Source organism: Salvelinus fontinalis, chromosome 4 (assembly GCF_029448725.1).
Source record: "Salvelinus fontinalis isolate EN_2023a chromosome 4, ASM2944872v1, whole genome shotgun sequence".
In the NCBI taxonomy this organism is placed as follows: Eukaryota; Metazoa; Chordata; class Actinopteri; order Salmoniformes; family Salmonidae; genus Salvelinus; species Salvelinus fontinalis.
In genome coordinates, this window is record NC_074668.1 from 79,383,947 (window position 1) to 79,505,565 (window position 121,619).

The 121,619-nt window shown below is 43.3% G+C and overlaps 1 protein-coding gene across 2 annotated transcripts; it reads right to left on the reverse strand.

Annotated features, from left to right (window-relative positions):
- Positions 1-34,680: 34,680 nt before the first annotated feature.
- LOC129854477 (sodium-dependent noradrenaline transporter-like) lies at positions 34,681-117,755 on the reverse strand. Of its 2 annotated transcripts, none has more exons than XM_055921557.1 (15): positions 117,531-117,755; positions 116,551-116,969; positions 114,909-115,040; positions 104,428-104,665; positions 71,286-71,424; positions 65,397-65,531; positions 64,541-64,644; positions 54,095-54,219; positions 52,419-52,531; positions 50,617-50,745; positions 50,203-50,302; positions 48,704-48,804; positions 41,719-41,886; positions 37,594-37,668; positions 34,681-37,179 (listed from the first exon to the last, which is right to left on the reverse strand). In XM_055921557.1, exons 2-15 carry the CDS (start codon positions 116,846-116,848, stop codon positions 37,156-37,158), a joined length of 1,881 nt encoding a protein of 626 aa, XP_055777532.1. In that variant the 5' UTR covers positions 116,849-116,969; positions 117,531-117,755; the 3' UTR covers positions 34,681-37,155. The 2 variants fall into 2 exon arrangements, with proteins under 2 accessions (XP_055777532.1, XP_055777531.1); XM_055921556.1 differs by having other exon boundaries at positions 116,551-117,045.
- Between the last annotated feature and the right edge of the window lie 3,864 nt (positions 117,756-121,619).

The window sequence follows — 121,619 nt, forward strand, 5'->3', positions numbered from 1 at the left end:
ATTTTTAGCAAATTGCTGAAGCGCCACTTCTCCTTGCTCATGAGTTCATTGGATTTCAAAGGGCTTCCTCATAATGCAAGTGCAATGATATTATGTATGGCCATAGGGGAGATGAAGCTGTAACTGTATAACTACAAGATGTGCAGAGTAGGGTTTAAGGGGGACAGCTACAAAAATGGCATATTGTACTTATCATATTCCTAGAACTGACTGACCAGGCATTGGTCATGGATTTACTTGTCATTGTTTTGGAGGTTGTCCATAAATTCTTTGTTCTGAGGTCTTCAAATGTTCCACAGACGTCTCAAATAGCCTACAGACATAGATGATATACTGTTGTAGACGCTGATGAAAGAAACTCCTAGAACTGTTTAGGAAACAGCTTCTCATTGTTATTATGTTCATGATGTCAAGATTGAGTAAAGATAGTCTTGTATATTGGTTCTTGACGACAATAGGCTGCAACACATTAATCTACCATGTGAATGTAGGACACAAGAGGCTCTGAGGGCCTACTGTATCTTAATTTCTAATACAAAAAAAGCTAGGGTTTGTTATCATAGGAGGGATAAATAGCCAGATAACTAGAGTTCATTGTGGGTTCAATTTCAGTGACGCACTGTAACTCACTCATCATAATAAACAACAATAATTGGGATACAGTAGCTTTTTAGACTGAACAGCCTGCTTTTCTTACCTGAGCATTGGAGTACGTGCATTATGATGTCGTGTCACGTAAGACTTCATTGTTTTCTGACTTGATATATAGAGATGTTTCAATGGAAATTAAACAGCAAAGACATATGCCTACAAACTTACACAACCACCCTGACTCACCCTGACTCAAGATTCTATTTTTTGATAATCACAGTTGGTGTATGTCAATGAGAAATCAAGAGAAAATCAAGCGAGAGTTGGGAGACATTTCCTGTTGATACTTATCTTTACTTGACAGCAGAACAGGTTGGAAGATAGCAACCCATTGTCTTCTTATCTTGTTGCACAGTCATCATGCCTTTATGCAGCATTTCAGAAGCTAAACCTCTCCTCACCTGTGCCCATGTGGTCACTTCACCTCTATTCTTTCTCCACAGAGGGCTCTATGGCTGGCAAGAGAATCTACCTCAACTCAATGTCTCACGACAGTGACACTTCCAGTACAGTAGTACTGTACCAGCACAGGAAACGCATGGCCAAATCTGCAAGAGTTGAATCCCTGCTCACACACATGTAACCCCATATGGCAAGGTCAAGCAGATACCCGCTCGACCCGCGAAAGACGTCAATGCACCCTGGCAACAGACAAAACAAGACACGGTACTGCAAAACAAAAAACAGCTGTGGAGGAAACATTCGTGATGTGGACGTTAATAAACTCTTAGAAGAGCTGAGGAGTGACTGAGTGAGGACTGCCCACGGCCCGCTGGCTGGCTACACAGTGCAGAGCAGCAGCAATTGTGTATCCAAGTTGTGATCTCACTCTGTTTATGCATATCATCTCATAGGCATTCTCATCTCAAGAGATTATATCTATTTTTTAAGAATCCTATTTGCATTCTTGCAGCTCCATCAAATGCAGTTTTTCCTACTAGATATATATATTTTTAGGGCTCTATTCCATCCATAGCTCTGAAGATCCACTTTATAGCGTGATTGACAATTAATGGCAATGTTGCCGAGGTCTCGCGGACTGCATTCACAGTAAATGCAGCATATGTTGGCTCAATCGCATTTTAACGCTGTCACGTTCCTGACCTATTTATGTTAGTTTTGTGTGTTAGTTGGTCAGGACGTGAGGTTGGGTGGGCATTCTATGTTATCTGTTTCTATGTTGGTTTCGGTTTGCCTGGTATGGCTCTTGATTAGAGGCAGGTGGTTTGCGTTTGCCTCTAATTAAGAGTCATATTTAGGTAGGGCATTATCACTGTGTGTTTGTGGGTGATTCTGTCATAGCTGTCGCATTCCTCATCCTCAGATGAGGTGAGAAGAGAAGGATCTTCTGACCAAAATGCGGAGTCTGGGAAATATGCCATCTTTATTTTATAACGAACACCGATGACAACGAAAACAAACACTTTCAAAACTTATAAAATAACAAACGACGTAGAACGGAACCTGAACATAAACTCACATAACAAACGTAAACTCACGGACAGGAACGTTACATCGAAACACACGAACAGCCAAACAGTCCCGTAAGTGAAACACATCGACAACGACGAAGACATCACAGGAGACAACCACCCACAAACAAACAGTGTGAATGCCCTACCTAAATATGACTCTTAATTAGAGGCAAACGCAAACCACCTGCCTCTAATCAAGAGCCATACCAGGCAAACCGAAACCAACATAGAAACAGATAACATAGAATGCCCACCCAACCTCACGTCCTGACCAACTAACACACAAAACTAACATAAATAGGTCAGGAACGTGACAAACGCGGATTGGATTAAATCCAGCCCTTAGTTATGAAATTAAGGGGATACTGTTTGGAATGATCTTTTACCCAGATAATGTTCACCATATACTTTTCTCAGCATAAAGAAACAGCACTATTCAATGTTGTTGTGCTTCATGTCATGTTATACGTTATATGTAATATGTCTGACAGGAGTTTCTGTCTGTCATGTTTGTGAAAGTCCAGAGCCTAATAGTAATATTCCAGTAAATTGATAGGGTTGTGACCCGAGCCTTATGTTGGTGGATCATATCATCTCTAAATGAACATCATTTATGCTTCAACTCCGTCTATAATATGCCAAGTCACACCTCTCTGGAGGTTAAGTCTAATAAATCTATTAATAAATCTAATAAATCTAATAAATCTATTATATGTTAAATCCTATCAGAGTTTTTTTTGCCGTGAGACTCTCCAAGTTCAAGCTCAGGTCCACAAGATTTAGGAGCCGTTGCCAATTCATTTTCTACTGGATCTGTCTTCTGTGAAAATCCTACAATGTTATTCCAAACAGTGACATCGTGTGTTATAGTAGTCTGATGGTGAAAGAAGACCTTGTCCTGGCAGGGGGACATTAACTGTGAGCAGTTAAGCAGAACAGTTGTAATATTATTAGAAGCCATTGTCGTTGCAAACACAAATGTTAGGGAGAGGGCCAAGAGTTCATTCGTAAGTATCTTATAGAATCACAACAATAAATTGCACAGGGGTGTCTATATTTATCTAACTTTGGTGTTGTAGACAGACATGTCTGGCTATGTCAGAGAGCATTGCTTAACTTCTACAACTAAAAAGATTGCAGTAATGAAATAATAACAATATGGATGCTGAATGTCTATTCCATTACTAACTATATGTCTCAAAATGACAGTCCCTGTAGGTTGGCTTAGATAGCTGATAACATGTACACTATATTTACTAACTATATGTCTCAAAATGACAGTCCCTGTAGGTTGGCTTAGATAGCTGATAACATGTACACTATATTTACTAACTATATGTCTCAAAATGACAGTCCCTGTAGGTTGGCTTAGATAGCTGATAACATGTACACTATATTTACTAACTATATGTCTCAAAATGACAGTCCCTGTAGGTTGGCTTAGATAGCTGATAACATGTACACTATATTTACTAACTATATGTCTCAAAATGACAGTCCCTGTAGGTTGGCTTAGATAGCTGATAACATGTACACTGTATTTACTAACTATATGTCTCAAAATGACAGTCCCTGTAGGTTGGCTTAGATAGCTGATAACATGTAGACTATATTTACTAACTATATGTCTCAAAATGACAGTCCCTGTAGGTTGGCTTAGATAGCTGATAACATGTACACTATATTTACTAACTATATGTCTCAAAATGACAGTCCCTGTAGGTTGGCTTAGATAGCTGATAATATGTAGACTATATTTACTAACTATATGTCTCAAAATGACAGTCCCTGTAGGTTGGCTTAGATAGCTGATAACATGTAGACTATATTTACTAACTATATGTCTCAAAATGACAGTCCCTGTAGGTTGGCTTAGATAGCTGATAACATGTACACTATATTTACTAACTATATGTCTCAAAATGACAGTCCCTGTAGGTTGGCTTAGATAGCTGATAACATGTAGACTATATTTACTAACTATATGTCTCAAAATGACAGTCCCTGTAGGTTGGCTTAGATAGCTGATAACATGTACACTATATTTACTAACTATATGTCTCAAAATGACAGTCCCTGTAGGTTGGCTTAGATAGCTGATAATATGTAGACTATATTTACTAACTATATGTCTCAAAATGACAGTCCCTGTAGTTTGGCTTAGATAGCTGATAACATGTAGACTATATTTACTAACTATATGTCTCAAAATGACAGTCCCTGTAGGTTGGCTTAGATAGCTGATAACATGTACACTATATTTACTAACTATATGTCTCAAAATGACAGTCCCTGTAGGTTGGCTTAGATAGCTGATAACATGTAGACTATATTTACTAACTATATGTCTCAAAATGACAGTCCCTGTAGGTTGGCTTAGATAGCTGATAACATGTACACTATATTTACTAACTATATGTCTCAAAATGACAGTCCCTGTAGGTTGGCTTAGATAGCTGATAACATGTACACTATATTTACTAACTATATGTCTCAAAATGACAGTCCCTGTAGGTTGGCTTAGATAGCTGATAACATGTACACTATATTTACTAACTATATGTCTCAAAATGACAGTCCCTGTAGGTTGGCTTAGATAGCTGATAACATGTAGACTATATTTACTAACTATATGTCTCAAAATGACAGTCCCTGTAGGTTGGCTTAGATAGCTGATAACATGTAGACTATATTTACTAACTATATGTCTCAAAATGACAGTCCCTGTAGGTTGGCTTAGATAGCTGATAACATGTACACTATATTTACTAACTATATGTCTCAAAATGACAGTCCCTGTAGGTTGGCTTAGATAGCTGATAACATGTAGACTATATTTACTAACTATATGTCTCAAAATGACAGTCCCTGTAGGTTGGCTTAGATAGCTGATAACATGTACACTATATTTACTAACTATATGTCTCAAAATGACAGTCCCTGTAGGTTGGCTTAGATAGCTGATAATATGTAGACTATATTTACTAACTATATGTCTCAAAATGACAGTCCCTGTAGGTTGGCTTAGATAGCTGATAACATGTAGACTATATTTACTAACTATATGTCTCAAAATGACAGTCCCTGTAGGTTGGCTTAGATAGCTGATAACATGTACACTATATTTACTAACTATATGTCTCAAAATGACAGTCCCTGTAGGTTGGCTTAGATAGCTGATAACATGTAGACTATATTTACTAACTATATGTCTCAAAATGACAGTCCCTGTAGGTTGGCTTAGATAGCTGATAACATGTACACTATATTTACTAACTATACGTCTCAAAATGACAGTCCCTGTAGGTTGGCTTAGATAGCTGATAACATGTAGACTATATTTACTAACTATATGTCTCAAAATGACAGTCCCTGTAGGTTGGCTTAGATAGCTGATAACATGTAGACTATATTTCGTCTCCAATGTTTATTGAAAACATACATTAAGATGCACAATGAGCACTTGTCTCTCAAATACATTGTTACAGTTGTTGGTTAGCTAGTTAGCAAATTTGAGCCATATTAGCATAGATGTGACATCAGCCAAAACACCTCAAAACAAGACATGTTATCAATAACAAGACCAAACTAGCTGCAACGATCCACTTACAATTCACTACATGGCAGTTTATTGTCATTGTTGCTAGCTGTCTGGCCATCCACAATCACAACAATACACAGCCTTCTGTCCCTTTGAAGTACACACATTGGGAATAAGAAAAATCAACGGAACAGATTTTGTCATGCATGTGTCCCACTATCTAATGGAAAGAGTTACTTCTCTTAGTTGGAAAGACATCTCCCTCAACCATTTGCCAGTTCATTCTATAAAAACATGTTTATAGATTTTTATTTTTTTATTTAACCTTAATTTAACTCGAATGAGTACCAATCTCTGTCCTGTCGATTTTTAAGGCTGGCCTGCTCTTAGCAACCCAACAAAGAAAATTATAGCAGATATAATTTTTTTGGCAGCTTCATTAAAAAGTACCCGCAAAATACCAGTCTCAACATCAACAGTGAAGAGGCGACTCCGGGATGCTGGCCTTCAAGGCAGAATTGCAAGGAAAAAGCCATATCGCAGACTGCCAATAAAAAGACTAAGATGGGCAAAAGAACACAGACACTGGACAGAGAAACTCTGCCTAGAAGGCCAGTATCCCAGAGTCGCCTCTTCACTGTTGACGTTGAGACTGGTGTTTTAATGAAGCTGCCAGTTGAGGATTTGTGAGGCGTCTGTTTCTCAAACTAGACACTCTAATGTACTTGTCCTCTTGCTCAGTTGTGCACCAGGGCCTCCCACTTCTCTTTCTATTCTGGTTAGGGCCAGTTTGCACTGTTCTGTGAAGGGAGTAGTACACAGCGTTGTATGAGATCTTCAGTTTCTTGGCAATTTCTCGCATGGAATAGCCTTCATTTCTCAGATCAAGAATAGACTGACGAGTTTCAGAGGAAAGTTCTTTGTTTCTGGCCATTTTGAGCCTGTTATCAAACCCACAAATGCTGAAGCTCCAGATACTCAACTAGTCTAAAGAAGGACAGTTTTATTGCTTCTTTAATCAGAACAACAGTTTTCAGCTGTGTTAACATAATTGAAAAAGGGTTTTCTAATGATCAATTAGCCTTTTAAAATTATAAACTTGGATTAGCTAACACAACGTGCCATTGGAACACAGGAGTGATGGTTGCTGATAATGGGCCTCTGTACGCCTACGTAGATATTCCATAAAAAATCTGCCAGTTCCAGCTACAATAGTCATTCACAACATTAACAATGTCTACACTGTATTTCTGATCAATTTGATGTTATTTAAATGGACAAAAAAATTGCTTTTCTTTCAAAAACAAGGACATTTCTAAGTGACCTCAAACTTTTGAACGGTCGTGTAGATACGTGGTTGCAAAGGGCATCAGTGTTCCCAGGCAGGATACTATGAGCGCAGCCCAATCCAGAAATCTGGCAGTGGCTTCTGATTAAATTCAATTTTCACAGAACCGCTTGTTGCAATTTCGATGAGGCTCTCTTGTTCAGATATCAGTAATTGGACTGGAGGCAGAGCATGAAAGGGATAACGAATCCAGTTGTTTGTTTCATCCGTTTTGGGAAAGTACCTGCGTAATTGAGGACTCAACTCACTCGGGTGCTTCGCTATATCACATTTGACATTGTCCGTAAGCTTGAGTTCATGTACACATAAAAAATCATACAATGATGGAAAGACCTGTGTGTTGTCCTTGTTAATACAGACAGAGTAGAGCTCCAACTTCTTAATCATAGCCTCAATTTTGTCACGCACATTGAATATAGTTGCGGAGAGTTCCTGTAATCCTAGATTCAGATCATTCAGGCAAGAAAAAAACTCACCCAGATAGGCCAGTCGTGTGAGAAACTCGTCATCATGCAAGTGGTCAGACAAGTGAAAATGATGGTCAGTAAAGAAAACTTTAAGCTCGTCTCTCAATTTAAAAAAAACATGTCAATACTTTGCCCCTTGATAACCAGCGCACTTCTGTATGTTATAAAAGTGTTACATGGTCGCTGCCCATATCATTGCATAGTGCAGAAAATACACAAGAGTTCAGGGACCTTTCTTTAACAAAGTTAACCATTTTCACTGTAGTGTCCAAAACGTCTTTCAAGCTGTCAGACATTCCCTTGGCAGCAAGAACCTCTCGGTGGATGCTGCAATGTACCCAAGTGGCGTCGGGAGCGACTGCTTGCACGCTCGTTACCACTCCACTATGTCTCCCTGTCATGGCTTTTGCGCCATCAGTACAGATACCAACACATCTTGACCACCAAAGTCCATTTGATGTCACAAAGCTGTCCAGTACTTTAAAAATATCCTCTCCTGTTGTCCTGGTTTCAAGTGGTTTGCAGACGAGGATGTCTTTCTTAATTGACCCCCCATAAACGTAAAGGACATATACCAGGAGCTGTGCCAGGCCCGCCACGTCTGTAACGCACAGCTGTAATGCATAAAATTCACTGGCTTGTATGCGAAGCAGTAATATTTCAAAACATCTCCTGCCATGTCAGTGACATGTCGTGAAACAGTGTTGTTTGATGAAGTCATTGTTTGTATAGTTTTTTGGGACTTTTCCCCCAGCATTGTCTCGGCCATATCCGCGGCAGCAGGAAGAATTAAGTCCTCCACAATAGTGTCATGACGTTGCCTGTTTAGGTACATAAAGCCCATTCCCCTCTCCCTACCACTCCCTGCCTCCCCCTTTCCTCCTTCAACCCATGCTGTGGTCACAGAGAGAGGTCGTAAATTCTTCAGAATCTCCTCATGGACACACAGTATAGCAGAGGGTAAAACTTCCATAGAGAACAAAGAGATTTCTTCTACCTCACAGAACGTGAGGTACGAACACATTTCATGTTCCTGAAAAAGTATAAAAGATCGGTGAAGATTCCAGCTATTAACCGGTCCGTTTGTCACAACTCGGGAAACTCATGGGAGACTGTGTGGCTACATTCCCATACCGCTGTTTATATAATAACCTCAGATATGAGGTTTACATCTAATTGTTGTATAAAATGAATGAGTGAGTATGATACTGTTTGTATAATTGTGTAATATGATTTTGGACTGTTTAACCTGTCTAGGATGAGGGTGCCGCTAGCGGCACTCCCCCCCCACCCCCACTGAAAAACCAGTGCCGCGAAATTCAAAAAAAAAATTTTTTTTTAAATATTTAACTTTCACACATTAAAGTCCAATACAGCTAATGAAAGACACAGATCTTGTGAATCCAGCCAACATGTCCGATTTTTAAAATGTTTTACAGGGAAGACACAATATGTAAAGATGTACATCTATTACCTAAAAACACATTAGCATAATCCACCATCTTTTATTTGTCCACCAACACCAGTAGCTATCACCAATTCGGCTAAACTAAGATATTTATAGCCCCTAACCAAGAAAAAAACTCATCAGATGACAGTCTGATAACATATTTATGGTATGGGATAGGTTTTGTTAGAAAAAAGTGCATATTTCAGGTAGATGGCATAGGTTACAATTGCACCCACCGTCACAAATGGACTAGAAAAACTACATTGAGCAACGTGTTTACCTACTTACTAATCATCAAACATTTCGTAAAAATACACAGCATACACGAATCGAAAGACACAGATCCTGTGAATACAGACAATATTTCAGATTTTCTAAGTGTCTTACAGCGAAACACAATAAATCGTTATATTAGCATAGCACATAGCACATAGCAGCCCAGCATTGATTCTAGCCAAAGTGAGCGATAAAAGTCAACATCGCCAAAATATATTAATTTTTTCACTAACCTTCTCAGAATTCTTCAGATGACACTCCTGTAACATCATATTACACAATCCATATAGAGTTTGATCGAAAATGTTTATATTTAGCCACCAAAATCATGGTTAGACAATGTGAAATGTAGCCCAGCTGGTGAGAAAATGTCCGTGCGCCACTTAGACAGTGATCTACTCTTATACATAAATACTCATAAACGTGACTAAAAAATATAGGGTGGACAGGGATTGATAGACAATTTAATTCTTAATACAATCGCGGAATTACATTTTTTAAATTATCCTTACTTTTCAATACAGTTTGCGCCAAGCGAAGCTACGTCAAAAAACATGGCGTCCTAAGCCACTAACATTTTTCGACAGAAACACGATTTATCATAATAAAAATGTCCTACTTTGAGCTGTTCTTCCATCAGTATCTTGGGCAAAGGATCCTTTCTTGGGTCCAATCGTCTTTTGGTGGAAAGCTGTCCTCTTGCCATGTGGAAATGCCAACTGCGTTCGGGATGAACTGGAAGCGTGCCCAGCAATTCACAGCGTTTCAGAAATAAATGTCCCAAAATCGCACTAAACGGATATAAATTGCTATAAAACGCTTTAAATTAACTACCTTATGATGTTTTTAACTCCCATAACGAGTAGAAACATGACCCGAGTAATATTACTCCCTCCACTAATGCTTGGAACAGGTGCGGGTCGGTGTCTTCTAGGCGCATGACGCAGCTCCAAAAGAGTGACTAGCCTCAGGGTTTTTTAATTTGTAGTGCCTGTGAACGCGCAATCGACCCCATTCAAATCGTCATCACGTAAAGGCATCCAGGGGAAGACGTAAGCAGTGTCCGTATACTCATAGCAATAACAGTGCCCTTTTAACTGACTCCAGATCAGGGGCCAAAATTTCTGAAATCTGACTCCATGTCAGGGAAATTGCTGTAGAATGGGCTCTGTTCCACTTAGAGACAAAATTTCAACTCCTATAGAAACTATAGACTGTTTTCTATCCAATAATAATAATAATATGCATATTGTACGATCAAAGATTTTGTGGGAAGCCGTTTCAAAAATTACACGATTAGCATAAATAGTCACAACAGCGCCCCCATCCTCAACAGGTTATAAAGAAAAATACAAATCCCTTTTGATTTGAACTAAATCCGAGGACCCGCCACTGAGCTCAGTTGGGTCAGACATCCTGGGACAGCCCCTTTCGGCAATTCCTAATAAAAACCCAAAATTGAGAAATTATCACTAGACCATGTTTTTTCTCCATTAGGAGGAGAACGAAGGTTGTGTACCATTGCTGAATCGTTTAACCATACCACGTGGTTATTTCTTACGTCGGCGTACCCCTGATGGCATTGTGCGTAACCCAGTTTGGGAATACCTGACCTACAGTATACTGTCATTCACACTGTGCCACAGAAAGAGAAAGGGACCTAGAGTCCTAGACCATGTCAATGTGGTAAAGTCAGATGACAGATGAATCCAGGCCTGATCATTAAAGAGGCTGGACAACCTTGGAGAGCATCTGGTGTCCTCTGAGAGTAGGAGAAGATACATCTGCACTTTCTCTCTCTCTCTCTCTCTCTCTCTCTCTCTCTCTCTCTCTCTCTCCTTCCTCTTTCTCCCTCTCTCTTTCTATCTCCCTCTCCTCTCTCTCTCTCTCTCTCTCTCTCTCTCTCTCTCTCTCTCTCTCTCTCTCCTTCCTCTTTCTCCCTCTCTCTTTCTATCTCCCTCTCCCTCTCTCTCTCTCTCTCTCTCTCTCTCTCTCTCTCTCTCTCTCTCTCTCTCTCTCTCTCTCTCTCTCTCTCTCTCTCTCTCTCTCACTCTCTCTTAATTTCTATATTTCTCTCTCTTGCCATCTCTCTCTCTATTTTGCTCTCTCTCTCACTCTCCTTTGCTCTCGCTCTCTCTCTGTCTCTGTCTCTCTCTGCTAATTACACTGTTCTTATTGTCAGCCTCTGTATAGAGATAAGGGGAGGACTCTATTATATCAGAGACAACGGACACGTGGCTTTGACTAAGTGCTCAATCAATTCACAGAAGAAGCAGAACTGCATGGGAAATTGTGCATCTTGCTCATGTATTTTCATATAACCAAACTTCAATTTGCAGGAAATTTAGTTTTCATCAAGTCTATTATTAAATCCTTGCAAGATATTGAATAAAGAGATGTCTGGTTTAAATGTCTGTGGTTACTATGAGCTTTTTATGTTTAACCTCAGGTCATGGAAATAACTGATTAATGGAAACAAAATTTCCAGCAAATTAAAGTTTAGATATTTGAAAACAAAGTTTAGTCTTGTGTTCAGCTTAAGCAGAAGATGTCCAGTTGCTAGGTTACCGCTATAATGGAGTCTCCCAGTGGGTTTAATTAGACACTTGTGTGGCCCACTATACTAGCTTTGGGGACATGACAAAACAATCCATGACAATCCCTCTCAATATTGCCAACACAGCCACTGTGGACACCCTAGCCATCCTTTGGACACCTCATCTTCAAAGCCTTCTTCTATATTATATATATATATTCCTTCTCCTATCTTCTATACCTTCTCCGCTATGCAATCTGGTTTCAGAGCTGGTCATGGGTGCACCTCAGTCACGCTCAAGGTCATAAACGATATCTTAACCGCTATCGATAGGAAACAATACTGTGCAGCCGTATTCATTGACCTGGCCAAGGCTTTTGACTCTGTCAATCACCACATCCTCATCGGCAGACTCGACAGCCTTGGTTTCTCTAATGATTGCCTCGCCTGGTTCACCAACTACTTCTCTGATCGAGTTCAGTGTGTCAAATCGGAGGGTCTGTTGTCCGGGCCTCTGGCAGTCTCTATGGGGGTGCCACAGGGTTCAATTCTTGGACCGACTCTCTTCTCTGTATACATCAATGATGTCGCTCTTGCTGCTGGTGAGTCTCTGATCCACATCTACGCAGACGACACTATTCTGTATACTTCTGGCACTTCTTTTGACACTGTGTTAACAACCCTCCAGGCGAGCTTCAATGCCATACAACTCTCCTTCCGTGGCCTCCAATTGCTCTTAAATACAAGTAAAACTAAATGCATGCTCTTCAACCGATCGCTGCCTGCACCTGCCCGCCTGTCCAACATCACTACTCTGGACGGCTCTGACTTAGAATATGTGGACAACTACTAATACCTAGGTGTCTGGTTAGACTGTAAACTCTCCTTCCAGACTCACATCAAACATCTCCAATCCAAAGTTAAATCTAGAATTGGCTTCCTATTCCGCAACAAAGCATCCTTCACTCATGCTGCCAAACATACCCTTGTAAAACTGACCATCCTACTAATCCTTGACTTCGGTCATGTCATTTACAAAATAGCCTCCAAAACCCTACTCAATAAATTGGATGCAGTCTATCACAGTGCCATCCGTTTTGTCACCAAAGCCCCATATACTACCCTTTACTGCGACCTGTACACTCTCGTTGGCTGGCCCTCGCTTCATACTCGTCGCCAAACCCACTGGTTCCAGGTCATCTACAAGTCCCCCATTATCTCAGCTCGCTGGTCACCATAGCAGCACCTACCTGTAGCACGCGCTCCAGCAGGTATATCTCTCTGGTCACCCCCAAAACCAATTCTTCCTTTGGCCGCCTCTCCTTCCAGTTCTCTGCTGCCAATGACTGGAACGAACTACAAAAATCTCTGAAACTGGAAACACTTATCTCCTTCACTAGCTTTAAGCATCAGCTGTCAGAGCAGCTCATAGATTACTGCACCTGTACATAGCCCATCTATAATTTAGCCCAAACAACTACCTCTTTACCTACTGTATTTATTTATTTATTTTGCTCCTTTGCACCCCATTATTTCTATCTCTACTTTGCACATTCTTCCACTGCAAACCAACCATTCCAGTGTTTTTACTTGCTATATTGTATTTACTTCGCCACCATGGCCTTTTTTATATTTTTATTTATTTATATATATATTTTGTTTGCCTTCACCTCCCTTATCTCACCTCAATTGCTCACATTGTATATAAACTTATTTTTCACTGTATTATTGACTGTATGTTTGTTTTACTCCATGTGTAACTATGTGTTGTTGTATGTGTCGAACTGCTTTGCTTTATCTTGGCCAGGTCGCAGTTGTAAATGAGAACGTGTTCTCAACTTGCCTACCTGGTTAAATAAAGGTGAAATAAAAAATTTAATTAAAAAAAGCCCTCATCTATGTGGTTGCTTGTGGGGCAGGTCAGGGTCCAGTGTAGGTCTGCTGGTGGTGGTGGTTATGATGGTTGTAATGGGGGTGGGGGGAGAGGTTACTGCCGTGGTCCAGGGAGAAAACAGGAAACATGTGCACTGAGGCAGGCACATCCTCCCTGGAGTGTGCCCATGTGACGATAAGTGTTTTGTAGCAGAAAGGAATGCTGGTCTAGCTGTTAACTGCACCCCCGGTGACCACAAGCTGCTCTCATTGGTTCCTCTGAGTCTAATGGTCATATTGGTCATGTGGTCATGTTTAGCCTTGGTGAGACCCACAACGTTGTCATCATGACTTGCCTTTTGCCTCGGCTACAACCGCTGGTGTTGTGACCCTCACTGAATAGAAATGGAATGTGGTCCTACTGGACCCCACCCCCTTAATCCCAGAATGTTGGATGTATGTGTCGTGTCTTTGGCATCATTAAAACTAAAGACTCATTCATCAAATAACTCTCTGTAATTATTATTACGCGATTAAACTGATTAATCATGTAACTGTAATTAACTGTAATGGCACTTATCGTAAGAGTAGGGGTGTTAACCCCGGTGTCCTGGCTAAATTCCCAATCTGGCCCTCAAACCATCATGGTCACCTAATAATCCCCAGTTTACAATTGGCTCATTCATCCCCCTCCTCTCCCCTGTAACTATTCCCCAGGTCGTTGCTGCAAATGAGAACGTGTTCTCAGTCAACTTACCTGGTAAAATAACGGTAAAATAAAATAAAAATAAAAAAAAACAGGAAGTCGGGGCACCAAGGAAAATATTCAGATTACAAAGTTAGAATTTTCCTAATAACTGCTCAAAAAACTGCTAACTGCTCAAAAATATGAAGGAAACACTAAAATAACACATCCTAGATCTGAATGAATGAAATATTCTTATTAAATACTTTTTTCTTTACATAGTTGAAGGTGCTGACAACAAAATCACACAAAAATTATCAATGGAAATCAAATTTATCAACCCATGGAAGTCTGGATTTGGAGTCACACTCAAAATTAAAGTGGAAAACCAACACTACAGGCTGATCTAACTTTGATGTAATGTCCTTAAAACAAGTCAAAATGAGGCTCAGTAGTGTGTGTGGCCTCCACGTGCCTGTATGACCTCCCTACAACGCCTGGGCATGCTCCTGATGAGGTAGCGGATGGTCTCCTGAGGGATCTCCTCCCAGACCTGGACTAAAGCATCCGCCAACTGCTGGAGAGTCTGTGGTGCAACGTGGCGTTGGTGGATGGAGCGAGACATGATGTCCCAGATGTGCTCAATTGGATTCAGGTCTGGGGAAGGGGCGGGCCAGTCCATAGCATCAATGTCTTCCTCTTGCAGGAACTGCTGACACCCTCCAGCCACATGAGGTCTAGCATTGTCTTGCATTAGGAGGAACCCAGGGCCAACCGCACCAGCATATGGTCTCACAAGGGGTCTGAGGATCTCATTTCGGGACCTAATGGCAGTCAGGCTACCTCTGGTGAGCACATGGAGGGCTGTGGAGCCCCCTAAAGAAATGCCACCCCACACCATGACTGACCCACCGCCAAACCGGTCATGCTGGAGGATGTTGCAGGCAGCAGAACGTTCTCCACGGCGTCTCCAGACTCTGTCACGTCTGTCACATGTGCTCAGTGTGAACCTGCTTTCATCTGTGAAGAGCACAGGGCGCCAGTGGCGAATTTGTTCTCTGGCAAATGCCAAACGTCCTGCACGGTGTTAAGCACAACCCCCACCTGTGGATGTCGGGCCCTCATACCACCCTCATGGAGTCTGTTTCTGACCGTTTGAGCAGACACGTGCACATTTGTGGCCTGCTGGAGGTCATTTTGCAGGGCTCTGGCAGTGCTCCTCCTGCTTCTCCTTGCACAAAGGCGGAGGTAGCGGTCCTGCTGCTGGGTTGTTGCCCTCCTACGGCCTCCTCCACGTCTCCTGATGTACTGGCCTGTCTCCTGGTAGCGCCTCCATGCTCTGGACACTACGCTGACAGACACAGCAAACCTTCTTGCCACAGCTCGCATTGATGTGCCATCCTGGATGAGCTGCACTACCTGAGCCACTTGTGTGGGTTGTAGACTCCGTCTCATGCTACCACTAGAGTGAAAGCACTGCCAGCATTCAAAAGTGACCAAAACATCAGCCAGGAAGCATAGGAACTGAGAAGTGGTCTGTGGTCACCACCTGCAGAACCACTCCTTTATTGGGGGTGCCTTGCTAATTGCCTATAATTTCCACCTTTTGTCTATTCCATTTGCACAACAGCATGTGAAATTTATTGTCAATCAGTGTTGCTTCCTAAGTGGACAGTTTGATTTCACAGAAGTGTGATTGACTTGGAGTTACATTGTGTTGTTTAAGTGTTCCCTTTATTTTTTTGAGCAGTGTAACTTTCAGATATTTTAATATCTGATCAATTAGTCTTCGAATCAATGAATTATTATTTACCTCACATTAGTCTCATTCCAAACGTCGTATATTGTTGGTTATCTGCACGAACCCAGTCTTCACTATGAGTCATCCATACATCAATTGTCTTAAAATCATTTATTTACTAACTAAGTACTCACAGAAATGCATAACACAAACAAACAAGGTAGATATGGTTACAAAGAAATGATAGGGGGATGTGCCCTAGTGGGCTAAACCGGCATTGTGGCTTGTTAGACAGAGTGATAATTATATCAATTGAAATGCTAATCCATTGCACATGAACGCTCACTCATTCGGAAATGATTGCAATCAATATATATATTTACGCTCAGTGTGTCGTCGGGATCTCTGTTGAAAAGTTTGTTTCTGTTGGAGAGTCTGTCCGCCCTCTCTCTCTCTCTCTGTCGTGGTTAGAATGGATAGTTCAGAGTGACATTCATTCATGTTGTTATAGAATAGATGTTTCGGCGGTTGTCGGTCTTCACGTTCAATGATACCGAATTCCTAGCTGCAGACTAGTAATTAATATCAAAGACTTGTTCTTATTCTGTCGGTATCGATAGTCTAAGAGTTTAACCACGTGGTATGGTTAAAAGATTCAGCCATCTACTCAAACCTTAGCTTATACTCAGGTTTATGGTATCTACTCAAACCTTGGCCTTCTCGTGGTAAGCTGGTCTGCAACCTTTAGCCATCTCGTAATTGAGGTAAGCTCGGTCTGGTGATAGAAAACTCAGGTGGGGGTTTTATTCGGGACATAGAAAAAGGCTGTCTCAAGACGCCAGGTCCTGTCTGTGCCCCTGGGGGCCTGCCAATGACTTAGTGAAACTTTTTAGGGAATTGGCGTTTCCTTCATTAACCTCTTTCAGCTAGGGGGCACTATTTTTATGTTTGGAAAAATAACGTTCCCAAGGTTAACAGACTATTTCTCAGGCCCGGATGCTAGAATATGCATATAATTGACAGATTAGGATAGAAAACACTCTAAAGTTTCCAAAACTGTCAAAATATTGTCTGTGAGTATAACAGAACTGACTTTGCAGGCGAAAACCTGAGGAAATCCAACCCTGATCCAAACCTCCAACCCTTATTTGGAAAAATCCCTGTTTCATTGCCTGCCCATCCTCCATTTAAAGGGATATCAACCAGATTCCTTTTCCAATGGCTTCCTCGGGCTGTGACCAGGCTTTAGACATAGTTTCAAGCTTTTATTTTGAAAAATGAGCGAGATTTATCAAAACGCGTCAGGTGTCCTTTGATTAGGTCATGCGCCCGAGAGTTGTAGCTCGACATTTTCTTTCTCTATAGTATTGAATAGTTTACCGTCCGCTTGAAATATTATCGATTATGTATGTTAAAAACAACCTGAGGATTGATTATAAAAAACGTTTGACATGTTTCTACAAACATTACGGATACTTTTTGGAATTTTCGTCTGCCCTCGTCTGCCCTTCAGGACCGGCACGAGCCTGTGGTTTTCTGAACACGACGCGCAAACCAAATGGAGGTTTTTTGTTATAAAAATAATCTTTATCGAACAAAAATAAAATGTATTGTGTAACTGGGTGTCTCGTGAGTGCAAACATCCGAAGATCATCAAAGGTAAGCGATTAATTTGTATTGCTTTTCTGACTTTCGTGACCAAGCTAATTTGCGGCTAGCTGTTCTTACTGTTTTGTCTAGTGATTGATAAACTCACAAACGCTTGGATTGCTTTCGCTGTAAAGCATATTTTCAAAATCTGACACGATAGGTGGATTAACAACAAGCTAAGCTGCATTTTGGTATATTTCACTTGTGATTTCATGATTATAAATATTTAAATTTTTTATTTGGCGCTCTGCAATTCAGCGGTTGTTTACGAAAATGATCCCGCTAAAGGGATCCGTGCGTCAAGAAGTTAAACAGTCCAAAATCACATTACACAATTTCACAAACAGTATCATCCTCACTCATTCATCTTATACAACAATTAGATGTAAGCCTCATAACTGAGGCTATTGTATAAACAGCGTTATCCCATGAGTTTAACAAAATTGTACCAAACGGACCAGTTCGTAGCTGGATTCTTCACCGATCTTTTTTACCTTCTCCAGAACATAAATGTCATTCGGTTCTCCAGTTCTGTGAGGTGGAAGAAATTCCTTTGTTCTCTCTATGAAACTAACTCTCTCTCTATACTGTGGCCACCAGGAGATAATCTCCTCCAGGAATGTACAACCTCTCTGACCACAGCAGCCTGGTTGTAGGAGACAGAGAGAGATGGTGCCGAGGTAGGGGGATGGTGCTCGCTGTGTCCAAAGAGGGCAAATTCATGACATATGGAACATACTGTACTATCACTACCATTACAGACTGACTGTTGTTCTAAAGTTTCCTCTCTCTTCACTCACCTAAGAGATAATGACATGCAGTAATCTCACAACAACAACTCTGCTGCCTATTCTAGTGTTGTGACATGGTAAGGTATGCAACATGTTTTGGCACATGCCGGTGGAAAAGCTAACGGCATATTACATATATCAAATAGATAAACAGTATTGGTCTAATAAGCAACAGCAAACGTCTGCCATTGAGCCTGATCCAGCATGTGTGTCTTTTCTGGAGATTGCCGACCGCAGAGGAAAAACACTCATCCTTCAATAAGCTTTCCTCCCCTGTCAAACAAAAATAACCACAGGGAATATTTACTGTACTAAAGAAGACTAGTGATGCCTGACTTCCTGTGTTACACCCTAAATACTCAAAATACTCAAAATAAAGAGAGTCGCACACTCCATATATCACCTCCCAGTAATTTATTGGGTAAATCACCAACGTCTCTGTCAGCACCTCCACATTAAATAATTTTTCTGGGTGTGCCCCAGCTCATGTTTTTTATCACACCCTAAATACTCATCAGCACGAGAGAAAGAACCCCAGCATGAACTTTCCCCTTATATCAGTCTATGCAAGTCTCCTCAATTGTGTGTGTGTGTGTGTGTGTGTGTGTGTGTGTGTGTGTGTGTGTGTGTGTGTGTGTGTGTGTGTGTGTGTGTGTGTGTGTGTGTGTGTGTGTGTGTGTGTGTGTGTGTGTGTGTGTGTGTGTGTGTGTGTGTGTGTGTGTGTGTGTGTGTGTGTGTGTGTGTGTGTGGAAGAATCCCATTGTGACCTTCCTTTTAATGTCTGTCTTTTGACGTCCCCTGATAATATTTAGTGAATACTGCAGGGAACCATGGTCATATAGCACAGGAGGGTTCCCATGGGACTATTATACCAAGGTGAAAAAAAACGTGTGAGCTGGGAGTCAGGGAGTGAATCATTTAATAAATAAATGAAAACATAATATAAAACAAGAAACACGAACAACGCACAGACAAGAAACAGAAACAATAAGTGACATATATAGGGAAGGTAATCCGGGAGGTGATGGAGTCAAGGTGAGTCTGATGATGCGCAGGTGCGCGTAACGATGGTGACAGGTGTGCGCCATAACAAGCAGCCTGGTGACCTAGAGCCCGGAGAGGGAGCACATGTGACACAAGGAGAGTGCATAGGGCTCATACAGAAAGCAGACTCTTTGCTTCCTATACACAAACATACACACAACTGTACACTTAGCATACCAGTAGTTTAATATGGCAGAGCTTCAAAAGAATGTGAATCTTCGATAAAGCGTAAATCATGGTTCTGAGATGCAGTAGTCTGGCCAGAGTACCGCGGGAGAACACACCTCCCCACAGGTCCTCTATACATTTCAATGTGTTGACAGCTGGAGAAAAGAATGAAAGCTAACGATACAATATTCTAGAACACTGCTGTGTGTACGAGTACGTGTTTTCTAGACCCTTACGTGCAACACTTGGAAGGACAAATTTGCTTCACAGCAGCATGCAGAATACCCTGTATCCTGGTGGGCTTTTGACTTTCTTAGAAGTGATTTCCTGGCACAGCCACTTCTCAGTTCTGGGTGCTACAAGTTCAGGCATGGGCTGGTGTAATATTCTTTCTAAGTAGTTGAAATAAATGCCTGTAAATAGCAGGTAGAATCCAAAAAAGTCAACCATTATTATACTGACTGTCTTTGTGTCATTTTCTGATTCATTTGTAAGAAGAAAACAGGTCAAATAAGATGTATTGGCATCACATGGTCATTGAGCCACGACTGATGTTTTATATAACACTATGAGGACAATGATCAAGTGTGTTGCTAATGGCAAACTATGTTTAAACAAGCACTTCCATTGAATTGAACATCATGCTGGTTACTACTTAGTTTCCTAATACCTAGAACCATCTCAGGCTTGAACGTACGCTGGGGAGACATATCATTGCGAAACAACATAAACACAATTAAGGCCCAGGGATGCTTGTTATTGTGGTCATCCTAGTGAAATGCGCAATAACTCATGTTAACCTTGGCATTCATTTGTGAGCTCATGGAATCTGATATTTGTTTTACTATCTCCATTCAGTTGCAATTCCTTCAATTTACAACATTGTGTACCTACTGTGGTCGTGGGTGCCAATGGTACTTTGATTTATCATGTGTAAAGCCTCAACAAAGACTTGGCTGAATAATGTTCTCCTCTATGCCAACCACACTTCTGAGTTCCACCAAGCAAACCTCTGCATTTATCTATTTTTAACAACTCCTTCTCTGTTCTCTCAGAGGCTACATCCATCAAGGAGTCGTAAGCTGCCTGCCATCAACAGGACGAAAGATCTGCAGGTCACATGGATTAATCTCCGCTAATTGGATTATAAGTAGAAACAAGGCTTGGATACGAAGAGGAGGTAATACTAAAAAAAAGTCCTTATTTTCTCCCCAATCGTATTAGCTCTGCACAGAGCCAGTAATTAGGAGGCTGTCTGTGGAAGGCCAGCTCCAGCTTGACTTTTATTGGCTAAACAAATTTGATGAAAGTTTGTGGTTTTGACCTTTTTGCTGCGTTGCGTTAAGGCCCAACGGGAGGTTCAGAGAGGCAGGCAGAGATAAGACTGAACAAAATGGAACGGCAGACGATGTCAGGGCCTTATCAGAACAGATCACCAGAAAGAGAGAGAGGGAGAGAGAAAGAGAGAGTGAGGGATAGAGAGAGAGAGAGAGAAGGAGAGGGGGAGAGCGAGAGAGAGAGAGAGAGAGAGGGAGGGATAGAGAGGATATGGAGAGAGAGAGAGAGAGAGAGAGAGAGAGAGAGAGAGAGAGAGAGAGAGAGAGAGAGAGAGAGAGAGAGAGAGAGAGAGAGAGAGAGAGAGAGAGAGAGAGAGAGAGAGAGAGAGAGAGAATGGCGGGCATCTCCTGTAAATATCAATGGAAGTGTCCAATAATGGACTTCTGAATAAAATGAAAGACATCCTGCTTTTTGAAATGGTGTTATCTTCCACTCACAGCACTTTTCCCCCATTAGGTGTCCCAGCGGTACGGGTAGTAACCATGTCACCTGTGTTGATAACAGCCTACTTTATGGCTGACAAAACCCCTTTGATATGACAATTGCCTACACATTGTGTTTGGTTCTTATCGTTGTCATAATGGGGAAAAGGCCCAACCTAAGACTGAGGCAACTGAGAGGCAGCATAGAAGGGCACATGAGGATAGCATGTAAGTCCCTCATTGTCTACACGGGGAATGACTTACAGTATATTTCTCTGTTGTTGCCAATAGAAACCGTGCAGTGCTGTTAATAAAGGATTTTCTCAGTTTCAGGTTAGGTCTTAATCCTTTGGCTTCAAAGTCTCCCTCTACTTAAAGGAATCCCCTCTAAAAGAAAGACTGTTCTCTCAAAGAAAGACTGTTCTCTCAAAGAAAGACTGTTCTATCAAAGACTGACTGTTCTATCAAAGACTGACTGTTCTATCAAAGAAAGACTATTCTATCAAACACTGACTGTTCTCTCAAAGAAAGACTGCTCTCTCAAACACTGACTGTTCTCTCAAACACTGACTGTTCTCTCAAAGAAAGACTGCTCTCTCAAACACTGACTGTTCTCTCAAACACTGACTGTTCTATCAAAGACTGACTGTTCTATCAAAGACTGACTGTTCTATCAAAGACTGATTGTTCTATCAAAGATGGACTGTTCTCTCAAAGAAAAACTGTTCTTTCAAACACTAACTGTTCTCTCAAACACTGACTGTTCTATCAAATACTGACTGTTCTATCAAACACTGACTGTTCTCTCAAACACTGACTGTTCTATCAAACACTGACTGTTCTCTCAAACACTGACTGTTCTATCAAAGATTGACTGTTCTATCAAACACTAACTGTTCTATCAAAGACTGACTGTTCTATCAAAGACTGACTGTTCTATCAAAGACTGACTGTTCTATCAAAGACTGACTGTTCTACCAAATCCCAGACTGGCACAGATTCTCAGGCTCCATCTCAAATGGCCCCCTGTAGTGCACTACTACTAGTACTTTACACTACAGTAAGAGACCTGTCACCTGTCAATCGTTGTCATTTCAAATAGGATGAACTGTGTATGGTGGCCGTGAACATGCCTGAATGCAGAGAGATAAGCTGTAGCATTGCTCTGCCAGGAACATGTACTGAACAGCAGTATGGGATTACCTGGGGTCATAAAGGACCATGGTACACCCCTGACCTGTCATACGCCATGTTTGTCAGTTAAATGTAATGTTACACAATGACTGGCTGTACATGCGTTAATCAGCCTTATTTCCCCTTCATTTGATTAGGTTTATCACACCATGCAAAGGTGATGATCTCTGCACCAGCTGCAGACCTTTTCAGGACATGCAACTGTCAACATGGGCAAAAAAAAGAGGTTTATGACGTTAATGAGGTGATCAGGCAGTGGAAGTGTCAATGTGGGCGAGAAAGATAAACATGCTCCTGGCCATTACAATAATGAAGTGGTCTTATTATGGAGCTGTACTAACTACTGTACTGTGTTGGACATAACTACTGTACTGTGTTGGACATAACTACTGTACTGTGTTAGATATAACTACTGTACTGTGTTGGACATAACTACTGTACTGTGTTAGATATAACTATTGTACTGTGTTGGATATAACTACTGTACTGTGTTAGACATAACTAATGTACTGTGTTGGATATAACTACTGTACTGTGTTGGATATAACTACTGTACTGTGTTAGATATAACTACTGTACTGTGTTGGATATAACTACTGTACTGTGTTGGATATAACTACTGTACTGTGTTGGATATAACTACTGTACTGTGTAGTCATAACTACTGTACTGTGTTAGATATAACTACTGTACTGTGTTGGATATAACTACTGTACTGTGTTGGACATAACTACTGTACTGTGTTAGATATAACTACTGTACTGTGTTAGATATAACTACTGTACTGTGTAGTCATAACTACTGTACTGTGTTAGATATAACTACTGTACTGTGTTGGATATAACTACTGTACTGTGTTGGACATAACTACTGTACTGTGTTAGATATAACTACTGTACTGTGTTAGATATAACTACTGTACTGTGTAGTCATAACTACTGTACTGTGTTAGATATAACTACTGTACTGTGTAGTCATAACTACTGTACTGTGTTAGATATAACTACTGTACTGAGTTGGACATAACTACTGTACTGTGTAGTCATAACTACTGTACTGTGTTAGATATAACTACTGTACTGTGTTAGATATAACTACTGTACTGTGTTAGATATAACTACTGTACTGAGTTGGACATAACCACTGTACTGTGTAGTCATAACTACTGTACTGTGTTAGATATAACTACTGTACTGTGTAGTCATAACTACTGTACTGTGTTAGATATAACTACTGTACTGTGTTAGATATAACTACTGTACTGTGTAGTCATAACTACTGTACTGTGTTAGATATAACTACTGTACTGTGTAGTCATAACTACTGTACTGTGTTAGATATAACTACTGTACTGAGTTGGACATAACTACTGTGCTGTGTAGTCATAACTACTGTACTGTGTTAGATATAACTACTGTACTGTGTTGGACATAACTAATATACTGTGATAGATATAACTACTGTACTGTGTTAGATATAACTACTGTACTGTGTTAGATATAACTACTGTACTGTGTAGTCATAACTACTGTACTGTGTTAGATATAACTACTGTACTGTGTTAGATATAACTACTGTACTGTGTAGTCATAACTACTGTACTGTGTTAGATATAACTACTGTATTGTGATAGATATAACTACTGTACTGTGTTAGATATAACTACTGTACTGTGTTAGACATAACTACTGTACTGTGTTAGATATAACTACTGTACTGTGTTGGACATAACTACTGTACTGTGTTAGATATAACTACTGTACTGTGTTAGATATAACTATTATACTGTGTTAGATATAACTACTGTACTGTGTTGGACATAACTATTATACTGTGTTAGATATAACTACTGTACTGTGTTAGATATAACTACTGTACTGTGTTAGACATAACTACTATACTGTGTTAGACATAACTACTGTACTGTGTTAGATATAACTACTGTATTGTGTTAGATATAACTACTGTACTGTGTTAGATATAACTATTATACTGTGTTAGATATAACTACTGTACTGTGTCAGTCATAACTACTGTACTGTGTTGGATATAACTACTGTACTGTGTTAGATATAACTACTGTACTGTGTTGGATATAACTACTGTACTGTGTTAGATATAACTACTGTACTGTGTCAGACATAACTACTGTATTAGATATAACTACTGTACTGTGTCAGATATAACTACTGTGTTAGATATAACTACTGTACTGTGTTAGATATAACTTCTGTACTGTGTTAGATATAACTACTGTACTGTGTCAGTTATAACTACTGTACTGTGTCAGTCATAACTACTGTACTGTGTTAGATATAACTACTGTACTGTGTAGTCATAACTACTGTACTGTGTAGTCATAACTACTGTACTGTGTTAGATATAACTACTGTACTGTGTCAGATATAACTACTGTACTGTGTTAGATATAACTTCTGTACTGTGTTAGATATAACTACTGTACTGTGTTAGATATAACTACTGTACTGTGTCAGATATAACTACTGTACTGTGTTAGATATAACTTCTGTACTGTGTTAGATATAACTACTGTACTGTGTTATATATAACTACTGTACTGTGTCAGACATAACTACTGTACTGTGTTAGATATAACTACTGCACTGTGTTAGATATAACTACTGTGCTGTGTTAGACATAACTACTGTACTGTGTTATATATATAACTACTGTACTGTGTTGGACATAACTACTGTACTGTGTTATATATGACTACTGTACTGTGTTAGATATAACTACTGTACTGTGTTAGATATAACTACTGTACTGTGTTAGATATAACTACTGTACTGTGTTAGACATAACTACTGTACTGTGTTAGACATAACTACTGTACTATGTCAGATATAACTACTGTACTGTGTTAGATATAACTACTGTACTGTGTTAGATATAACTACTGTGCTGTGTTAGACATAACTACTGTACTGTGTTATATATATAACTACTGTACTGTGTTAGATATAACTACTGTACTGTGTTAGATATAACTACTGTACTGTGTGAGACATAACTACTGTACTGTGTCAGTCATAACTACTGTACTGTGTTAGATATAACTACTGTACTGTGTTAGATATAACTACTGTACTGTGTCAGATATAACTACTGTACTGTGTTAGATATAACTACTGTACGTTGTTAGATATAACTACTGTATTGTGTTAGATATAACTACTGTACTGTGTTAGATATAACTACTGTATTGTGTCAGATTTAACTACTGTACTGTGTCAGATATAACTACTGTACTGTGTCAGTCATAACTACTGTACTGTGGAGTCATAACTACTGTACTGTGTAGTCATAACTAATGTATTGTGTCAGATTTAACTACTGTACTGTGTTAGTCATAACTAATGTATTGTGTCAGATATAACTACTGTACTGTGTCAGATATAACTACTGTATTGTGTCAGATTTAACTACTGTACTGTGTCAGATATAACTACTGTACTGTGTCAGTCATAACTAATGTATTGTGTCAGATATAACTACTGTACTGTGTAGTCATAACTAATGTATTGTGTCAGATATAACTATTGTACTGTGTCAGATATAACTACTGTATTGTGTCAGATTTAACTACTGTACTGTGTCAGATATAACTACTGTACTGTGTCAGTCATAACTACTGTCCTGTGTAGTCATAACTACTGTACTGTGTAGTCATAACTAATGTATTGTGTCAGATTTAACTACTGTACTGTGTTAGTCATAACTAATGTATTGTGTTAGATATAACTACTGTACTGTGTTAGTCATAACTAATGTATTGTGTCAGATATAACTACTGTACTGTGTTAGTCATAACTAATGTATTGTGTCAGATATAACTACTGTACTGTGTCAGTCATAACTAATGTATTGTGTCAGATTTAACTACTGTACTGTGTTAGTCATAACTAATGTATTGTGTTAGATATAACTACTGTACTGTGTCAGTCATAACTAATGTATTGTGTCAGATTTAACTACTGTTCGTTGTTAGATATAACTACTGTACTGTGTCAGATATAACTACTGTACTGTGTCAGTCATAACTACTGTACTGTGTAGTCATAACTACTGTACTGTGTTAGTCATAACTACTGTACTGTGTCAGACATAACTACTGTACTGTGTAGTCATAACAACTGTACTGTGTTAGTCATAACTACTGTACTGTGTTAGACATAACTACTGTACTGTGTCAGTCATAACTACTGTACTGTGTAGTCATAACTACTGTACTGTGTTGTCATAACTACTGTACTGTGTAGTCATAACTACTGTACTGTGTTAGACATAACTACTGTACTGTGTAGTCATAACTACTGTACTGTGTAGTCATAACTACTGTACTGTGTAGTCATAACTACTGTACTGTGTAGTCATAACTACTGTACTGTGTAGTCATAACTACTGTACTGTGTTAGACATAACTACTGTACTGTGTCAGTCATAACTACTGTACTGTGTAGTCATAACTACTGTACTGTGTAGTCATAACTACTGTACTGTGTAGTCATAACTACTGTACTGTGTTAGTCATAACTACTGTACTGTGTAGTCATAACTACTGTACTGTGTAGTCATAACTACTGTACTGTGTTAGACATAACTACTGTACTGTGTCAGTCATAACTACTGTACTGTGTAGTCATAACTACTGTACTGTGTAGTCATAACTACTGTACTGTGTAGTCATAACTACTGTACTGTGTTGGACATAACTACTGTACTGTGTAGTCATAACTACTGTACTGTGTTAGTCATAACTACTGTACTGTGTCAGACATAACTACTGTACTGTGTAGTCATAACTACTGTACTGTGTAGTCATAACTACTGTACTGTGTCAGATATAACTACTTTACTGTGTCAGACATAACTACTGTATTAGAAAAAGCTACTGTACTGTGTCAGATATAACTACTGTACTGTGTTGGACATAACTACAGTACTGTGTCAGATATAACTACTGTACTGTGTTAGACATAACTGCTGTACTGTGTTAGACATAACTGCTGTACTGTGTTAGATATAACTACTGTACTGTGTAGTCATAACTACTGTACTTTGTTGGACATAACTACTGTACTGTGTAGTCATAACTACTGTACTGTGTTAGATATAACTACTGTACTGTGTTGGACATAACTACTGTACTGTGTCAGATATAACTACTGTACTGTGTTAGATATAACTACTGTACTGTGTCAGATATAACTACTGTACTGTGTCAGATATAACTACTGTACTGTGTTATATATATAACTACTGTACTGTGTCAGACATAACTACTGTACTGTGTTAGATATAACTACTGTACTGTGTTAGATATAACTACTGTACTGTGTTAGATATAACTACTGTACTGTGTCTGATATAACTACTGTACTGTGTTAGATATAACTATTGTACTGTGTCAGACATAACTACTGTATTAGATATAACTACTGTACTGTGTCAGATATAACTACTGTACTGTGTTAGATATACCTACTGTACTGTGTCAGATATAACTACTGTACTGTGTTAGATATAACTACTGTACTGTGTCAGTCATAACTCCTGTACTGTGTTAGATATAACTACTGTACTGTGTTAGATATAACTACTGTACTGTGTAGTCATAACTACTGTACTGTGTTAGATATAACTACTGTACTGTGTCAGTCATAACTCCTGTACTGTGTTAGATATAACTACTGTACTGTGTTAGATATAACTACTGTACTGTGTAGTCATAACTACTGTACTGTGTTAGATATAAATACTGTACTGTGTAGTCATAACTACTGTACTGTGTCAGATATAACTGCTGTATTGTGTTAGATATAACTACTGTACTGTGTTGGATATAACTACTGTACTGTGTTAGATATAAATTCTGTACTGTGTTAGATATAACTACTGTACTGTGTTAGATATAAATTCTGTACTGTGTTAGATTTAACTACTGTACTGTGTTAGATATAACAACTGTACTGTGTTAGATATAAATTCTGTACTGTGTTAGATATAACTACTGTACTGTGTTAGATATAAATTCTGTACTGTGTTAGATATAACTACTGTACTGTGTTAGATATAAATTCTGTACTGTGTTAGATATAACTACTGTAGTGTGTTAGATATAACTACTGTACTGTGTAGTCATAACTACTGTACTGTGTTAGATATAAATTCTGTACTGTGTTAGATATAACTACGGTACTGTGTTAGATATAACTACTGTACTGTGTTGGATATAACTACTGTACTGTGTAGTCATAACTACTGTACTGTGTCAGATATAAATTCTGTACTGTGTTAGATATAACTACTGTACTGTGTAGTCATAACTACTGTACTGTGTTAGATATAACTACTGTACTGTGTTAGATATAACTACTGTACTGTGTAGTCATAACTACTGTACTGTGTCAGATATAACTACTGTACTGTGTAGTCATAAGTACTCTACTGTGTTAGATATAACTACTGTACTGTGTTGGACATAACTACTGTACTGTGTTAGACATAACTACTGTACTGTGTTGGACATAACTACTGTACTGTGTTAGACATAACTACTGTACTGTGTTAGATATAACTACTGTACTGTGTTGGACATAACTACTGTACTGTGTTAGACATAACTACTGTACTGTGTTAGATATAACTACTGTACTGTGTTAGACATAACTACTGTACTGTGCCAGATATAACTACTGTACTGTGTTAGATATAACTACTGTACTGTGTTAGATATAACTACTATACTGTGCCAGTCATAACTACTGTACTGTGTTAGACATAACTACTGTACTGTGTTAGATATAACTACTGTACTGTGCCAGTCATAACTACTGTACTGTGTCAGATATAACTACTGTACTGTGTTGGAAATAACTACTGTACTGTGTCAGATATAACTACTGTACTGTGTTAGATATAACTACTGTACTGTGTTATATATATAACTACTGTACTGTGTCAGACATAACTACTGTACTGTGTTAGATATAACTACTGTACTGTGTTAGATATAACTACTGTACTGTGTTAGATATAACTACTGTACTGTGTTAGACATAACTACTGTACTGTGTTAGATATAACTACTGTACTGTGTTAGATATAACTACTGTACTGTGTTAGATATAACTACTGTACTGTGTTAGATATAACTACTGTACTGTGTAGTCATAACTACTGTACTGTGTTAGATATAACTACTGTACTGTGTTGGACATAACTACTGTACTGTGTTAGACATAACTACTGTACTGTGTTAGATATAACTACTGTACTGTGTTAGACATAACTACTGTACTGTGCCAGATATAACTACTGTACTGTGTTAGATATAACTACTGTACTGTGTTAGATATAACTACTATACTGTGCCAGTCATAACTACTGTACTGTGTTAGATATAACTACTGTACTGTGTTAGATATAACTACTGTACTGTGTTAGATATAACTACTGTACTGTGTCTGATATAACTACTGTACTGTGTTAGATATAACTATTGTACTGTGTCAGACATAACTACTGTATTAGATATAACTACTGTACTGTGTCAGATATAACTACTGTACTGTGTTAGATATACCTACTGTACTGTGTCAGATATAACTACTGTACTGTGTTAGATATAACTACTGTACTGTGTCAGTCATAACTCCTGTACTGTGTTAGATATAACTACTGTACTGTGTTAGATATAACTACTGTACTGTGTAGTCATAACTACTGCACTGTGTTAGATATAACTACTGTACTGTGTCAGTCATAACTCCTGTACTGTGTTAGATATAACTACTGTACTGTGTTAGATATAACTACTGTACTGTGTAGTCATAACTACTGTACTGTGTTAGATATAACTACTGTACTGTGTAGTCATAACTACTGTACTGTGTCAGATATAACTGCTGTATTGTGTTAGATATAACTACTGTACTGTGTTGGATATAACTACTGTACTGTGTTAGATATAAATTCTGTACTGTGTTAGATATAACTACTGTACTGTGTTAGATATAAATTCTGTACTGTGTTAGATATAACTACTGTACTGTGTTAGATATGACAACTGTACTGTGTTAGATATAAATTCTGTACTGTGTTAGATATAACTACTGTACTGTGTTAGATATAAATTCTGTACTGTGTTAGATATAACTACTGTACTGTGTTAGATATAAATTCTGTACTGTGTTAGATATAACTACTGTACTGTGTTAGATATAACTACTGTACTGTGTAGTCATAACTACTGTACTGTGTTAGATATAAATTCTGTACTGTGTTAGATATAACTACGGTACTGTGTTAGATATAACTACTGTACTGTGTTGGATATAACTACTGTACTGTGTAGTCATAACTACTGTACTGTGTCAGATATAAATTCTGTACTGTGTTAGATATAACTACTGTACTGTGTAGTCATAACTACTGTACTGTGTTAGATATAACTACTGTACTGTGTTAGATATAACTACTGTACTGTGTAGTCATAACTACTGTACTGTGTCAGATATAACTACTGTACTGTGTAGTCATAAGTACTCTACTGTGTTAGATATAACTACTGTACTGTGTTGGACATAACTACTGTACTGTGTTAGACATAACTACTGTACTGTGTTGGACATAACTACTGTACTGTGTTAGACATAACTACTGTACTGTGTTAGATATAACTACTGTACTGTGTTGGACATAACTACTGTACTGTGTTAGACATAACTACTGTACTGTGTTAGATATAACTACTGTACTGTGTTAGACATAACTACTGTACTGTGCCAGATATAACTACTGTACTGTGTTAGATATAACTACTGTACTGTGTTAGATATAACTACTATACTGTGCCAGTCATAACTACTGTACTGTGTTAGATATAACTACTGTACTGTGTTAGATATAACTACTGTACTGTGTTAGATATAACTACTGTACTGTGTTAGATATAACTACTGTACTGTGTAGTCATAACTACTGTACTGTGTTAGATATAACTACTGTACTGTGTTAGACATAACTACTGTACTGTGTTAGATATAACTACTGTACTGTGTTAGTCATAACTACTGTACTGTGTTAGATATAACTACTGTACTGTGTTAGATATAACTACTGTACTGTGTTAGATATAACTACTGTACTGTGTTAGATATAACTACTGTACTGTGTTAGATATAACTACTGTACTGTGTAGTCATAACTACTGTACTGTGTTAGACATAACTACTGTACTGTGTTAGTCATAACTACTGTACTGTGTTATATATGACTACTGTACTGTGTTAGATATAACTACTGTACTGTGTTAGATATAACTACTGTACTGTGTTAGATATAACTACTGTACTGTGTTGGACATAACTACTGTACTGTGTTAGACATAACTACTGTACTGTGTTGGATATAACTACTGTACTGTGTCAGATATAACTACTGTACTGTGTTGGATATAACTACTGTACTGTGTTGGATATAACTACTGTACTGTGTTAGACATAACTACTCTACTGTGTTAGATATAACTAACTCTCCATACCATGACTCCCTATGAATAGTTTTCAAACACATTAACACAGTTCCAATAATGACCTCTTGTCACGTTCTGACCTTAGTTCCTTTTTTATGTCTTTATTTTAGTTTGGTCAGGGTGTGAGTTGGGGTGGGCATTCTATGTTGTTTTTCTATGTTTTGTTCTGTTGGTAGATTTCTATGTGTTGGGCCTAGTATGGTTCTCAATCAGAGGCAGGCGTCAGTCGTTGTCTCTGATTGGGAGCCATATTTAGGTAGCCTGTTTTTCATTGTGTTTTGTGGGTGATTATTTTCTGTGCTGGTTTTTGTTTCACCGTACAGGAGTGTTCGTTTGTCGGTTTATTGTTTTTGTTCAGTGTTCATTTTTCCGTATTAAAACAATATGGACACTTATCACGCTGCGCATTGGTCCTCCTCTTCTTCCAACCACGACAAGCGTTACACCTTTTTACTTAATGGAAGATGTGGTCGTACAGTATCATAAGTAGAATATCTTTGTGTAACTCTACATGTGGGTATTCCATTATTCTAGTAATTGTTTAGTTTTGTTCTCAGGCTAAACTAGAACATTGGATATTGTTAATTGAATAGGATCTAATTAGGTCAATGAATTAGCAACAGCAAAAAGACCAGAAAGCCTGTAGTCAGTCTCTGTGGGTGTGAGCTGTTCAGAAAGAGAGAGAGACAGGGAACAGGGAGAGAGAGAAAGAGAGAGGGGGACAGAGAGAGAGAGAGAGAGAGAGAGAGAGAGAGAGAGAGAGTGTCTTAAAAAGCACTGCACAGTCACGTGATAGCTTTTGGGGATCCCTCCAGAAATGTGTGCATTAATACCATTGAGCAGTTTGGCAATAGGCATGCAGGAGAAACAGACAGGGATTATGTACTGTTCTGGATCCCACACCTGCTGCTGATTAAAAACAATAGCAGCATAGCCGGCCACTCAGCCGACAGCAGAGCGGAGCTCAGGGACAGTGGCACAAAGCTTTGGTCATTGTGTGGTGGCCTGTGTGGTGTGGTGTGGGGTATGACATGGGCACAGAGCAGCCGCACATGAAGAGAAAAGAGACACGACAGCAGAACGCCACAGTTAGCTACAGTACTGCAGTGAGAAATCTTCGCTCAGCAGAAACAGAGAACACTGTCAAAATACTGTCAAAGAGCAGCATCAACCGTGTTGTTAAATTGCTATTTGGCTCACCACACACTAAGCATCTGTTAACGTCATATTATATGTGGAGAGTGCTAAAACTCTGTATCATATACAGTGATTCTGATGCCTTTGAATCATGGATACTAGATCTGATGGATGTGAGATGTGAGATTTGTTTGACTAACTCGTTATTGTTATTTTTATTGTTTTGCTATTTTTCCTTTAGTTTATTTAGCAAATGCTGTCATTCTTTTTTTTTAAACGTTGGTTAAGGTCTTTTTAGTTTATTTAGCAAATGCTGTCATACTTTTTTTTTAAATGTTGGTTAAAGTCTGTTAAGGTAAGCGTTTCACGGTATACAACATATCCGACGCATGTGACAAATAACGTTTGATTTGCATCAGTCTGTGTAAGGTTAGAGAAATGAATAGGCTTTGTTGTTGTTATAAATGATTCACCTCTGTATAAAACTAGTGCCATTAGCTTCTCTTTGTACTGTATATCCTTCACTTGTTGCTGAGAGAAAAAAATAAAAAAATAATTTAAGGAACCTGCATTCCTCTCTACTCCTGTGAAAATGCAATGTTTTTGCACCGGCAGAGACGCTTCGCTGTATCTGTGTCAGCCAACGCTGCAGAATATATATCCTGATGAAACATAAACAATATAATTCACACATAGCTTTACTTCAAAAAATAACTGACAATAAACGCATGATGCAGGAAGCTGGAGCCTCCAGCAGTGAAAACGGAAGTTTATTTTTTTCTTCTGTTGAAGTACAATAATGCAACACTTGCTGAAACAGTGGAGAGAGAGAGAGAGACAGAGGGAGAGACAGAGACAGAGAGAGAGAGAGAGAGACAGAGGGAGAGACAGAGGGAGAGACAGAGACAGAGACAGAGACAGAGAGAGAGAGAGAGAGAGAGAGAGAGACAGAGACAGAGACAGAGAGAGAGAGAGACAGAGGGAGAGACAGAGGGAGAGACAGAGACAGAGACAGAGACAGAGAGAGAGAGAGAGAGAGAGAGAGAGAGAGAGAGAGAGAGAGAGAGAGAGAGAGAGAGAGAGAGAGAGAGAGAGAGAGAGAGAGAAAGGTATGTAGATGCTCCCTTCCAGAAGAAGAATCCTCTTTCCCTCATCAGAGAACTCCAAACATCCCCCTTTCTGGTTCCTCTATTATCTAAGCCCCATGCTTTCATCCTTTGGCTACTGTACAGTCTACCCTCACTAACACAACACAATGGACTGGGAATTCAATTCCATTCACAGAAGCTTATTATCCCATTCCTCCAACAATAAATCAATGCTTATACCCCCATCTGTGTGTGTAGAAGAACTCTTTATTATAATAGTGTGCATATTTTGACTTCTTCATAGATAGTTGTCACTCACGTTCAACAGGACTTTTGTATTGTACACAGTGTTCTGTAAACTTAGCTCAGGTAATGCCAGGGCTCTACATTCACGTTGCAAAGTTACCCCGGTTACACTGGAGAAAACATCTGTAAATAGATTCATCTGACCTACATCAAACACAATGATATAACAGTAACAGTGGACAGTTACGTTTAAAAGACTTTACATTCACGTTTTGTTTATAAACAATTTGATAAATACAAGATTAGATATATAACAAAAGAATATATTTATATATTTTTCCATATATTATACTCCACATACAATATAATTGTTGTGTGTGGCTTGCTTCCTGCCATAATGTTATTTCACAATAAAAAATAAAAAATTACATTTCAACTCCATTTCAATAAATAAAGAAACAGAAAAGAGAAACAGAACAAAACAAAAAAGAAAGACAAAAACAGCAGACATCTCTAAAAAAAGGGGTGAACATTTTGGCACTTCCTTGGTGGTGAATTTTCTTTAAGTCAAGTTTGACAAAAAATAGGCTTCAGCAGATGACAATGTAACATATAAAGACACCATAAACGATTTAACATAACAATCCAATGAATGAGGCATTTCAAACTTAAAATACACTACCTATCCTTCTACACACACACACACACCCACACCCACACCCACACCCACACCCACACCCACACCCACACCCACACACACACACACACACACACACACACACACACCACTCTTTGAAGGAGAAGCTCCTGATTTCCCTCACCCATATGGACCACAAAACAATGCATTGGAAAGATGCAACATAAAAAAGAGAACATTGTATAAAAAGTAAAGAAACGTCACTTGTTTTGTTGAGTCTACCTGTGTTAGTGCTGTAATTCAGTTAAGCTTTTGATAAAACAGGGCATTTCTTGCATGCCTGAAAACGTTCCCTAAAACACTAAGAGTGCTTACCTATCCATAGAAAACTGAAACAAGTATTTCTGTTAGACTTCTTTCAAGTGCTGGATTCAACTTCATTTAATCAAAGCCTCCCTTTGTGTCTTCACCACTCTTCAATTACTACTGTTTATCCACAAGCACGGTGAAGGCAAAATCATTGGATCAAGGGCACAAGCCTCTCTGAAGAGGAAAATATGTTAGTACTATGCAACACATTAAAGTTGGTACACACAGTACCATTAGTAACCATAGCAGGACAATGTAGACCTCTACTCTGTGTAAAGGCCACGTGTAAAGCAGAAGGACGACCACTTGCAAGACAAAACACTTCTGAATCTCAACATAAATTGTTCCCTTTTCTGTAAGACAGGTGACAAAAGCTTCAGATCTGTTTCAGGTAGGTTTCAAAAGATGGAGAAGGCAACTGGGAAAAAACTCTACTGCTGTAAGATGAATATCTAAAGGACATTGTCATTCAAACTGAATTAATAACGTATGTTGGTAACCATAAAGTGTATCTATCATCCACGAGCTCTGATCTGCAGGAGGATTCCTGAGTTGTCGGGCAAAACCTTTCTGTATGGACCAATGAAAGCATTTACCTTTCTGTATGGACCAATGAAAGCATTTACCTTTCTGTATGGACCAATGAAAACATTTACCTTTCTGTATGGACCAATGAAAACATTGACAGGTTCTGAAGTGTCTAGCTCGATAAGGCACTGCCACAGTTGAGCTGCTGTTATCTAGAGTAGTGACTGGGGACCTACTCAGTCAGACATACAAAGAGGGCAATGAAACTAGATTTCTTCCCTTTCTCGTTCACCTAAAAGCTTGAGGGTCCTCGTTGAAAAGAATCAAGAACATAAAAAGCCATGTGAGTCATGTTTGTCTCCCCCTGCCTAGAGTATACATGATGACAGAACTGGTCATTTGGTACATTTTGACTTGGTTTAAGTGTCTAACTCATGTATAACTAATGAACACAGAACAACAGTCATCGTAAAAAAAACATGTAAAAAAACAAATGATATGAAAAACAATAACTGTGTCCATGAACCCAGAAAACACCTGTAGATGCTCTGCATGGAATGTCTCCATCTTATGAGTTGTATACGTTTAAAAATGACGATGATGATGATGTCACATGGTAAAAAGTTTTAAATAAAAAGATACTTCAAAAGCAAAAACATGGAGGATACTGAATTGACTCTGTAGGCAGAGGTTGATGAGAGAATCTGTAGTCACTCGACAGAGAAAGAGGGAGATGAGGGGCGGAGTGGAAAAGAGGGGATGGCAGGTCGCAGGTTGGCTCAGAACCAACAGAACACAGAGAGGCAGAAAGGAGCATGGCGTTTTCCCTGTCCATCCTCCAGTAGCAGGAGGCTCAGCAGCAGGAACATCTGCTGTCGAAACACAATGACTGCAACACCCCGGAATTGTGAGTAGTGGGGAAGGTTGGGTGACATCAGGTTGTCAGATAGCCAACCAGTGCTTGAGCTGAAATAGAAAAGAGTGAATTTGATAAAGCTTCATTGCCAATGCAGTATGGAGCATCATTAGAGGTCACATTCATTCATAGTTTTCCATTCTGGTCATCACTCTGTCTACCTCCACTATACCTCTCTGTTTTCCAGCCCTTACAGATGTAGAACCTTAAACACACTACAAGTTTGCATTTCCTGCTGTGCAAGAAAATTGTCAGCAACAAAAGAGTGATCAAATTGAGTTTTAAAAATGTTTCTAAAGTTTGTCATTTTCACTTTAAAATTTGCCATAATGAAAAATATATCAACCCCTACAAAAATGTCCATTCATTATAATACACATAATAATTCAAATGTCCTGTTGCTGCAGGATTATTTTCCTGCTCTAGCACACTGGCTCAAATTAAGATCCAACATCTGTACTCACCGTGAACTGTCTGATGGTAGCTCCCTCCGCCACCAGATGATGTTCGTGTTCTGGTGTGATGCAGTAGGCTATCCTCTAAAAAATAAACCATTACAGTACATTATATCACATAATTCATACCTTACAATAAACACATAGTCTTACACTGCATAAAACAGAATCCAAAGAGTTTAGATGCACATTGTCCCAAGCACAAGAGATATGATCTTGAAGCTTGTAATAAACTAGCGCTTTAATCTATGGTCACAGTTTATTCTATAGAGCCACCATTTCTTCTATAGATAAGGAACTTCGAGATAGCTCAAATATGTCGTACAGCGTTGTGATTCTGATGTGATCAGGCTGGACTGGATGTACACTGTACTGTAGAGTGTACTGCATGACCTCTGATGTCTCTTCCAGATTGCCCCCATCCTCATATCTGACTGAGTGCACTTGGTGTGATAACAGTATGATAGACTGTGATCTCAGCTGGAGGAAAAGCATGGGAGATAGTCATGGAAGGAGTCTAAACACTGCCAGGATATCAGAAGGAAATGCCACGAGGAGTGAGTAGGAAAACACAAGGTAACACTGTTTACTGCTCAGGAAGATCATCAGAGCTGTGGAATGTTGTTTTTATGATTGTACTCTACACTGTTCAGGCTTTGAACCCTCAAGATCTCTAACCAGCGTCCCAAAAGTACTGACATCATCAACCATCAACCATTGAAAAGGCTAAAAGGCTAAAAGCTAAATGCCTGCCATTGATCTAAGATTATCTTTGCATAAAATAAACACATACTATCCCAGGGGGGCAACCCTGGATAAAATTACGTCATAATCTGGTTATAAGGGTGGCATTTCAACCAGTTTTGACTGCTGGGATACAGATAAGAGGTTGCTATTTACCACAGCTTTCAAGCTACATGACTTCAAGCTACAGTACACACTGTATCTGCCAACATTAACACACCACATGTTAAAACCTCTTAAGGATTGGACCCTTTTTCGCCTAAAATTATATACCCAAATCTAACTGCCTGTAGCTCAACCTGAAGCAAGGATATGCATATTCTAGATACAATTTTTTTTATTTAGCTAGGCTAGTCAGTTAACAAATTCTTATTTACAATGACAGCCAACCCCAGCCAAACCCAGACAATGCTGGGCCAATTGTGCACCGCTCTATGGGACTCCCAATCACGGCCGGTTGTGATATAGCCTGGAATCAAACCAGGGTCTGTAGTGACGCCTCTAGCACTGAGATGCAGTGCTTTAGACCGCTGCGCCACTCGGGAGCCATTTGAAAGGAAACACTTTGAAGTTTGTGGAAATGTGAAATTAGTGTTGGAGAATATAACACATTAGATCTGGTAAAAGATAATACAAACAAAAAAACCTGCGTTTTCTATTTATTTTTTGGTTCCATAATCTTTGAGATGCAAGAGAAAGGCCATAAATTAAGATAGTAGCCTATGTGTCATTTAGATTGTGTCCACAAGATGGCAGCAGTGTGTGTGTAACGTTTCAGACTGATCCAGAGAAGATTTACTTCACTACACAACATTTTGCATCAATTCTGGCAGGAGTTTGCCCAAATGTGCCGAATTGGTCAATTTATACATTTTCAAGTACATAACTATAGAAAACATACAAAAATGCTATGGAAATAAAAAATGGATCATTAGCTCCCCTACAGAAAAGACACATCTAGATGGCCCTGCAGGGTGGGTGTGGAGCCAGAGACAGCAGTGGGGTCAAACTGTAGAACCCAGTTCCTACATTTGAATATCAAAATCGATTTTTTCAAACAAAATTACACTACATTTGTGACCCGATTCAGGAAACTAGGCGTATTTCGCAAGTCACGACCTCACAGGGGAGCTGTTTGAAGTCCAAAATATTTTTTTTGCAAAATGCGTTTTTTGGCAGAAATGCCTTTTCAATCGTGAACTTTCATGTGCCTTAATATCAAACTTGTATGCCATCTGTAAATATTAATACAATTGGTAAATTACGAGCCTAGTTGGTTTAGCCACAGAAAAAGTGAGCAACCTTCCCATTAGTCATGATTTACTTGAGATAATGAGTGGGCTGGACATGCCGAGAGTTGGATTTGGACTGGTCTACCATATAGGCCACGTCTGTCTATTGGAGCTGGTCAGTATGTTTAGGTAATCGTGTCGAACGCTGCTTTAAAAAAAATGTATTGTGTTGTAAAACTGAATAAACCTGATGTCAAGTTAAAGTGTACTGTTAGCTAGCTAACATTAGCTGGCTGGCTCGCTAGATAACGATATGTGTACGCTCTCCACTTTCTGGAAGACCGAGTTTTGAAATCAGTGGAATTCGAGCATGATAGCTAAGGAGATAGAGAAAACACCAGTCTGGATTACACTGTCAAACTAAGGCAACCATTCATGGCATCAGACAGGAGACACGTCCAACCATGATGTATACTGGTAAGATTTTCAGATATTACATGTTTCTAATTTTGATAGAAAGTGAGCTGTTAGCTAGCTAACGTTAGCTGGCTGGGTCGCTAGCTAACGTTAAGTGTATGATCTTATACTTCGTATCTCAGACACATTTGCTTGACTAGTTATAGCCATAGAACCTGGTTGGTTAGCTACCTGCAGATTCATGCAGGGTAGTAACGTCATGAGTTGTGATTATGGTCCATTGTTTAGCTTGCTAGCTAGCTAGCTACATATCTTAACAAAAGACCCCACTCTAATTTTGACAAAGTATTTTCATTTCAAGTTAAAGTGTACTGTTAGCTAGCTAACGTTCGCTGGCTGGCTTGCTAACTAACGTTACATCATGCGTTGGGATTCATTGTATACCTAGCTAGCTATCCAGTTACATTTCTTAACAAAAGACTCTCATCTTAGTGTGCCAGAGCGCAGAATAATTGATGCATTTTTGAACGCTTCACACCTGTTGAGTATGTCCGGTGTCAGCAAACATCGGCAACAAAGCGTATTTCAATTGTTGCCAGCAGCACAGTTACAGTCACCATCGCTCTGGATAACATGAAAAAAACCTAACCAGCTCTGCTATGGGGGAGTAAAATGGTCAGTGTGGGGTGTTCTCGCATTATGTGTCTGGAAGTAGCTAGCCAATGTTAGCCAGTTAGCTTGGGTGCTTGACTGTAGTTGTGAGGGCAGAGCTTTCGTAACAATCCTACTTATTGGCCAGAGCGTCCAGTGTGCACTCTGAACACGGAACCACAGATAGAGCAATAGGGCGAGTAATGTTTAATGAGCTGTTCTCTCTCTCAGATGTCTGGAAGTAGTTGGCAAGTTAGTACAGAACGCACGGATCAACCCTTAAAGATATTGGTGGGGCTTAGGCTTAAGAGGTTGTGAACAATGTTGAATGGGTGTAGACAAAGAAGGGCTCTCCAATAGTAGCACCAAAACATTGAAAGACGGTTTTCTCAAAAGTGAGTTTACAAGTTGAACAACTTTCAAAGCAAATGTACTTTCCCATTGTTTCCTCAAATGCAGTGTATGATATACCATTTTGTAGCTCTAAATCTCTACTTTTATCCAATGTAAAAAAAAGAAATTCAAATGTTGCTACATAAGACCGAATCCAGGTGGTGAGTCACATTTTATCTCTGGGACCCTCAGGATGACAAATCAGAGCAAGATTACTGAATGTAAGTACATGATTTACCTTCAGAGGTGACTGTCTCAAACCAGTGTTTTGTTGTTGTGCATTATCCTCAAACAATAGAATGGTATTTTATTTCTATAACAGCTACTGTAAATTGGACACTGCAGTTAGATTAACAAGAATTTAAGCTTTCTGCCCATATAAGATATTTCTATGTCCCGGAAAGTTGGCTGTTGTATACAACGTTTTCTAGTCACATTATCGCATATGACCAACAACCTTCCCGGTATAGGGACACCGATCCCGTAGAAGTTTTAATGTTTTTTCATGTATGTAAATTGTAAAGTCTTTTGTCTGTAATGTCTTTTATGTTATATGTCGGACCCCAGTAAGACTAGCTGTCGCCATTGGCGTTGGCTAATGGGCATCCTAATAAATCAAATCAAATCGATCTAAGGTTATCTTTACATTATATAAACAACAACTATGCAGATGAGGGGGATTTGTTTTTCCACAGACCTGTTTGAATGTCCCTGGCATACTGAGGAACTTGTAGATGGCGTAGATGGGCACAAACATCATGGAGGACAGAGCTACGCCCCAGCCAATCACATTGGACCATGAAGGAAAGACATAGTCATCATAACTCAGGCCCGTGGACGTCACGATGCTGGCTATCACCACGACCTGGGGAGAGGAGAGAAACAACAGAACAGATCGCTAGGTCATCATACAAACTGGGGACAGGAGAAACAACAGAACGGTTAGCTAGGTCATCATACAAACTGAGGACAGGAGAAACAACAGAACAGATAGCTAGGTCACCATATAAACTGGGGACAGGAGAAAGAACAGAATGGTTAGCTAGGTCACCATATAAACTGGGGAAAGGAGAAACAACAGAACAGATCGCTAGGTCACCATACAAACTGAGGACAGGAGAAACAACAGAATGGTTAGCTAGGTCACCATATAAACTGAGGACAGGAGAAACAACAGAATGGTTAGCTAGGTCACCATATAAACTGAGGACAGGAGAAACAACAGAACGGTTAGCTAGGTCACCATATAAACTGAGGACAGGAGAAACAACAGAATAGTTAGCTAGGTCACCATATAAACTGAGGACAGGAGAAACAACAGAACGGTTAGCTAGGTCACCATATCATCAAAGCACCAAATCATCAAAGGTCACCAAATCATCAAGGAACCCACCAGGTACAACCCTAAATCCGTAAACATGGGCACCCTAATAGACATTATCCTGACCAACTTGCCCTCCAAATACACCTCTGCTGTCTTCAATCAAGATCTCAGCGATCACTGCCTCATTGCCTGGCTCAGCCACGGGTCCGCGGTCAAACGACCACCCCTCATCACTGTCAAACGCTCCCTAAAACACTTCTGCGAGCAGGCCTTTCTAATCGACCTGGCCCGGGTACCCTGGAAGGATATTGACCTCATCCCGTCAGTTGAGGATGCCTGGTCATTCTTTAAAAGTTACTTCCTCACCATATTAGACAAGCATGCTCCGTTCAAAAAATGCAGAACAAAGAACAGATATAGCCCTTGATTCACTCCAGACCTGACTGCCCTCGACCAGCACAAAAACATCCTGTGGCGAACTGCAATAGCATCGAAGAGCCCCCGCGATATGCAACTGTTCAGGGAAGTCAGGAACCAATATACGCAGTCAGTCAGGAAAGCAAAGGCCAGCTTTTTCAAGCAGAAATTTGCATCCTGTAGCTCTAACTCCAAAAAGTTCTGGGATACTGTAAAGTCCATGGAAAACAAGAGCACCTCCTCCCAGCTGCCCACTGCACTGAGGCTAGGTAACACGGTCACCACTGATAAGTCCGTGATAATCGAAAACTTCAACAAACATTTCTCAATGGCTGGCCATGCCTTCCTCCTGGCGACTCCAACCTTGGCCAACAGCCCCGCCCCCCCCCCGCTGCTACTCGCCCAAGCCTCCCCAGCTTCTCCTTTTCCCATATCCAGATAGCAGATGTTCTGAAAGAGCTGGAAAACCTGGACCCATACAAATCAGCTGGGCTTGACAATCTGGACCCCCTATTTCTGAAACTGTCCGCCGCCATTGTCGCACCCCCTATTACCAACCTGTTCAACCTCTCCTTCGTATCATCTGAGATCCCCAAGGATTGGAAAGCTGCCGCGGTCATCCCCCTCTTCAAAGGGGGGGACACCCTGGACCCAAACTGTTACAGACCTATATCCATCCTGCCCTGCCTATCTAAGGTCTTCGAAAGCCAAGTCAACAAACAGATCACTGACCATCTCGAATCCCACCGTACCTTCTCCTCTGTGCAATCCGGTTTCCGAGCCGGTCACGGGTGCACCTCAGTCACGCTCAAGGTACTAAACGATATCATAACCGCCATCGATAAAAGACATTACTGTGCAGCCGTCTTCATCAACCTGGCCAAGGCTTTCGACTCTGTCAATCACCATATTCTTATCGGCAGACTCAATAGCCTCAGACTCAATAGCCTTTTCTAATGACTGCCTTGCCTGGTTCACCAACTACTTTGCAGACAGAGTTCAGTGTGTCAAATCGGAGGGCATGTTGTCCGGTCCTCTGGCAGTCTCTATGGGGGTACCACAGGGTTCAATTCTCGGGCCGACTCTTTTCTCTGTATACATCAATGATGTTGCTCTTGCTGCGGGCGATTCCCTGATCCACCTCTACGCAGACGACACCATTCTGTATACTTCCGGCCCTTCCCTGGACACTGTGCTATCTAACCTCAAAACGAGCTTCAATGCCATACAACACTCCTTCCGTGGCCTCCAACTGCTCTTAAACGCTAGTAAAACCAAATGCATGCTTTTCAACCGTTCGCTGCCTGCACCCGCACGCCCGACTAGCATCACCACCCTGGACGGCTCCGACCTAGAATATGTGGACATCTATAAGTACCTAGGTGTCTGGCTAGACTGCAAACTCTCCTTCCAGACTCATATCAAACATCTCCAATCCAAAATCAAATCTAGAGTCGGCTTTCTATTCCGCAACAAAGCCTCCTTCACTCACGCCGCCAAACTTACCCTAGTAAAACTGACTATCCTACCGATCCTCGACTTCGGCGATGTCATCTACAAAATAGCTTCCAATACTCTACTCAGCAAACTGGATGCAGTTTATCACAGTGCCATCCGTTTTGTTACTAAAGCACCTTATACGACCCACCACTGCGACCTGTATGTCCTAGTCGGCTGGCCCTCGCTACATGTTCGTCGTCAGACCCACTGGCTCCAGGTCATCTACAAGGCTATGCTAGGTAAAGTGCCGCCTTATCTCAGTTCACTGGTCACGATGGCTACACCCACCCGCAGCACGCGCTCCAGCAGGTGTATCTCACTGATCATCCCTAAAGCCAAAACCTCATTTGGACGCCTTTCCTTCCAGTTCTCTGCTGCCTGCGACTGGAACGAATTGCAAAAATCTCTGAAGTTGGAGACTTTTATCTCCCTCAACAACTTTAAAAATCTGCTATCCGAGCAGCTAACCGATCGCTGCAGCTGTACATAGTCCATCTGTAAACTACCCACCCAATTTACCTACCTCACCCCCATACTGCTTTTATTTATTTACTTTTCTGCTCTTTGCACACCAGTATCTCTTCTTGCACATGATCATCTGATGATTTATCACTCCAGTGTTAATCTGCTAAATTGTAATTATTCGATTTATTGCCTAACTCATGCCTTTTGCACACATTGTATATAGATTCTCTTTTTTCTACCATGTTATTGACTTGTTTATTGTTTACTCCATGTGTAACTCTGTGTTGTTGTCTGTTCACACTGCTATGCTTTATCTTGGCCAGGTCGCAGTTGCAAATGAGAACTTGTTCTCAACTAGCCTACCTGGTTAAATAAAGGTGAAATAAATAAAATAAAAAATATATATAAACTGGGGACAGGAGAAACAACAGAATGGTTAGCTAGGTCACCATATAAACTGGGGACAGGAGAAACAACAGAATGGTTAGCTAGGTCACCATATAAACTGGGGACAGGAGAAACAACAGAATGGTTAGCTAGGTCACCATATAAACTGAGGACAGGAGAAACAACAGAACAGATCGCTAGGTCATCATACAAACTGAGGACAGGAGAAACAACAGAACAGATCGCTAGGTCATCATACAAACTGAGGACAGGAGAAACAACAGAACAGATCGCTAGGTCATCATACAAACTGAGGACAGGAGAAACAACAGAACAGATCGCTAGGTCATCATACAAACTGAGGACAGGAGAAACAACAGAACAGATCGCTAGGTCATCATACAAACTGAGGACAGGAGAAACAACAGAACAGATCGCTAGGTCACCATATAAACTGAGGACAGGAGAAACAACAGAACGGATAGCTAGGTCACCATATAAACTGAGGACAGGAGAATCAACAGAACTGTTAGCTAGGTCACCATATAAACTGAGGACAGGAGAAACAACAGAATGGTTAGCTAGGTCATCATACAAACTGAGGACAGGAGAAACAACAGAACAGATCGCTAGGTCATCATACAAACTGAGGACAGGAGAAACAACAGAACGGTTAGCTAGGTCATCATATAAACTGAGGACAGGAGAAACAACAGAATGGTTAGCTAGGTCATCATATAAACTGAGGACAGGAGAAACAACAGAATGGTTAGCTAGGTCACCATATACACAGAGGACAGGAGAAACAACAGAATGGTTAGCTAGGTCACCATATAAACTGAGGACAGGAGAAACAACAGAATGGTTAGCTAGGTCACCATATACACAGAGGACAGGAGAAACAACAGAATGGTTAGCTAGGTCACCATATAAACTGAGGACAGGAGAAACAACAGAATGGTTAGCTAGGTCACCATATAAACTGAGGACAGGAGAAACAACAGAATGGTTAGCTAGGTCACCATATACACAGAGGACAGGAGAAACAACAGAATGGTTAGCTAGGTCACCATATAAACTGAGGACAGGAGAAACAACAGAATGGTTAGCTAGGTCACCATATAAACTGAGGACAGGAGAAACAACAGAATGGTTAGCTAGGTCACCATATAAACTGAGGACAGGAGAAACAACAGAATGGTTAGCTAGGTCACCATATAAACTGAGGACAGGAGAAACAACAGAATGGTTAGCTAGGTTACCATATACACAGAGGACAGGAGAAACAACAGAATGGTTAGCTAGGTCACCATATAAACTGAGGACAGGAGAAACAACAGAATGGTTAGCTAGGTCACCATATAAACTGGGGACAGGAGAAACAACAGAATGGTTAGCTAGGTCACCATATAAACTGAGGACAGGAGAAACAACAGAATGGTTAGCTAGGTCATCATACAAACTGAGGACAGGAGAAACAACAGAACGGTTAGCTAGGTCACCATATAAACTGGGGACAGGAGAAACAACAGAATGGTTAGCTAGGTCACCATATAAACTGAGGACAGGAGAAACAACAGAATGGTTAGCTAGGTCACCATATAAACTGAGGACAGGAGAAACAACAGAATGGTTAGCTAGGTCACCATATAAACTGAGGACAGGAGAATCAACAGAACGGCTAGCTAGGTCACCATATAAACTGAGGACAGGAGAAACAACATAACCGTTAGCTAGGTCACCATATTAACTGAGGACAGGAGAAACAACAGAATGGTTAGCTAGGTCACCATATAAACTGAGGACAGGAGAAACAACAGAATGGTTAGCTAGGTCACCATATAAACTGAGGACAGGAGAATCAACAGAACGGCTAGCTAGGTCACCATATAAACTGAGGACAGGAGAAACAACATAACCGTTAGCTAGGTCACCATATTAACTGAGGACAGGAGGAACAACAGATCTGCTAGGTCTTGATGCTGGCTATCACCACAAAGTAAGGAGAGGAGAAAAAACAACAGTGGTTATAATATTCCCAACAAGACATCAAACAGAGCTTCTGTAGAAATAACGAATACTCCTCCTCCACTCCGCCACTGTTCATTTTGACAAAAAAATGTAAGCATTGCAGAGATGAAATTGAGTTGAATAGAACAGACTAGGGCATGGTCGCTCCCTCTGGGGTTTGAACATACTGTAGTAGACTTTCACTGTAAGTACTCTGGTTCACCAGGCTGCTGTAGACTAGAGACTGGAGGCCCATCACCACTGAACTGTAGCTCTGTAGCTTTGTAACTGTTGCCCCAGAGAGCAGCAAACATCACTAGTAGTTATAATACAACACTGGAAGGTCAGGGAAGTGTCTCTTCCTCGTCTCCAACTGAATATCAAAGGCCAACAACATTCTTCTATGTCCTTCTTCTACAAATGCCATCTACGCAACAGCCAAAGTTGCATGCTATCTTCCTGATATTAGCTGTTTCTGCCTTGCTTCTGGAGGTAAGGCTAGCAGAACTATGGTAGCATACACTACACATTAAAACTAAACAATGATAGCTCTCCTCAGACATAAGGTTTAAAGATCATGGTGATATATTGGCTTACAATCTAATCTACCTCTTTTCCGGGCTTTCAATCTTCCTCTGCTCTTTTTTTTTTCCTGTTTGCCATATAAAACATATAAACTTCCCATATGGAAGGAAGAATATTGACTTATGACTGATTATAATCAATGTAAAAGCATTAAGGGAAATACATAATTTCCCACCAAGACAAATAATTTGCTTTTGGTAATCCTTATCTATACAAACCCATACAGTATCTGTGCTTCATTGACATAGCATATTTCTAATATTATAAAATATAGAGACCTACACATCCTTAACTAATTACCAGTGCACTGAACATTCTGTAAATCAATATGTTCAGTAAGTTGTAGTTCAATCAATCAAATGTATTTATAAAGCCCTTTTTACATCATCCGATATCTCAAAGTACTATACAGAAACCCAGCCTAAAACCCCAAACAGCAAGCAAAGCAGATGTAGAAGCACGGTGGCTAGGAAAAACTCCCTAGAAAGGCAGGAACCTAGGAAGAAACCTAGAGAGGAACCAGGCTCTCAGGGGGGCCCAGTCCTCTTCTGGCTGTGCTGGGTTGAGATTATAACAGTATGGCCAAGATGTTCAAACATAGTTATATTGTAGTTTATTCAGTTTTCATGGTGAGTTCATGTGATGCTAATCTATTCTTGGAGATACAGTACTTCTAACATGGAGGCGAACAACCTTTAAAAAAATATAACAGGAAAACATATTTCCTGTGGCAATTTACAAATTGCTGGCACATAATAGGAGGTTAAAAAGACTATAGTACAGTATATGGCAGCCAGTAACAATTAAGAAACCTCTTTTGTGAATTTCCTAATTTAAGCACAATGACATAGATCATGATTCCTACAGTATGTTTAATACCTTAGGCTTGTGTCAGGTACTTTGCCCTCCCATCCCCACCCCCAGCACCATGCCAAAGGCTTCCACCCCACCCCTGTCCCCCAACCAGCCCTGTCTTGCCCCCCGGGGGTCTTACCAGTAGGAAGGTGGGGCTGACAAACTTCCAGCACAGCCTCCAGTAGAGACCTGGCTTGAAGCCCATCATGCTCTCGATATCCTCACTGAAGCGGTCCACGCCTGGAGAGGAAACACAGGGCAGAAGACCAGGGCATGAACTCACGCACACAGAACCAGACCCATAAACCCACTGCAGACCTGGTTCAAATAGTACTTGTTTCCTTACAAACACTGAAGCTGAGCTTGATTGATTGAGCCCGGTGCAATACAACCAATAGTCCCGAAAGTAGAAACCCTGCCCATCTGGCACTACGGGAAGGTTGAATCAAATACTCAACGTACTTTAAAGAAAACAAATACTATTTGCACCCAGGTCAGACCTACACTCCGCTTTGCTTCTGATGTCTCAAGTTCACAGGGGAACTAACGCTCCTCTCATCAATTTCCATACATAACAGGTGGAGCATTGGCTGAGAAAGAGCTTCATGGCACACAACTCCAATTTCTTGTATAATTATGAGTTCACACAGCAGTAAAAATGCAGCTCAATGATATCTGTTTCATAAAAGTCTCTGAGCCTTCCAATTATGTTATATTATAATTTCACACAGGGTTAAGTCTGCCTATAAGGAGATGGACTGTGTCCCAAACGGCACTATATAGTGCACTACTTTTGACTAAAAGTAGTACACTATATAGGGAATATGGTGCCATTCGGTACACAACCATGATGTTTCTATAGCTTGGTCATACTGTTTCTTTATCAGGGCAGCCCAGGCCTGTTAACATCTACAAGAAGACCCTCTCCGTTTATCTCCTCCCTAGAACAGCTCAGCATCTGAGGTGCTCTGTCTGTCTCACCTCCTCATGAGGTTCAGTTTCAACAGTTAATGCTGATTATAAATCATGGTGTACATTGATGGGCTGTAGTTTAAAGATAAAGCACAATTCCTCTTGCCGGCGTACAGTATTATCTCTGTGCAATACATAAAACACTAAACAGACTGCATACAACTGTTCACACACCATATAATCATTCACTACTCTCCCTCACGTAGAGGAGAGGAGTATTGGGAGAGATGGAGATCTATTAGTGAAGAGAGGCAGTCTAGAAGATAAGAGGAGGGAGGGAGTGTATGGAGAAATGGAAAGAGGAGTATTGGGAGAGATGGAGAAAGGGGGTTAACAGTGGAGGTCTAAGGAAGGGAAGCACGGTGTCTCTACACTGCCAGTAAAGGTCAGGTGTAGCTGCAGGGCCTGGGTAGTGACGATGCCATGGAGTTAGGGAGGTTGAGAGAGCCCAGCGGAGGAGAGGGCAGGCCAGGAGAGGGCAACTGTGGGCAGGGGGTGATGGAGGGTGGGGTGATGGAGGGATGGACAGAACAAAGGGCTGGGCTCTAATGAACAACAGAAGAGGATGAGGAAAGGTACAGTAGATAAGCAGGTTCACCACAGTAAGAAGTCAGCATTAGTACCTAATGCCTCTGTACTAGGCTAAGGGGGACCGATTATACATACCGTAGAACCAGGACACCCCAATGGCCTCAATCAGCACCCCAAACAAGATGGAGGTCCCCGCCGCGTAGTTATCCAACAAAGTCAGCACATATATACCTCCCTGACAGACAGAGAGAGAGAGACAGATACAGAGACACAATGACAAAAGGTTGTTGCAGATGTTACTGAGGGCAACCTGGCTGCAGTTAACTACTGTGAGCTGACAAGGATAAGCATGAAACAAAGCTTATCCAGTCAGTCAATAACAATAGTTCACATGGTTGGACAGGGCTTTCCCTTTTCTGTCTTTGCTGTGACTGATCCACCTAAATCACAGAGGCACACTCTATCTTGTGTCTCTTTGGTTTGATTTATGCAATCATATGACAACTGTGAAAATCATATGTGACTCAGAGGAACAGGAAGTGACCTCACATTAGTGACGCAGAAGAGCGCGACAAGGAAGGTTCCGAATGCCGTGGCGAAGGTGAACAGCTTCCTGTTCCTCTTCAGGATCTTGAAGTCGTCTGACAGTCCTGTGATGACTGCCTCCATACCGCCCATCTAGAGGACAGTCAGACAGACAGACAGACAGACAGACAGACAGACAGACAGACAGACAGACATTAGGATGATTCAGTGGCACAAACACATTAACCATAGTGCCTACAGCAGCAATGTAACAGAATCACATAAAGTCTTCGCACCCAAACAGAATACCTTTGGCCTAGAATATAAATGATCAGACCTAGCTTTCTTAGTGCAGTGCTACATTGGGCATGACTACTACTGTAAAATAAAATGTTCCCCTACTGTGGAATTTCCTTTCTCTCTTCATTTACAGTAAACGATCACCTTGTGTAACTGAGAAATTGAATGAGGAAAAATGTAAATCTCTGTGAACAAAGTTTTCCTGTGTTTCAGGTTGCAGTGCATGTGATTTTCCACCTCAAGCGTCATGGTTATTGGGTAACAGTCAAAACAACTGCCTTCCCACACTGCCTCTAGTCTAGACAATACCTAGAGCACTCACTGCAATCATGGGAAAGTAGAATAATGCAGAGAGAGAGACAGAGCGAGGGAGAGCGAGAGGGACAGAGAGAGAGACAGAGAAAGAGAAAGACAGAGAGAGAGAGAGAGAGAGAGAGACAGAGACAGAGACAGAGAGAGAGAGACAGAGAGAGAGAGAGAGAGAGAGAGAGAGAGAGAGAGAGAGAGAGAGAGAGAGAGAGAGAGAGAGACAGAGGGAGAGAGAGACACAGAGGGAGAGAGAGACACAGAGGGAGAGAGAGACACAGAGGGGGAGAGAGAGAGAGAGAGAGAGAGAGAGAGAGAGAGAGAGAGAGAGAGAGAGAGAGACAGAGAGAGAGAGAGAGAGGGAGAGGGAGAGAAAGAGGGAGAGGGAGAGAAAGAGGGAGAGAAAGAGGGAGAGAAAGAGGGAGAGAGAGAGAGAGAGAGAGAGAGAGAGAGAGGGAGAGAGAGAGGGAGAGAGAGAGGGAGAGAGAGAGAGAGAGAGGGAGAGGGAGAGGGAGAGGGAGAGGGAGACAAAGAGGGAGAGGGAGAGGGAGAGGGAGAGGGAGAGGGAGAGGGAGAGGGAGACACAGAGACACAGAGACACAGAGACACAGAGACACGGAGAGAAAGAGGGAGAGAGAGAGAGAGACAGGGAGAGAGAGAGAGAGACAGGGAGAAACAGAGAGAGAGAGAGAGAGACAGGGAGAAACAGAGAGAGAGAGACAGAGAGAGACAGGGAGAAACAGAGAGAGAGAGACAGAGAGAGACAGGGAGAAACAGAGAGAGAGAGACAGAGAGAGACAGAAAGAGAGAGACAGGGAGAGACAGAAAGAGAGAGAGACAGGGAGAGAGAGACAGGGAGAGACAGAAAGAGAGAGAGACAGGGAGAGACAGAAAGAGAGAGAGACAGGGAGAGACAGAAAGAGAGAGAGACAGAGAGAGCAAGACAGGGAGAGAGAGACAGGGAGAGACAGAAAGAGAGAGAGACAGAGAGAGCAAGACAGGGAGAGAGAAGAGAGAGAGAGAGAAACAGAGAGACAGAGACAGCGAGACAGATATAGATAGATAGACTGGAGGAGATTACATAGTATTCTAATCTTCACATACTATAAATCCACTCGATAGATCAGATAAACCCACCATAAGATAGAAACAAAAGGTCAGTGCCCTGTGGTGGGACATAGCATGCAGTCATTCAACCCTGAGGAGGGCCAGTAACTCACAGAGCTGTCGATGCCCAGAGTCAGCAGCATGATGAAGAATACTATGGCCCAGAAGGTAGATCCAGGCAGGGTGGAGATGGCCTCAGGATAGATGATGAACACCAGTCCTGCACCTGCACTCACACAAAGATACACAGATAGAGACACTTGTGATAGGACATACCAGAGCCAACTGACTACCATCAGTCCATAAAACGGTGCCTTGTTTGGTGGGATGATGAAATAAAACAGTAAATTGTTGGGTGGGATGTTGATGTATAACTTCTTTGTCCTGAGCTTGACCCTGTCCACAAGGTTGTTTTAGAGGAAATAAGAGATGATTTATCAATGGAAAGGAAAGTGAAAGAAGGAGGAGCGGATGGAGAAAGACAGAAGTGAGGACACAAGATGACAACGAAATGACAGACAGCTAGAGACAGTGGAAAGTAGAAAACAGAAGAAATAGAAAGCAAAGCAGATTTTTAACAGATCCCATTCTTTTTGTATGTCTGCCAACCCCTCTCCACAGCAGACCAGTATTTATGTGACTTCTTGGAAACTGTTTCCCTTAAAAAAACGGTTTGAAATGTTCTCTGGTATTTCAATTCCATCTGAACCCCAGAGCCTCTCAGCTACTGTTGCAATCAATTATATTAAAAGCATTGCACGTTGCTGCTCATTCTTAAAGGGATGATTCACCCATTTTGAATGTTACGTCATTTTTGTGCATCACTGAGCAATGTTCAATCGATTCCTGGGATCATTTCATGTTTTCATGTGTATCTGAGCTATTGCCGTACAAGCAGGCAGAAATACAGCCGGTATGATGACTTTTGCATCACTTGTCATACCAGCTGTATTTCTGCCTGCTTGAATGGCAGTAGCTCAGATATACATGAAAACATGAAATCGCTTACAGATGCACAAAAAAGATATAACATTCAAAATGGGTGAATCTTTCCTTTAAGTTGTTTGATTCAGTGAGCAGTAACAGTAAGCTTGAGGAATGTTTAGTTCCATGATGAATTTATATGTTTCGACTGGGTTTGAAACTCTCTAAATGGTGTGTAGATGACTGACTGTTGGGTGTTGTCAGAATCCTGTCCTCCCTTAGAGCGGGTGACTGCCCTCGCTCTTCTCAGGGTCAGACAGGGACTGTTCATGTGTTGAGTCTGTCCTAGCTGAGTCATAGCCTGGGTGGATCCACCATACAAACACAGCACTCTGGGGGCTGGCCAGGGAAAAGAGAATACTGTGGGTAGCCTGCGATATAGCCTTATACTGTATGTTTCCTAATAAGGCATGTCTATCTTCCTATCTTTTTCTTTGTGTTTTATGAGGTATCTATGCTGTGGACAGTTTGGTCATAAATCTGGTTCTAAATGAAGTTGGGTGTGTTGTTGGAGTGTGTGTGGTCTGGGTGTGTTACGCATGTCATCCTCCTGTGTGTGTACATGTGTGTATGTGTGTGTGTGTGTGTGTGTGTGTGTGTGTGTGTGTGTGTGTGTGTGTGTGTGTGTGTGTGTGTGTGTGTGTGTGTGTGTGTGTGTGTGTGTGTGTGTGTGTGTGTGTGTGTGTGTGTGTGTGTGAGAGTGTGTGTGTGTGTGTGTGTGTGTGTGTGTGTGTGTGTGTGTGTGTGTGTGTGTGTGTGTGTGTGTGTGTGTGCATGCGTGCATATCTAGTAGGGTTCCTTTCACCTTCGGTGGCCACGTCCTCTATCCTGACTCCGTGTTTGTAGGCCATGTAGCCGAGCACAGAGAAGATGGCAAACCCTGAAAAGAAGCTGGTGACACAGTTCACTGTGCTGGTCAGGATAGCATCCCTGTTGGGAAGAGAACACACACACATAAAACATGTTTAGAAAAATAAAGCTACCATGATAGTACCAGGACAGGTTTTAGAACAATAATAAACCCACCATATTAACACTTTGACTATTGGACTTCCTGTTGCTTCCTTGAACCATAGTCAATCTAAACCAACATTTCTATTGGAACCATATCTTGGGTCTTGTCTTGAGGGTCTTGTCTTGAGGGTCTTGTCTTGAGGGTCTTGTCTTGAGGGTCTGTCTTTAGGGTCTTGTCTTGAGGGTCTTGTCAAGGTATTAGAATACAGAATAACGAAGGGGCCGTAACCCCCCACCCCACCACCAAGCCCTGGGTCCAACCTCACCACATCACAGCAAGCTTCTGCCACAACATGGACCCAGCAGAGATCTCCCAGATCCGGAACGTGGTAGGCCACCAAGGAGCACTGTTAGGACGGCAGCAAGAACAGGTCTCCCAAATCTCCGGGAACCTTCGGGCACTTGCTGAGTCCCTCCAACCATGGCACGCCCCCAACCCAGGAGGAGCCAATGCCCAGGTCTCATCGCCCAGTGCTACAGACGTCGTTGTGTTTCCTCCAGGGAACCTGCACCGGAAGCCCAAGATCCCAGCCCCTGAGCGGTATGACGGTCACCCGGGAGGATGCAAGGGGTTTCTCACTCAGTGTACTCTGGTGTTCGGGCTACATTTTTACATTTACATTTTAGTCATTTAGCAGACGCTCTTATCCAGAGCGACTTACAGTAGAGTGCATACATTTTATTACATTCTTACATTTCATTACATTTTTACATACTGAGACAAGGATATCCCTACCGGCCAAACCCTCCCTAACCCGGACGACGCTATGCCAATTGTGCGTCGCCCCACGGACCTCCCGGTTGCGGCCGGCTGCGACAGAGCCTGGGCGCGAACCCAGCCCAGGCGCGAACCCAGAGACTCTGGTGGCGCAGCTAGCACTGCGATGCAGTGCCCTAGACCACTGCGCCACCCGGGAGGTCAGTCCGCCTCATTCCACACCGATCGGGCCATGATCACCTACATCATCTCTCTACTCTCGGGCAGGGCCCTGGCATGGGCAATGGCGGTGTGGGAACAGCAGCCACCATCTTGCAGAGCCGTAGTAGCCTTCACTGCCAAGCTGCAACGAGTCTTCAACCACCCAGTCTGCCGGACGAGAAGTGGCTAGCCAACTGTTCAACCTCCGCCAAGGGGCCATTGAGTTCCGCATCCTCGCCGCCGAGAGTGGGTGGAATACGGAGGCACTGGTTACCGCTTTCTACCAGGGTCTGTCTAACTCCATCAAAGATGAACTGCCCACTCGGGAACTGGGAGAGGACCTCGAGTCCCTGAAAACACTGGCAATCAGGTTTGACAACCGGGAACGGGGGAGACAGCACCCTTTTGACACCACTCCAGAATTCCGGTTTCCTGAGCACCCCCAAGGCCACCGAGCCCAGCATGGAAGATCCCATGCAGCTGGGTCGCACATGTCTGAGCCCACAGGAGTGTGACAGGCGCATGCACGAAGGCTCCCCGGGGTCGTCTGTATTCCCTCTCGACCCCTGAAGCAGCAGTCATGGACAATAACATCCGGGAATCTCTGGAGGCAGGTTTCAATCGCCCCTCTACATCCCCTGCTGGTGGATGTAAGAAGGATGGAGGCCTGCATCCCTGCTTCGACTACAGAGGGCTGAACCAGATTACAATCAAGAATTGTTACCCCCTATCCCTGATGACCTCCGCATTGGAGTTGGTCCAAGGGGCCCAATTCTTCACCAAACTAGACCTCCGCAACGCTTACAATCTGGTGAGAATCAGGGAGGGGGATGAATGGAAGACAGCCTTTAATACCCCTAGTGGCCACTATGAGTATTTAGTCATGCCCTTCAGATTATCGAACTCACCGGCAGTCTTTCAAGCATTGGTCAATGACACCCTGAGGGATATGTTGAATCGGTTCGTCTTTGTTAACCTCAACGACATCTTGATTTTCTCCAAGACCCTTCCAGACACATACTGCATGTCCACCAAGTCCTGAGACACCTCCTGCAGAGTCAACTATATGTCAAGATAGAGAAGTGTGAGTTCCAGATATCCCAGGATACCTTCCCGGGTCACATTATCTCTATCACATGCACCCAAATGGACCCCGTAAAGATTGAGGCGGTCGCAAACTGGCCCCGTCCCACCTCACTCAAGCAGGTCCAGGGGTTCCTTGGGTTTTCCAATTTTTACAGGCGTTTTACATACAACTTTGGTGCGGGTGCAGAGCCTCTCACGGTCCTAACCCGCAAGTCCCAGACCCGTTTTTGCTGGACCCCAAGGATGACAGGGCATTCATGGAGCTCAAGGGACGTTTCACCTCTGGATCCATCCTCGTTCATCCTGATTCGACTCGTCCCTTTGTGGTGGAGGTGGACGTCTCGGACACCGGAGCAGGGGCGGCCATTTCACAGCGGAACAAGTAGGACAAGAAACTGCACCCATGCCCCTTTTTCTACAAACGGTTCGTGCCAGCGGAACGCAACTACGATGTAGGCAACCGGGAGCTCTTGGCAGTTAAGTGGGCTCTTGAGGGGTGTAGACACTGGTTGGAGAGGGCACCTCATCCTTTCGTGATCTGGACAGACCATAAGAACTTGGTCTCCTTTCAAGAAGCCAAGAGGTTGAACGCTCGCCAGGCTAGGTGGGCTCTGTTTTTTAATATGTTTGATTTTACACTAGCCTATCGCCCGGGATCCAAGAATCAGAAGGCAGATGCCCTGTTGCTCCAACATGATATCTCCAACGAGTTGAGGGATCCCGAGCCCATCATCCCCAGCTCACGCATTGTGGCCCCTGTGATATGGAGTATTGAGACCACGGTCCGACAAGCCCAGACCCAAGAACCTGACCCCGGCGATCAGCCCGGTCCCAAGTACTACAATGGGGACACTCCTCTAAATGAACTGGGCATCAAAGGGTTAATCGGACACTGGAGTTCCTGAGGTGGAAATTCTGGTGGCCCAACATGATGGAGGATGTGAGATCCTTTGTTGCGGCCTGTTCCATCTGTGCCCAAAGCAAGTCATCACGTCAGCGACCAGCCGGGTTGCTCCAACCTCTACCCATCCCCAGCCGGCACTGGTCACATCTGTCTGTAGATTTTATTACGGGGTTAACTCCATCTCAAGGGCTTACCACTATCCTGGTGGTGGACGATCGCTTCTCCAAGGCAGCCCATTTCATTGCCTTACCCAAGATGCCTTCAGTGAAGGAGACCGCTGATCTCGTGATTATCCATGTCTTTCGACTACACGGAGTTCCCCCGAACATTGTCTCAGATCGTGGGCCCCAGTTTGCCGTATGGTATTGTAAGGCCTTTGGCGAGTCTCTTCTCGGGATTCCACCCTCAGTCGAATGGGCAAACTGTGCGAGCCAACCAGGAGCTGGAGAGGTTCCACCGCTGCTTTGTCTCCACTCAGGCCAGCAACTGGAGCAAGTTCCTCATCTGAGCAGAGTATGCTCATAACACACAGCTGAACTCGCCATTTGAGTGTCAGTTCGGGTTCGACCTCCCCCTATTTCATGAACAAGAGGCCGAAGCGGAGGTGCCATCAGCCGAGGCGTTCATTCGACGATGTCATCGCATCTGGATCAGAGCGCGATCCTCCTTGCTCCACTCCTCTGCCCAACACCAACATCAGGCAAACCGGCACTGAAGACCTCTTCGACTCCTCCGACCGGTTCAATGGGTGTGGCTGTCCACCTGTGATCTTCCTTTAAAGTTGGACTCGCGGAAGCTCGATCCACGCTACATAGGACCATTTAATATCCCGAGTCGCATCAACCCGGTCACCTATCATCTTCTCAGGTCCATGAGAGTCTGTCCGAACTTTCATGTCTCCCGTCTCAAGCTGGTAAGGACCAGTCCATTCTCTTCCCTGACACCTGCTCCTCCGCCCCCTCAACTTATGAATGGCGGCCCGCCTTACACGGTCCAGTGTCTGTTGGAGGCTCGTTGAGTCCGAGGGACCCTGCAGCAGAGGTGTGGACTCGAGTCACATGACTTGGACTCGAGTCACAAATATGATGACTTGGAACTCGACTTTGACTGGGATGGGGGCGCTGTTTAGACTATTTATGCTAATTGGGTAATTTTTGAAACGGCTTCCCACAAAATCCTTGATCGTACAATATGCATATTATTATTATTATTGGATAGAAAACAGTCTATAGTTTCTATAGGAGTTGAAATTTTGTCTCTAAGTGGAACAGAGCCCATTCTACAGCAATTTCCCTGACATGGAGTCAGATTTCAGAAATGTTGGCCACTGTTCTGAAGTCAGTTAAAAGGGCACTGTTATTGCTATGACTATACGGACACTTCTTACGTCTTCTCCTGGATGCCTTTACGTGATGACGATTCCAATGGGGTCGATTGCGCGTTCACAGGCCCTATAAATTAAAAAACCCTGTAGCTAGCAAGTCTTTCCTTGCTGCGTAACGCGCGTGCTGGACACCGACCCGCTCCTGTTCCAAGCTTTAGTTTAGCCTGTTATATTTCTCCGGTCATCTTTTCACTCGTTATAGGAGTTAAAAACATCATAAGGTAGTTAATTTAAAGCGTTTTATAGCAATTTATATCCGTTTAGTGCGATTTTGGGACATTTATTTTTGAAACGATGTGAATAGCTGGGCACGCTTTTCAGTTCATCCCGAACGCAGTTGGCATTTCCACATGGCAAGAGGACAGCTTTCCACCAAAAGACGATTACTCCCAAGAAAGGATCCTTTGCCCAAGATACTGACGGAAGAACAGCTCAAGGTAGGACATTTTTATTATGATAAATCGTGTTTCTTTCCGAAACATTTTAGTGGCTTAGGACGCCATGTTTTTTGACGTAGCTTCGCTTGGCGCAAACTGTATTGAAAAGTAAGGATAAATTAAAAAATGTAATTCCGCAATTGTATTAAGAATTAAATTGTCTATCAATCCCTGTCCACCCTATATTTTTTAGTCACGTTTATGAGTATTTATGTATAAGAGTAGATCACTGTCTAAGTGGCGCAAGGACATTTTCTGACCAGCTTGTCTACATTTCACATTGTCTAACCATGATTTTGGTGGCTAAATATAAACATTTGCGATCAAACTCTATATGGATTGTGTAATATGATGTTACAGGAGTGTCATCGGAAGAATTCTGAGAAGGTTAGTGAAAAAATTAATATCTTTTGGCGATGTTGACTTTTATCGCTCACTTTGGCTAGAATCAATGCTGGGCTGCTATGTGCTATGTGCTATGCTAATATAACGATTTATTGTGTTTTCGCTGTAAGACACTTAGAAAATCTGAAATATTGTCTGTATTCACAGGATCTGTGTCTTTCGATTCGTGTATGCTGTGTATTTTTACGAAATGTTTGATGATTAGTAAGTAGGTAAACACGTTGCTCTAAGTAGTTTTTCTATTCCATTTGTGACGGTGGGTGCAATTGTAACCTATGCCATCTACCTGAAATATGCACTTTTTTCTAACAAAACCTATCCCATACCATAAATATGTTATCAGACTGTCATCTAATGAGTTTTTTTGTTGGTTAGGGGCTATAAATATCTTAGTTTAGCCGAATTGGTGATGGCTACTGGTGTTGGTGGACAAATAAAAGATGGTGGATTATGCTAATGTGTTTTTAGGTAATAGATGTACATCTTTACATATTGTGTCTTCCCTGTAAAACATTTTAAAAATCGGACATGTTGACTGGATTCACAAGATCTGTGTCTTTCATTAGCTGTATTGGACTTTAATGTGTGAAAGTTAAATATTTTAAAAAAATATTTTTTTTGAATTTCGCGGCACTGGTTTTTCAGTGGGGGTGGGGGGGGGTGTGCCGCTAGCGCCACACTGATCCTAGACAGGTTAACACCGATGACTCGTGACTTGCCTTGGACTTTAGCCTTTTGACTCGACCTGACTTGATACCCTTCCCAAGACCAAATATAAAAATGTATGCTATTAAAAAAAGTGTGCAGCGCATCAACTCTTCATTTAACGGATTACAGTTTGATTCGGACAGCAGCCAATCAAATTGTGCCAGCTGAGAAAAAGTTGTGCGTGGCAGTGCAGAGGAACGTCGGCGGGTGAATTCAGATGGAGCCCTTGGAAAGATGATACCCAAAATTATTATTTTCGGATATAAATACGACGCTGTATCAACAAAAAACGGATTGCAACTTGCAAAACATTCGTGAAGAAAATTACAGACGGAGGCGCAACAATTTCCAACTTTGTTCGACATTTGAAGCTGCACAAAGAACGGTAAGTCGTGGCTAATATAGCCGACAGCTATATAATTTATCAATTTACTAGTGTAGCATGTAGGCTAACGTAACGTTAAATCAATGAGCCTCCACACAGTCAGTCAGTGCGGGAACGTGATCGTTGCACCCAAGATTGATCTACAATTCGTTAGCCAGATGGTAGCCTAAATCCTGCCTGATGTTACTGCTGTTCCTAAAACCATTGACACACGTTAGCCTACTATAACCACACAGAGAGAGAGAGAGAGTGTGTGTGTGTGTGTGTGTGTGTGTGTGTGTGTGTGTGTGTGTGTGTGTGTGTGTGTGTGTGTGTGTGTGTGTGTGTGTGTGTGTGTGTGTGTGTGTGTGTGTTAAGGTTGGGCGATTGTGTACAAGCCTACATCGACCGATTGCGCCCCATAGTGATCCTCGATCACTTTTGGGGGGGTGGGGGGGTCAGTCTCATGGCTACTGTCACGCCCTGGCCTTAGTATTATTTGTTTTATTTATTATTTTAGTTAGGTCAGGGTGTGACATGGGGTATGTGTGTATTTTGGGGTATTATATGGTAGAGGGGGTGTTTGTTGTAGTTTATGGTTTTGTGTTGAGTGTATGTGTCTAGCTGTGTCTATGTTGGGTGTAGTTCTAGGAAAGTCTATGGTGGCCGGAATGGGTTCTCAATTAGAGACAGCTGATTTCGGTTGTCTCTAATTGGGAGCCATATTTAAGGCTGCCATAGGCTTTAGCTGTTTGTGGGTCATTGTTTGTGTATATGTATAGTTCGACGTAAGTAGTTTGTGTGTGCACTTACGTTTGAAGTTTTCACGATCGTTTGTTGTTTTCGTTAGTGTTGTATAAGTGTGTCGTGTTCATCTTCGTCGTTGTTATTAAAAAGAAGATGTATTCAAATCATGTTGCGCCTTGGTCCTCTCGTTCATGTCAACGCGATCGTGACAGCTACCCATGTATTTCCATGGAAATATAACGTTTATTTGGAAAGTAATAAATATATAGATATTTTTTAAAGGATTCATGATTTGCGTAAATGTAATATACTAACTATTACTCTTGTTAAAAATATGAAATGGTATTACATTTGGTGAAGAGCACATTATGACTTGTTTAGGACTCGAAACTCAAAGTTTAGGACTTGAGACTTGACTTGAGACTTGACTTGATACTTGCCTGTCTTGACTTGGGACTTGATTTGCGACTTGAGTGCTAAGACTTGAGACTTACTTGTGACTTGTAAAACAATGACTTGGTCCCACCTCTGCCCTGTAGTACCTGGTGGACTGGGAGGGCTACGGTATCGAGAAGCAGGCGTGGGTGCCTGCCCGGGACATCCTGGATCCGGGTCTTGTTAGAGTATTCAAACAACTACGTGGTGGTCATCATGGCTGTCATGGTTCCTCCTGGCACCAGAGGGCAGCAGAAACCGCCCTAGAGACTTTTATTGGACTCAGGTGTGTCTTATTATTTCATGATTGTGTCCTTGTTAAAAGAGGTGTGTTTTTGTGGTTTCTTTGCAGAAGCTTGAATTGTTTACAGTGTGTGTTTGTTTATTGTGTGATTTTGTGACTTAGTGTACTATGATCCTGCGGCTACTGTTTCTCAGTAAAGTATTTATGTTTATCCTTAACCACTGATTCCTCGTCTGGTCTCTTCTCTGCACCTGGGTTCAACCTCACCACATCACAGAAACAATAAAAAAGAGTCCCACCCCCCCACCCCTGTTTTGGTAAGAAGCAGTGGGATGCGACTGGAGAAATGTAACCTCTCTCAAATTCATAGACAGAGCTATAGATTCAAGGACTGACCATCCACGATATCAAATGTATAGTGTAAACCATGCTTTGAGGCTATATTGTGTTTGTTTACAATTACTTTGTTTACAAACTTTGGAGTAAAACAAAGCTTATATTTTGGGTTCTGTTGCGGTACGACAGTTGAACTAAGCTCATGAGGCATTTATGAGTTATATTCTTCAAGAATCAATGAGTACATATCATTAATTAATATGTCCAAAAATGGATACATCAACTGCTGCCCCTTTAAAGAGTTTAATTTTGTATTGGTTTGAATGAACCATTTTGATGCCAGAGGGACTGGATGTTGTTTGAGAGCCTTTGAGGCCCACCTGGAAATCAAACTAGGTGAAAGCCTGAAGACTGTTTGTGGTCAGTAACCCACGTTCAGTCAGCAGACATCAACCCACGTTCAGTCAGCAGACATCAACCCACGTTCAGTCAGCAGACATCAACCCACGTTCAGTCAGCAGACATCAACCCACGTTCAGTCAGCAGACATCAACCCACGTTCAGTCAGCAGACATCAACCCACGTTCAGTCAGCAGACATCAACCCACGTTCAGTCAGCAGACATCAACCCACGATCAGTCAGCAGACATCAACCCACGTTCAGTCAGCAGACATCAACCCACGTTCAGTCAGCAGACATCAACCCACGATCAGTCAGCAGACATCAACCCACGTTCAGTCAGCAGACATCAACCCACGTTCAGTCAGCAGACATCAACCCACGATCAGTCAGCAGACATCAACCCACGTTCAGTCAGCAGACATCAACCCACGTTCAGTCAGCAGACATCAACCCACGTTCAGTCAGCAGACATCAACCCACGTTCAGTCAGCAGACAGACAGAGAGAACATGGACCACAGTCTGACCTCAACCGTCCCAGCTGTGTACAATATGGAGAATAATACAACCAGCTGCTAGCCACTCAGATGTCATTTGAGAATATCTACGGATGTAACAGCCAACTTTCACAACTCCTCATTCAGCTCCCAAATATGGCCCAGCTGAGCACACATGAGGCCTTCAGCTGTGTTGGGGGGGGGGGGGGGGGTGTTTAGATCAGGACAAGTAATCTATAAGAGTGGGAAATTGGCTGTACAGCGTCACACTACAATAACCCTACCCAGCTAACACATAACGTTCTGAGAACCATATGTTTCCGAGAGCTTGGTGAGAGCGTGGTAGTCCTATAGTCATTTTGCATACAACCTTCCCACAATGTTCTGTCAATGATGCAGGACACCCAGTTAGCACATACTGTTCTGAGAACCATAAGTTTCTTTGGTGGGAAATTCACAACGTTTCCTACAGATTTGTAGCAGATAGCTATAAACCTTGACAAACTTAGCAGTGAGTGAGTGATGACCATAAAAACACACAAGACTGATGGCTATAGCTAATTAGCTGTGTTCAACAAGTATATTATTCTTCTGTCTTTATCTAGCTCTATTTGTGATATTTTACCTTGCCTTGCTGGCTTGATAGTTTGCTAGGTAATCAATCCTCTGATGACATCTGTGATGTTGTAGATGATAACCATCTGAATACATGAGCTCCGTCTGAAGTTGGATGTGGTCACTTCAATGTAAACAACCCCATTTTCTGATGCGAACCTGCGCATGCAACTTTTCATGATGCGGCCGGGAAATTGGTCTCTAGAATGGGTGGACAATGGTCCATGGACAAACATTACTGTACTGTTACCACTGCAACCAGCGAGACACCTACTGACCTATACATACACAAACACAGCTGGAATACAAAAGAGACCATATATCTACACAAAAATTGTTTTAAGCAGAATGGGTCTGATAGCAGCACCCACCTCTCCACTTTCACAGGAACCTATTAGTGATGACAAGGATCAGCAGACCGCACAGTCTAATGTCTGTTTCTCTGTGAGGGGTTTAGAGGACGACAGAATGGCAGGAAAGGTAAGTCTGCCTATGGCTATAGCCATCATCTGGCCTAGCATGGCCTGCACTTATCCTGTTAGCTCCAAGCCAGAAGGTCCACTGGCCTGATACACATCACCTTTCTGTCCAGTTAAAACAGGAAAGACAAACCTTAAGAGAACTAAACAAAGCACAGGATCTGTTCTATCTCGTTGCCTGGTTATGGGTTATAGAAGGTCATGTAAGCCTTGTAAGGTCATGATAGAGAAGCACTGAGGACAGCAACGTGATATCAACACATTGATACGTCTTACCTGTAACAGTTGTTGTCAAATTTATTGTAGCTGGCAAATGCAATGAGCACTCCAAAGCCAGCTCCCAATGAGTAGAAGATCTGGGTAGCAGCATCAATCCACACCTACAGCAGGAACATAGAACAATACTTTATGTGTTGCTCTCAAAGATTTGTCCTTGTGGCCTGTGTGATCCAGTGGTGACAGCCTCTGACCCCGGCCCACTGTCCTTTGACTCACCCTTCCCCTATTCCCCCTGTCTTTCCAACACTTTACTATCTCTTCAATCAAGCAAAGAAATTAAGAAACTGCCCCATTCCTTAAAAAATATTAAATATTTCTCCTCAAAGAGCCCATAGCATTACAATACGATACAGAGAACAGCACTACATTTGACAGAATCTCTCCTGAGTACTGACTATCTACTGACTATTGGCTCTAAATAATCTCGTCTCTGATATGATTCCTCGGCCATATTTTCAAAAAGAGCTCCTTACCGTTCATTTACTGAGTTTTATATTGAATATGGCATATTTTATTCCTATATTTTTTCCCTCCACTTTGTTTACAAAAACAGCTAACATGTTTTGGTTTCTAAATTAGTTAATTACATTTATTTCCATATTGGACGTGACTATGGGAGCTCTAGCAGTAACACTGTCCTGCACTCTGAGGCTGTGTCTCTCAGTAAAAGGGTTTACAAATTCTTGTATCTTTTTCAAAATTCCCAGGTTTTAAGAAATCCTGTTCGGTGGATCCCGGATTTCTAGTTAATTCTCTCTTGATTCCGGGATCCTGGGAATTTTTTAAGTTATTGGAAATATTGCATCCCTAATATCAGTAACACATTGTATTGTACTCTAAAGACCTGTCTGACCTTGGGGTCGTTGAGTTGTTTAAAATCGATGTGGAGGTAGGCCCGTATGCCGTCCATAGCCCCTGGCAGAGTGATGCCTCTGATCAGCAGGACGAACAGCACCACATAGGGCATGGTGGCCGTGATGTACACCACCTGGACACAACACAACACAACACAACACAGAAGATTAGCTACATGACAACAGTAGTGTTCAATACACCACCTGGACACAACACAACACAGAAGATTAGCTACATGACAACAGTAGTGTTCAATACACCACCTGGACACAACACAACACAACACAGAAGATTAGCTACATGACAACAGTAGTGTTCAATACACCACCTGGACACAACACAACACAACACAACACAGAAGATTAGCTACATGACAACAGTAGTGTTCAATACACCACCTGGACACAACACAGAAGATTAGATACATGACAACAGTAGTGTTCAATACACCACCTGGACACAACACAACACAGAAGATTAGATACATGACAACAGTAGTGTTCAATACACCACCTGGACACAACACAACACAGAAGATTAGCTACATGACAACAGTAGTGTTCAATACACCACCTGGACACAACACAACACAGAAGATTAGCTACATGACAACAGTAGTGTTCAATACACCACCTGGACACAACACAACACAACACAACACAGAAGATTAGCTACATGACAACAGTAGTGTTCAATACACCACCTGGACACAACACAACACAGAAGATTAGCTACATGACAACAGTAGTGTTCAATACACCACCTGGACACAACACAACACAACACAGAAGATTAGCTACATGACAACAGTAGTGTTCAATACACCACCTGGACACAACACAACACAACACAGAAGATTAGCTACATGACAACAGTAGTGTTCAATACACCACCTGGACACAACACAACACAGAAGATTAGCTACATGACAACAGTAGTGTTCAATACACCACCTGGACACAACACAACACAGAAGATTAGATACATGACAACAGTAGTGTTCAATACACCACCTGGACACAACACAACACAGAAGATTAGCTACATGACAACAGTAGTGTTCAATACACCACCTGGACACAACACAACACAGAAGATTAGCTACATGACAACAGTAGTGTTCAATACACCACCTGGACACAACACAACACAGAAGATTAGCTACATGACAACAGTAGTGTTCAATACACCACCTGGACACAACACAACACAGAAGATTAGCTACATGACAACAGTAGTGTTCAATACACCACCTGGACACAACACAACACAGAAGATTAGCTACATGACAACAGTAGTGTTCAATACACCACCTGGACACAACACAACACAACACAACACAGAACATTAGCTACATGACAACAGTAGTGTTCAATACACCACCTGGACAACATAACATTACAGATGACTCATTATTGCTGTGAGATCATGTCCTATGACATGCAGACATCATGTGAATTGTTGTATTCTCCCTGGTCTGTCAGCTTTGGTTATCGTATAGATGTTCTTTTTCAGATGTGTGTAGACTCACGCACCAAGCCGTACTAAACAGGGCTTAGATCTGTCAACTCAGAGACTGGTTATTGTCACACTCAGGTTACTGTTTATAGATTTTATTTCTCAAGGTAGTGTAGCACAACCACAGTTCATTTTGTGTACAGTAGGAGTAAGTACTATACTAGGGAAAGGGAAGGGGGATACCGAAATGTGTCTTCCGCATTTAACCCAACCCCTCTGAATCAGAGAGGTGCAGGGGGCTGCTTTAATCAACGTCATCAGCGCCCGGGGAGCAGTTGTTGTTGGGGGTTAACTGCCTTGCTAAAGGGCAGAATGACAGTAGGAGTGTGTGTTGTACTACAGTAGGAGTGTGTGTTGTACTACAGTAGGAGTGTGTGTTGTATTACAGTAGGAGTGTGTGTTGTATTACAGTAGGAGTGTGTGTTGTACTACAGTAGGAGTGTGTGTTGTATTACAGTAGGAGTGTGTGTTGTACTACAGTAGGAGTGTGTGTTGTATTACAGTAGGAGTGTGTGTTGTATTACAGTAGGAGTGTGTGTTGTATTACAGTAGGAGTGTGTGTTGTATTACAGTAGGAGTGTGTGTTGTATTACAGTAGGAGTGTGTGTTGTACTACAGTAGGAGTGTGTGTTGTACTACAGTAGGAGTGTGTGTTGTATTACAGTAGGAGTGTGTGTTGTATTACAGTAGGAGTGTGTGTTGTACTACAGTAGGAGTGTGTGTTGTATTACAGTAGGAGTGTGTGTTGTATTACAGTAGGAGTGTGTGTTGTATTACAGTAGGAGTGTGTGTTGTATTACAGTAGGAGTGTGTGTTGTACTACAGTAGGAGTGTGTGTTGTATTACAGTAGGAGTGTGTGTTGTATTACAGTAGGAGTGTGTGTTGTATTACAGTAGGAGTGTGTGTTGTATTACAGTAGGAGTGTGTGTTGTACTACAGTAGGAGTGTGTGTTGTATTACAGTAGGAGTGTGTGTTGTACTACAGTAGGAGTGTGTGTTGTATTACAGTAGGAGTGTGTGTTGTACTACAGTAGGAGTGTGTGTTGTACTACAGTAGGAGTGTGTGTTGTATTACAGTAGGAGTGTGTGTTGTATTACAGTAGGAGTGTGTGTTGTACTACAGTAGGAGTGTGTGTTGTATTACAGTAGGAGTGTGTGTTGTATTACAGTAGGAGTGTGTGTTGTACTACAGTAGGAGTGTGTGTTGTATTACAGTAGGAGTGTGTGTTGTATTACAGTAGGAGTGTGTGTTGTATTACAGTAGGAGTGTGTGTTGTATTACAGTAGGAGTGTGTGTTGTATTACAGTAGGAGTGTGTGTTGTATTACAGTAGGAGTGTGTGTTGTACTACAGTAGGAGTGTGTGTTGTATTACAGTAGGAGTGTGTGTTGTACTACAGTAGGAGTGTGTGTTGTATTACAGTAGGAGTGTGTGTTGTACTACAGTAGGAGTGTGTGTTGTACTACAGTAGGAGTGTGTGTTGTATTACAGTAGGAGTGTGTGTTGTATTACAGTAGGAGTGTGTGTTGTACTACAGTAGGAGTGTGTGTTGTATTACAGTAGGAGTGTGTGTTGTATTACAGTAGGAGTGTGTGTTGTATTACAGTAGGAGTGTGTGTTGTATTACAGTAGGAGTGTGTGTTGTATTACAGTAGGAGTGTGTGTTGTACTACAGTAGGAGTGTGTGTTGTATTACAGTAGGAGTGTGTGTTGTATTACAGTAGGAGTGTGTGTTGTATTACAGTAGGAGTGTGTGTTGTACTACAGTAGGAGTGTGTGTTGTATTACAGTAGGAGTGTGTGTTGTACTACAGTAGGAGTGTGTGTTGTATTACAGTAGGAGTGTGTGTTGTATTACAGTAGGAGTGTGTGTTGTATTACAGTAGGAGTGTGTGTTGTATTACAGTAGGAGTGTGTGTTGTATTACAGTAGGAGTGTGTGTTGTACTACAGTAGGAGTGTGTGTTGTATTTGTCATGACGTTGGGTTGGGGGTAGGTTTATGACAGTCATAAATACCTCTTTCCCCCTTTTTCTCTCTCCCTACTATAACTGATGTGACATAAGGAAACCCATGGGTTAACATAGAGGTTCTGGTAACATCAGAAGTTGGGGGAAATGAACTATATTCTGGTGATCCGACCAACTGAACATATGCGGTGGTACTTAAGGTATATTATGTCAGTTCGGTTGCCCTCTGACACATTCTCATCAAGAATTAAATGACATAAACTCTACTGTGGAAAGTCTAAATGTCCGAGATATCGGATTCACATGGAATTGTTGTTTAATTCAAATGTTTGAATATGACATTATTTGTGAAGAGATGAAATATAATTTTAGCTTCCAAATGAGAGATCTGTGCTTTCATAAGTTTTCCTCTGCTTACAGTGGTCCGCCCCTGTGAAGAGGCATGGGTTATAAACCTTTCAGACACACCCCTCTCCCTCCACTATAAAAGCCATTTTCCCAGAAAATAACTTTCTGTTCCGGGTACTCTAGGATGACGATCCAGTGTCAGAATGGTTCAGATAATCACTATAGATGAAGCCAACATCAGCATGGACTTTGATTGTGAACGGTATGAACTTTGAACTCGTATTCACTACAGAAGTGATATCTCCTAGCCTTTGAGTTAGCAACAGCTAAACGCAGGTTCGGAAGGACAGTCCAAGTATCCCGTCTAATACACACAACGTTCCCGTGACTACCAGAGACATTCTTCAAAGGACAGAGGACTCGGGTGATGACACGGGCCATCTACCACCAACCTACTGAAGCGCAGCTCAGAGTAAATATTGATTGCATTTTCCTCTTCAAATGGGCGGTAATTTAGAATGCATAAGATACTGTATTTACGATAGCACAGCTCGCCTATGTCAAGTCTCCCGCTCTTTCACTAGGACTCCCCCCCTTTCCTTTGTGTAACAAGCTGTCATATCGATTCTGCCCGCTAGGGACGTTTTTCTGTATGACGTAATGTGTGATCAAGTTATGATTTAATTGTGTATGTGTGTTTCTGTGTGATTAGTTAGGTATTTAGTAAATAAATAATTAAACCCAATTTTGTATTGCTGATTCAACTTGTTAGCCAGGATTCTTGCAGATAATCAAGGACTTACAACTTTCAGACGAGACTGAATAAAATGACGATTAATGTGACTGCTATTTAGTAAAATATTACTAAATCTTTAAGAGTTTATTCGAAAGATAACAGCTCTATAAATATTATTTCGTGGTGTCCCTCTCTAGTTAATTCATATTTACATGATTAGTTCAATCAGGTAATATTAATTACGGAGAAATTATTTTATAGAATAGCTTGTCATAGCAATTAATCTGGCATAGTCAAAGACACGACATATTACAGTAGGAGTGTGTGTTGTATTACAGTAGGAGTGTGTGTTGTATTACAGTAGGAGTGTGTGTTGTATTACAGTAGGAGTGTGTGTTGTACTACAGTAGGAGTGTGTGTTGTATTACAGTAGGAGTGTGTGTTGTATTACAGTAGGAGTGTGTGTTGTACTACAGTAGGAGTGTGTGTGTTGTACTACAGTAAGAGTGTGTGTTGTATTACAGTAGGAGTGTGTGTTGTACTACAGTAGGAGTGTGTGTTGTACTACAGTAGGAGTGTGTGTTGTATTACAGTAGGACTGTGTGTTGTATTACAGTAGGAGTGTGTGTTGTACTACAGTAGGAGTGTGTGTTGTATTACAGTAGGAGTGTGTGTTGTATTACAGTAGGAGTGTGTGTTGTATTACAGTAGGAGTGTGTGTTGTATTACAGTAGGAGTGTGTGTTGTATTACAGTAGGAGTGTGTGTTGTATTACAGTAGGAGTGTGTGTTGTATTACAGTAGGAGTGTGTGTTGTACTACAGTAGGAGTGTGTGTTGTACTACAGTAGGAGTGTGTGTTGTATTACAGTAGGAGTGTGTGTTGTATTACAGTAGGAGTGTGTGTTGTATTACAGTAGGAGTGTGTGTTGTACTACAGTAGGAGTGTGTGTTGTACTACAGTAGGAGTGTGTGTTGTACTACAGTAGGAGTGTGTGTTGTATTACAGTAGGAGTGTGTGTTGTATTACAGTAGGAGTGTGTGTTGTATTACAGTAGGAGTGTGTGTTGTATTACAGTAGGAGTGTGTGTTGTACTACAGTAGGAGTGTGTGTTGTACTACAGTAGGAGTGTGTGTTGTACTACAGTAGGAGTGTGTGTTGTATTACAGTAGGAGTGTGTGTTGTACTACAGTAGGAGTGTGTGTTGTACTACAGTAGGAGTGTGTGTTGTATTACAGTAGGAGTGTGTGTGTTGTATTACAGTAGGAGTGTGTGTTGTCCTAAGCGGTAGGGTACAGCACAGTGTCTCAACAGTACCTTGCCGGAGGACTTGACACCCTTCCAGAGACTGAAGTAGAGAAGAAAGACCACAGCCACCAGACAGAGGACCAGCTCCCAGCGAGGCATGCCCAGGTCCTGGATCCCCCTGCTCTCATGGAGGTGGAGTACGCCACGCCTGGAGAACACACACACACTAAGGCTGAGTCCCGATTCTACAAGCTTTTACCGTAGTGTCCTTTGCAGACTTTCACATGGCCAATGCTTTCACCAACCCTATGCTTTTAAATCAACGACGGGGAGTCGGAAAGTGTGTACTTCTGGGAAAGGGTGTAGAATCTGGAAGCATCCACATACTTAACAAGACAGTGGTGTGGAGGATGACATGCGTAACACACACAGACCCCACACACTCCAACAACACCCAACTTCATTTAGAACCAGATTTATGACCAAACTGTCCACAGCATAGATACCTCATAAAACACAAAGAAAAAGATAGGAAGATAGACATGCCTTATTAGGAAACATACAGTATAAGGCTATATCGCAGGCTACCCACAGTATTCTCTTTTCCCTGGCCAGCCCCCAGAGTGCTGTGTTTGTATGGTGGATCCACTCAGGCTATGACTCAGCTAGGACAGACTCAACACATGAACAGTCCCTGTCTGACCCTGAGAAGAGCGAGGGCAGTCACCTGCTCTAAGGGAGGACAGGATTCTGACAACACCCAGCAGTCAGTCATCTACACACCATTTACTCCAGTCTGAACTTAAACCACTTCAATCAGGTAGAAAGTGTTTAGAAATGATAATGAACTCAACAACTTTTCTTCAATCACAGTATTTTCAATAAAGAGCTATCAGCAGCAGTATTTTGGTTGATTTTGTGGTCTCAAGCCAGTGAGATTATTAACATGAATATGGGCAAAATGTAATTACTGACAATGAATGAGGTGGGAATGTTGTTCACTTGTCATATAATTGCCACATTTAATATCAATATAGCATTAAAAATAGTTTTCCAGATTGTATTTTGGCGATTATTTTTCGCGATGTGAATATTGAGTCACGACAGAGACAACCTGGTTCAATTTGGTTCCTGAGGTGTTAAAACCCAGTCACAGCATCTATACATTCATCATGGAACTAACCATTCCACAAGCTTACTGTTACTGATCACTAAATCAAACAACTTAAGAATGAGAAGCAAAGTTCAAAGCTTTTATCTCAACATACTATGATCCCCATTTGTTCTGTATCCATTCAATCATCTAGCTAACAGAATCACGAGGGAAGAATGAAGGACTCAGGGTTTGGAGTACCTGAGAAAATATGTTCTACTCTTAACATGCACAAAAGCACGCATGCATGCACACACACACACACACACACACACACACACACACACTCACACTCCTTCAAAGACCTTGGCAGCTAGAGGTTTTAATAACAGACTTTGTCAACCCTCTTGGGAGCCATTCCCCTCAAAGCACTCTGACTACTACTCAGTTGAAGGGGCGCTCAAAGGTTCAAGTGCTTTACTGGAACATATATAAAAGAGGGGAGACGGCAGGAAGACAAATGGTGTCTCATCCTTCCCTACATAAATATTGTTTCCTGCTATCTATCTCCTCATTCCCAGATCATCCTCGGATCTTCCCAGGACAGGCATACTGAGCCACACCTGCTCTGAGTCCCACCGGACTGACAGCGGATCTGGATCAACTTCCAGCTCAGCGATATTAGGGAGCATCCCGTTCCTGCTCTGCATCTCAAGTGGCACCCTATTCCCTTTATAGTGCACTACTTTTGTCCAGGGACCATAGGGATTTGGTCAAAAGCTGTGCACTATATAAGGGAATAGGGTGCAATTTAAAGACACTGCCTTGCTCAAAGAGAAGCAGGGGTCAGAGGTCATAGTGTTTAAATGATCAACGGTATTGACCAATATTGACCTCTAATGAGAACAGCCATGTGTTTTTTTCCCTCTTCTTCTAAAATGAGTAAGGAGGAAGGAGTAAACATGAGTCTCACAAGTGGACAGTATTATGGGACATCTGATCTCATTCTAATATCAGAGGGTGCCCTAAAACGATTTAAGTTTACATCGAGATGACAGATGGTTTGTTTCTGCTTTGAAAACCCGGCGTTTAAAAACCCGGTAATCATAGCTCCCTGAGGAGCGGGTTGATGGCTGCGTGTTTCTTCATCTCCAGTCTTTGAAACAGGCCTGAGGCTCAGTGTTACAGCCCAGCCGAGGGCTCACCGCCATTGGGGAGAGAGATGTGGGACTCCATGGAGCCGACAACAAAGAGCCAGGCCAGAATTATGCTCACCACTAAGCTCATATCCAAGACAACATGATCTTTAGGGTCTCCTCTGTCTCTCCAAGACCTGATGTTTTGTCTGCTGTCTATTTCTGGAGCCCTCAAATTTGTTGTCATGTGTTGCTGCCATGCTATGTTGTTGTCTTAGGTCTCTTTATGTAGTGTTGTGTTGCTGCCATGCTATGTTGTTGTCTTAGGTCTCTTTATGTAGTGTTGTGGTGGCTGTCTTTATGTAGTGTTGTGTTGCTGCCATGCTATGTTGTCGTCCTAGGTCTCTTTATGTAGTGTTGTGTTGCTGCCATGCTATGTTGTTGTCTTAGGTCTCTTTATGTAGTGTTGTGTTGCTGCCATGCTATGTTGTTGTCTTAGGTCTCTTTATGTAGTGTTGTGGTGTCTCTCTTTATGTAGTGTTGTGTTGTCTCTCTTTATGTAGTGTTGTGGTGTCTCTCTTTATGTAGTGTTGTGGTGTCTCTCTTTATGTAGTGTTGTGGTGTCTCTCTTTATGTAGTGTTGTGGTGTCTCTCTTTATGTAGTGTTGTGGTGTCTCTCTTTATGTAGTGTTGTGTTGTCTCTCTTTATGTAGTGTTGTGGTGTCTCTCTTTATGTTGTGTTGTGGTGTCTCTCTTTATGTAGTGTTGTGGTGTCTCTCTTTATGTAGTGTTGTGGTGTCTCTCTTTATGTAGTGTTGTGGTGTCTCTCTTTATGTAGTGTTGTGGTGTCTCTCTTGTTGTGATGTGTGTTTTATCCTATATTTGTATTTTTAATCCCAGCCCCGTCCCCTCAGGAGGCCTTTTGCCTTTTGGTAGGCCGCCATTGTAAATAAGAATTTGTTCTTAACTGACTAGGTATCCATCCCCCTTTCCCTAATACTATGTTCACTTGCCTAGTTAAATAAAGGTTAAATCAAATCAATCAAAATAACACCCATTCTATTCATCAGAGAAACAGCTGTCTAAGAGCTGCACATCAAAACAATCCATCCTTTAACTTCATTATCTGTTTCTGATTCCTCCTCTCTGTCTGTTTGACCGGTGGGCTAGCGAGGCGATCCGATCCGGCGGGCAGCCTCTCTCTGTGATTATGCTGATAAGTGTAGCTACGAAATGACATGTGGAACTGATGCCCCCGGATGGTTACACAACCCACTGCCTGGCAAGCCAGAAGAGAAGACACAGGAACAACTGCCTGTCCAGACTAGACACCAAGGACAAGGGGACTGTCAGATCAGACAGCCCAGTCCTAAATATGTCTAACCGACGTGATTTATATCCTGATGATAATACATTTAAAGCTGCTAGAACCGAAGAGAAAACGAGAGATAGAGGAGAGGAGAGGAGAGGAGAGGAGAGGAGAGGAGAGGAGAGGAGAGGAGAGGAGAGGAGAGGAGAGGAGAGGAAGGACAGAACGGAACAAGAGACAGACACGTTGATATTTCTGACTAGTCATGTATAGGCAGGGGGTCTAGGGTTGTTGTGGTGCTTCCAGGCTGTACAGTCCATCTGATATCACACTAACTGTAAATGTTATCAAACATCAACGCATGTTCCTTGGACCAGTTCTTCTAAAAACAAACTCTTATCTGCTTTCCCTGAAATGGTCAACACATCAGTGATCTGAAGCTATTTGGCCAAAGTATATCAATCCCTAAGGCCTCTTTTACAAATTCTGGGCTAAAATGTTCTTTAAGAAGCATATATACACAACAGAGACACACATATAAAAAGGAAACAATGTCTTCCAGGATAAATTCAAGCAATACTGCATGCTATATCAAATACTATTGACTAGTATTAATCTCTTTGTCCATTTTCTCAGACATGTACAGCATGTTCCCCAGAATGAGGTAAACGTCTGACTTGACTTTAAGTAGACACACCAAGCAGGATCACTAATTACTACAAATACCCTCAGAACCATGCAAGTGGAACTGATGGAAAGTGAGATTGATCAAATAAAAGCTAATTATCTTATGTAATTGTTCATGCAATTTCGTCAAACTGTTTAATTGAGCACTTCATCAATCGAGTGACATTGAAGTCAATCGTCTAAAAATGCAAATAGCCCTTTTTTAAGGAAGGCTACACTCTTAGAAAAAATAGTTCCAAAAGGGTTCTTCGGCGGTCCCTATACGAGAACTCTTTTTGGTTCCAGGTAGATCCCTTCTTGGTTCCATGTAGAACCCTCTATAGAAAGGGTTCTACATGGAACCGAAAAGGGTTCGACCTGCAATTAAAAATGGTTCTTCAAAAGGTTATCCTATGGGGACAGCCGAAGAAACCTTTAAGTTTCTAGATAGTGTAACAGTTTAACTTTAGTCCGTCCCCTCGCCCCGACCCGGGTGCGAACCAGGGACCCTCTGCACACATCAACAACAGTCACCCACGAAGCATCGTTACCCATCGCTCCACAAAAGCCACGGCCCTTGCAGAGCAAGGGGAACCACTACTTCAAGGTCTCAGAGCAAGTGACGTCACCAATTGAAAGGCTATTAGCGCGCACCACCGCTAACCAGATAGCCATTTCACATCCGTTACACTCACCCCCCTTTCGACCTCCTCCCTTTCCGCAGCAACCAGTGATCCGGGTCAACAGCATCAATGTAAAGGTTTAACTTTACGTCTGTTCCCCTCGCCCCGACCCGGGCGCGAACCAGGGACCCTCTGCACACATCAACAATGGTCACCCACGAAGCATCGTTACCCATCGCTCCACAAAAGCCGCGGCCCTTGCAGAGCAAGGGGAACCACTACTTCAAGGTCTCAGAGCAAGTGACGTCACCGATTGAAAGGCTATTAGCGCGCACAACCGCTAACTAGATAGCCATTTCACATCCGTTACAATAGCACTTTTATTTCTAAGAGTGTATCAGGTTGCTGGATCGAATCCCCGAGCTGACAAGGTAAAAAGCTGTTATTCTGCCCGTGAGCAAAGCAGTTAACCCACTGTTCCCCGGGCGCTGAAGACGTGGATGTCGATAAAGGCAGCCCCACACACCTCTCTGATTCAGAGAGGTTGGGTTAAATGCGGAGGACACATTTCAGTTGAAGGCATTCAGTTGTACAACTGACTAGGTATCCACCTTTTCCTTTCCTTTCCCTTTCCATCAAGTCAAGCTATCCCTGACACTAAATCAAACACAGCTATTTTAGCATGTAAAGGATGTAAAGAATCTATAGAAACCATCTGTTGTTGATGAAACGGTGAGAAAATCTGATGTTTCAACGTTCACACAGGATGTGTATAGCATGTCTGCTGATTTAAATACAGATCGTTGTTGAACTGACCATGCAAGGACCACTGGGATATTCCTACTAGGACCAAAGTCCAGCCTGAGGATGTATTGGACTGTTGGACTAGATGTACCAAGCTTCTATCACATACCTTTACCCTGGTCATACATCTACAAACATGACTGATTACTTCTCTCAGTGTCTAGGTGATTGGCCAGTAGCTAGGTTGATGTTCTATATGGAGACATATTTGTGCTGGATTTAAGATTGAAGCTTTTGACCTTGAGAACTATGGGCACCTGGGGGGTAGACAGGTCATAACCTAACAAGTGTTCATGTTGACCTGTGGCCTGACCCCTGACTTTTAGGGATTAGCCTCTACCATGCAGAGCGCCGAGTGAGCCACCCTGCCACGTGACTCAGCTTTAACACTAATTGAACTGCCATGGTTTACAAACACATGTTAACATAATAAAACTAACTAGGTTATCTAACAATAATAATACACACACGACACTGTGTATCAAATACATGCTGTGTCAAAAGGAGTTTAAATCAATGGTCTATAAACAGTCTCCTCTGACCTTCCCAGAGAACATGATAATAAAATGGTCCATTAAGGTTCAGCTAACCTCTGGTGGACTTGCAACGGCTCTTGGATATATCCCACTGATAGAGAGTGGGCTAGAGAGTCAACTAGAGTCAGAGGGGGAGAAACATGTCTAAAGCAGAGAGCCAACTAGAGTCAGAGGGAGAGAAACATGTCTAAAGCAGAGAGTCAACTAGAGTCAGAGGGGGAGAAACATGTCTAAAGCAGAGAGCCAACTAGAGTCAGAGGGAGAGAAACATGTCTAAAGCAGAGAGCCAACTAGAGTCAGAGGGGGAGAAACATGTCTAAAGCAGGGAGACAACTAGAGTCAGAGGGAGAGAAACATGTCTAAAGCAGGGAGAAACATGTCTAAAGCAGGGAGAAACATGTCTAAAGCAGGGAGACAACTAGAGTCAGAGGGGGAGAAACATGTCTAAAGCAGGGAGACAACTAGAGTCAGAGGGGGAGAAACATGTCTAAAGCAGGGAGACAACTAGAGTCAGAGGGGGAGAAACATGTCTAAAGCAGGGAGACAACTAGAGTCAGAGGGGGAGAAACATGTCTAAAGCAGGGAGACAACTAGAGTCAGAGGGGGAGAAACATGTCTAAAGCAGGGAGCCAACTAGAGTCAGAGGGAGAGAAACATGTCTAAAGCAGGGAGACAACTAGAGTCAGAGGGAGAGAAACAAGTCTAAAGCAGGGAGCCAACTATAGTCAGAGGGAGAGAAACATGTCTAAAGCAGGGAGACAACTAGAATCAGAGGGAGAGAAACATGTCTAAAGCAGGGAGACAACTAGAATCAGAGGGAGAGAAACATGTCTAAAGCAGGGAGCCAACTAGAGTCAGAGGGAGAGAAACATGTCTAAAGCAGGGAGACAACTACAATCAGAGGGAGAGAAACAAGTCTAAAGCAGGGAGCCAACTAGAATCAGAGGGAGAGAAACATGTCTAAAGCAGGGAGACAACTAGAGTCAGATGGAGAGAAACATGTCTAAAGCAGGGAGCCAACTAGAGTCAGAGGGAGAGAAACATGTCTTAAGCAGGGAGACAACTAGAGTCAGAGGGAGAGAAACATGTCTAAAGCAGGGAGACAACTAGAGTCAGAGGGAGAGAAACATGTCTAAAGCAGGGAGAAACATGTCTAAAGCAGGGAGAAACATGTCTAAAGCAGGGAGACAACTAGAGTCAGAGGGGGAGAAACATGTCTAAAGCAGGGAGACAACTAGACTCAGAGGGAGAGAAACATGTCTAAAGCAGGGAGCCAACTAGAGTCAGAGGGAGAGAAACATGTCTAAAGCAGGGAGAAACATGTCTAAAGCAGGGAGAAACATGTCTAAAGCAGGGAGACAACTAGAGTCAGAGGGGGAGAAACATGTCTAAAGCAGGGAGACAACTAGAGTCAGAGGGAGAGAAACATGTCTAAAGCAGGGAGACAACTAGAGTCAGAGGGGGAGAAACATGTCTAAAGCAGGGAGCCAACTAGAATCAGAGGGGGAGAAACATGTCTAAAGCAGGGAGACAACTAGAATCAGAGGGGGAGAAACATGTCTAAAGCAGGGAGACAACTAGAGTCAGAGGGAGAGAAACATGTCTAAAGCAGGGAGACAACTAGAGTCAGAGGGGGAGAAACATGTCTAAAGCAGGGAGCCAACTAGAATCAGAGGGGGAGAAACATGTCTAAAGCAGGGAGTCAACTAGAATCAGAGGGTGAGAAACTTGTCTAAAGCAGGGAGCCAACTAGAGTCAGAGGGAGAGAAACATGTCTAAAGCAGGGAGCCAACTAGAGTCAGAGAGGGAGAAACATGTCTAAAGCAGGGAGCCAACTAGAGTCAGAGGGAGAGAAACATGTCTAAAGCAGGGAGCCAACTAGAGTCAGAGAGGGAGAAACATGTCTAAAGCAGGGAGCCAACTAGAGTCAGAGGGAGAGAAACATGTCTAAAGCAGGGAGCCAACTAGAATCAGAGGGGGAGAAACTTGTCTAAAGCAGGGAGCCAACTAGAGTCAGAGGGGGAGAAACATGTCTAAAGCAGGGAGACAACTAGAATCAGAGGGGGAGAAACATGTCTAAAGCAGGGAGACAACTAGAGTCAGAGAGGGAGAAACATGTCTAAAGCAGTGAGACAACTAGAGTCAGAGGGAGAGAAACATGTCTAAAGCAGGGAGCCAACTAGAGTCAGAGGGGGAGAAACGTGTCTAATGCAGTGAGACAACTAGAGTCAGAGGGAGAGAAACATGTCTAAAGCAGGGAGCCAACTAGAGTCAGAGGGAGAGAAACATGTCTAAAGCAGGGAGACAACTAGAATCAGAGGGAGAGAAACATGTCTAAAGCAGGGAGCCAACTAGAGTCAGAGGGGGAGAAACATGTCTAAAGCAGGGAGACAACTAGAGTCAGAGGGAGAGAAACATGTCTAAAGCAGGGAGACAACTAGAGTCAGAGGGAGAGAAACATGTCTAAAGCAGGGAGACAACTAGAGTCAGAGGGAGAGAAACATGTCTAAAGCAGGGAGACAACTAGAGTCAGAGGGAGAGAAACATGTCTAAAGCAGGGAGACAACTAGAATCAGAGGGAGAGAAACATGTCTAAAGCAGGGAGCCAACTAGAGTCAGAGGGGGAGAAACATGTCTAAAGCAGGGAGACAACTAGAGTCAGAGGGAGAGAAACATGTCTAAAGCAGGGAGACAACTAGAGTCAGAGGGAGATAAACATGTCTAAAGCAGGGAGACAACTAGAGTCAGAGGGGGAGAAACATGTCTAAAGCAGGGAGACAACTAGAGTCAGAGGGAGAGAAACATGTCTAAAGCAGGGAGACAACTAGAGTCAGAGGGAGAGAAACATGTCTAAAGCAGGGAGACAACTAGAATCAGAGGGGGAGAAACAAGTCTAAAGCAGGGAGCCAACTAGAATCAGAGGGAGAGAAACATGTCTAAAGCAGGGGGAAACATGTCTAAAGCAGGGAGAAACTTGTCTAAAGCAGAGAGCCAACTAGAGTCAGAGTGGGAGAAACATGTCTAAAGCAGGGAGACAACTAGAGTCAGAGGGAGAGAAACAAGTCTAAAGCAGGGAGACAACTAGAGTCAGAGGGAGAGAAACATGTCTAAAGCAGGGAGCCAACTAGAGTCAGAGGGAGAGAAACATGTCTAAAGCAGGGAGACAACTAGAGTCAGAGGGGGAGAAACATGTCTAAAGCAGGGAGACAACTAGAGTCAGAGGGAGAGAAACATGTCGAAAGCAGGGAGCCAACTAGAGTCAGAGGGAGAGAAACATGTCTAAAGCAGGGAGACAACTAGACTCAGAAGGAGAGAAACATGTCTAAAGCAGGGAGACAACTAGAGTCAGAGGGAGAGAAACATGTCTAAAGCAGGGAGACAACTAGAGTCAGAGGGAGAGAAACATGTCTAAAGCAGGGAGACAACTAGAGTCAGAGGGGGAGAAACATGTCTAAAGCAGGGAGACAACTAGAGTCAGAGGGGGAGAAACATGTCTAAAGCAGGGAGACAACTAGAGTCAGAGGGAGAGAAACATGTCTAAAGCAGGGAGACAACTAGAGTCAGAGGGAGAGAAACATGTCTAAAGCAGGGAGACAACTAGAGTCAGAGGGAGAGAAACATGTCTAAAGCAGGGAGCCAACTAGAATCAGAGGGGGAGAAACATGTCTAAAGCAGGGAGACAACTAGAGTCAGAGGGAGAGAAACATGTCTAAAGCAGGGAGAAAACTAGAGTCAGAGAGAGAGAAACATGTCTAAAGCAGGGAGACAACTAGAGTCAGAGGGAGAGAAACATGTCTAAAGCAGGGAGCCAACTAGAGTCAGAGGGAGAGAAACATGTCTTAAGCAGGGAGACAACTAGAGTCAGAGGGGGAGAAACATGTCTAAAGCAGGGAGACAACTAGAGTCAGAGGGAGAGAAACTTGACTAAAGCAGGGAGAAAACTAGAGTCAGAGAGAGAGAAACATGTCTAAAGCAGGGAGACAACTAGAGTCAGAGGGAGAGAAACATGTCTAAAGCAGGGAGACAACTAGAGTCAGAGGGAGAGAAACATGTCTAAAGCAGGGAGACAACTAGAGTCAGAGGGAGAGAAACATGTCTAAAGCAGGAAGACAACTAGAGTCAGAGGGAGAGAAACATGTCTAAAGCAGGGAGACAACCAGAGTCAGAGGGGGAGAAACATGTCTAAATCAGGGAGAAACATGTCTAAAGCAGGGAGAAACATGTCTAAAGCAGGGAGACAACTAGAGTCAGAGGGGGAGAAACATGTCTAAAGCAGGGAGACAACTAGAATCAGAGGGAGAGAAACATGTCTAAAGCAGGGAGACAACTAGAGTCAGAGGGGGAGAAACATGTCTAAAGCAGGGAGCCAACTAGAGTCAGAGGGGGAGAAACATGTCTAAAGCAGGGAGCCAACTAGAGTCAGAGGGGGAGAAACAAGTCTAAAGCAGGGAGACAACTAGAGTCAGAGGGAGAGAAACATGTCTAAAGCAGGGAGCCAACTAGAGTCAGAGGGAGAGAAACATGTCTAAAGCAGGGAGACAACTAGAGTCAGAGGGAGAGAAACATGTCTAAAGCAGGGAGACAACTAGAGTCAGAGGGACAGAAACATGTCTAAAGCAGGGAGACAACTAGAGTCAGAGGCAGAGAAACATGTCTAAAGCAGGGAGACAACTAGAGTCAGAGGGGGAGAAACATGTCTAAAGCAGGGAGCCAACTATAGTCAGAGGGTGTAACAGTCCTGACCTATTTATGTTAGTTTTTATGTGTTTTTGGTCAGGGCATGTGTTTTGGGTGGGCAGTCTATGTTATCTGTTTCTATGTTGGTTTCGGTTTGCCTGGTATGGCTCTTGATTAGAGGCAGGTGGTTTGCATTTTCCTCTAATCAAGAGTCATATTTAGGTAGGGCATTCTCACTGTTTGTTTGTGGGTGATTGTCTCCTGTGATGTTTCGTGTTGTTCGATATATATTCACAAACGGGACTGTTTGGCTGTTCGTATGTTTCGATGTCCGTTCCTGTTCGTGAGTTTACGTTTGTCTATGTAAGTTTATGTTCAGGTTGCGTCGACGTCGTTTTGTTATTTTGTAAGTGTTGAAAGTGTTTTGTTTTGTTTAGTCTACGTCGTGTTATATAATAAAGATGGCATATTTCCCTGACTCCGCATTTTGGTCCGAAGATCCTTCTCTCCTCACCTCATCCGAGGATGAGGAAAGCGACAGCTATTACAGAATCACCCACCAAAATACAGAGACCAAGCGGTATGGGAATGCTAAACGGAGTAAGGGACAGAAGAAGGAGCAATGGACATGGGACGATGTATTGAATGGAAAAGGTGTCTACACATGGGAGGAGATCCTAGCAGGTAGAGATCGCCTTCCATGGGAACAGCTGGAGGCACTGAGGAGAGCGGAGGCTACCGGAGAGAGGAACCGGAATTATGAGGGAACGCGTCTGGCACGGAAGCCGAAAAAGCCTGTGAGTAACTCCCAAAAATTTCTTGGGGGGGGGCTAAAGGGTAGTGGGCTAAGGGCAGGTAGGAGACCTGCGCCCACTTCCCAGGCTAACCGTGGAGAGCGGGAGTACGGGCAGACACCGTGTTACGCAGTAGAGCGCACGGTGTCTCCTGTACGTGTGCATAGCCCAGTGCGGGTTATTCCACCTCCCCGCACTGGTAGGGCTAGATTGGGCATTGAGCCAGGTGTCATGAGGCCGGCTCAACGCGTCTGGTCTCCAGTGCGTCTCCTCGGGCCGGCATACATGGCACCTGCCTTACGCATGGTTTCCCCGGTTCGCCTGCATAGCCCAGTGCGGGCTATTCCACCTCGCCGCACTGGCAGGGCGACCGGGAGCATTCAACCAGGTAAGGTTGGGCAGGCTCAATGCTCAAGAGAGCCAGTACGCCTGCACGGTCCGGTATTTCCGGCGCCACCTCCCCGCCCCAGCCTAGTACCTACAGTGCCTACATTACGCACTAGGCTACCAGTGCATTTCCAGAGCCCTGTTCCTCCTCCACGCACTCTCCCTATAGTGCGTGTATCCAGTTCAGTGCCTCCAGTTCCGGCCCCACGCACTAAGCCACCTGTGCGTCTCCTAAGTCCTGTACACACTGTCACTTCTCCCCGTACTAGTCCTGAGGTGCGTGCCCTCAGCCAGGTGCCACCAGTGCCGGTACCACGCACCAGGTATAGAGTACGCTTTGAGAGTTCAGTGTGCCCTGTCCCTGCTCCACGCACTAGTAGGAGGGTGCTTATCATTAGCCCGGTGCCTCCAGTTCCGGCACCACGCACCAGGTCTACAGTGCGCCGTATCCGGCCAGAGCCATCCGTCTCCCCAGCGCCATCTGAGCCATCCGTCTCCCCAGCGCCATCTGAGCCATCCGTCTCCCCAGCGCCATCTGAGCCATCCGTCTCCCCAGCGCCATCTGAGCCATCCGTCTCCCCAGCGCCATCTGAGCCATCCGTCTGCCAGGAGCCTGCAAAGCCGCCCGTCTGCCATGAGCCTGCAAAGCCGCCCGTCTGCCATGAGCCTACAGAGCCATCCGCCAGACAGGAGCCGCTAGAGCCGTCAGCCAGACAGGAGCCGCTAGAGCCGCCCGCCAGACAGGATCTGCCAGAGCCGCCAACCAGACAGGATCTGCCAGAGCCGCCAACCAGACAGGATCTGCCAGAGCCGCCAACCAGACAGGATCTGCCAGAGCCGCCAGAGAGCCATGAGCAGTCAGAGCCGTCAGAGAGCCATGAGCAGCCAGAGCCGTCAGAGAGCCATGAGCAGCCAGAGCCGTCAGAGAGCCATGAGCAGCCAGAGCCGTCAGAGAGCCATGAGCAGCCAGAGCCGTCAGAGAGCCATGAGCAGCCAGAGCCGTCAGAGAGCCATGAGCAGCCAGAGCCGTCAGAGAGCCATGAGCAGCCAGAGCCGTCAGAGAGCCATGAGCGTCGAGAGCCGTCAGCCTGCCATGAGCGTCGAGAGCCGTCAGCCTGCCATGAGCGTCGAGAGCCGTCAGCCTGCCATGACCGTAGAGAGCCGTCAGCCTGCCATGAGCGTCGAGAGCCGTCAGTCTGCCATGAGCGTCGAGAGCCGTCAGCCTGCATGGACCTGCCAGAGCCGTCCAAACAGGACCTGCCAGAGTCCTTCAGCCGGGATCTGCCCCTTGTCCCGGTGTTGCCCCTTGTCCCGGTGTTGCCCCTTGTCCCGGTGCTAACCCTTGTCCCGGTGCTGCCCCTTGTCCCGGTGCTGCCCCTTGTCCCGGTGCTGCCCCTTGTCCCGGTGCTGCCCCTTGTCCCGGTGCTGCCCCTTGTCCCGGTGCTGCCCCTTATTCCAGTGATGGTCCTTATCCTGGTGCTGCCCCTTGTCCCGGTGCTGCCCCTTGTCCCGGTGCTACCCCTTGTCCCGGTGCTGCCCCTTGTCCTGGTGCTAGCTGTTTATTTAGGGGAAGGTAGTGTTAGGGTGGGCATTAGAAGGGGTAGAAAGAAGAGGGGAGTGACTATGGTGGTATGGGGACAGCGTCCTGAACCGGAACCACCACCGTGGTCAACTGCCCACCCGGACCCTCCCCTGGACTTTGTGCTGGTGCGCCCGGCGTTCGCACCTTGGGGGGGGGGTACTGTAACAGTCCTGACCTATTTATGTTAGTTTTTATGTGTTTTTGGTCAGGGCATGTGTTTTGGGTGGGCAGTCTATGTTATCTGTTTCTATGTTGGTTTCGGTTTGCCTGGTATGGCTCTTGATTAGAGGCAGGTGGTTTGCATTTTCCTCTAATCAAGAGTCATATTTAGGTAGGGCATTCTCACTGTTTGTTTGTGGGTGATTGTCTCCTGTGATGTTTCGTGTTGTTCGATATATATTCACAAACGGGACTGTTTGGCTGTTCGTATGTTTCGATGTCCGTTCCTGTTCGTGAGTTTACGTTTGTCTATGTAAGTTTATGTTCAGGTTGCGTCGACGTCGTTTTGTTATTTTGTAAGTGTTGAAAGTGTTTTGTTTTGTTTAGTCTACGTCGTGTTATATAATAAAGATGGCATATTTCCCTGACTCCGCATTTTGGTCCGAAGATCCTTCTCTCCTCACCTCATCCGAGGATGAGGAAAGCGACAGCTATTACAGAGGGAGAGAAACATGTCTAAAGCAGCGAGCCAACTATAGTCAGAGGGAGAGAAACATGTCTAAAGCAGCGAGACAACCAGAGTCAGAGGGAGAGAAACATGTCAAAAGCAGGGAGCCAACTATAGTCAGAGGGAGAGAAACATGTCTAAAGCAGGGAGACAACTAGAGTCAGAGGGGGAGAAACATGTCTAAAGCAGGGAGCCAACTAGAATCAGAGGGAGAGAAACATGTCTAAAGCAGGGAGACAACTAGAGTCAGAGGGAGAGAAACATGTCTAAAGCAGAGAGCCAACTAGAGTCAGAGGGAGAGAAACATGTCTAAAGCAGGGAGACAACTAGAGTCAGAGGGAGAGAAACATGTCTAAAGCAGGGAGACAACTAGAATCAGAGGGAGAGAAACATGTCTAAAGCAGGGAGACAACTAGAGTCAGAGAGGGAGAAACATGTCTAAAGCAGGGAGACAACAAGAATCAGAGGGAGAGAAACATGTCTAAAGCAGGGAGACAACTAGAGTCAGAGGGAGAGAAACATGTCTAAAGCAGGGAGACAACTAGAATCAGAGAGGGGGAAACATGTCTAAAGCAGGGAGACAACTAGAGTCAGAGGGAGAGAAACATGTCTAAAGCAGGGAGAAAACTAGAATCAGAGGGAGAGAAACATGGCTAAAGCAGGGAGACAACTAGAATCAGAGAGGGAGAAACATGTCTAAAGCAGGGAGACAACTATAGTCAGAGGGAGAGAAACATGTCTAAAGCAGGGAGCCAACTAGAGTCAGAGGGGGAGAAACATGTCTAAAGCAGGGAGACAACTATAGTCAGAGGGAGAGAAACATGTCTAAAGCAGGGAGAAACATGTCTAAAGCAGGGAGAAACATGTCTAAAGCATGGAGACAACTAGAGTCAGAGGGGGAGAAACATGTCTAAAGCAGGGAGACAACTATAGTCAGAGGGAGAAACATGTCTAAAGCAGGGAGCCAACTATAGTCAGAGGGAGAGAAACATGTCTAAAGCAGCGAGACAACCAGAGTCAGAGGGAGAGAAACATGTCTAAAGCAGGGAGCCAACTAGAATCAGAGGGGGAGAAACATGGCTAAAGCAGGGAGCCAACTAGAATCAGAGGGAGAGAAACATGTCTAAAGCAGGGAGACAACTAGAGTCAGAGGGAGAGAAACATGTCTAAAGCAGGGAGACAACTAGAGTCAGAGGGGGAGAAACATGTCTAAAGCAGGGAGAAACATGTCTAAAGCAGGGAGACAACTAGAGTCAGAGGGAGAGAAACATGTCTAAAGCAGGGAGCCAACTAGAGTCAGAGAGGGAGAAACATGTCTAAAGCAGGGAGACAACTAGAATCAGAGGGAGAGAAACATGTCTAAAGCAGGGAGACAACTAGAGTCAGAGGGAGAGAAACATGTCTAAAGCAGGGAGACAACTAGAGTCAGAGGGAGAGAAACATGTCTAAAGCAGGGAGACAACTAGAATCAGAGGGAGAGAAACATGTCTAAAGCAGGGAGACAACAAGAATCAGAGGGAGAGAAACATGTCTAAAGCAGGGAGACAACTAGAGTCAGAGGGAGAGAAACATGTCTAAAGCAGCAGTCTCCTGAGGAAGCTAGGCTTTTGGCCATCCTCTTACCTCACCCCTTTTTAGAGCCCCATCTGTTCATAATTACTGACCCAGGTCTGCCCAGGTCCTTCAGCCTCTGCTCTTACTCAATCACTCTTTCCCATCCAGTGGTCTACAGGCTCCCCTCATCCACATTATATTACATTCCAAAAATCACGCCCAACTTAACTCCATGTAACTGTGTGATTGATAACCTACCACAGATGTAGGAATAGATTTATGAGAGGATTCACACGCACATGCAAAAATTATATCAAACGTTTTACCATTGCAACATTTGATAGGCTACAGTCACATTCAAAGCGGTTGTCTGAAGCTTGTTTGAGTTCACAGATGGCGATCCCTCATCGTGATTAGTAATTTGCAACAATCTCAATGAACGTAATCATTATCTTTCTTTTGCAGTATCTCAAACTGTCGTAATTGCCAGCTGAGATAAACTTTTGTGAATTGATTATACTCCTGGTTCAGAGTTTCTTAACATCATCCTAAAACCTGCTTTGAGCTGGGAGTTTTTTTTGTTTTAACACTGATTTTAACAGGATTCTTTGGGCCTTTTCTGAGACACTTCGTGGATACAGGCTCAGAAGTGTGCCTGGTGTCTGTTATCTTTGGCCTTTATAATTAGGGTACAGGGTCTGACACAAAGCCACTAATAAGCCTTTTTCTATGGCTGGCCATGCTTTCCACCTGGCTACCCCTACCCCGGTCAACAGCCCTGCGATCCCCACAGCAACTCGCCCAAGCCTCCCCCATTTCTCCTTCACCCAAATCCAGATAGCTGATGTTCTGAAAGAGCTGAAAAATCTGGACCCCTACAAATCAGCCGGGCTAGACAATCTGGACCCTCTCTTTCTAAAATTATCTGCCGAAATTGTTGCAAACCCTATCACTAGCCTGTTCAACCTCTCTTTTGTATCTTCTGAGATTCCCATAGATTGGAAAGCTGCCGCAGTCATCCCCCTCTTCAAAGGGGGAGACACTCTAGACCCAAACTGCTACAGACCTATATCTATTCTACCCTGCCTTTCTAAGGTCTTTGAAAGCCAAGTTAACAAACAGATTACCGACCACTTCGATTCTCACCGTACCTTCTCCGCTATACAATCTGGTTTCAGAGCTGGTCATGGGTGCACCTCAGCCACGCTCAAGGTCCTAAACGATATTATAACCGCCATCGATAAGAGACAGCCGTGTGCAGCCTTATTCATCGACCTGGCTAAGGCTTTCGACTCTGTCAATCACAACATTCTTACTAGCAGACTCAACGGCCTTGGTTTCTCTAATGACTGCCTCGCCTGGTTCACCAACTACTTCTCCGATAGAGTTCAGTGTGTCAAATTGGAGGGCCTGTTGTCCGGACCTCTGGCAGTCTCTATGGGGTGCCACAGGGTTAATTTCTCAGGCCGACTCTCTTGTCTGTATATATCAATGATGTCGCTCTTGCTGCGGGTGATTCTTTGATCCACCTCTACGCAGACGACACCATTCTGTATAGATCCGGCCCTTCTTTGGACACTGTGTTAACTAACCTCCAGATGAGCTTCAATGCCATACAACTCTCCTTCCGTGGCCTCCAACTGCTCTTACATGCAAGTAAAACTAAAGTATTTGGTTGGGAGGAGTATTTGGTTGGGAGGAGTATTTGGCTGAGAGGAGTATTTGGTTGGAGCGGAGTATTTGGTTGAGAGGAGTATTTGGTTGGAGAGGAGTATTTGGTTGGGGAGGCATATTTGGTTGGGGAGGAGTATTTGGTTGGAGAGGAGTATTTGTTTGGGGAGGAGTATTTGGTTGGGGAGTAGTATTTGGTTGGGAGGAGTATTTGGTTGGGAGGAGTATCTGGCTGAGAGGACTATTTGGTTGGAGAGGAGTATTTGGTTGGAGAGGAGTATTTGGTTGGGGAGGGGTATTTGGGTGGGGGGAGTATTTGGTTGGGGGGAGTATTTGGTTGGGGAAGAGTATTTGGTTGAGAGGAGTATTTGGTTGGGGCAGTATTTGGTTGGGGGGAGTATTTGGTTGAGAGGAGTATTTGGTTGGGAGGAGTATTTGGTTGGGGGAGTATTTGGTTGAGAGGAGTATTTGGTTGAGAGGAGTATTTGGTTGGGGGAGTATTTGGATGGGGGAGTATTTGGATGGGGGAGAATTTGGTTGGGGAGAGAATTTGGTTGGGGGAGAATTTGGTTGGGGAGAGAATTTGGTTGGGGGAGAATTTGGTTGGGGAGAGAATTTGGTTGGGGGAGAATTTGGTTGGGGGGAGTATTTGGTTGGGGGAGTATTTGGTTGGATATTTGATTTAAAATACTTGATTTGAGTGAAAGTTGAGTGAATAGCAATTCTGGTACTTTGATAAAGAGGACAACAATACAATAGTTGTTTCAAGACGTGATTTCAAGATTTGATGTTTGATTCAAAATAAATCTGTTTTCTTATTGTATTATGTATCACTAAAAATACATTTTATCCAAGGTATTGGAAAAAGAAGTCTGAGCGGGTTACGGTGTATGTTTCAGATCCCCTGTGAGTGTTCACAATGTCTAGACTTGGAACACATGACCTATTGATCTCCCAGCAGCGGACTTGTTCAATTAAGACAGATAAAAGTTGTGTGAGACTTCCAACGGAGGTGTTCTGAGTTCTAACCTTTTGATAATCTAATAGCTATTTAATGGATAATCTGAGCTGCTAATAGAATAAAATGGCTCTCAATTTAGGTAGAAAAATATAAATAATTTGTTGAGTAACAGATTAGTTTGTTATATTAATTAGAGAATGTCATCAAGAATATTACGCAAAGTCAATGTATTGAAATATCTGAACATTTTGCAGTGTCCTCAAAATATTAGGATATTTCTTTACAGTGACTGTGCATAATAGTACTGATGGCATTCTCTAATTAATATAACAAACTGATCTGTACTCAAACTGTATAAACTTACATGACTGATTGACCTTGATTGATATAAGCTGAGAAAAGCCATCAGCACCATCAACACAGAAGGTATATATTTACCCAGCCTCTTGGTAGCCCAGCTTGGTTTCTGAGAATCCTAGTCTGTCATTAGGTGTTGATAGCTATGTTGAGCCCCTGTGATAGCATTGTAACTGACACCTGCTGTGTGTCCGCCCCTGGATGTTGCCATGACACTAATGACTATACTCCAGGGACCTTTGCACTGCAGCACCACAGATTGCAGGGCAGCCGTGATCAATGAAACCAATAATAAAGGCCTAATAGGAGAGGAAATGAGGGCCTAGCACATCCTCAGTCAGCTGAGGAGAGGACAGCAACACATCACACAGCAACACATCAACGTGGCCTGGTGTGAGAACCAGAGCAATGCAGCAGCAAAGGAAAAGTAAGCTGTGTGTGTGTGTGTGTGTGTGTGTGTGTGTGTGTGTGTGTGTGTGTGTGTGTGTGTGTGTGTGTGTGTGTGTGTGTGTGTGTGTGTGTGTGTGTGTGTGTGTGTGTGTGTGTGTGTGTGTGTGTGTGTGTGTGTGTGTGTGTGTGTGTGTGTGTTGAATGTTACAGGTTAACCACATGCCCTCAAATCTATAAAATCTCTTGAGAAAATATCTCCTCTGTCCCTGTCTATCTCCAGGAGGATCAAATCTCCATATCTAAAAACTAAGAACACCTGCAGCTCCGTGAGACTCTCAGAGATCACTGCTCATTACATAAGGAGGCAAACTTACGTCGGAAAGAAAGAGAAAGAATAGAGAGAGAAAACATGAGGGGAAGAGATAGAGAGAGAGAAATTAAGAGAGAGAAAGAGAGAAAGTAAGAGAGGGAGAAAAATAAAAAGATAAGAAAATGACAGAAAGAGGTAGAAAATGAGAGAGAGAACGAGGGGAAAGGGAGAGAGAAAGAGAGAATGTAAGAGAGAAAGAGAGGGAGAAAAAGAGAAGAAAAAAAGAGAAAGAGGGAGAAAAGGAGAGGGAGAAAATGAGGGAAAGAAGGAGAGAGAGAAACTCAGTCACTGTGATCTCTCCCAGAGCATGCAGTGGTCTGATGGTCTTGTTCCTGTTCCTGGTGCTCTGTGGGAGCAGGGGGTTTATGTCCCCCACACAAGACCAGACTGAAATATACAATGAGATTAGAAGTGGTGTCAGAGAAAAATCACTGTCTATTCTAGAGATTCCACTGCCTGGGTCTCTGTGTTGTTCATTCAGCCTGTCTAGAATCAACTACAGTTATACTGGGATATAGTGGCTCTCAGGGGAGTATGGACCTAAAGCTCTTTGATAGAGCCGTTTTCAATACACCAATGAGTATTCAAGGTCTGTGAAGATGGTAAAATACACAAAGAAGAACATTTTCTGGTAAATAAATGCAGGAAGATATGCTGTAAAAGGAACCAACTTGACTCCATTGACTTCCTATAATTACCAAGAATTGAAGGTCTATGAATAATTTTTACAGTACGGTAGAAGCAGTGGTTAAGTGGAGGGTAAACACACATAAACGTTGTTCACCTAATTTTTTTTCCCTCCCAAAAGTTTACCCACCTTTTGCACAAAAATGCATTGAAAGTATACGGAGAGTAACTTTATTCACCACAGATGGCGATCAGAGCAGAGTTTACACACCAATTTTCTTACCACTACATCACTGGGTCAAGAGAATGAGAGTGTAATTTTATGCTAAAAGAAAGAAAATATGATGTAACGGAAACTGACTGTATTCAAGTTTAGAGGGATTGATGAGAGAAAAACATTGGAGGAAATCCAGAGATGTTGATTACATAAACACACAAGACATCAATGCAGATCAGCATTCTGGTAGAGGGTCTTTCATCTGCTCTTATTGGCCGCCTGTCACGCACTCTTAGCCCGCGTCCCAAATGGCTCACTATTCCTTATATAGTGCACTAGTAAAGTTTAGAATGCAAGCTTAGAATGTTTTGTTTGCCTCCCTGGCACTCTACTCAGTACGGCACATCAGCTGCAGGATAAGGATGCTGCTGTATGTCCCAGTCATCTCAGACGACTTCCTTCGGGCTGCAGAAGTAATCTTCACACAGAGCTCTGGAAAGGAATTCTTTGAAGTGCAAACGGATGGGGCTTTTCGTGTCAACTTCAAACGCAGCATCTAAGCTTTTTTTATATGCCTTTCTGTAGAGCAATCGGTATATGGGCGGATGGCTTCAGACATTTTGGGGATACTGCACAAACGTTTTAATGACAGTGGCACACTTCACAGTGGAATTGTTTGAGTATGAGTAGGGTTGCAAAATTCCTGAAACGTTCAATAAATTCTCTGGTTTTCACGAAATTCTGGAAAGGCAGGTTCCTGGAATCAGGAGGGAATACGCAGGAAATCTGTAATCCTCCAACCAGGAATTCTGGAAAACCGGGGAATTTATTGAAAGCAGGAATTTTGGTATCCTAAAATGAAGTGTCATATACACTGGTACCATGCAAAGATGCAATAATAGTCAATAAAAACACTTTCAATTTAGATTCATTGCTTAGTAAAGGCCTTTGTTGCCTGAACACGTTCTGCTCAGCATGTAAGCAGATTGAGCCACGTCATCAGAATCTACTGAATGGTAAAAGTCACTCTTCAATGAGACAAGACCCCAGAAGCATAAAGACACACTTTAAGACTGTGACTCTGCAGAAGTCCAAGGCTTATCTATTCCTCAAGCCACTCCAGGACTTTAGACTTCATACTGGTCAGTCTTGGTAAGATGTAGAGTGAGTAAGCAGGGGTTTCATGGCAGGTGATGAGAGTGAGTGTGTGCAGTTTGCTGTCCACTCACTGATGTACACTAACTAAATATTGATTTATGAAGACCTGCCATACTGTACACGCCATTAATAATACATTTCAAAACAGTTATTTCCTGTTTATGAAATGCTTAAGTGTACAATTTCCACTTCAAAAAGTGGCCAGACTAAATAACCAAGCTTCTAAAAGGTTAAGCCTACTTCTAACACATTTAGTCTCTAATGAAAATACTTGATTTGACACAGTTCATATTTGGCACAGTAGGTCAGCTCTATCCCAACGAGAAACGTGTTAAAAGGCTGGTTTCTTGAATCTTTTAGATACCGCGACAGAGGAGGGTCAGACTCAAGACACACGTCAGAGGCACAGGTCAAGAACAGGACAGGACCCACTGTACTCACTCATAGAACAGGACAGGACCCACTGTACTCACTCATAGAACAGGACAGAACCCACTGTACACACTCATAGAACAGGAACAGAACCCACTGTACACACTCATAGAACAGGGACAGAACCCACTGTACTCACTCATAGAACAGGAACAGAACCCACTGTACTCACTCATAGAACAGGAACAGGACAGAACCCACTGTACTCACTCATAGAACAGGGACAGGACCCAATGTACTCACTCATAGAACAGGACAGGACCCACTGTACTCACTCATAGAACAGGAACAGAACCCACTGTACACACTCATAGAACAGGGACAGAACCCACTGTACTCACTCATAGAACAGAAACAGGACAGAACCCACTGTACTCACTCATAGAACAGGAACAGGACAGAACCCACTGTACTCACTCATAGAACAGGGACAGAACCCACTGTACTCACTCATAGAACAGGAACAGGACAGGACCCCCTATACTCATTCATAGAACAGGAACAGAACAGGACCCCCTGTACTCACTCATAGAACAGGAACAGGACAGGGCCCACTGTACTCACTCATAGAACAGGAACAGGACAGGACCCCCTGTACTCACTCATAGAACAGGAACAGGACAGAGCCCACTGTACTCACTCATAGAACAGGACAGGACACACTGTACTCACTCATAGAACAGGACAGGACCCACTGTACTCACTCATAGAACAGGGACAGGACCCACTGTACTCACTCATTAAACAGGGACAGGACCCACTGTACTCACTCATAGAACAGGGACAGGACAGAACCCACTGTACTCACTCATTAAACAGGAACAGGACAGGACCCCCTGTACTCACTCATAGAACAGGGACAGGACCCACTGTACTCACTCATAGAACAGGAACAGGACAGGACCCCCTGTACTCACTCATAGAACAGGGACAGGACCCACTGTACTCACTCATAGAACAGGGACAGGACCCACTGTACTCACTCATAGAACAGGACAGAACCCACTGTACTCACTCATAGAACAGGAACAGGACAGGACCCCCTGTACTCACTCATAGAACAGGGACAGGACCCACTGTACTCACTCATAGAACAGGGACAGGACCCATGGTACTCACTCATAGAACAGGGACAGAACCCACTGTAATCACTCATAGAACAGGGACAGAACCCACTGTACTCACTCATAGAACAGAGACAGAACCCACTGTACTCACTCATAGAACAGGAACAGAACCCCCTGTACTCACTCATAGAACAGGAACAGGACAGAACCGACTGTACTCACTCATAGAACAGGGACAGAACCCCCTGTACTCACTCATAGAACAGGAACAGGACAGGACCCACTGTACTCACTCATTGAACAGGGACAGAACCCACTGTACTCACTCATAGAACAGGAACAGGACAGGACCCACTGTACTCACTCATAGAACAGGGAAGGAACAGAACCCACTGTACTCACTCATAGAACAGGAACAGGACAGGACCCACTGTACTCACTCATTGAACAGGGACAGAACCCACTGTACTCACTCATAGAACAGGATCAGGACAGGACCCACTGTACTCACTCATAGAACAGGAACAGGACAGGACTCACTGTACTCACTCATAGAACAGGAACAGGACAGGACTCACTGTACTCACTCATAGAACAGGAACAGGACAGGACCCACTGTACTCACTCATAGAACAGGAACAGGACAGAACCCACTGTACTCACTCATAGAACAGGGACAGAACCCACTGTACTCACTCACAGAACAGGAACAGGACAGGACCCACTGTACTCACTCATAGAACAGTGACAGAACCCCCTGTACTCACTCATAGAACAGGAACAGGACAGGACCCACTGTACTCACTCATAGAACAGGAACAGGACAGAACCCACTGTACTCACTCATAGAACAGGGACAGAACCCACTGTACTCACTCATAGAACAGGAACAGGACAGGACCCACTGTACTCACTCATAGAACAGGGACAGAACCCCCTGTACTCACTCAAAGAACAGGAACAGGACAGGACCCACTGTACTCACTCATAGAACAGGGACAGAACAGAACCCACTGTACTCACTCATAGAACAGGAACAGGACAGGACCCACTGTACTCACTCATAGAACAGGAACAGGACAGGACCCACTGTACTCACTCATAGAACAGGGACAGAACCCACTGTACTCACTCATAGAACAGGAACAGGACAGGACCCACTGTACTCACTCATAGAACAGGGACAGAACCCCCTGTACTCACTCATAGAACAGGAACAGGACAGGACCCACTGTACTCACTTATAGAACAGGAACAGGACAGAACCCACTGTACTCACTCATAGAACAGGAACAGGACAGAACCCACTGTACTCACTCATTGAACAGGGACAGAACAGAACCCACTGTACTCACTCATTGAACAGGAACAGGACAGGACCCACTGTACTCACTCATAGAACAGGAACAGGACAGGACCCACTGTACTCACTCATAGAACAGGAACAGGACAGAACCCACTGTACTCACTCATAGAACAGGGACAGAACCCACTGTACTCACTCATAGAACAGGAACAGGTCAGGACCCACTGTACTCACTCATAGAACAGGGACAGAACCCCCTGTACTCACTCATAGAACAGGAACAGGACAGGACCCACTGTACTCACTCATAGAACAGGAACAGGACAGAACCCACTGTACTCACTCATAGAACAGGGACAGAACCCACTGTACTCACTCATAGAACAAGAACAGGACAGGACCCACTGTACTCACTCATAGAACAGGAACAGAACCCCCTGTACTCACTCATAGAACAGGAACAGGACAGAACCCACTGTACTCACTCATTGAACAGGAACAGGACAGAACCCACTGTACTCACTCATAGAACAGGGACAGAACCCACTGTACTCACTCATTGAACAGGTACATAATCCACTGTACTCACTCATAGAACAGGAACAGGACAGGACCCACTGTACTCACTCATAGAACAGGGACAGAACCCACTGTACTCACTCATTGAACAGGTACATAATCCACTGTACTCACTCATAGAACACGGACAGAACCCCCTGTACTCACTCATAGAACAGGAACAGAACAAAACCCACTGTACTCACTCATTAAACAGGGACAGAACCCACTGTACTCATAGAACAGGGACAGAACCCCCTGTATTCACTCATAGAACAGGGACAGAACCCCCTGTACTCACTCATAGAACAGGAACAGAACAGAGCCCACTGTACTCACTCATAGAACAGGGACAGAACCCACTGTACTCACTCATAGAACAGGAACAGGACAGAGCCCACTGTACTCACTCATAGAACAGGGACAGGACCCACTGTACTCACTCATAGAACAGGGACAGAACCCCCTGTACTCACTCATTGAACAGGAACAGGACAGAGCCCACTGTACTCACTCATAGAACAGGGACAGGACCCACTGTACTCACTCATAGAACAGGGACAGAACCCACTGTACTCACTCATAGAACAGGGACAGGACCCATGGTACTCACTCATAGGACAGGGACAGAACCCACTGTATTCACTCATAGAACAGGGACATAATCCACTGGACTCACTCATAGAACAGAGACAGAACCCACTGTACTCACTCATAGAACAGGGACAGAACCCACTGTACTCACTCATAGAACAGGGACAGAACCCACTGTACTCACTCATAGAATAGGACAGGACCCACTGTACTCACTCATAGAATAGGACAGAACCCACTGTACACACTCATAGAACAGGGACAGAACCCCCTGTACTCACTCATAGAATAGGACAGGACTCACTGTACTCACTCATAGAATAGGAACAGGACAGAACCGACTGTACTCACTCATAGAATAGGACAGAACCCACTGTACTCACTCATAGAACAGGGACAGAACCCCCTGTACTCATAGAACAGGGACAGAACCCCCTGTACTCACTCATAGAACAGGGACAGAACCCCCTGTACTCACTCATAGAACAGGAACAGGACAGAACCGACTGTACTCACTCATAGAATAGGACAGAACCCACTGTACTCACTCATAGAACAGGGACAGAACCCCCTGTACTCACTCATAGAACAGGAACAGGACAGAACCCACTGTACTCACTCATAGAACAGGGACAGAACCCACTGTACTCACTCATAGAACAGGGACAGAACCCCCTGTACTCACTCATAGAACAGGAACAGGACAGAACCGACTGTACTCACTCATAGAACAGGGACAGAACCCCCTGTACTCACTCATAGAACAGGGACAGAACCCCCTGTACTCACTCATAGAATAGGACAGGACTCACTGTACTCACTCATAGAACAGGGACAGAACCCCCTGTACTCACTCATAGAACAGGGACAGAACCCCCTGTACTCACTCATAGAACAGGGACAGAACCCACTGTACTCACTCATAGAATAGGACAGGACCCACTGTACTCACTCATAGAACAGGAACAGAACCCACTGTACACACTCATAGAACAGGGACAGAACCCCCTGTACTCACTCATACAATAGGACAGGACTCACTGTACTCACTCATAGAATAGGACAGGACCCACTGTACTCACTCATAGAACAGGAACAGGACAGAACCCACTGTACTCACTCATAGAACAGGGACAGAACCCACTGTACTCACTCATAGAACAGGATCAGGACAGGACCCACTGTACTCACTCATAGAACAGGAACAGAACCCCCTGTACTCACTCATAGAACAGGAACAGGACAGAACCCACTGTACTCACTCATTGAACAGGAACAGGACAGGACCCACTGTACTCACTCATAGAACAGGGACAGAACCCAGTGTACTCACTCATTGAACAGGTACATAATCCACTGTACTCACTCATAGAACAGGGACAGAACCCCCTGTACTCACTCATAGAACAGGAACAGAACAAAACCCACTGTACTCACTCATTAAACAGGGACAGAACCCACTGTACTCATAGAACAGGGACAGAACCCCCTGTATTCACTCATAGAACAGGGTAAGAACCCCCTGTACTCACTCATAGAACAGGAACAGGACAGAGCCCACTGTACTCACTCATAGAACAGGGACAGGACCCACTGTACTCACTCATAGAACAGGGACAGAACCCACTGTACTCACTCATAGAACAGGAACAGGACAGAGCCCACTGTACTCACTCATAGAACAGGGACAGAACCCCCTGTACTCACTCATTGAACAGGAACAGGACAGAGCCCACTGTACTCACTCATAGAACAGGGACAGGACCCACTGTACTCACTCATAGAACAGGGACAGAACCCACTGTACTCACTCATAGAACAGGGACAGGACCCATGGTACTCACTCATAGAACAGGGACAGAACCCACTGTATTCACTCATAGAACAGGGACATAATCCACTGGACTCACTCATAGAACAGGAACAGGACAGAACCCACTGTACTCACTCATAGAACAGAGACAGAACCCACTGTACTCACTCATAGAACAGGGACAGAACCCACTGTACTCACTCATAGAACAGGGACAGAACCCCCTGTACTCACTCATAGAATAGGACAGGACTCACTGTACTCACTCATAGAACAGGAACAGAACCCACTGTACTCACTCATAGAACAGGGACAGGACCCACTGTACTCACTCATAGAATAGGACAGAACCCACTGTACTCACTCATAGAATAGGACAGGACCCACTGTACTCACTCATAGAACAGGAACAGAACCCACTGTACTCACTCATAGAACAGGGACAGGACCCACTGTACTCACTCATAGAATAGGACAGGACTCACTGTACTCACTCATAGAACAGGAACAGAACCCACTGTACTCACTCATAGAACAGGGACAGGACCCACTGTACTCACTCATAGAATAGGACAGAACCCACTGTACTCACTCATAGAACAGGGACAGAACCCACTGTACTCACTCATAGAATAGGACAGAACCCACTGTACTCACTCATAGAACAGGGACAGAACCCACTGTACTCACTCATAGAATAGGACAGGACTCACTGTACTCACTCATAGAATAGGACAGAACCCACTGTACTCACTCATAGAACAGGAACAGAACCCACTGTACTCACTCATAGAATAGGACAGAACCCACTGTACACACTCATAGAATAGGACAGAACCCACTGTACTCACTCATAGAATAGGACAGGACTCACTGTACTCACTCATAGAATAGGACAGAACCCACTGTACACACTCATAGAATAGGACAGGACCCACTGTACTCACTCATAGAACAGGACAGAACCCACTGTACTCACTCATAGAACAGGGACAGGACCCACTGTACTCACTCATAGAACAGGGACAGAACCCACTGTACTCACTCATAGAACAGGGACAGAACCCCCTGTACTCACTCATAGAACAGGAACAGGACAGAACCGACTGTACTCACTCATAGAACAGGGACAGAACCCCCTGTACTCACTCATAGAATAGGACAGGACTCACTGTACTCACTCATAGAATAGGACAGGACCCACTGTACTCACTCATAGAACAGGAACAGAACCCACTGTACACACTCATAGAACAGGGACAGAACCCCCTGTACTCACTCATAGAACAGGGACAGAACCCACTGTACTCACTCATAGAATAGGACAGGACTCACTGTACTCACTCATAGAATAGGACAGGACCCACTGTACACACTCATAGAACAGGAACAGGACAAAACCCACTGTACTCACTCATTAAACAGGGACAGAACCCACTGTACTCATAGAACAGGGACAGAACCCCCTGTATTCACTCATAGAACAGGGACAGAACCCCCTGTACTCACTCATAGAACAGGAACAGGACAGAACCGACTGTACTCACTCATAGAACAGGGACAGAACCCCCTGTACTCACTCATAGAATAGGACAGGACTCACTGTACTCACTCATAGAATAGGACAGGACCCACTGTACTCACTCATAGAACAGGAACAGAACCCACTGTACACACTCATAGAACAGGGACAGAACCCCCTGTACTCACTCATAGAATAGGACAGGACTCACTGTACTCACTCATAGAATAGGACAGGACCCACTGTACACACTCATAGAACAGGAACAGGACAAAACCCACTGTACTCACTCATTAAACAGGGACAGAACCCACTGTACTCATAGAACAGGGACAGAACCCCCTGTACTCACTCATAGAACAGGAACAGAACAGAGCCCACTGTACTCACTCATAGAACAGGGACAGAACCCACTGTACTCACTCATAGAACAGGAACAGGACAGAGCCCACTGTACTCACTCATAGAACAGGGACAGGACCCACTGTACTCACTCATAGAACAGGGACAGAACCCACTGTACTCACTCATAGAACAGGGACAGGACCCATGGTACTCACTCATAGGACAGGGACAGAACCCACTGTATTCACTCATAGAACAGGGACATAATCCACTGGACTCACTCATAGAACAGAGACAGAACCCACTGTACTCACTCATAGAACAGGGACATAATCCACTGGACTCACTCATAGAACAGAGACAGAACCCACTGTACTCACTCATAGAACAGGGACATAATCCACTGGACTCACTCATAGAACAGAGACAGAACCCACTGTACTCACTCATAGAACAGGGACAGAACCCCCTGTACTCACTCATAGAACAGGACAGAACCCACTGTACTCACTCATAGAACAGGGACAGGACCCACTGTACTCACTCATAGAATAGGACAGAACCCACTGTACTCACTCATAGAACAGGGACAGGACCCACTGTACTCACTCATAGAACAGGAACAGAACCCCCTGTACTCACTCATAGAACAGGAACAGGACAGAACCGACTGTACTCACTCATTAAACAGGGACAGGACCCACTGTACTCACTCATAGAACAGGGACAGAACCCACTGTACTCACTCATAGAACAGGAACAGAACCCCCTGTACTCACTCATAGAACAGGAACAGGACAGAACCGACTGTACTCACTCATTAAACAGGGACAGGACCCACTGTACTCACTCATAGAACAGGGACAGAACCCCCTGTACTCACTCATAGAACAGGAACAGAACCCCCTGTACTCACTCATAGAACAGGGACAGAACCCCCTGTACTCACTCATAGAACAGGAACAGGACAGAACCCCCTGTACTCACTCATAGAACAGGAACAGAACCCCCTGTACTCACTCATAGAACAGGAACAGAACCCCCTGTACTCACTCATAGAACAGGAACAGGACAGAACCGACTGTACTCACTCATTAAACAGGGACAGGACCCACTGTACTCACTCATAGAACAGGGACAGAACCCCCTGTACTCACTCATAGAACAGGGACAGAACCCCCTGTACTCACTCATAGAATAGGACAGGACTCACTGTACTCACTCATAGAATAGGACAGGACCCACTGTACTCACTCATAGAACAGGAACAGAACCCACTGTACACACTCATAGAACAGGGACAGAACCCCCTGTACTCACTCATACAATAGGACAGGACTCACTGTACTCACTCATAGAATAGGACAGGACCCACTGTACTCACTCATAGAACAGGAACAGGACAGAACCCACTGTACTCACTCATAGAACAGGGACAGAACCCACTGTACTCACTCATAGAACAGGATCAGGACAGGACCCACTGTACTCACTCATAGAACAGGAACAGAACCCCCTGTACTCACTCATAGAACAGGAACAGGACAGAACCCACTGTACTCACTCATTGAACAGGAACAGGACAGGACCCACTGTACTCACTCATAGAACAGGGACAGAACCCAGTGTACTCACTCATTGAACAGGTACATAATCCACTGTACTCACTCATAGAACAGGGACAGAACCCCCTGTACTCACTCATAGAACAGGAACAGAACAAAACCCACTGTACTCACTCATTAAACAGGGACAGAACCCGCTGTACTCATAGAACAGGGACAGAACCCCCTGTATTCACTCATAGAACAGGGTAAGAACCCCCTGTACTCACTCATAGAACAGGAACAGGACAGAGCCCACTGTACTCACTCATAGAACAGGGACAGGACCCACTGTACTCACTCATAGAACAGGGACAGAACCCCCTGTACTCACTCATTGAACAGGAACAGGACAGAGCCCACTGTACTCACTCATAGAACAGGGACAGGACCCACTGTACTCACTCATAGAACAGGGACAGAACCCACTGTACTCACTCATAGAACAGGGACAGGACCCATGGTACTCACTCATAGAACAGGGACAGAACCCACTGTATTCACTCATAGAACAGGGACATAATCCACTGGACTCACTCATAGAACAGGAACAGGACAGAACCCACTGTACTCACTCATAGAACAGAGACAGAACCCACTGTACTCACTCATAGAACAGGGACAGAACCCACTGTACTCACTCATAGAACAGGACAGAACCCACTGTACTCACTCATAGAACAGGGACAGGACCCACTGTACTCACTCATAGAACAGGGACAGAACCCACTGTACTCACTCATAGAACAGGGACAGAACCCCCTGTACACACTCATAGAATAGGACAGGACTCACTGTACTCACTCATAGAATAGGACAGGACCCACTGTACTCACTCATAGAATAGGACAGGACCCACTGTACACACTCATAGAACAGGAACAGAACCCACTGTACTCACTCATAGAATAGGACAGGACCCACTGTACACACTCATAGAACAGGAACAGGACAAAACCCACTGTACTCACTCATTAAACAGGGACAGAACCCACTGTACTCATAGAACAGGGACAGAACCCCCTGTATTCACTCATAGAACAGGGACAGAACCCCCTGTACTCACTCATAGAACAGGAACAGGACAGAACCGACTGTACTCACTCATAGAACAGGGACAGAACCCCCTGTACTCACTCATAGAATAGGACAGGACTCACTGTACTCACTCATAGAATAGGACAGGACCCACTGTACACACTCATAGAACAGGAACAGGACAAAACCCACTGTACTCACTCATTAAACAGGGACAGAACCCACTGTACTCATAGAACAGGGACAGAACCCCCTGTATTCACTCATAGAACAGGGACAGAACCCCCTGTACTCACTCATAGAACAGGAACAGGACAGAGCCCACTGTACTCACTCATAGAACAGGGACAGGACCCACTGTACTCACTCATAGAACAGGGACAGAACCCCCTGTATTCACTCATAGAACAGGGACAGAACCCCCTGTACTCACTTATAGAACAGGAACAGGACAGGACCCAATGTACTCACTCATAGAACAGGGACAGGACCCACTGTACTCACTCATAGAACAGGGACAGAACCCACTGTACTCACTCATAGAACAGGACAGAACTCACTGTACTCACTCATAGAACAGAGACAGGACCCATGGTACTCACTCATAGAACAGGGACAGAACCCACTGTAATCACTCATAGAACAGGGACAGAACCCACTGTACTCACTCATAGAACAGAGACAGAACCCACTGTACTCACTCATAGAACAGGGACAGAACCCACTGTACTCATAGAACAGGGACAGAACCCACTGTACTCACTCATAGAACAGGGACAGGACAGAACCCACTGTACTCACTCATTAAACAGGGACAGAACCCACTGTTCTCACTCATAGAACAGGGACAGAACCCACTGTACTCACTCATAGAACAGGGACAGAACCCACTGTACTCACTCATAGAATAGGACAGGACTCACTGTACTCACTCATAGAATAGGACAGAACCCACTGTACTCACTCATAGAACAGGACAGAACCCACTGTACTCACTCATAGAACAGGGACAGAACCCCCTGTACTCACTCATAGAACAGGGACAGAACCCACTGTACTCACTCATAGAACAGGACAGAACCCACTGTACTCACTCATAGAACAGGACAGAACCCACTGTACTCACTCATAGAACAGGGACAGAACCCCCTGTACTCACTCATAGAATAGGACAGGACTCACTGTACTCACTCATAGAACAGGGACAGAACCCACTGTACTCACTCATAGAACAGGACAGAACCCACTGTACTCACTCATAGAACAGGACAGAACCCACTGTACTCACTCATAGAACAGGGACAGAACCCACTGTACTCACTCATAGAACAGGACAGAACCCACTGTACTCACTCATAGAACTCTGCAGCCGGTGTCATCTTGTACTTGGCATAAGACGTCCCGTTGCCCAGGAAGGATCCGTTTAGAAGCTTGGGGTCTGTGCAGTTCGGACTGTTCCAGGCGTTGCCACAATGGAGCCAGGGCAGCTCACTGGTCATAGAGGAGAACAGGTAGTACAGGGACCAGGCTATGATGACGTTGTAGTAGAAACCCACATACAACGCTATGATGATCACAGTGTAGCCCACACCTGAGGGAGGGAGGGAGGGATATGAACGAGAGAAACAGAGAGAGAAACAGAGAGCGAGAGAGAGAGCAGAGAGAGAGAGAGAGATGGTTACATAGTGTAGGTTACATAGGGTTACAGAGGGTGGAAAGCTGTTACTCCTGTGTAATGCCAATCATAAATGTGTATGTGTCAGGGAACACAAATATCAAACCAAACTATGCAGCATGTATCCACAAGGCCTTGGACAGCAGAGACTACTGAAAACAAGCAGGGCAGTGGAATACCAGCTAGTATTATGTATAAAAAAGAACTTGAGGAAATTTGAGGATTCAACCACTTATTTCACCTGATTCAATGTATTATTTGAGCAGAATGTGATGTGCTATACCTCTACCATCAGAACAAGCAGCAGATGAACTTAACAATGTCACTTTAACATTGTCTTTTACCCCTTTTTCTCCCCAATTTCGTGGTATCCAATTGGTAGTTACAGTCTTGTCGCTGCAACTCCTGTACGGACACAGAGCCATGCATCCACCGAAACACAACACAACCAAGCCGCACTGCTTTTTACACAATGCCCGCTTAACCCGGAAGCCAGCCACACCAATGTGTCAGAGGAAACACCGTACACCTGGCGACCGTGTAAGCGTGCATGCGCCCGGCCCGCCACAGGAGTCGCTAGAGCACAATGGGACAAGGACATCCCTGCCGGCCAAACAACAATATTGTCACGCCCTGGCCTTAGTATTCTTTGTTTTCTTTATTATTTTAGTTAGGTCAGGGTGTGACATGGGGAATGTTTATGTTTTGTTAGTTTTGGGTGTTTATATGGTAAAGGGGTTATGGGGTGTAGTATATGGGTTTGTGTTGAGTGTAGATGTCTAGCGTTGTCTATGTATGTTTAGTTGTCTAGGAGAGTCTATGGTTACCTGAATGAGTTCCCAATTAGAGACAGCTGATTTCGGTTGTCTCTGATTGGGAGCCTTATTTAGGGTAGCCATAGGCTCTCATTGGTTGTGAGTAATTGTCTATGTAGAACGTTTGTAGTCTGTGTGTGTATGTGCACAACGTTATTTAGCTTCACGGTCGTTTGTTGTTTTTGTATAGTTTGTTAAAGTGTGTCGTGTTTATTTTTCGTCATCTTTAAAAATAAAAGAAGATGGCTTATTTTCCTAAAGCTGCGTTTTGGTCCATCAATCCTCCACATGATCGTGACAGAATTACTCACCATAGGACCAAGCGGCATGGAAGGCGGCAACAGGACCTACCTACACAGGATTTCTGGAGTTGGGAGGACGAATTGGAAGGAAATGGACCTTGGGATCAACCTGGAGAATATCGCCTCCCTCGTGAAGAGCTGGAGGCAGCGAAAGCCGAGAGGAGGCGATATGAGGAGGCAGCACGGAGACAAGGCTGGAAACCTGTGAGTACAACCCAAAAATTTCTTGGGGGGGGCCTTAAAGGGAGTGTGGCGAAGTCAGGTAGGAAACCTGCGCCTACTCCTTGTACTTACCGTGGAGAGCGAGAGTACGGGCAGACACCGTGTTACGCAGTAGAGCGCACGGTGTCTCCTGTACGCGTGCATAGCCCGGTTCGTACATTTCAGCTCCACGTATCGGCCGGGCTAGACTGAGCGTTGAGCCGTATGTCATGAAGCCGGCCCAACGCATCTGGTCACCAGTGCGTCTCCTCGGGCCGGCGTACATGGCACCAGCCTTACGCATGGTGTCCCCGGTTCGCCTACATAGGCCGGTGCGGGTCATTCCACCTCCCCGCACTGGTCAGGCGACGGGGAGCATACAACCAGGTAAGGTTGGGCAGGCTCGGCGTTCAAGGGAGCCAGTACGCCTGCACGGTCCGGTATTTCCGGCGCCACCTCCCCGCCCCAATCCAGTACCACCAGTGCCTCCTCCACGCACTAGCTATATGGTGCGTGTCTCCAGCCCTTTACCACCAGTGTCTAAACCACGCACCAAGCCTCCTGTGTGTCCCCAGAGTCCTGTGCGTCCTGTTGCTGCTCCCCGCACTAGCCCTGAGATGCGTGTCCCCAGCCCGGTGCCACCAGTCCCGGCACCACGCACCAGGCCTACAGTGCGCCTCAGCCGGCAGGAGTCTGCCGTCTGCACAGCGTTGACTGAACTGCTCGTCTCCCCAGCGCCATCTGAGCCATCCGTCTCCCCAGCGCCATCTGAGCCATCCGTCTCCCCAGCGCCATCTGAGCCATCCGTCTGCAATGAGCCTGCAAAGCCGCCCGTCTGCCATGAGCCTGCAAAGCCGCCCGTCTGCCATGAGCCCACTGAGCCGTCCGCCAGACAGGAGCCGCTAGAGCCGCCAGCCAGACAGGAGCCGCTAGAGCCGTCCGTCAGACAGGATCTGCCAGAGCCGCCAACCAGACAGGATCTGCCAGAGCCGCCAACCAGACAGGATCTGCCAGAGCCGCCAACCAGACAGGAGCAGCCAGATCAGTCAGCCAGCCATGAGCAGCCAGATCCGTCAGCCAGCCATGAGCAGCCAGATCCGTCAGCTAGCCATGAGCAGCCAGATCCGTCAGCTAGCCATGAGCAGCCAGATCCGTCAGCTAGCCATGAGCAGCCAGATCCGTCAGCTAGCCATGAGCAGCCAGATCCGTCAGCTAGCCATGAGCAGCCAGATCCGTCAGCTAGCCATGAGCAGCCAGATCCGTCAGCTAGCCATGAGCAGCCAGATCCGTCAGCTAGCCATGAGCAGCCAGATCCGTCAGCTAGCCATGAGCAGCCAGATCCGTCAGCTAGCCATGAGCAGCCAGATCCGTCAGCTAGCCATGAGCAGCCAGATCCGTCAGCCAGCCATGAGCAGCCAGATCCGTCAGCCAGCCATGAGCAGCCAGATCAGTCAGCCAGCCATGAGCAGCCAGATCAGTCAGCCAGCCATGAGCAGCCAGATCAGTCAGCCAGCCATGAGCAGCCAGATCCGTTAGCCAGCCATGAGCAGCCAGATCTGTCAGCCAGCCATGGGCCGTCCCTCAGTCCGGAGCTGCAGTCCCTCAGTCCGGAGCTGCAGTCCCTCAGTCCGGAGCTGCCATTCCTCAGTCCGGAGCTGCCATTCCTCAGTCCGGAGCTGCCATTCCTCAGTCCGGAGCTGCCCCTTACCCTGGTGCTGCCCCTTACCCTGGTGCTGCCCCTTACCCTGGTGCTGCCCCTTACCCTGGTACTGCCCCTTACCCTGGTACTGCCCCTTACCCTGGTACTTCCCCTGACCCTGGTACTGCCCCTTACCCTGGTACTGGCCCTTAGTCCGGAGCTGTCCCTTAATGCAATGGGATTAATGTGGAGAGGGGTCATTTTGAAGAAGCTAAGGAGGTGGTTAGGGACTGTGGTGAAGTGGGGACCACGACCAGAGCCGGAGCCGCCACCGTGGAGGGAAGCCCACCCAGACCCTCCCCTAGACTGTGTATGGTGCGCCCGGAGTTCGCGCCTCAAGGGGGGGGTTATGTCACGCCCTGGCCTTAGTATTCTTTGTTTTCTTTATTATTTTAGTTAGGTCAGGGTGTGACATGGGGAATGTTTATGTTTTGTTAGTTTTGGGTGTTTATATGGTAAAGGGGTTATGGGGTGTAGTATATGGGTTTGTGTTGAGTGTAGATGTCTAGCGTTGTCTATGTATGTTTAGTTGTCTAGGAGAGTCTATGGTTACCTGAATGAGTTCCCAATTAGAGACAGCTGATTTCGGTTGTCTCTGATTGGGAGCCTTATTTAGGGTAGCCATAGGCTCTCATTGGTTGTGAGTAATTGTCTATGTAGAACGTTTGTAGTCTGTGTGTGTATGTGCACAACGTTATTTAGCTTCACGGTCGTTTGTTGTTTTTGTATAGTTTGTTAAAGTGTGTCGTGTTTATTTTTCGTCATCTTTAAAAATAAAAGAAGATGGCTTATTTTCCTAAAGCTGCGTTTTGGTCCATCAATCCTCCACACGATCGTGACAAATATACAAAGGACTTAATGTGTAACATACTGTAAATCACAACACTGCCTGTAAACTTCTGGTGAAGCTTTCAGGTTCAACAGTTCAGATGTCATGGTGTGTGTGGTAACAGTATGCCATGGTGATAAGGCTGTCAGTAGTAAAACTAATCAACAAACAGCCTTTATGTGTCTATCTTCATTACAATGCATATCTCTGTTTCTTCACTATATCTACTGTATGTTTATTGTTGTACAGTGTGTTGAGATTTACTGTATACTTCTAAAAGACCACATCTCTCCTTCCTCTCTCCTCTGATCAAGGCTTTTGGAAAAGTGGACAGGGAGAGCTGAAGACGGGAAAATGAAAAAGAGAGGTACTGTATATAGGAGAAAGGAGAGATGAAGACGGGGAAATGAAAAAGAGAGGTACTGTATATAGGAGAAAGGAGAGATGAAGACGGGGAAATGAAAAAGAGAGGTACTGTATATAGGAGAAAGGAGAGATGAAGACGGGGAAATGAAAAAGAGAGGTACTGTATATTGGAGAAAGGAGAGATGAAGACGGGGAAATGAAAAAGAGAGGTACTGTATATAGGAGAAAGGACAGATGAAGACGGGGAAATGAAAAAGAGAGGTACTGTATATAGGAGAAAGGAGAGATGAAGACGGGGAAATGAAAAAGAGAGGTACTGTATATAGGAGAAAGGAGAGATGAAGACGGGGAAATGAAAAAGAGAGGTACTGTATATAGGAGAAAGGAGAGATGAAGACGGGGAAATGAAAAAGAGAGGTACTGTATATAGGAGAAAGGACAGATGAAGACGGGGAAATGAAAAAGAGAGGTACTGTATATAGGAGAAAGGACAGATGAAGACGGGGAAATGAAAAAGAGAGGTACTGTATATAGGAGAAAGGACAGATGAAGACGGGGAAATGAAAAAGAGAGGTACTGTATATAGGAGAAAGGACAGATGAAGACGGGGAAATGAAAAAGAGAGGTACTGTATATAGGAGAAAGGACAGATGAAGACGGGGAAATGAAAAAGAGAGGTACTGTATATAGGAGAAAGGACAGATGAAGACGGGGAAATGAAAAAGAGAGGTACTGTATATAGGAGAAAGGAGAGATGAAGACGGGGAAATGAAAAAGAGAGATACTGTATATTGGAGAAAGGAGAGATGAAGACGGGGAAATGAAAAAGAGAGATACTGTATATAGGAGAAAGGACAGATGAAGACGGGGAAATGAAAAAGAGAGGTACTGTATATAGGAGAAAGGACAGATGAAGACGGGGAAATGAAAAAGAGAGGTACTGTATATAGGAGAAAGGAGAGATGAACGAAGGAGATTTTAGGGGAAACCCAGTGGGTACAAACTGGTTGAATCAACGTTGTTTCAATGTAATTTGTCAACGTATTGTGACGTGGACTCTGTGTGTAAAATTCAATGGATTTGCTAAAACTGTTGTTTTGAGTGTGAAATTTCAACCAAAGGATTATGTCATCATGGTTACCAATTTTCAGCATAGACAAAGCTTGAATAAAATATGTTGAATTTGTATGTGAGTTATATCCACTAGCATGAAAAAATAATAGTCTGGGCAGCACCTCTTACTGGAGAATGTATCTATCTACGGGTATCCCTTTGGTCTCCCATCCAGGGTTTTAAAAAAGCACAGCCGTGCTTTGCTTTGAAATGTATCACTGACACCATTGTGCTATCTGAGAATGAGAGATCTCCACTTAAAAACGAAATAGATTCACTGTTGCTATTAAAGTCATTTCCAAAGGGTAGGTTTAACAGAGGTTTAACATATAGCACTAATGATAATATTTAGGCCTATATAGCCTTTGCATCAACAGCTATTGTTTCAATTCAACTTGAAAATAGACAATAAATAGGCCTAGGGTTTCAAGTTTAGCTTGATTTCAGATTTAATCTACAAGTTAATAATGAATATGTTGGATTCAATGGCTCCATCTCAACCAGAAATCTAAGTTATAGAATAGGACAAAATCAAATACAACTTTATTTAAAGTGCATTTAAAGTTTGATTTGATTATATTTTGTCCTATTCTATAACTTTGATTATTGGTTGAGATGGAGCCATTGAATCCAACATATTCATTATTAACTTGTAGATTAAATTTGAAATCAAGCAAAATTGGAATTAAAGCCAGATTCAGTGGCACAGAGGAAACTTTCCAAGCAGAAGATACATCTCCTTCAAATGGTGACACTGTAACTACACTGCTCCAAAAAATAAAGGGAACACTTAAACAACACAATGTAACTCCAAGTCAATCACACTTCTGTGAAATCAAACTGTCCACTTAGGAAGCAACACTGATTGACAATACATTTCACATGCTGTTGTGCAAATGGAATAGACAAAAGGTGAACATTATAGGCAATTAGCAAGACACCCCCAATAAAGGAGTGGTTCTGCAGGTGGTGACCACAGACCACTTCTCAGTTCCTATGCTTCCTGGCTGATGTTTTGGTCACTTTTGAATGCTGGCGGTGCTTTCACTCTAGTGGTAGCATGAGACAGAGTCTACAACCCACACAAGTGGCTCAGGTAGTGCAGCTCATCCAGGATGGCACATCAATGCGAGCTGTGGCAAGAAGGTTTGCTGTGTCTGTCAGCGTAGTGTCCAGAGCATGGAGGCGCTACCAGGAGACAGGCCAGTACATCAGGAGACGTGGAGGAGGCCGTAGGAGGGCAACAACCCAGCAGCAGGACCGCTACCTCCACCTTTGTGCAAGGAGGATCAGGAGGAGTACTGCCAGAGCCCTGCAAAATGACCTCCAGCAGGCCACAAATGTGCATGTGTCTGCTCAAACGGTCAGAAACAGACTCCATGAGGGTGGTATGAGGGCCTGACGTCCACAGGTGGGGGTTGTGCTTACAGCCCAACACCGTGCAGGACGTTTGGCATTTGCCAGAGAACACCAAGATTGGCAAATTCGCCACTGGCGCCCTGTGCTCTTCACAGATGAAAGCAGGTTCACACTGAGCACATGAGCACATGTGACAGACGTGACAGAGTCTGGAGATGCCGTGGAGAACGTTCTGCTGCCTGCAACATCCTCCAGCATGACCGGTTTGGCGGTGGGTCAGTCATGGTGTGGGGTGTCATTTCTTTGTGGGGCCGCACAGTCCTCCATGTGCTCGCCAGAGGTAGCCTGACTGCCATTAGGTACCGAGATGAGATCCTCAGACCCCTTGTGAGACCATATGCTGACACATGCACATTTGTGGCCTGCTGGAGGTCATTTTGCAGGGCTCTGGCAGTGCTCCTCCTTGCACAAAGGCGGAGTTAGCGGTCCTGCTGCTGGGTTGTTGCCCTCCTACGGCCTCCTCCACGTCTCCTGATGTACTGGCCTGTCTCCTGGTAGCGCCTCCATGCTCTGGACACTACGCTGACAGACACAGCAAACCTTCTTGCCACAGCTCGCATTGATGTGCCATCCTGGATGAGCTGCACTACCTGAGCCACTTGTGTGGGTTGTAGACTCCGTCTCATGCTACCACTAGAGTGAAAGCACCGCCAGCATTCAAAAGTGACCAAAACATCAGCCAGGAAGCATAGGAACTGAGAAGTGGTCTGTGGTCACCACCTGCAGAACCACTCCTTTATTGGGGGTGTCTTGCTAATTGCCTATAATTTCCACCTGATGTCTATTCCATTTGCACAACAGCATGTGAAATTTATTGTCAATCAGTGTTGCTTCCTAAGTGGACAGTTTGATTTCACAGAAGTGTGATTGACTTGGAGTTACATTGTGTTGTTTAAGTGTTCCCTTTATTTTTTTGAGCAGTGTATAAATGTCTTCTTATGTAATCATATAAAGCAGATGTGTTGAAGATCGCAGGTCTGTGGAGATCTTTACAATTTCTATAATAATCTGCCTGGAATCTCCAACAGCATTGATCACGTGCATCATGTATATACTTTTAATGTAATCCTTTACAGTAATCCAGGTCATTTGGTTGTGCTATTACATGAAGCACAGTGATAACACATTAAGTTGTTGTATTAATCAGCAAAATCACTGTCATTGTGTTACCATTTCAACTTTGTTGTGCTTTTAAATGGCTTAAAGTGCATTGATACACATTTAGGTGACAACTAAACCAAAACCAGACATAGTTTTTCCATTGGAATTTGGTTTTGCTTTTAGATGGTTGAAGGCATACTGAACACATTTACATGCACATCAATATCCCGTTATTATTCAGGATACTCAAGTATTCTGTGTTTGAGTTGACGCAAATAAACATCACATCCAGTTTACAATAACCTGAAAAAGCTTGAATCCCGGTTGTAAGAAACCTGGATAAGATGCCTGGGACAGGCTGATCTAAGACGGGATACTGTGGCATGTAAACATCGTTTCCCGTTTACTGTTGTTTCTGTGGTCTGTGCTGTCAGGCTCAGTTTCACATATCAGGAGTGTTGTGTGATGATGTTTTCATCTGATTGTCAAACTAATCACTTCAAAAAGTAGGTTACCTGCTCAGTTCGATCCACAAAAGTAATTCCATAATAATTTAGCCTACTATAATTAATTTACTACAATTGAAATTACATTTCTGCTTATAATTTCCGACATTTGGGAGGCCATATTATAATTTCGAGCATTTGCCATTTGTTTGTCAACTGAAGATTGATACATACAGCTTCTCTTCTGTCATAACTTCTGCCTAGTTACATCTTCCGCCTAGTTACATCTTCTGCCTAGTTACATCTTCTGCCTAATTAAATAAAGGTTATATAAAAAATAAAAATAAATACTTGTTGCCCCAGAAGACTAAATAAAGTAGTGCTCACCAGAATAATATCTTCCATGGATAAAATGAATGCATTAGTAATCTAGTTAACACCGGTAAATTTGTCTGTCCACATGTCATCAGTTTGACCTGTTTTAAGGAAATTAAAAGCTGAGAAAACGACGAAACACATTTCGGATAAGACTTTAGTTCGTCTTGGGTGCATATTTTATGTGGTTGAAATACTGTCTGCTTGCATAACAGTGTGAAAGATAACACATTACAGAAGCATTTGCATTTTCTCAAGAGATGCTGAAATAAATCAATTATATTTCTTAACTTCTGTTCCCGAGACAAAATTAACATTTGTTGTATAATTTCACTACGAGAAATCCATAATTCTGCAAGAGTTAATATTATATTACACTACATGTGAGAGGTTATAGGCCTACAGTCAGTGTCCATAGTTCAGTTACTATTCCATTTAACCCAAATTAACTTAAATTAGAAGTATTCCGTTAATTCATGGATACAGGGATACTCATGAGCGCGATATATCATCTATATTACGGACTTAATTTTTACTGGACCCCAGGAAGAGTAGTTTCTGCCTTGGCAGCAGCTAATGGGCATCCATAATACTGACAAAATATCAAAGGTGCATGTAAACAGCTTATACCGAATAAAACCTTAAGCGGGATATGAGCTACTATCCGGAATACTGTGCGCCTTTAAACGTGGTCACTGATAACACATTGGTAATTCAACAAACTTTTGGCTGTCTTTTTGAGTGGGTGAATGTCACGCCCTGGCCTTAGTATTCTTTGTTTTCTTTATTATTTTAGTTAGGTCAGGGTGTGACATGGGTAATTTATGTGGGTTTTGTAGTGTCCAGGGTGGTTGTAAGGTTTAGGGGGTTTATTTAGAGTAGTTGGGTTTATGTTTAGTATAGTTGTCTAGCTGTGTCTATGTTGTGTGTAGTTGTCTAGGAAAGTCTATGGTTGCCTGAATGGGTTGCCAATTAGAGACAGCTGGTTTCTGTTGTCTCTGATTGGGAGCCATATTTAAGGTAGCCATAGGCTTTAGTTTGTTGTGGGGAATTGTCTATGTCTAAACGTTAGTAGCTTGTGTGTGCACTTTCGTTTTGTAGCTTCACGGTTGTTTTGTTAGTTTGTAAGTGTTTTGTTTCGTTTTTCCTTCTTCAATAATAAAAGAAGATGGCTTATTTTCCACATGCTGCGTTTTGGTCCGTCTCACTCCCACACGATCGTGACAGTGAATATAGGTTGCAATCTCATTCATCAACGTCTTGTCAACATTGTCCATATTGAAATGATGTGGTGTGCCCACTGGGAAGGAACATTAAAAGAGCGGGGAAAGGAAGGAGGGGAAAGGACAAGAGGTGAGTGAAAAAAGAGAGAGACGTTCAAAGATGGAGAAGAAAAGAGAGGCCAGGAGCCTTGAGAAGGTGAGAGGTGGGAGATGAGGCAGAGGTCAGGAAAGAGATGGAATACAGAGATGGGAGAGAGAGAGACAGCTCACCTTTAAAGACAGGGCAGATCTTCCAGACTGTAGCAGCTCCTTCTCTATTGTACTGTCCCAGGGCTAGTTCCATATAGAACAGAGGCATCCCAGCAATCACCAGGAACAGAATGTAGGGGATTAGAAAGGCACCTGAAATCACGACAAAAACCCGCAAAACAACGTTTTTGAACGTGATCCTTTTGGCACGTTCTGCCAAGACAACATATTTAGCATTTTGTGGGTGTTTTTGCCCTAGCAATTTGTGTTGATGATGATATCTAACGAAAGATCACATGAAACAGACATCAACATGGACTCTCCAGGCACAGACAGTGAATTGTCCATGCTTGGTATCTTTTTATGTTCCAGGGAATTCGAGGAAGAATAAAATTCCCTTCATCTAGTATAATTAAAAATATCTTGTATGCAACATTTTAACTAAGAGCTGAGCATTGGGCTGCATTACAGCCTTTCAGAGAGCGCCAAATGAACATGACCCACAGCTGAAGAGTTGGCACCACAGGACACAACACTGCAACACTCAGTTCACCAGATAAAGATACACATGTCTATTGTCACCACGTGAAGTGTAATGCTGCCAAAGGGGACAGGAAATGTAGTAAACACTAGTAAACACTTATTACAACAAGCTACTGAAGGTCTGTAGTGGCAAACCCAAAATGTCACTTTGTAATTAACAAGGAACTTTGGTTTGTTAACATTCACTCGGCTCGATTATAGATATATTCAGGTGCAATTTTTCTCTTTTCTCTTGTTGTGGTCATTTGATTTGGTGATTGTTGGCAATCAATAATCTCTGTAGTTAGCCTTTGCTCTGTTGTTCATTCTTCAGATTTGTGATAACCATGACTGGCACTTCTAACAGATGTTATCTAAAACTCTTCTTAGCAAACAAATGCAGCACACATATTACAAGTGATTGGCTTACTTATTCCACCACCACTACTGAGCCACTGAAATATGCCTAATCCATTTTAAGTGTGGCCCCCCCAGACCTCGGTGAAGACCGAACGCGGCCCGCAGGAAAAATGGGTTCGACACCGCTGATCTAGACACATTTAAATTATGTTATTAATTATTAACATATTTGCATAGCTATCTGTTCAACTGTGAGTATTTAAATATGTCCCATCAGCAATAAAGCACTTATGAGCCAGCAACTGGTGTGAATGGGTTACGAGTCAACCCTTTACAGTAAGATACAGTAGCACCCAGATACAGTGAATGTATTTGCAGTTGAGTCAACCACACTGACCTGAATGAATTTATCCAATGAGGTATTTCCGTATTCCTCTTAAACTACACTGACCTGAATGAATTTATGTAGTGAGGTATTTCCGTTTCCCTCTTACCAGCAAAGCCTCTTGGCTCAAGAAAGCCTGCGCAAAGCTATTTGAGGATTTCAAAAAAATCACTGACTAGTGACTGGTACGTATGGTAGCATACAAACTAACAGATTGGCACATATTATCATAAACTCACGAAGAAAGTTATTTCACAACAGTAAAACAAACTTGATATTAGTTCCAAAGCAGTCTCGCGTTGCCATACCAAGCCTGGTTCTCTACGAGGATAGTTCCAAAGAAACCTGGGAAAGTCTTAACAGAAGTCTTTACAGAAGTTATAACAGGTCACTCACCACCTCCATTCTTGTAGCAGAGGTAAGGGAATCTCCAGACATTGGCCAAGTCCACTGCGAAGCCTATGACGGATAGGAGAAAGTCTATTTTCTTTCCCCATGTTTCCCTCTCCTCCAGCTCCTCAGCGGTGCAGGGGGTGCCGTGCGTGCTGGGGGTTGGCATGATGGTCGAACTGGTATACTGGACCCCATTTTGGTCCTTCACCAGTATCAGTTCCACCTCCTTCTTCTCCACATTGCAGGGTTTCAGCGGGGCCACTGATGACAGCTTGTGGTCTGGCAGGACCTGGATGTTCATCTTTTCTCTGGTGTCGGTGTGCAGCTCGCCGACGGCCTTGTGCTCTCACCTCACGGAGGAAGTATCCGTGGCGGAGGTGATGCTCGCGCTGCGGTGGACCGTGAAGACGATGGGAGTCCCGCTAGCGTGGAAAGGCAAACTCTGCATAAGTGATTATTTTCTCCACGAACTACAGTGGACTCCACCGCATTCATCGGCTAGAGAGGTAAAGAAAAATACATTCAGAAGTTTGTAGAAGTGGAATAGTTATACGTTTATAGCTACACTAGCGCACAGAGAGGAATAGCCAAAATATGGGCGATAGAAAAGGATTTCCTTGTTTCAGAAACCTCAGTCATGTTTTACAAATACATTGTCTTATATTATATTAAATCATATAAACTACTAGTCATGCCATTGGAAACGTATTTCAAAATGTTAAAATAAACGTAAATAACAGGTGAACGTCGTAGAATAGGCTTAGGCTATTCCATTGCTCCTGCGTATTTCTCATAATCCCCGTGCGCATTTGTTGAAGGCAGCTAAGCAACATTGGTTAATCAATCAAATTGATACAAACTGGAAGCAATACACCATAAAATATTAGTTAAAAGTACAATAGTATAGTCAGTGATGTATAGTATCGTTATTAAAGCACATTAAAACCCGTATAAGTAGAAGAGGAGCCACGGTTGGTCCGTACTTGTGAAGCTACGGACACCTCTCCATGACCCGTTGCTGCTGTCGTCCTGCTGCGTCTGAGGAGAGACTGCCCATTCTGATGGAACTTTAAGACTCGCCTTCTCATGAGAGATAGACGATATACATTCAGAGCTTTTAAATCAGGTCCTCTCTCTCTCCACGTGATTTTTTTATAATTGAAAATGTTCTTTCTGCTCCTCCCTCTCTCACTTCATGTTGGATATTTCTTGGCACGCCGTCGCCACTGTTGTGAAGTGCGCGCCAACATGCGCCCGTGGTCCCCCCTTTGCTGCTATGACAGCCTCCACTCTTCTGGGAAGGCTTTCCACTAAATGTTGGGACATTGCTGCAGGGACTTGCTTCCATTCAGCCACAAGAGCATTAGTATGGTCAGGCACTGATATTGGCCGATTAGGCCTGGCTCTCAGTCGGTGTTCCAATTCATCCCAAAGGTGTTCGATGAGATTGATTTTAGGGCTTCTGTGCAGGCCAGTCAAGGTCTTCCACAACGATCTCGACAAACTATTTCTGTATGAACCTCACTTTGTGCACGGGGGCATTGTCATGCTGAAACAGGAAAGGGCTTTCCCCAAACTGTTGCCACAAAGTTGGAAGCACAGAACCGTCTGAATGTCATTGTATGCTGTAGTGTTAAGATTTCCCTTTAATGCAACTAAGGGGCCTACTACGAACCATGAAAAACATCCCCAGACCATTATTCCTTCCCCACCAAACTTTACAGTTGGCGCTACGCATTGGGATAGGTAGCGTTCTCCTGGCATCTGCCAAACCCAGATTCCACCGTTGGACTGCCAGATGGTGAAGTGTGATTCATCACGCCAGAGAACACGTTTCCACTGCACCAGAGTCCAATGGCGGTGAGCTTTACACCATTTCGACTTCACAATAACAGCACTTACAGTTGACTAGGGCAGCTTTACCAGGGCAGATATTTGACAAACTGACTTGTTGAAAAAGTGGCATCCTATGACGGTGCCACGTTGAAAGTCACTGAGCTGTTCATTAAGGCCCTTCTACTGCCAATGTTTGTCTATGGAAATTGCAAGGCTGTGTGCTTGATATTATACACCTGTCAGCAATGAGTGTGGCTGAAATTGCCGAATCCACTAATTTGAAGGTGTGTCAAACATACTTTTGTATATACAGTGCATTCGGAAAGTATTCAGACCCTTTGACTTATTCCACATTTTGTTACATTACAGCCTTATTTTAAAATGTGTTAAATTGTTTTTTTCCCTTGTCAATCTACGCACAATACCCCATAATGATAAAACAAAACAGGATTATTGTTTTTTTGCAAATGTAAAAAATAAAACACAGACACATCACATTTGCATAAGTATTCAGACCCTTTACCCTTTTTGTTGAAGCACCTTTGGCAGCGATTATAGCCTTGAGTTTCCTTGGGTATGACGCTACAAGCTTGGCACACCTGTATTTGGTGAGTTTCTCCCATTCTTCTCTCCAGATCCTCTCAAGCTCTGTCAGGTTGTATGGGGAGCGTCGCTGCACAGCTATTTTCAGGTCTCTCCAGAGATTTTTGATCGGATTCAAGTCCGCACTCTGGGTGGGCCACTTAAGGACATTCAGAGACTTGTCCTGAAGCCACTCCTGCACTGTCTAGGCTGTGTGCTTAGGATCATTGTCCTGTTGGAAGGTGAACCATCGCCCCAGTCTGAGGTCCTGTGGAGAAGGTTTTCATCAAGGATCTCTCAGTACTTTGTTCCGTTCATCTTTCCCTTGATCTTGACTAGTCTCTCAGTCCCTGCCGCTGAAAAACATCAACACAGCATGATGCTGCCACCAACATGCTTCACCATAGGGATGGTGCAAGGTGTCCTCCAGACGGGACGCTTGACATTCAGGCCAAAGAGTTCCATCTTGGTTTCATCAGACTAGAGAATCTTCTTTCTCATGGTCTGAGAGTCTTTAGGTGTCTTTTGGCAAACTCCAAGCGGGCTGTCATGTGGCTTTTACTGAGGAGTGGCTTCCGTCTGGCCACTACCATAAAGGCCTGATTGGTGGAGTGCTGGAGAGATGGTTGTCCTTCTGGAAGGTTCTCCCATCTCCACAGAGGAACTCTGGAGCGCTGTCAGAGTGACCACCGGGATCTGGGTCATCTCCCTGACCAAGGCCCTTCTCCCCTGATTGCTCAGCTAGGCTCTAGGAAGAGTCTTGGTGGTTCCAAACTTCTTACATTGATGGAGGCCACTGTGTTCTTGGGAACCTTCAATTATTTGCAGAAATGTTTTGGTACCCTTTCCCAGATCTGTGCCTCGACACAATCCTGTCTCAGAGCTCTACGTACAATTCCTTCGACCTCATGGCTTGGTTTTTGCTCTGACATGCACTGTCAGCTGTGGGGCCTTATATAGACAGGTGTGTGCCTTTCCAAATCATGTCCAATCAATTGAATTTACCACAGGTGGACTCAATTCAAGTTGTAGAAACATCTCAAGGATGATCAATGGAAACAGAATGCACCTGAGCTCAATTTCGAGTATCATAGCAAAGGGTCTGAATACTTATGTCATTCAAGTATTTCAGTAATTATTTTATTGTTTTTCTGCAAAAATGTCAAAACAACTTTTAGAATAAGGCTGTAACGTAACAACATGTGGAAAAAGGGAAGGGGTGTGAATACTTTCCAAATGCACATGTGTACATACACGTTGAATTTAATCCGTGGTAAATGTAGCATAGGATACAGAGAATGCAGTAGGCCTTCTTCTCACTCAAGTAGATTTGGAATACTTATTATAAGACATTTTCAAAGTGTTGACAGGAAATGTAAAAGTGTTGACAGACTTAATGTTATTCATTTTTTTGTAGCATATTGAAACCATTACATTTTTTGAAAGTATGAACAGTTAAAAATGACAGTTATTTTTTTGTTCCATTTTCATTTTTTCAACCAAAAAAATTATATTTTACCGAAAGCAAGAAAGTAAAACTTATTTCAGAAATGTTTTAATTTGGACTTTATTTATCTGTTTCTTCTCTCAACTAAATATATTGAATTACAGTTTTCTAAGAAGCGGTAAAAGCACTGTGTTCCATACGTAATTAAATAACACACCAGCTTTTGCCATGGGCAATGATTTCTATTAGATATGGTTGATCAGTTCATCCCATTAAAGTCAATGAATGTCCCCTTAACGCTCTCCAGTGCTTTCCAGGCTTCTCTTATAAAACCTTAAAAGGGCTGTTTGGGGGCATTTTGTTTGTAAAGATTAAATAATTGGAGTGATAGAAAAGGAAAGAGCGAGGTGAGGCCTATATGGATGGGTTATATGTTATTAGTGGTGTTTTCCTCTATGGCATCTTGGATTTATTTCCTCCCATTTAACAGAGTTGTGAAGGTAGGCTACATTTGAATAGGTGAACCCAGGACAAACAGGTGGCAAACAAAACCTACAAAATCTGTCTAAAGTTCATGTTTTGATTCATTTGAATGCCTATTCATGTTAAAGAATAAATGGCAATAGAAAAACATGCACTAACCAAGGACTGAATCTTAACATACATAATGTGAATTTCCATACACATCTTCCAGTGATATCAATGTATTAAGATAGCCGGGAATACAAACTTGTGAAACATATCAGTTTTGTTTCCAGGCTAGTATTACGCAACAGTTGGAGTGACGTCTCAGGACCGATTTTCATCCTTAGGTGACATATAACATCCTTACACTTCGATGGATAGGCTGTCCAGCGTTGTGCCTGGTTGTCAGACTAGAAGATGACCTGTGACTGGAGATGGATTGCAATGATGGCCTAGATCAGCTCTACGTTGCTCTGGTTGTCTCGACAGGGACATACTTGTCCTCCAAAACCACAGCAGTTCTGATAACCTCTGACACCAACCCACATGACATGGAGCACCATCATTCTGTCATAAGGAAGCGTCCCTTCCTTTTAGATGCAGATCCTAGTGACCTAGGTCTAGGATAACTACTAACACCCAGGCCGGCATTTACTGCTGCCTTACCCTTATATCTGAATCCCATTCTAACTGCTCACGGCAAAGCAATCTCTTCCCTCCCTTCTAGCCTCTCAACCATCCC

Coding starts and splice junctions, on each gene's coding strand:
- LOC129854477 (XM_055921557.1), bottom strand. CDS start 116,848: ATGAACATCCAGGTCCTGCCAGACCACAAGCTGTCATCAGTGGCCCCG. Junction 104,666..114,908: donor GATCTGCCCTGTCTTTAAAG/GTGAGCTGTCTC, acceptor TCCCTCCCTCAG/GTGTGGGCTACACTGTGATC. Junction 71,425..104,427: donor CCGGCTGCAGAGTTCTATGA/GTGAGTACAGTG, acceptor TGTGTTCTCCAG/GCGTGGCGTACTCCACCTCC.